This window comes from Bufo gargarizans, chromosome 9 (genome assembly GCF_014858855.1).
Source record: "Bufo gargarizans isolate SCDJY-AF-19 chromosome 9, ASM1485885v1, whole genome shotgun sequence".
Taxonomy (NCBI): domain Eukaryota; kingdom Metazoa; phylum Chordata; class Amphibia; order Anura; family Bufonidae; genus Bufo; species Bufo gargarizans.
In genome coordinates, this window is record NC_058088.1 from 113,076,676 (window position 1) to 113,220,854 (window position 144,179).

A 144,179-nucleotide genomic window follows, 5' to 3' on the forward strand; every position below is an offset into this window, starting at 1 on the left:
AGCAGGACACACTACTCAGTGTGACACGTGCACCGATCATCCGGGCCTCTGCATTGACAGTTGCTTCAGGGAGTATCACACTTACACGGAGTACTAAATTTATATATACCTTCCCCAATTTAGCCACTGACAATCGGATAAAAAAACTATGGTTCTCAGGCTTGAGACACTAAAACAAAAACAACATTTTTCAAAAATATTATTTAGTCAAATAAATTTAAAAAGTAGACATATTAGGTATCGTTGCGTCCATAAAACTCTGCTCTATTAAAATACCCCATGACCTAACCCCTCAGATTAACACTGTCAAAAAATCTAATAAAGTGTGGCAAAACAGCAATTTTTGGGCAAATTTTCCATTTTAATCCATTTTTTTTTCTTCCCTGTAACAAAGCAGGCGGTAACAGCAAAATAAAACTTAATATTACCCTGATGCTGCATTACCCTGATGCTGCAGTTTACCGCAGAAACACCCCATATGCGGTCGTGAACTGCTGTATGACCAAACGGCAGGGTGCAGAAGGAAAGGAACGCCGTAGGGTTTCTGGAAGGCAGATTTTGATGTCTTTCTTTTTTTTTTGGGGTGGGCACAATGTCCCATTTGAAGCCTCCCTGATGCACCCCTAGAGTAGAAACTCCATAAAAGCGACCCCATCTAAGAAACTACACTCCTCAAGGTATTAAAAACGGATTTTACAAACTTTATTAACCCCTTAGGTGTTCCTCAACAGTTTATCGCAAATGGAAATGAAATTTCAGAATTTATATTTTTGGTAACCTTGCCTCACAAAAATGTAATATAGATAAACCAAAATTCATATGTACCCTAACAATAGTCTGAACAAAACTGCCTCCTTATCCCGTAGTTTCCAAAATAGGGTCACTTTTATGGAGTTTCTACTCTAGGGGTGCATCAGGGGGGCTTCAAATGGGACATGGTGTAAATAAACCAGTCCAGCAAAATCTGCCTTCCAAAAACCACACAGCGTACCTTTCCCTCTGTCCTACTGTGTGCCTGTACAGTAGTTTACGGCCACATATGGGGTATTTCTGCAAACTACAGAATCGGGGCAATAAATATAGAATTTTGTTTGGCTGTTAACCCTTGCTTTGTGACTGGAAAAATGGATTCAAATGGAAAATTTGCCAGAAAATGTAAATTCTGAAATTTAATCTCCATTTGCCATTAACTCTTGTGGAACACCTAAAGGGTTAACGACGTTTGTAAAATCAGTGTTGAATACCTTGAGGGGTGTAGTTTTTAGAATGGGGTCATTTTTGGGTGGTTTCTATTATGTAAGCCTCACAAAGTGACTTCAGACCTGAACTGGTCCCTAAAAATTGGGTTTTTGAACATTTCTGAAAGATTTCAAGATTTGCTTCTAAGCTTTGTAATGTCCCCAAAAACTAAAATGTCATTCCCAAAATGATCCAAACATGAAGTAGACATATGGGGGATGTAAAGTAATAACTATTTTTGAAGGTATTACTATGTATTATAGAAGTAGAGAAATTAAAACTTGGAAATTTGCAAATTGTATATAAATAAAAATTATTATTTTTTTACTTCATTTTACCAGTGTCATGAAGTACAATATGTGAGGAAAAAACTATCTCAGAATGGCCTGGATAAGTCAAAGCATTTTAAAGTTATCACCACATAAAGTGACACTGGTCAGATTTGCAAAAAATGGCCTGGTCCTTAAGGTGAAAATGAGTCCAGTCCTTAAGTAGTTAAAAGCCGAGATTTTTCTAAATTTCTGGTAAATTTGGGATTCCCCCCCCCCCCCCCCCCTAAATAAAGGTGAAATATATTGACTCAAATTTATGACTATCATGAAGTACAATGTGTCACGAGAAAACAATCTCAGAATGGCCTGGATAAATAAGTGTTCTAAAGTTATTAGCACATAAAGTGACATGTCAGATTTGCAAAAAATGGTCTGGGCAGGAGGGCGAAAAACTGGACCAGGGTAGAAGGGGTTAAAAGGAGTGTGTCAGCTACAACCACTGTATATAACTAAATGTACCAGCATTAAAACAATACCTTTGAGGGGTTTACCCATGTAGACAAATGGTGGAAATGAAGTTTGTTTGACATGCTAATTAGGTAACCTAGTGTCCAGCATGGCGTGATTAACGGTTGCAAGTGCCCAAGCCCACCTCTACACAAATTTCCAGTGCCGCCCTTTGTGCCTACATGTCCGCACCTCCTCTGCGATATACGATCTGCACAAAACCTCTATCTACCTGGACATTGTGCGTCTTGTCGATATGTCAATTGTGTGCAGAAGAAGAGACAGGTTGCACATTGACTCCATTACAGAGGACATTGTACTCCTCATAGTAACTGAGCATGCGCCAAGCCTTATGATGTCTTTGTGCAGATAGTGACGTCGCAGAGGAGGACGCGTAGGGATGGGAACTTGTATAGAGGCAGGCTTGAGCACTTGCCGGTATAGAGGCAACCGGTAATCACTTGATAAGCTAATTAGTGATATACAGTGGATGTAGATGAGATTCCCTTTAACTTTACATGGTCTACCACTTTGTGACTGGGTTGCTGTGGTTCCTAAACATTTCCATTTTGCAATAATGTAACTCAGTTGGTGAAATATCTAGGAGGGAAGAAATTTCACAAACTGACTTGTCGCAATAGTGGCCTCCTATTACAGTACTGTAGAGGAAAGGAGTATTATGCAAATATATGTATATATGTCCTTTAATATATACTGGCCACACAGGGCCAACATATATATGTGGGGATAGATTTGTATTCCCCCAGGTCGTGGCCATGCATTGCCACTGTCTGTCTGTGTGTGTGTGTGTGTGTACAGTACAGACCAAAAGTTCGGACACACCTTCTCATTCAAAGAGTTTTCTTTATTTTAATGACTATGAAGGCATCAAAACTATGAATTTACCCATGTGGAATTATATACATAACAAACAAGTGTGAAACAACTGAAAATATGTCATATTCTAGGTTCTTCAAAGTAGCCACCTGAAATGGTCTTCCAACAGTCTTGAAGGAGTTCCCAGAGATGCTTAGCACTTGTTGGCCCTTTTGCCTTCACTCTGCGGTCCAGCTCACCCCAAACCATCTCGATTGGGTTCAGGTCCGGTGACTGTGGAGGCCAGGTCATCTGGCGCAGCACCCCATCACTCTCCTTCATGGTCAAATAGCCCTTACTTTCAAAGTTTTCCCAATTTTTTGGCTGACTGACTGACCTTCATTTCTTAAAGTAATGATGGCCACTCGTTTTTCTTTACTTAGTTGCTTTTTTCTTGCCATAATACAAATTCTAACAGTCTATTCAGTAGGACTATCAGCTGTGTATCCACCTGACTTCTCCTCAACGCAACTGATGGTCCCAACCCCATTTATAAGGCAAGAAATCCCACTTATTAAACCTGACAGGGCACACCTGTGAAGTGAAAACCATTTCAGGTGACTACCTCTCTAAGCTCATCAAGAGAATGCCAAGAGTGTGCAAAGCAGTAATCAAAGCAAAAGGTGGCTACTTTGAAGAACCTAGAATATGACAAGGTGTGTCCAAACTTTTGGTCTGTACTGTATGTATGTGTGTGTGTGTATATATATATATATATATATATATATATTCTCCCAGTTATTGCATACATCTGTATATAGTTATATAATATGCCCCAGCCTTATATTGGGGTGTGTGTGTGTGTGTATGTGTGTATATATATATATATATATATACCATATCCCCCCCCCCCCAGTCACGGGTGCTACCCCTATGGTATGTGCCTGCAGGAGGGAGAGGCCAACAACTGGATAATTATGTCCAGTTTCAGCCACTACAAAGGATCAATAAAGATCCTCTGCCCTTTGATAACATCTCTGACAGCGCCAGAGATGTTATGCATAACAGGGACAGGGGAACAAAGAGCTCCCCTGCCCCTGTGTGCCGCTTACCTCTGGTGCTGTAATTACAGCGCCAGAGGTGTGCGATATCTTCACAGGCGGGAGGATCAGAGGATCTCCCCCCTTGCCTGGAAGCGTGCTCCAGGATGTGCGGGCTGGCGCGGTGATGTCATATCACTGCGCTAGCCCAAGTGGACTTGGCTGCAGCACGGGAAGACGGGAGCGAGCGCGGTCGGGTTTAAATACCCTGGCAGTGCAGTGCTCCAGGGCCCACATCCTGAACACCCCCTGCAAGAGGAGGGCGCAGGCAGCCATTCGCGCTAGAAGAAGCAGACAGAGCGCTGTACTGCACTCAAGCCCCAGAAGGAGAGCGCAGCAGGCACTCTGAAGTGAATCCCCGCTCCCCCTCCAGGCTGGAGAGCGCGTGCGGCGCTCAGGAAGTCAGGAGACCGGGCCCCCCCACTCGCAGGCCCTAGGAGAATTGAGCAACCCCTGGAAGACTAGCATTGGTGGCTAAGTATTAACCCCTGACCACCAATAGCCACGCCACCCCTTATACCCCTGCCTCCTTACCTTGCTCCCCTCCCTGCTACCCCTGCAGCCTGAGCCTTAACCCCTGCTGCTGCATTACCAACCTTGGGTTAACCCTTGCCCTGCAGTTACCCTGTTAACCCCTTGCTGGACTCATCCTGCCCAGCAGAGCCCTGTCCTGCAGAGTCCCTGGACCCCAGTACTCTGCCCTGATCACCTCCCTGGCCGGGCTGGATTTACCCCTATTTAACCCCTGCAGTAGTAACCCCTTCACTGCTGCTCCATCCAGAAACCCTTGTATTGTTAACCCTTTCCTGGGTTACCCCTGCCCAGTTAACCCTTGCTGTATAACCTGTAACCCACGGCTATATCCCTGGCCTGCAAGTATTTACCCTTGCAGTGCCACCATTTGCGTTTTACCCCTTGTACCCCGTAGGGACAGTGTGTAGCCAGGTGGGTGGGTTGCTGGTAATTACGTGCGTGTAAGTGAGTGTATTTTATAGATTGTGTGTGCTGGAAAGGGAATTGTGTATTTTGTTGTTAGGATTGTATTGTTTATTGTAGTGATATTACTGTACTGTGGTGTGTGTATGTATGTGTGTGTGTGTATATATATATATATATATATACGAGAGAGATGATGGCTATAGCGTATAATTAGACTGTATACTTGTATTGTGTAATATTATTTATTCATAACAGTGTTTTTAGTGACCGCCTTAGTATAGTGGTAGTAAGTCACACGTAGTTCAGTGTAGTGTATAGGCAACAGAGGTAGCTAGTTAGTTAGACAATTAGCTAATTAGCGATAGTTAATTACTTCTATAGTATAAATAGGCAGAGTTATCAATAAACGACTCGCACCTATTTATGAATATTAATTATTGAGATTACCCTAAATTTCAATAATTAATATTTCCCTTAACAAGTACCATGTTGGAATTCAGTGAGATCTTTAGACTGACGTTTTTTCGCTAATGTTTGTAAAGGCAGACTGCATGGCTAGGTGTTTCGTATTATAAACCTGTGGCAATAGGGTGAATGAAACACTAGAATTCAGTGACTGAGGAGTGCCCCTATACTTTTGTCCTTACAATATACACTCACCTAAAGAATTATTAGGAACACCTGTTCTATTTCTCATTAATGCGATTATCTAGTCAACCAATCACATGGAGGTTGCTTCAATGCATGTAGGGTTGTGGTCCTGGTCAAGACAATCTCCTGAACTCCAAACTGAATGTCAGAATGGGAAAGAAAGGTGATTTAAGCAATTTTGAGCGTGGCATAGTTGTTGGTGCCAAATGGGCCGGTCTGAGTATTTCACAATCTGCTCAGTTACTGGGATTTTCACGCACAACCATTTCTAGGGTTTACAAAGAATGGTGTGAAAAGGGAAAAACATCCAGTATGCGGCAGTCCTGTGGGCGAAAATGCCTTGTTGATGCTAGACGTCAGAGGAGAATGGGCCGACTGATTCAAGCTGATAGAAGAGCAACGTTGACTGAAATAACCACTCGTTACAACCGAGGTATGCAGCAAAGCATTTGTGAAGCCACATAATGCGCAACCTTGAGGCGGATAGGCTACAGCAGAAGACCCCACCGGGTACCACTCATCTCCACTACAAATAGGAAAAAGAGGCTACAATTTGCACAAGTAGTAAAAGAAAATAGCAGGCAACACCACCTTCTGGAAAAATGTGAAACACTCTAAAATAATGTATTTGAATATTTATTCAACACTTCATTAGTGCAAGATATCACACAATGTAAAATGGTATATAAAAACACCCGGTGTATAAAAACTCAATATATGCAAATAAAATACATAAACATAAAATGTCACTAAAATGACCAAGTTGAAAGTGTTCAAAGGTGGCACTCTCGATTAGTGCAGATTCTGATATATACAGTTTCCTGAGTTGTATCGCAATAGTTGCATAGCAATATCCAGCTGTGGTAGAAAATAGAAAATAGAAACACTCCACTTCTCTCAAAAGCTGCCCATTAGTGTCTGCATAGATGGCTGCCAAACTAAATCAGATTGTCTCTATGAGACTCTCACCACTCTATGAGACTCTCTATGTTGATATATCAGCAAATTCGCTGGATGGTATACTTGCATGGAGCGGTGAAAGGTGTAGTCACCAAGACGCTGGACGCTGAATGAGTGTGGTTTGGAGCGCACAGCTTCCTTGCTTGAAGGGCGTGTTTTAGGTCAGGTGATCCTGATAAGTAGGTCAGGTGGTCAGGCCAGCTGATGCAAACGCCCAATCACGTGGTACACAGGTCCTTATACCATAATAACAATGATCGTGAATATTCTAATCGCAAATATTCATCGTGAATATTGGCACTTCGGAGAATTCACAAAGATCTAAAATATAGTGATTTATCTTCGTAATTGTGAATATTCTAGCTTTTTTTTCTTCTCATCAGTACCCTCACTGCTTCTTATTTGTGGGCCAATGAGAAGGCTGCAATATCTTTCTCTGAGCTTAGCAACATCCCTAACAACCAATAGGAAAGTTGCCTACCCTTTACTATATAGGAAACTCCCCAGCAGCCATTTGCTGCTGTTTTTTGCAGTTCAGAGAAAGAGAGAAGTGTCATTGCTGTGCTCTGCTGAGTCATCTGGATACCTATTCAATTACATTAGTTAGTGTGTGTGTGTGTGTGTGTGTGTGTGTATATATATATATATATATATATATATATATATACAGTACAGACCAAAAGTTTGGACACACCTTTTCATTCAAAGAGTTTTCTTTATTTTCATGACTATGAAAATTGTAGATTAACACTGAAGGCATCAAAACTATGAATTAACACATGTGGAATTATATACATAACAAAAAAGTGTGAAACAACTGAAAATATGTCATATTCTAGGTTCTTCAAAGTAGCCACCTTTTGCTTTGATTACTGCTTTGCACACTCTTGGCATTCTCTTGATGAGCTTCAAGAGGTAGTCACCTGAAATGGTTTTCACTTCACAGGTGTGCCCTGTCAGGTTTAATAAGTGGGATTTCTTGCCTTATAAATGGGGTTGGGACCATCAGTTGTGTTGTGGAGAAGTCAGGTGGATACACAGCTGACAGTCCTACTGAATAGACTGTTAGCTGCTTTTTTCTTGCCATAATACAAATTCTAAGTAAAGAAAAACGAGTGGCCATCATTACTTTAAGAAATGAAGGTCAGTCAGTCCGAAAAATTGGGAAAACTTTGAAAGTGTCCCCAAGTGCAGTCACAAAAACCATCAAGCGCTACAAATAAACTGGCTCACATGCGGACCGCCCCAGGAAAGGAAGACCAAGAGTCACCTCTGCTGCGGAGGATAAGTTCATCCGAGTCACCAGCCTCAGAAATCGCAGGATAACAGCAGCTCAGATTAGAGACCAGGTCAATGCCACACAGAGTTCTAGCAGCAGACACATCTCTAGAACAACTGTTAAGAGGAGACTGTGTGAATCAGGCCTTCATGGTAGAATATCTGCTAGGAAACCACTGCTAAGGACAGGCAACAAGCAGAAGAGACTTGTTTGGGCTAAAGAACACAAGGAATGGACATTAGACCAGTGGAAATCTGTGCTTTGGTCTGATGAGTCCACATTTGAGATCTTTGGTTCCAACCACCGTGTCTTTGTGCGACGCAGAAAAGGTGAACGGATGGACTCTACATGCCTGGTTCCCACCGTGAAGCATGGAGGAGGTGTGATGGTGTGGGGTTGCTTTGCTGGTGACACTGTTGGGGATTTATTCAAAATTGAAGGCATACTGAACCAGCATGGCTACCACAGCATCTTGCAGCGGCATGCTATTCCATCCGGTCTGAGTTTAGTTGGACCATCATTTATTTTTCAACAGGACAATGACCCCAAACACACCTCCAGACTGTGTAAGGCTATTAGACCATGAAGGAGAGTGATGGGGTGCTGCGCCAGATGACCTGGCCTCCACAGTTACCGGACCTGAACCCAATCGAGATGGTTTGGGGTGAGCTGGACCGCAGAGTGAAGGCAAAAGGGCCAACAAGTGCTAAGCATTTCTGGGAACTCCTTCAAGACTGTTGGAAGACCATTTCAGGTGACTACCTCTTGAAGCTCATCAAGAGTGTGCAAAGCAGTAATCAAAGCAAAAGGTGGCTACTTTGAAGAACCTAGAATGACATCAGATACGGCAGATACGGCAGTTCTGAGTAATACCAATGCTAGGATCGCCATAATCGCCGTTCCCTGGGCCCTGAAAATGAATCCATTTGTCCTCCTTCTGGGCCCCTTCCTGAGTTCGGGCCCCGTTGCAGTTGCCTCCCCTGCTTATATGGTATCTATGCCCCTGGGTCCAGGTATCTGCTTTGCCTGCCTTTTCTTCAAGCCTCTATCTCAGGATCTTTTAATTGGATCCACCAGGATAGGACCTACTGTCCACAAACCACTCAGTTAGTAGGATTAGGAATTGTTGCCTTAAAAGACTTAAAGGGGTTGTCCGGGTTCATAGCTGAATCCAGACATATCCCCCTTCTTCACCCAGGCAGCCCCTTCTACACCACCTTATTGGCCATAACATCAGCTAATAGAATTTGGCAACTTCAGGCTTTTGTAGCTTCAGTTCTGAGATATCTTCCAGGGTTTGTTTTCAAGGTTCCCATATTTTAGAATTTAAACCAGGGCATTTTCGTGTCTTTTTTATATCCCAATCTACCTTCTGAAGAGGAAGTTAAACTTTATTCCCTGGAGCTTTCTAGATGTCTTAATGTACCTGGATTGGCCTTTTGGAATTAGAAAATTTTAGAATCTTGTTTCTTTTTTTGGCAGAAATAATGGCCTTAAAGAGGTTGTTAATCTTGGGAGGCCTTTCTGCCAGATTGCCCCTACATGATTGGACCTGTGGAGGAAAGCATACTTACCTGTATTCTTGTTCCTTTCCTACCGATTCTTAGGTTGGCTAAACTGGTGTGGTCTCATGCTAACGTAGTATCACACTTTTCTGTTTATACTGCTGAGACTCCTCTATGGTATAACCCCGAATTCTCCCATCTAGTTAGGTTACAAGATTTCAACTACTGGCTGTCTCTGGGGATACACACTATTGACTAGATACTTAAAGGGGTTGTCTCACTTCAGCAAATGCCATTTATCATGTAGACAAAGCTAATACAAGGCATTTACTAAAGTATTGTGATATCTCTTTATTGCTAGCTTGATTCATTTTTCCATCAGAATTTACACTGCTCGTATCCAGGGGTTCTGATCATCCTGTAATCCAGCAGTGGTGGTCGTACTTGCACACTATAAGGAAAAGCGTCAGCCTCTCTAATGGCCAGGACCACAGAAGTGCACAAAGGATGGCGCTTTTTCCTACTGTGTGCAATCATGGCCACCCCTGCTGGATTGCAGAGTGGTCATAACCATGGAAAAGATAAGTGTATAATGCAATGAATTAATGAATCAAGCCAGCAAAGGAGGTAATATGGAAAATCACAACACATTAGTAAGTGCCTTCTATTAACTTTGTCTATATGATAAATGCTATTTGCTGAAGGCTACGTGCACACGACCGTTGTGTGTTTTGCAGTCCGCAAACTGCGGATCCACAAAACACAGATGGCGTCCGTGTGCGTACCGCAATTTATGGATTGATTAAACGGCCTATTCTTGTCCGCAAAACGGACAAGAATAGGACAGGTTATATATATATATATATATATATATATATAATATTTATTATTATTATTATTATTATTATTATTTTATTATTTTTATTATTTTTTGCGGGGCCACGGAATGGAGCAATGGATGCGGACAGCACACTGAGCACTGTCCACATCTTTTGCGGCCCCATTGAAGTAAATGGGTCCCCATCCGAGACACAAAAACTGCGGCTTGGATGCGGACCCAAACAAAGGCCATGTGCATAAGGCCGAAGTGAGACAACCCTTTAAGTCTGGCTTAATTATGACTGTTGGTGAGATTCAGGAACGTTTTACAGTCAAGTTTTTTTTGATGCTTGAAACTTCACCGTGCTCCAGCACCATTTCAGGATATATCTGATTACTCCTTGATAGGAACACTTTACTCCCAGGGTCCAAAGAGATTAGTCCAATCCACATACACCCACCTGCTTTCCGCTTATGTGTTACATGCTAAGACTAAATGGAGGAACCTATGGTAATTCCTGCTCCATCTCTTGAAGATTGGTCAGTGGCACAGAAGCATCACTTTTTGGTATCTCCAACCACCAATAATAAACTGAACCACCCTTATATTATGTACCTGACCCCTGTGAGATTTTTTATATGGACAGAATTTCCTCTAATCATTGTCCTCATATCTTCTCTTCCGGAGTAGAGGTAAAAGAGTTTCTTGCTAAAAGAATACTGTAATTTATAACAATCGTGGTTGCCCTGCAAAAGTTCAGTGGGTCTGGGGGCTCTAGTATGTCTCCCCTCTGAGCTTTTGTGATGCGGTGTCTAACGGAGTAATGTAATAGCTCTTCATTTCTATTGCCTGCGTGCAACTGATTTATATATACAGTATATGTAATGTTTTTGCTGTGTGCGACCCCATGCCACTGCAAAGAACTTTTGAGCTTCCACTTTATATATTATGGATATGTGTTTTTGTATATGTGTTTTTATGTGTATTTGTATGAACTGTATTTTGCAGTTTTTCAGCAAAAAAAATATAAAAATTGATAGAAAGGAAAAAGTAATTCTCTGCTAAATGTTTATCAAGCTTAGATGTAATCCCTGCAGTTTCAGCATTCTAACCCTGAAACTAGGCAGTAAGAGACATGAATATTTAGACGGTCTTCTGGATATTATTGGTGACCAGCTCTTTGCAAACTTGCAGATTATTATGTAACTGCCAGGTTCAGACATGACTTTGTGTTTTGCACATTGCTACAAATCTATAATCCAGCACGTCGGCTGCCAATCATTATCCCTTCAGAAATGCTGATTGAGAGGAATTGAGAACTGATGAATAAAATATAGGCCCATCTATGGGAATCCTATTATAGATCTGTACAGGATGTATGGGATCTGTGCACAACGCCTGAATGCACACATTTAGCAATCTTCCTGCTTGAAATCACCAATCCATTTATAGCTAGTCATATGTGCTCCTGAATCTTTATATAACGTACAATGGAACCGACTCAAATGACATGTCCACATACTTGTTTTTCCCAGTTGAGTAACCTCATATACATAGTGTTGCAATTTAAAGATAAATCACATTAGAGCTCATCCATTATGAAACTAACTGGATCATAGTGATTTAAGATGCAGTGAGTTCGGATCTGACTGCGGGTCTATTGTACTGTACTCAGTACCTCCATCAGGTGATGTGGTCAACACACCGGCTGGATTTCCCAGACTGCACTAATTTTATGATAAACAGAGCAATTCAAACTTCTGAAACTTTGCACCTTGTAATAACAATTGGAATACGGACATCCTGGTTAATCATTGATAGTCCTGCCCGGCAGCAAATGTACAACTCTGCAGTGCAGCCAGACTGGTGACCTGGTTTTGGTTCTGCCAGAGAAAACATTCACATCAACCAATATACTTGGCACCCACTGTGTTAACATAAATGTATGCAATGTATAGAAAGGCAATTCTAATGGTTTAGAAATAGTACATTTAAAAATACTCAAATCCCACCTCTTTTTCCACATTTTATGTTACAGATTTTGTAGTGACTACAGCCTCAGTTTTTTCCCCTTATGAAACTATAAGCTTGGTCCACCTGAATTTGATGGATTGCTCCAATTCTCCTCTGCAGATCCTCTCAAGATTTTTCAGGTTGGATGGTAGGCACAGAACGATTTTCTGTCACGGAAGGTGTACAGGAAACAAGACAATGCAAAATGAATATGACTCACTGGATCCAAAACAGGAACAAAAGGGAGACCCCTGCATAAGACCTGGCACTCTCCCTGTCTGCTCAGCCTATGCGAAAATCCCAATGGTGGATGATCGCATATCCACGTACCTCGACTATATACCACCTGAACACCCTACAATAGTGAGGGGACACGACCACCGGCTCCCTACACTAGACACGGAGGGAGTCAGGGTCACCTGGGATCCAGCAAACAGAAAATCACAAATAAATGTACAGCACTTATCTTGTAGAAGGCTGGAAAATAGGACCAGCATGCACACACACTCCAGGAAGTTCTATAAGCTGCACACTAATGCATTATGGGGAGGAATTTAAAGGGATGCAATCAGTCCAACTACATGACAGCTGAGAGAGGCTAACGAGATGAGGAACTGAAATTCAAAACAAAGAAAACTCAAGGAGGAGGTTCTGAAAGGCTTCTGTCAGAGCTTCTCAGCTGTCTGGTTGTGACATTTTCATGACCAAAAATGCTTGATCAGGTTCAGGTCTGACCTCTGGCTGATCCACTCAAGGACATTCACTGACTTGTCCTAAGGCCTCTTCTGTGTTTTCTTGTTGAAAGTTGAAAGTTGAATCTTCACTCAAATTCAAGGTTTAAACCAGCTAGAAGTTGCTTTTCATCAAGGACACTTCTGTACTTTGCTCATACACACACACACACGTTTATGCCAGAAGAAACAATGGAGCAGCAGCAGTATAGTGTGGATGTGGAAGGGCTAGGCTGTGTAGGGGTTATAGTGGTAGCAATAGTAGCTCCAGCAGTGGCAGCACATCCTGGAACAGACAAACATATGTGGCTGTGTAGGGGCATTTGTGATAGTGGCATGGCAGAGATGTGCTGATGCGTAGTGGTAGTGGAGGCAGGAGCAGCCGCCATACAGTATGGAACATGATAATATGCAGGAAGACAACAGCAGCGCATTAACGGGCCAGATATAAATAGTCACTGTCTGCAATAGCAGATCTACTTATTAGCCGCAGGTGTGTGAAAATTCTCATAGATCCATGACACATTTGTTTTGACAAATATGATGTTTCGTACTCAACTCCACCGGAAAACCCTCTCTGAGATGACACTGGGGGCTGGACAAGACAGTCGGAGAAAGGGCACAGTCCAGACGGTGCGTATCCATTTGCTGATTTGCGTCAATCTATCTGGCAATAGCACATAAAACTCCTGCTTCATGCTCATAAGACTGAATTTTCTGCTGCTACATGAGGTCGCAGAGACAGCAGGGTTTGGTGACAGCATTTTTGCCTCCCTTTCAGCAACAGAAAAAAACATTTCCCCATTTTGCTTTGACATCCAGTAATCATCAATTTTTTTTATGTTAATGATACGCCAGTCAGCACGTAAGCAACAAGCATATAGTTGGCTTTGCTTGCCAGCATGCCTGAGGAGTGAGGACCCAGTTACTTCCAGCTTTACCCCCCCTCCCCCCACTACGATTGGTTATCATATCTAGTGTCGTCTTCATCATCTTCTTCATCCTCCTGTGTTGAATCTATTTTTATTGAATAACAGTCAAAATATAGTTACAATACAGATAAACGTTTTTAAAAAATGGCTCTAAAGTACAGAGGTTTGAATGGAATCCAAGACATATTGTCATATTATTATAAAAATGGTTCCATCAGTCGTAAAAAGGGAGTATAAAGAGACATACAGTCCTGATCAAAAGTTTAAGACCACTTGAAAAATTGAAAAAAATCATATTTAGCATGGCTGGATCTTAACAAGGTTCCAAGTAGAGCTTCAACATGCAACATGAAGAAATGGGAGTGAGACAAAACATTTTTTGAGCTTTCAATTTAATGAAAACAATGAATAAACTGAAACAGGCTGTTTTTCAGCTGATCAAAAGTTTAGGACCACACCTCCAAAAAAAACTAAACCTCCCAAAACAGAAATCCAACTTCCAAACATGAACTCAGTAATGAGTAGCTCCGCCGTTATTGTTTATCACTTCTAATATATGTTTCGGCATGCTTGATGCAAGCGTTTCCATGAGGTGAGTGGGAACATTTCTCCAAGTGGTGAAGACGGCCGCACGAAGGCCATCTACTGTCTGGATCTGTTGTCCATTTTTGTAAACTTCCCTTGCCATCCATCCCCAAAGGTTCTTAATTGGATTTAGATCAGGGGAACACGCAGGATGGGCCAAAAGAGTGATGTTATTCTCATGGAAGAAGTCCCTTGTCCTGCGGGCATTGTGTACTGTAGTGTTGGCCTGTTGAAAAACCCAGTCGTTACCACACAGACGAGGACCCTCAGTCATGAGGAATGCTCTCTGCAACATCTGGACATAGCCAGCGGCCGTTTGACGCCCCTGCACTTTCTGAAGCTCCATTGTTCCACTGAAGGAAAAGCACCCCAGACCATAATGGCGCCCCCTCCACTGTGGCGTGTAGAAAACATCTCAGGTGGGATCTGCTTGTCATGCCAGTAACGTTGGAAACCATCAGGACCATCAAGGTTACATTTTTTCTCATCAGAGAATAAAACTTTCTTCCACCTTTGAATGTCCCATGTTTGGTGCTCTCTTGCAAAGTCCAAACGAGCAGCTCTGTGGCGTTCAAGGAGACAAGGTCTTTGAAGATGTTTTTTGTTTTTGAAGCCCTTCAGTCTCAGATGCCGTCTGATGGTTATGGGGCTGCAGTCAGCACCAGTAAGGGCCTTAATTTGGGTCGAGGATCGTCCAGTGTCTTGACGGACAGCCAATTGGATCCTCCGGCTCAGTGCTGGTGAAATTTTTTGGGGTCTTCCACTTGACTAGTCTATGTTTTGACCTGCCCGTGCAGATTGTTATATGTGAGGGAAACGTCTACCGATTTGAAGACGCATTTGAACAACCACCGATATACTATACGCAAAAAATCCCTAAACATTTTACTGACCTCAAACATTCTGAGAAGGATCTTAAATATTGAGTCATTGACCATGTTCCCATGCCTAGACGTGGGGGCAATAGAGTACTGATGTTGAAAAAGGAGTTATTCTGGATATATACTCTGGATTGTTTGAAACCCAATGGGCTCAATATTGATTACAACCCGGGAGTGTACTCTTAGAGTAGTGGTTTGCCCTACAATGGGTGTGTATGTCCGATACGGCCGTGTTCCTGGGATTACATAGTGAATCATGAACACAAACAAGCAATATTTTATATTTATAGTTTTTTCTTTTATCTTCACAGATGGGATGGATGCTGGAGAATTGAGGAGTGGGACGTGCCCTGCGTCCACATGCCCATGTTAATCTATATTATTGATAGCATTCGCTATATTCCAAGTTGTGCCAAATATGTATTTTTATTACAGACTAGCCTTTGACTATGTTGATCATTTTGAGTTCTCCATCAGGGGTGGTTATTGGATGTATATGGTGGACTCTGTGGAGGTGGGCGGGGCGAGCCCCGTCACACTCACGGACACATTATGTCCACATGGGAAAAGGGTCTGTGCCTCTGACGAGATGCAGCCTCCCCATATTCTCTCCAGGACATGGAACACACTCCGCGATGGCGCTGCCCGCTTTACACTATATTTGGGCATGCGCATACGGCAAAAGAGGTTTTTACCTATTGAAATATGGCGGAGTACTAGAGCACATGCTCCTGAAACGGCACGTGGTGACGTCATGCGTGGGTTTTTGACGCAACTTGGCGCCTGCGCAGTGGCAACTTCTGAACCCTGGATTCGGCGACAGCTGGCGTGTGAGACTCAGGTGATCATACGGGGTATGTCATCACTCCCTCTTTGTATTTCAGTATTGCATCACTCCTCCCACTTTCATATTACAATGATGCAGAGATGTATTTAATTAATGGCACTTGGCACCTTATTTTGTATTCTGTATGTTTATTGTTTATTGTTAGATATATAATGTATTATTCATGGATTTGTCCACACATGGACCGTATGCACTCTGTATAAATTAATGAGTTTTTTAAAATATTTCCTGCACTTTATTTTTTGTTCAATATGTTAATTGATATTTATTGTTGTATGATAGGGGTTGGACTACTTATACCCCATGATGCACTTCATTCATTGCTTGAAAAAGGCTCTTTGTATGAGCTGAAACGTTGCCTTCCACATGGGTGAATAAACACCATTAGTTTTTTTTCTACTTGGAGTGCTGTCCGGTGTGTTTGGATGGATATATATATGTATATATAGATAGTCAAGGAAAAGATACTCGCGCTGCCGTCTACATAGGGGACGTGAGCCTGCCCAATGTCAGACTATGCGTCACTGCAGGGTTCCAATATGGGGTTAATTGCCCAAAACACCCCAATATGTAGAGAGAACTTAATAATGAGAAGAAAAATAGAGCCCACGCTGACTTGTTAAGTGGTTTTGTGAAATAGGGTAATACCGCAATATGTGAAATTTATTTAAATACCCAATATCAACTGAATAAATAAACACTGACTCCTCGATTCAAACACTGCAGTATCAGAAATAGTTAAATGTATCAATAGTCTATTGCAGATAAGAATCCAGTATAGTCGGATACAGTGTGTGCATAGAAATAGGCAATGGACATTTACTGGTATGCGCACTGCCAGGCACGTGTGGTGCTATAGTTGGATTTGTACGCCGCTTGTTACAATTCTCCTGTTGGTGTCTCTCCCGTCCTATCTTCTCCTCACCTCGTGGCACACGCGTAGCTCCGGCCGGTAGCTCGCGCGCGCGCACAGGGAAGCAATGTTTACTCGTCATCCTGGAACCCTTTTGTGTGATGTCACACCCAAAGCTACGGAAGCCCCTAGGGTCCACAATACCTCCCTGGGAGAGACACCAACAGGAGAATTGTAACAAGCGGCATACAAATCTTTCACTGCCAGACATTTGAGAAGCTCTGACAGACGTTCTTCGGAACCTCCTGCCTGAGGTTCTTTTATTTTGCTTTAGTTTTATCATCTCGTTTCCCTCTCTCAGCTGTCATCTAGTTACACTGATTGCATCCCTTTAAATCCCCTCCCATACTGCCTTACCTTGCGGTTTATACAACTTCCTGGAGTGTGCTGATGCTAGAAGCTGTCACTGCTGCATCCACAAGATAAGTCTGTTTTCTTTATTTCTGTTTGCCTGTGGGCTTGATCCCAGGTGACCCTGACTCCCTCCGTATTAAGTGTAGGGAGCCGGTGGTCGTGTCCCCTCACTATTATAGGGTGTTCAGGTGCATACAGTCGAGGAACGAGGCTATGCAATTTTCTACCATTGAGATTTTTGCATAGGCTGAGCAGTAAGGGAGAGAGCTAGGGCTCTTACAGGGCTTACCCTCCTGTTCCTTAGTTTTGGATCAAGTCAATCGGATCTTCATTTGTGTCTTCTAGTTTTCTGTAACACCATCCGTGACAAAATCCAACTATAGCACAACAGGTGCCTGGCAGTGCACATATCAGTAAGTGTCCGTTGCCTATTTCTATGCAAACACTGTATCCAACTATACTGGATTCTTATCTGCCATAGACTATTGATCTGGGTCTCCCTCCTAGCTAAAACTAAATGAGTTCAGTGTCTGTAGGCTGGATATAGTCTGACCCGGAGAATCGTTAATTTCTAACTATAATTTGTTTTCCCTTAGTCCTAACAGCAGCACAGATGGGGTTAACTGCCCCTGTGGACTGGTAGGACCGGCGGAATTTTAATGAGCCCAAGAACCAATAAACGATCTTCAGCTCCCTGAAAGGGAGGAGATCACCCCCCAGCCCACCGTGTTTTTAACAAGTATGATGTATTTAGGGTGGGATATTTGTGTGCTGCTGTTAGGACTAAGGGAAAACAAATTATCGTTAAAAATTAACGATTCCCTTACGTCCTACCAGCAGCACAGATGGGCAGATAGCAAGACGAAACCCCTAGGGAGGGTCCTCATGCCTGTCAGAACTAAGAACTGTCTGCCCAAAAGCCGAAAACTCTGCCATCCTAGCATCTATCCTATAATGGGAGATGAAGGTTGACTCAGAGCTCCAGGAGGCCGCCTTACAGATCAACTCTAAGGGGAGAAGGCTTCTTTCCGCAACCGAGGTGGAGACCGCCCTAGTAGAATGGGCTCTCACAAACTCGGGAGGATCTAAGGATTGGGAGACAAAGGCTTCCCTAATGGCCTCCTTGATCCAGCGACTAATGGTGGCTTTAGACGCTCTACGGCCTTTAGACTTACCGGCAAACAGGATAAGGAGATTCTCATCTATCCTGAACTCTCTGGATCTATCCACATAGATCTGGAGGCATCTAGAAATATCCAGCGGGTCTCTAGCTGGAGTATCAGAGGAGGAGGCTGTCAACAAAACTGGTAAAGAGATTACCTGGTTGATGTTTTGAAAGGTAGGCACCTTAGGCCTGAAGTATGGTAAAAACTTCAGGAGCACTCTATCCTGTAAGAAAATAATGTATGGATGAATTGCAGAGAGCCTGCAATTCAGAGATTCTTTTGGCTGAATCTATAGCCAGAAGAAAGACCATCTTTAAAGTCAAAACTTTGAAGTCTACCTCCTCCAAAGGCTCGAAGGGGGGAGATGCTAGCCCCCTGAGCACTACTGAAAGATCCCACTGGGGGATAGGTTTCAGTATAGTAGGCTTTAGTCTCTCAGCTCCCTTCAGGAAGCGTTTAATGAGTGGGTCCCGAGAGTGTGGCCTGTTGAGACAGGCCGAGATGGCACAAATCTGTACCTTCAAGGTAGCTGGAGATAGGCCTCTGTCTAATCCATCTTGAAGGAATTGTAGTATCGCAGGAAGGGGCGGATCTGCGGACGCCACCTGTTTGGAATCACACCATGCCACGAAGATTCTCATGATCCTGGAGTAGGCCTTCTTTGTAGACTCTGCTCGGGAATGCGACAAAGTTCTCAGGACCGACTCGGAAAGCCCTTCTTTCTTCTTCGTCCTACAGCAGCACAGAAGGGATATTTCCCGTCCCAGTCACTCTATCATAGGACCGCCCACCTAGAAAAATCTAACAATCAAACAATTAACAATTAACACAATTGACAATACCCTAGGTACTCTATATAACACGCCAAGGCACTGCATCCATTGTGTTTTTTCTAGTCCTTACTCTAGCAGGTGATTGTCTCACCTTGCTGCCCACCTGGAAAGGACTCGAGCCTTGCGTTGTTCAGGCTCCGTCGGTCTGGCTAGTGGTTTCCTAGCCCAGACCTGTTATAGTGTATTGTGGCTGTTGCCTACCAGTGCGTTTGCCTGGTAATACCTGTAGCAGGTCGCCGGTCTGTGTCCAGTGCGTTTGCCTGGCTGACCTGATTCCCGGTGTACAGACGTTTGCAGCCGGGTAAGTATTAGGCTGTCTGCCGGCGATGCCTGGCTCTGGTCTGATGGTGTTACCCTGGGTAAGTTCAGGAAGGGTTAATTACCTTTCTCTATGCGCTGCGGTCTCTGTTTGTTTAGACACGCGCACTCAGTTCCCTTATCTCTAGCCACATTCCTCTCCTGTGCGGCGTCCAGGTCCTGTGACGTCATCACGTTGGGGGCGTGTTTTGGGCGGCAATTTCAAACTCTGGTGCCTATTTAGAGACTCAGAAGCTGTGTGCACATTCCTGCTGTGCGGGGCAGCCGAGTTCTGAGTCTCTGAAGGTATTACCATAGGGTACTGCTGCTCTGTCTGCCTCCCTTATGCTCTATATTTTTGCATCTAATACATTTATTTTTTTCTTAGATGTCGAGCCGGAAGAGCCACAAAAAGACAAAGCACCGTGTTTGTGCAGGTTGTAGATTGCCGCTTCCTGATGATTTACATGATGACATCTGTGATATCTGTGCAGAGAAGTTACGCACGCCTGATCCGCAGCCCGCAAGATCTAAGCTATGCATCACTTGTCTACAGCCTTTATCTCCAGAAGCGACATCCAATATCTGTTTGGATTGTACCCCACAGGACCCGTTAGCAGAAGAAGCAAAAAAATTTTTTTCCTGGTTCAGAGAAAATATGCAGAATTTGGCGTCTACTTCTGGCAGTAAGAAGGAAAGAAGCCATCATCATCATCATCATTCAGATGACATGTCTCAATCATCAGCTATTGTATCTCAATCTGACCTATCCTCAGATTCAGATTCAGGTAGTGAAGAATTTTTTCTATTGAAAAAGGATTCAGCAGAAAAACTCATCAGACGCGTAAAGCGTTGTCTGGAAACTAATGATGAAGAAGATTTAGTACAGGATAAGGGTAACCTGTATTACTTCCCTAAGAAGAAATCCAGAGTCCTCCCTGCTCATCCGGTTCTAAAGACCATCATGGAAAGGGAATGGAAAAGACCCGATAAACGCCTGGACTTAGGACCTCGCTTCAAGTCTTTATACAAGTTAGACCCGGCCGCATCAGAGGAATGGGAAGTACCGTCTAAAGTTGATCCAGCCATTGCACGTCTGTCCAAAAGATCTTTTTTTCCATCAGACGATTCTTCTCTATTAAAGGATCCTATGGATCGGAAAGCTGACACTTTCCTAAAGAGATCTCATTGCAACCTGGCTTCTCTACAGAAGGCAGCTATGTCCTCAGTGCCTGTGGCAAGAGCGTTAAGAGTCTGGCTCAGCGAACTAACCAGAGACATCCAAGAGGGGGTACCAAGGCATGAACTGCTGGACCAAGTATCGACCCTTAAGACGGCTGCGGAATTCCTTTGTGATTTTCCGCTTGATGTCATAAAGATCTCAGCCAAGAACATGGCCTTAGCGAATTCCACAAGAAGATCGATTTGGTTAAAACCTTGGACGGGTGATGCTTCCTCTAAATCCAACTTTTGCGCTCTCCCATTTGAACCGGGAAAGTTAATAGGATCCCAGTTGGATAAGATCCTGGAAGAAAATAAAAAAGAGAAGGCTTTAGCCTTTCCGCAAACTTTCAGGCCCAAATCTACCAGATTTCGTACGCAGAGAGGAAGATTTTCTTTTCAGGGTCGTAATAGACAGGAGCAAGGGAAGAGGTTTCGCTCCCGCTACCAGGACAAGGGAAAGAAGAAACCCTCTGAAACCCCTGCCTCCAATTCAAAATTCTGACATCAAGCCTGCCCTCACTGTAGGCGCAAGGTTAAGAAACTTTTATATGAAATGGGAGAGTGTCACTTCAGACAGCTGGGTTCGGAATATCATCAAAGACGGTTATTCACTCGAATTCGTTCATCTTCCAAGGGAAAGGTTCCTGTTAAACAACACGGAGGATCCAAGAATCATGCCCCTTCTTCGGGAGTTCCTACAGATGAATGTTCTGGAGAGAGTTCCAGAAGAGGAGGTGTATTCGGGGGTCTATTCAAGAGTGTTTCCCGTTCCAAAACCAGACGGCAGGTGGCGCCTCATCATAGATTTAAGGTTTCTAAACAACCATTTAAAGAAGATAAAATTCAAGATGGACAACATAAGATCTGTCCTGAGCATCCTGCAACCTGGGGAGGTGATGGCATCTATAGATCTAAAAGATGCATACCTTCATATACCTATCCACAAAGAATCGAGGAGATTTCTCAGGGTGGCGGTCAAGACTCTAGGTCGGATTTGGCACTATCAATTCAGGGCTCTTCCCTTCGGGCTATCTCCGGCACCTCGTATCTTTACGAAGGTAGTGGTCGTCCTTATTGCAGCTCTGAGGGTTCAAGGTCTAAGGATAGTGCCATATCTGGACGACTGGTTGCTTATTGCAGCTTCCGAGGAGGTTCTGAGATCGGATCTTCACGCTGCTATGAATCTACTTCAGCAAGTTGGGTTCATTGTCAACCAAAAGAAGTCGCAGCTGGTCCCCACTACGAGAATCCAGTTCCTGGGTCTTGTGTTAGACTCAGAAGTAATGAAGGTATTTCTTCCTCCTCTCAAAGTGGCTCAGATCATTCGCAGAATTCAGTCGCTGATCTCTACAACGAAGATATCCATCCGTTCGGCGATGAGTACCCTCGGGTTGTTGACAGCGGCTATAGAGGCGGTGCCATGGGCGAAGGCTCATATGAGAGACCTGCAAAGAGAAATTCTTCACTGTTGGGACAAGAATCCCAAATCACTGACTACTATGATGAAGATATCATATGCAACACGCAGGGGGCTGCTTTGGTGGACAAGAGAAGAAAATCTGGAAAAAGGAAAAGATTTCCGAGTCATTCAAAGAGTAGTGATAACCACAGATGCTTCCCGCAAGGGTTGGGGTGCGCACATGGGAGATCGGTGGATTCAAGGGGAATGGCCTTCAACCACAATGAGGCGATCCTCAAACTTCAGGGAATTGAAAGCCATTCAACTAGCCCTGCAGCATTTCGAACCTCATCTCTACCACAGATCAGTTCTCCTGCAGACGGACAACGCAACGGCGGCATATTATGTGAACAAACAAGGGGGAACGCGTTGTCTCTCTCTTCAGTCCATTTGCGACAAAATAATGTCTTGGGCAGAGCCAGTCCTACACAGCCTAGTGGCAGTTCACATCAAGGGCTCCGAGAATATCAGAGCAGATCGACTCAGTCGACAGAAGGTGTGCCCAGGAGAATGGGAATTGAACCCGAAATATTTCGCCCAGATAGTGGAGAAATGGGGTCGTCCAGAATGGGATCTGTTTTCAACGAGGAAGAACAAGAAAACCCTGAAGTTTTGTTCTCTCAGGAGAACGGACAGACCCGACTGTCTGGATGCCTTCTCTCTGAATTGGAGCCACAAGTTTGTCTACCTGTTTCCTCCCATACCAATGTTACCTCAGATCATACCGAAACTCCTCTCAGAAGCACCGGAAGCAATTCTAATAGCTCCATATTGGCCCCGCAGGGCTTGGTTTTCTGCCGTATCTCAACTTTCGAAAAACGATCACTGGACTTTGCCTCTGTACCCGGATCTTCTTCTACAGGAAGACCTTTACCATCCTCAACTGAACAAGTTGCATTTAACCGTGTGGCACCTGAAAGGGAAAGATTAAAAGAGAAGGGCCTTTCAGATGAGGTCATTTCTACTTTACTGTCCTCCAGAAAGCAGTCCTACTATTGCAGTTTACAACAGATTATGGAGAAAGTTTTCTTCCTGGTTGCAGGAAAAAGAGTTACTAGTCTCCACCAACTCCATTTTGCAATTCCTGCAAGAAGGGCACGAAAAAGGCCTAAAGCCTAATACATTAAGAGTCCACATGACAGCCATTAATGCTTGGACAGATGGACAATATGCAGGTGACGCTTTAATAGCTAGATATTTCAGAGCATTGAAAAAGTTGAGGCCTTCTGTGAGACCGCCTATGCCCATCTGGGATTTATCACTGGTTCTAAATAGACTTACAGGTCCTCCCTTTGAACCTATTGCCGAAGTGGATCTTAGCTGGTTATCCTGCAAGATCCTTTTTCTCATTGCCATCACTTGCGCAAAGAGACTAGGGGAATTGCAGGCTTTGTCCTCCAGAGAGCCATATTTGAAAATTTTGCCAAATGGTGTCAGACTAAGAACCATGCCTTCATTTAGACCAAAAGTTGCGTCTTCAACTAACATCAATAGAGAATCTGTTCTTCCTGTATTCTACCCTGACCCTAAGTCAGATGAGGAAATAAGACTCCATACTCTGGACATTCGTAGAGCATTAATTTGCTATCTTGAAAGGCTGAGAGATTTCCGAAAGGAAGAAAATTTGTTCATTTTATTTTCTGGTCCGAGGAAGGGTATGAAAGCTTCAAAAGACACTCTGGGTCGTTGGATTAAAACAACCATCTCGGAGTCCTACATCTTAGATGGTAAAGAACCGCCTCGGCCGTTAAGAGCCCACTCCACGAGGGCAACCTCTACATCTTGGGCTGAAAGACAGCAAGTTGATCTCCTAGACATCTGCAATGCAGCTTCCTGGACTTCATCCTCTACGTTTGTGCATCACTACAGGCTCAGCAATGGACCCGAGAACTCAGCCTTCAGCACAGCAGTTTTGTCAGCAGTAAAACAGAGCTTTCCCCCCCTTTAATTTCTATGTTATATCCCTTCTGTGCTGCTGTAGGACGAAGAAGAAAGTTGGAATTTTACTTACGTAATTATACTTTCTTCGAGTCCGAAGGCAGCACAGAAGGGATATTTCCCGTCCCAGTCACTCTATCATAGGACCGCCCACCTAGAAAAATCAAACAATTAACAATTAACACAATTGACAATACCCTAGGTACTCTATATAACACGCCAAGGCACTGCATCCATTGTGTAATAACGTAGACCAGCTCATGCAAGTAAAATTTATTGGGAGGGTTAGTGTGCTGCCTTCGGACTCGAAGAAAGTATAATTACGTAAGTAAAATTCCAACTATGTTGGGAAGGGACTGATCAACCTCCAGGCTGTCAGGTTGAACCTGTGCAGATCTGGGCAGAGGTGAGTGTCCCACGACACCAGGGTCTGCTCCGGGGGAGTCTCCAATATTGTCCCCGACTCATCTGAATGAGCTGGGTAAACCAGGATCTCCTGGGCCAAAACGGTATGATGGCTATTACCGAGGCCTGATCCTGACGGATTTTCATCAATACCCTCAGTATCATGGAAAACGGAGGGAAGATGTAAGCCAGCCTGAACCTCCACGGTATCGACAGAGCATCTATCGCCAGGGGGTTGTCTTCCCTGTACAGGGAACAGAACCTCAGCACCTTGGCGTTGAACCTGGTTGCCATGAGATCCACCTCTGGCATACCCCAACTGTGAACTAGCTGCCTGAAGACCTCCGGATGCAGAGACCACTCCATGGTCGGTAATCCTCGACTTAAGCGGTCCGCTATCATATTGAGGGAGCCTCGAATATGAACGGCAGATAAATGGGAAAGGTTCAACTCCGCCCACCGAAGGATCACCCCGATCTCTGATAGAAGGGGCAATGACCTTGTGCCTTCCTGCTTGTTTATATAGAGAACCGCAGTCATATTGTCTGACTGGACTTTCACCGCTTTGCCCCGAATCTGAGGGGCGAAGTGAAGGAGGGCTAGCCGGATAGCTCGCATCTCGCGAAGATTGGAAGAAAGACGCCGCTCCAGGGGGGACCAGGATCCCTGTACTGGGGATCCGTCCAGGTGAGCGCCCCAGCCTACAAGGGACGCGTCTGTAGTCAATATGACCCAAGTTGGTTGGGTCATAGACTTCCCTGCTGGCAGTCGAAACCACCATCTGAGGGAATTCCGGGTTTGACCGGACAGGGAGCACAGGGAATCTAGCCCCGCCGGGCTGCCGTTCCATAGGTGTAAAACCTCCGACTGAAGAGGACGGAGGTGCCATAGCGCCCAAGGGACTGCGTCCGCAGCCGCTGACATGAGCCCCAGCATCTTCATGAGAGTCCGGATAGAGACTCGACGAGGGACGTAAAGGACTTTTGCCAGGTCCTGGATCCGTGCTCTCCTTTCTAAAGTCAACCGGAGGGACATCACCACAGAGTCGACCACGAATCCTAAATAATGGATTGAAGTCGATGGGCTCACATTCGACTTCTGCCAGTTGATAATCCAGCCTAGGCGGAGGAGAAAGGAGATTGCGATCTAAAGATGGTGGGTAAGGATCGGAACTGAAGAGGCTATGAAAAGCCAATCGTCCAGATAAGGAATAATAGTCAGACCTTGAAGTCTCATAGCTGCTGCCACCACCGACACCACCACCTTGGTGAAGATAAGGGGGGCAGAAGAGATTCCGAAGGGAAGCGCGGTGAACTGAAAGTGCCTGCGAACCCCTGAAATCTGGACCGCGATCCTGAGGAATTTCCGGGAAGCGGAATGGATCGGAATATGAAGATACGTGTCTTTGAGGTCCAGAGTAGCCATGACATCCCCGAGGTTGAGGATATGGGCGACTGACCTTATGGTTTCCATGCGAAACCTTGTTTTCCTTATAAATCGATTGAGATATCTCAAGTCGATGATCATCCGAGGTCTCCCGTCTTCTTGGGAACCAGGAACACTGGTGAGTAAATGCCTAGGCCTCTCTCCCCTGTCGGCACCTCCTCTAGGGCTCCCTTGGAGATATAGTCCTGGATGTAAGATTCTAGGACCACTTGTTTGGCCGACCCGAAGTTTCATGTGGCGATGAATCTCTCTGGGGGGAGAGAGATAAGGTCTACCCGGTACCTGACGGAGACTATGTCCAGAACCCAAGGGTCTGCAATCAACTGACTCCAAGAGTCTTTGAAATGGGAGAGACGACCCCCCACGGGAATTTGGGGGAGTGGTACGGGAAAATCTAGAGGAGACACTGCAAGGGCAGCAGGGCTTATCCAAGAGCCTCGAAGAGGCCCATAGTCAGGAGGGTTTTGCCTCCTTGGTGGGTTTACGGGAGCGCCTTGAATATTTACGAGACGGCCCCCCCCAATCTCTGCGCCTAGACTGCTGCCCAGGACGACCTCCGTCTTCCTTCTCTTGTCTGGGGCGTCCCCGAAAGGGCTGCTGGGGGAGGCTCTTCCCCTTTTTATCGGAGAGCCCCTCCATTATCTTATCCAATTCGGACCCGAATAGCCTGTCCGGTTCGAAGGGGAGCCCACAAAGATTAAACTTGGACGCGTTGTCCGCGATCCAAGGTTTCAGCCAAAGTGGTCTGCGGGCAGCCGAAACTAGGGCCATAGTTTTGGCGGCCAGCTTCAGCTGCATCTGGGTGGAATCAACTAGAAAGTCCATAGCCAGATTGGCTGATTTGAAGGCTGCCAGGATATCATCTCTGGACACGCTCTGGTCCACGTCCGTCTGGATCTGGTTGAGCCTAGAGCGTAAATAGGTGGCTACCTCAGTGGCCGCAATCGAAGTTGATGCGGAGGCAGCGGCCGCCGCATAACTCCTTCTAAGGGTGCACTCTGCCCTCCGGTCTACAGGGTCCTACAGACTAGACCCATCGTCTGCAGGAACTAGAGTGCGCCGGGACAACTTGGCTATAGCCATGTCCACCTTGGGAACGGAACCCCACGATTCCACCAAGGGTTTAGCCATCGGGTACATGAGTTTGAATTTTCTGGTGAGAGATGGGTCTCATCCGCTCTGAAGACACGCTGTGTCCGTCCGGCGGGATCGGAGGACTCCCCCATGTCAACATCCTGGTCCCCCGACCTGATGGACTTAAGTAACTTCTGCGTCTTTTCTGGAGGGAAAAAGCAAGAAGTAATTTCTTCTTCCTCAGAAGAAGACCCCACCGAACAGGGGGTAGGTCTTTCGACTGGTGCGACCACATCCATGGGAGTCTGAGAGGGTCCTGGTAACCTCTCATTAAGTAGTCGCACCACTCCCTTAATGGAATCATCCACGTATGTCTTCGTCCACTGAAACATTTCCTGCATCGTGGGTTCCGTGGATGCCGTGTGACAACTCTCACATCTAGAGTAGGGACAGCCGTCGTCTAAGGGCATGTTGCATTCAAAACACGCCAAATGCTTCCTCTTGGCCCCAGCCTTTCGCTGATCCGGATCCCTAGGGGAAGCCATAGTCTGTAATTGGAAAGAAAAACAGGTCATAACACCTACAAAAATTGGAGGTGGAGAAACAAGACCTTAAGGGGGCCCACCAGCACTAGAAGAAAATAGAGCTGCAGAAAGAGGAACAACAAACCCAAGCCAAGCAATACTACAAGAATATCTCAAGGCACAGGGAACTCTGGAGCTAGCTTGTCAAAGCGATGCAACCAGAGCACTGACTGACAGGCTCTGGGCGCTTAAAAGGAGAAAGCCCTGCCCCCTGGGCGGGTCCTAGATCGTAAATAGCCCAGAGATATAAGAGAGCCTATACTGGCTCAACTTGCTGTAAGTGGCTCCCCCGGTAAATCCTGGATCCCAGGATGTATATAGGGGAACAATTTAATAAAGGAGGTGAGGATAGAACCTCACACCGCGCTGCGAAAAAACCGGAAGTGACGTAGCGCACCTAGTGTGCGTCACTTCCAGAAGATGGCGGCGCCCATAGCGCCGCACGCATGTGGCGATAGGAAGAAACGGGACACCACACAGTACTGAAAGAAGAGGGGAGGGGGACACCCCGCTCCCCGATGGTACCCCAGGTACAAAAATCGCTGCAATCAGCCTAAAATAAAGGAAAAAGAGAGCCAAAAAACGGGGCGATCCTTTCGAAAAAAAGAAAAAGAGCCCTTAACACTCTCAGCTCCCTGAGGGGGAGCGATACGCCAGTCCACCTGTCCAGAGGACAGAAAAAAACACGGTGGGCTGGGGGGTGATCTCCTCCCTTTCAGGGAGCTGAAGATCGTTTATTGGTTCTTGGGCTCATTAAAATTCCGCCGGTCCTACCAGTCCACAGGGGCAGTTAACCCCATCTGTGCTGCTGGTAGGATGTAAGGGAAGCTAACTTTTTCGTCTTAAAGGAAAAGTGTCACCAAAAATTGTATCTGCCAGTTAAAGGCCTATGGCAACACATATCCTTTTTTCCTAATCTGTTTTTATTTTCTGATTGCAGGTTTATGTATTCTCTTTCCTGAATATGATTATAGGAGTGGCCGTCTTACCTGCTTCCCTCACTGATACTCATAAGAATTTGTACTTTTCAGAAATATAATGCTTGATGCATCCAGCTACTAACAAAGCCAAAATGTGTGCATTTCCTGCTAGCTTTTGTTCATTAAAAAATTAAATCTCTTTTCCAATAAGTTGAGAAGAAAAAAAAAAAACAACACACACAAAAAACAAAAACAAATACATTTATTTAGAAACTGTACACGAAAAACTTTGTAGATTACACTGGAAACTCAAAGACAACGGGCCTGATTTATCATTTTTTTGCCAGTTTTCTAGCGTGAAAAAGTTGCAAACTGTGTGTTTTACCTTTTTAAACACCACTTGTGCAAACATTTTTGTGCAAGTGGCATTTCTCTGTTGCCTTTGCTACTTTCCTGAAAAGGGGGCACATTTATTTTCTTTTACGCCAAGAGAAGACTGAAATCTAGATTTTAGTTCAGGCGCATGGACTGCCGAAGGCTGCTCCTCGTTATAAATGAGGAGCAGCCTCTGGCAGAGCTGGGGTTATCATAGACCGGCGTAAAATGCAGCTCTAGGATAAATCGGGTCCAATATTTGCACAGTCAAGCACATATTTACAAAGGCAATTCAGCTGTACGCTGCATCACGTAAAACAGGCCTCTGATACAGAGCTGCTCCCAACGTTTAAAAAGGCTATACGTCACATATTCTTACCACATGTACATTTTATGACAAGTGTATTAATAGCATGAATACATATGTTCAGACATATTCAATAACATAAAACACAGTAAATTTAAGTATTCATAATGTATGTTCTATATACAGGAATTAACATCTCCTTTCTTTAATTATCCGAGTCCATGTCACTGTCTCCATGTATTGATGTAAACTCTTCACTGTCTTCTTCATCTTCTGATAGCTGGATCTGACGGAGTACATTGGGCCCATGACGCTCCTCTTCCTCATCCTCCTCTTCTTCTGACAACCCGTAGCCTACCATGCTACTGAAACTGGTGTCTCTGGTATTAGATTTTGGGTCAGGCTCCTCGTAGCTTCCATAACTGTAAAATATAGACCAGTATGATCGTATGCAATGTGAATATTGTTTGCTCTCACATAATCATCCTAGTTACAGAGATGTTATTTATGTTTTTATGGTAAATGCAATAAACATTCAGAGGAAAGTTCAAAATATTTCAAGACCGCAAAAAGAAAACGTGTGAAATAGATCATCTGCATGAAGTAAATACATTATTTTTTTTTTCTCTCAAAAGTCCTCAACTTCCCATGGGTTTTGTGTGGCATTGCGGTTCAACCACATTCAAGTTAATGAGGCTGTGCTGAGATTCATGGTCAGTTGTGATGGTGTTTCTTGAAGTTTCTTGAAAGTTTTTTATCTCATATAAACCCTTTAATTATAGCACTTACTGCAAGATATGCAAGGACGGCCCTATGCAGAGGCTGCAAAACAACTCAGACAGCAGAAACAAGCAATACTTGTCAAACAGGACTTGGCACCACTCCTTAATTCCAATGCGGACAGCACTCCAGAGGATAGAGTGGCTACCTGTCTCCCAGGGGTAAGGTTAAACCCCCAAACAGACAATCCAAATCAAAAAGTAGAAAGAAAGCACTTCCTGCTGTACCCTCAGTGTTCCTGTATTACAGGTACAATTCCAGATGATAAAGGCTGTTTAGTCGACACATTGCATCTGGAATTATACCTGTAATACAGGAACACTGAGGTTACAGCAGGATGTGCCGTCTCCTACGTATTTGATTTGGATTGTCACCACTTGTGATAGATCTGTTTTAGTAAACAATGGTATGCTGCGTGAAATGTCAATTGTAGAGCATCTTTTCTTAGGACTATGTTGTGCTAGTCCTCTATTATTCCTACTAGAATGTTACTTAATATATTACCAACTGGGTGTCCCTGTACAGGCTGACATTGTCCAATTAGTCCTGGTGGCTACAGAATGTTCAAAGAACTGGTAACAACCAGTTGTTAATTTACTTTAACTTCCAGCAAGAATAATTCAGCAACGGCACAACATAGACATAGCTTTGGTGGATGCTGCGCCATTGTTTATTTTTATTGAGGAATGCAAATGGTTACTAAAAGGTCCTCTTTAAATAATGCTCACAAATTAAAATGTTTTTTCTCTCTCAGGCTATGAACTGAGCGCTGCGATTGGCCAGCGCTACAGCCTGGGAGAAGGAGACGCCGGCAGGCTCCACCCAGTTGAGCCGAACATATGAAGATACCGGAGCCTATACCGGGAGAACGGAGCGGCATCCAGGGATAATAATAAGTGCAGGGAGATCCCCGGGCGCCGCTCTCCATGTCTGTATGCTTAGTTTAGTTTTTTTATTCTAGTGAAAGGTCCTCTTTAAATCCACAGGAGCCCCCTGCTGGTGAACTTGTCTGGTGAAGGCCAACCAGGAATCCAGATTTCCACAGTGGGCTTCACTGAATATGACTTTTTTAGTAATTTTTTCAGTGACCAACTGGTAAATCTAATGGTCGAGCAGACGAACCTGTACGCCCAACAGTTCGTTGCTCAACACCCGGGCTCCTTTTTGGCCAGGCCCGGTGGCTCAACCCGGTCAGTGCAGCCGAGATGAGGACATTTTAGGGGCCTCGTGCTGCATATGGGCCTGGTCAAGAAACCTAGTGTCAGGCATTACTGGAGTGGGGACGTCCTCTACCAGACCCCACTTTACAGTACGGCCATGACACGCTCCTGGTTTGAGGCCATACGGAAATGCCTGCATTATTCAGATAATGCAGCATGTCCCCCCATCCTGAGGTGATCCTGCCTATGACCGCTTGTACAAAATCAGGCCGGTCATCGATCACTTTGGGGCCAAATTTGTACAGGCCTATGTACCTGGAAGGGAGATCGCGGTTGATGAGTCTCTCATTGCGTTCAAGGGGAGACTTATTTCCGCCAGTATGTTCCCTCAAAGCGGGCGAGGTATGGCGTGAAGCTGTACAAACTTTGTGAGAGTACCTCAGGGTACACTTACAAGGGGCGAGATTCCCGTATTCAACCCCCAGAATGTCCCCCTACTCTGGGTGTTAGCGGGAAACTTGTGTGGGACATTATGTACCCACTGCTAGATAAGGGTTACCACCTGTACGTGGATAACTTTTATACTAGTATCCCCTTGTTCCAGTCCCTTCCTGCCAGATCCACGTCCGCTTGTGGGAGCGTGCGGAAAAATCAACGCAGCCTCCCTGCCCACCCCCTCCAGGTACCTATCCCCAGGGGTGAGACCCATGCCCTTACCACTGGAAACCTGTTGCTAGTCAGATATAAGGACAAGAGGGATGTCCTTGTACTGTCCACAATTCATGGTAACGGCATCACCCCTGTCTCTGTGCGAGGTACCGCGGCAACGGTCCTCAAGCCCGATTGTATCGTCGACTACAATCGGTATATGGGAGGAGTTGATCTCTCTGATCAAGTCCTCTAGCCATATAACGCCATGCGCAAAACCCGGGCATGGTACAAAAAAGTTGCGGTCTACTTGGTGCAGGTTGCCTTGTACAACTCTTTTGTGCTGTCCTGGAGCACTGGCAACACAGGGACATCCCTTCAGTTCTATGAGGCAGTCCTCAACCCCTGATCTTTTCGGACCGGGAAAGAGCAGGCCGGAGTATCTCGGGAACTGGAGGCTCCCGGATCGTCCCTGGCCAACTCTTTCCAGGTCTGGTCCCCCATACTAGAAAGAAGGGACGAAACCCCAAAAAGGTGCAGACTGTGTCACAGGAGGGGGATACGGAAGGACACCACTACTCAATGTGACTCGTGCCCCGATCATCCGGGCCTGTGCATTATTGGTTGCTTCAGGGAGTACCACACTTCCATGTAGTACTAAATTTATATCCCACTTTAGCCACTGACAATCGGCTAAAAAACTGGTTCTCAGACTTGACACTAAAACAAAAATAATATTTTGTAAAACTAAAATAAAGACTTATTAGGCATCGCCGCGTCCGTACGAATCTGCTCTATAAAAATACCCCCCCAACCCCTCAGCTAAACACGGTAAAAAACAAAAACGGTGCCAAAAAAGCAATTTTTGGGCACATTTTCCAGGTTAAACAGATTTTTTCCAATAACAAAGCAAGGGTTAACAGCCGAACAAAACTTAATATTTATTACCCTCATACTGCAGTTTACAGAAACACCCCATATGTGGTCGTAAACTGCTGTATGACCAAACGGCAGGGTGCAGAAGGAAAGGAATACTGTATGGTTTCTGAAAGGCAGATTTTTATGGCCTTTTTTTTTTTTTTTGGGCACCATGTCCCATTTGAAGCCCCCCTGATGCACCCCTAGAGTAAAAACTCTAAAAAAGCAACTCCATCTAAGAAACTACACCCCTCAAGGTATTCGAAACTGATTTTACAAACGTTGTTAACCCTTTAGGTGTTCCACAAGAGTTATTGGCAAATGGAGATGAAATTTCAGAATTTCTATTTCTGGTAACCTTGCCTCACAAAAATGTTATATAGATAAACCAAAAATCATATGTACCCTAAAAATAGTCCCAACAAAAGTGCCACCTTATCCCGTAGTTTCCAAAACGGGGTCACTTTTATGGAGTTTCTACTCTAGGGGTGCATCAGGGGAGCTTCAAATGGGACATGGTGTAAATAAACCATTCCAGCAAAATCTGCCTTCCAAAAACTATACGGTGCAACTTTCCCTGTACGCCCTACTGTGTGCCCGTACAGTAGTTTACGGCCACATATGGGGTGTTTCTGCAAAGTACAGATTCGAGGCAATAAATACAGCATGAAATTTGAGAATTCAAATTTTTGAGCAAATTTTCCATCTCCATTTGCCAATAACGCTTGTTTTGAATACCTTGAGGGTGTAGTTTCTTAGATAGGGTCACTTTTATGGAGTTTCTACTCTAGGGGTGCATCAGGGGGGCTTCAAATAGGACATGGTGTAAATAAACCAGTCCAGCAAAATCAGCCCTCCAAAAACCATACGGCGCACCTTTCCCTCTACGTCCTACTGTGTGGCCGTACAGTAGTTTACGGCCACATATGGGGTGTTTCTGCAAACTACAGAATAAGGGCAAAAAATATTGAGGTTTTTTTTGGCTGTTAACCCTTGCTTTGTTACTGGAAAAAATGGAAAATTTGCAAAAAAAATTAAATTCTGAAATTTTATATCCATCTGCCATTAACTCTGGTGGAACACCTAAAGGGTTAACGAGGTTTGTAAAATCAGTTTTTAATAGCTTGAGGGGTGTTGTTTCTAGAATGGGTCATTTTTGGGTGGTTTTTATTACGTAAGCCTCACAAAGTGACTTCAGACCTGAACTGGTCCCTAAAAACGAGATTTTTGTATAACTTACCAGTAAAATCTCTTTCTCGCTCTTTCCTTGGGGGACACAGAAGACCTTGGGTATAGCTCATCTCCATAGGAGGCGTGACACTAAGTGAAGACTGTTTAGCCCCTCCTCCACAGCTATACCCTCAGCCTGGAGAGAGAGACTGCCAGTTGCGTGTCCAAGCAGTGAGAAAAGGCAAAGTCCAACAAGGAACCAACAAGCCAACAACCCGACGGGTAACAAAAACTCGGAAACCGTACAGAGAAAAAACAATGAATGGGTGGGTGCTGTGTCCCCCAAGGAAAGAGCGAGAAAGAGATTTTACTGGTAAGTTATACAAAAATCTCGTTTTCTCGCCCAGTTTCCTTGGGGGACACAGAAGACCTTGGGACGTTCAAAAGCAGTCCAAAAGGGGGAGGGACCACAGCACCAAGGTGAAGCACCCGAAAGGCATCAATGAACCGCCGCCTGCAAACCCAGGCGGGGCAAGGCAGCATCTGCCAAAGTCAGAGTATGCACCCTGTAGAACTCGGTAAGGCGCGTAAGGTAGACCCGTGGCCGCCTTGCCCAAATGCATGGCCTAAGCCCAATGCCTCCGGCCCAGGAGGCACCAACCGCTCTGGTGAAATGAACGGTGACACCAAAGACAGAATCCTGCCCTCGGTGCGGTAACCTCAGCAATAGCCAAACTGATCAAGCGGAGGAAAACCACCCTGGAGTCCGTCAACCCTATGCACAGACCTCCTGGAAACCCAAGAGGCCGAACGGCTACAAGAGTCGGAGATCCCCAAGTAAAAACGGCAAGGCCCAAACAGGTGAGGTGTTGAAGCGAAACACAAACACCACCTACAGAAGGAAGGAAGGAAGGAAGGAAGGAAGGAAGAAACGGGATGTAGAACAGCCCTGTCCTGGAAAAGACAGAAGGCTCGTAACAAAAAAAGGACCATTCCGGCACCCGTCAGAGACACGACTGATACGGAACACAACCGTACAGGACAGAAGGGGTAGAGAGAACTTCTGTAACGGCTCCAAGGACAAGATTGGAGCGCCGAGAGCTCAGTATATAGTGTATAGTCCCTAGGGCGGTACCGAAGGACAGCACAGAGGAACCAAAGAGCCACTCCGAGGAAGAAGGTCTTGGCAGGCCCAGAGGGCCGAGAACGCTGGAAGAGGAAGAACAGCGCCGACACTTGACACCTCAAGTAAAAGACCGAACCATGGGGAGAGAAATTCAGAGTGGGGAATGCACAGCTTCCCACAGAACCCCAGACAAAAAACCTAAGTCTTACGACAGATCCTGGACGAAACACAGCCAGGAGTGGACAGTAGCGAACCCGCTAGAGTCGCCTGGCAAGCGGGCGAAAACCCAATGTGATCAGGCGCAGACCAGCAACACCAGCAAAACTAGTCCCGTCGGCCCTCGAACAACGTTATCCCGTATCCACCCGAGTGGGGGAGCAGAAGGACAGATGGAAAGAACCCAAAGGATCCGCCAGATGCCAGGAGAAGACAGGCTAAAGTCCATGCTGATGTAACCACGTTGTACCGTCCCGGTGTGGGAGATCAAGGACAATCTGGACCGAAAAGGTAGTCCCCCCAAGTTATCAAGAAGGTAAGTCTACAGCAGGACCATCGTCTTAGAATGGGCCACGCAATCTGCACTCAGCGGGAGGACAGAACGCGGTAGACTCTGTAAATAGGCACACAGCTAATACAGCCAGTGTGAACAAGGGAGACAGTACGAGGCCAAAAGGAACACCGGAACCATCCACATGAACAACCATGCTCTCCCCAGAAGGGAGGACAGCGAAGAACAGCCTCTGAAGTCTGGCGGGAAGCCACATTGGAGCGATCTGTACCGAGCGGGAGCCAAACAAGGCCGGCGAGATAAGGCAGTCGAGACAGAGGCCGGCACAACACCCTCCAACCGAAAGGAGGAGGAGTGGGCAACAGGGAAGCCATAGGACAGCTCAAAAGCAGAACCCGCTATACTGTGAGACGCCCGGTCTACCGCCTCGCAGAAGGCGAATACCTTGAAGAACCCAAGGCGGAGGTCCTCCGGACCCGGGTAATCGAGCACCCAAGAGAAGTCGGGTGACCTTCCCGAGAAGAGCAGCCCGAACCTGGTAGCAGATCAGACAGAAGCGTAGAGGCGCCAAGAGGAAGGACTCATACCACACTGCATCCGAAGAGGAGGAAATTGCAGCAGGCAAGGGAACCGCAGTCCTGCCAGAGCCAACGAAGAATTCGAGAGGCGCTGCAGACAACAGCACTCTCGACCATGTGACCACCAGCGCTGGGAAGCAATGCCGCAGAAGGACGAATGGGCATGCATCTAGGACCCACGAACACTCCCTGGAATGAAAAGCCAACGAAATGAATGAGCACCACCCAGCTCGGTGCAGCAGAGAGCAATAGAACCTGTTCGGTCAGGAGGACAGAATGAACTCCTTAGGGACGAGTGCAAGGCTTGCGGCAAGCATCGCATCCCAAGAAACAAAGGTATGCCGCAGGAAGCAGGTGAGGCATACGTACGAGCAGCCCCATAAGCAGCGAGAAGGCCAACCCACCTAGAAAAAGGGGGGCTCGCCCCAGAGTGCCACAGCATGTACGGAATTGCAAAGTGCAACCTGAAAGGGAGTTATGCACAAACCTAGTATAGCATGCGATGGAACGCAACCAGTCCACCCCGAAAGGGGGGAATTGTACCTGGCCAACAGCAGTCGGCAAGAGTGCAAAGGCCCGTCCCAAAAGGAAGTGATGCCTAAGGCCGTACCTACTTCAGAGAAGCAGGACATACCCTATAAACCAGCAGGAACGCAGGAGGTCCACCTAGCGAAAGGGGAACATGCACAGGGTATCCTAGCATTAAGTGAGTGTGCCACAATACACCCAACACTGAACTCAGCGAGAGTGCAACTACTCTGCCAACGAAGGGGGACATGTACAAGTCCAGCACAGCCATATAACGACAGCCGTGAATCTCATGAGCGTGCCAAATTCTGCCCTTGAAATGAGAGGTGGTCACGCACAAGGCCAGCACCGAATCCAATGGAAGTGCAAGCGTTCCACCCCTGTTAGAGGGCCATTCTCATGGCCAGCAATGTATCCGGTGAGAGTGTAGCATGCCGCCCAGAAAAAAGGGGGGTAAAGCACATGGCCAGCATCTCATCCAGGGAGAGTGCGAGCACACCGCCATGCATGGGAGTCATACACATGGCCAGCAACGTACTGGCGAGAGACAAACACAGTCACTAAGAATGCGTGCATGTCGCCTGAGGAAGGAAGGCAAGCCCCTGGCTGGCAGCGAATCCAGCAAGAGTGCGTACACCGCCCACGGAAGAGGGGTCATGCATATGGCCGACAGCGGATCCAGCGAGAGTGCAAGCACCCTTCCATGTATTGGGCACACGCACATGGCCAGCGACGTACCTGCGAGGAAACAACCACAGACAGAGGGATGTATGTAAGCTGCCTGAGGGAAGGAGGCATACCCAAGGCCGGCAGGGAATCCAATGAGAGTGCAGCATACCGCCTAAGAAATGGCCGGCAGCGAAACCAGTGAGAGTGCAGCATAATAACATAGTACATAAGTACATCATAGCACATCAGTGAGAGTGCAGCATTCCGCCTATGGAAGGGGGTCGTGCACATAGCCAGTACCGTATCCGTTGAGAGTGCAGTATTCCGCCTAAAAAAGGGGGTCATGCACATGATCGGCAACAGATCCAGTGAGAGTGCTGCGTTCCGCCCAGGAAGGGGGTCACGCACATGGCCGGCTCACGCACACGGCCGGCAGCGAATCCAGTGAGTGCTGCGTTCCGCCCACGGAAGGGGGTCACGCACATGGCCGGCAGCAAAACCAGAGAGTGCAGCGTTCCGCTTATGGAAGGGGGTCGTGCACATGGCCAGCACCGTATCCGGTGAAGGTGCAGTATTCCGCCTAAGAAGGGGGTCATGCACATGGCCAGCCAGGAAGAGTGCAGTAGCCCGCCTAGGAGGGGGGGGGGATGCACATGGCAGGCACCATAACTGGAGAGACGATGAATGCTGCCTACAGAAGGGCCGAACGCACTTGGCCAGCGCCGTATCCTGGAAGAGGCAAGAAAACCGCCTAAAAGGGGAAATGCCCTAGCAGCGACGCAGGCTGGGAGCGCAACACCATGCCGCCTGTGGAAAGGTCATGCAGACATGCAGCATTACTGATGAGGCTGCAGCGTCTGCGCAGTCTAATAGAAATCATGATCTATTATTATTAACATTTTTTTTTTTTTTTTTTTTTTTTTTTTATTTATTGAAACACAGCCTCTGAGGCTAAAGGGGAGCCACCATATAGGGGCACCTGAGAGACAGGAGAAAAGGGGGCCAACTAAACAGACCCATTTTTTGGGGGCCGGCCTGTACCCAAAGGGTTAACAGGAATCCGGCCTGGAGGGCGGCGTGCGATCCCCTGGGGGCGGAGGAACCTCCAGGCGGGAAAAATTCGCGCCTGGAGAAGTTCCCGCCCCCTCCACCAGAGACCGGAATATTGCGGCCTAGTAGGCCGCGAAGCCGGGGGCTAAATTTCGGCGCCCGGCCCATTATACCGCCGGGACCTGAGGCGGAATGCTGCAGCGTCCTGCCGCTTCAAACCGGCCGCGGGAGCCCACCCCGCGGGCCGGTCGGAATTGCGGCCCAGCAGGCCGCGAAGCATGGGACCAAATTTGCGGAGCCCCGCCGACCGGCACCTGCTGGGGCATAGTCAAGCCCAATGCCGGCCGCGGGAGCCCACCCCGCCGGCCGGAAGAGACAGGGACCCGGAATGGCGGTTTGCCGGCCGCGGGAGCCCACCCGGCCGGCCGGAAGAGACAGGGGACCCGGAATGGCGTTTGCCGGCCGCGGGAGCCCACCCCGCCGCCGGACGAGACAGGGGCCGGAATGGCGGCTTGCTGGCCGCGGGAGCCGCGGAGCCCTAATTTTTGCGGCGCCCGGCCGCACCGGAATATTAGTGCTGGCCGGAGGCGAGGCCTTACTCCACTGCAGCGTCCTGCACACTCCGGTAAGGCCCAATGTGATCAGGCGAGATGGGGGGGGGACCCAGAGACGGGATGCCCGTGAGGAGAAGGCAGGCGACGGCCGACAGCCACTAGCTGCATGTCCTATGAAGGCCAGGAAAAAAGGGGGGGGGGGGGGGGAGGCAGGGAGCAGATTGCCGCACTGCGGCACCCCAGGGGCCAGCCTAGGTCCAGCAGGGGAAGGGGCCAGAGGCCCAGTATGGGGGGTCAGGCACGCAGGAGACCATTGGGTGGGGGGTGGGGGACGTAGGGCTGGAGAAGCCACTCTCTTACCACAGCCGTCTTCACCCTCGGTCCATTCCAGCAGGGTCGCCCCCTCAGCTACTGGCACCGTAGTGGCAGGACGCTGGAAGAGGGACTTGGCGTGCGGGCGACCCTTGCACTGGCGGGATGTAGGGGAGCTAGGCTGCCCTGATCCACCTTGCCTTCTGTGGGGGAGGCAGCAGTGCGGTGACCGGCACTGGCGCAGCTCAACCCCGGGAGAAACAGAGAGGTCTAGTGCGTCTCTGTTGTCCCTGATGTTCTGGAACAAAAAGAAAAGAAAAAAGTAAAAATCAAAAATTTAAACAAGGAGAAAAGAGCCCTGCAGAGCAGGGAGTGTCTTGCCTCCTTGGACACTAAGCAAAAACTGGCAGTCTCTCTCTCCAGGCTGAGGGTATAGCTGTGGAGGAGGGGCTAAACAGTCTTCACTCATCTCTATGGAGATGAGCTATACCCAAGGTCTTCTGTGTCCCCCAAGGAAACTGGGCGAGAAAATTGGGTTTTTGAAAATTTCTGAAAAATTTAAAGATTTGCTTCTAAGCCTTGTAACATCCCCAAAATACTAAATATCATTCCCAAAAGGATCCAAACATGAAGTAGACATATGGGGAATGTAAAGTAATAACTATTTTTGGAGGTATTGCTATGTATTATAGAAGTAGAGAAATTGAAACTTAGAAATTTGCAATTTTTTACAAATATTTGCTAAATTTGGTATTTTTTTTATAAATACAAATGATTTTTTTTTTTAAACTTAATTTTACCAGTGGCATTAAGTACAATATGTGACGAAAAAAACAATCTCAGAATGGCCTGGATAAGTCAAAGCGTTTTAAAGTTATCAGCACTTAAAGTGACACTGGTCAGATTTGCAAAAAATGGCCTGGTCCTTAAGGTGAACTAAGGCTGTGTCCTAAAGGGGTTAATATAGTGGATTGACTTGGCTGGGGCTGTGTTGTAATTCTCAGCAGCAGTGCCGTAGCTCTCTCGTCAGCAGTCAGAATAATAGCAAATGCAATCGATATGCCATTACTTTCTGTGATAAGAAAGCCCCTTCAGGCCCAAATGGTATTACACACCTTTACATAACACTGAGACAAACATCATCTTATAGGGGAAAAACCTGATGATTGTAGGGTTCTTACATAGCTTTTTGTAATGTGGACGTAAAATACATAATATTTCATGCTATGTCCTTTGCATCTTATGTACATGACTTACCTCATATTGCTGTCTTCCATCCCTTGTGAGGTCTCCATTCCTTCCCCATATGACAGCATGCTTTCTTCATTTTCCATCCCCAGTCTGGTATTTTCTTGCATCATGTGGGGTTGCTTGGGCCGGATTCCTCCTGACTCAATGTCCGAGTCACTGCCACTCTCACTAAGCTGGATGGCTGCATAAAAAAACATATGCACAAATGTTAAGATAATATTCGGTCACAGTTGATTTCCTAAAGTATGAGCCCTGTGACCATCACAAAATAAAACCTGATAATTCTTAATGATGAGATGTAATACCTGCACAAACCTGCAGATTATAGCACAGGATGTAAATACCGTGTACTTACATGAGAAGGGATTATCTCCTTCCTCGTCACTTCCATCATCATCTTCACCATCTGACATCAATAAATCTTCATATAATACACTGGCCTGAGGCTGCTGTACTGTGTTCTCATCTTCCTCAGCCAAATCTCCATCAACATCTTCAACTTCCTAAAACATTTTATAGGATAACAAAAAAAAGTTAAAAATATAAATGTAGTCTTATGTTTGCAAACTGGTCGAAATAACTTTAAAAGGGTTTTTGGGTACTTTGCTATTGATAACCTATCCTCAGGATAGGCTAGTAATACCTAATTGGCAGGGGTTTGACACTCTGCAGTAGCTCTGGCACTGGAAGTTGGGACTGCACATTGTGTAATGGAAAGAGCTAGTGCAGCATCTATCAGCATGATCAACACTATTAAAGAGGACCGTTCCTTTTTTTAAAATTTATTTCTTTTATAGTTTAAATATTGTGGTGTACCCACGCTGATGCTGCCACCCTGCCTGTTTTTTTTTCAAATATCGCTCCTACGCCCGCTGTGCCCCCTGCAGTTTTTCCGCTCAGTATGTTAATACTGAGCATTGGTACAGGGAGAAGGAGACGCCAGGGTTTCTCAATGGGCGTCTCCTTCTCCCTGGTTGTGCCGCGATCCAATCACAGCGGAGAGCATAACAGCCAGGGAAAAGGAGACGCCCATTTAGAAACCCTGGCATCTCCTCCTCCCTGGCTGTTATGCTCTCCGCTGTGATTGGATCGCGGCACAACCAGGGAGAAGGAGACGCCCATTGAGAAACCCTGGCGTCTCCTTCTCCCTGTACTGATGCTCAGTATTAACATACTGAGCAGGAAAACTGCAGGGGGGGCACAGGAGCGATATTTATTTATTTAAAAAAAAAAAAAAAAAAAAAAAAAAAGGCAGGGTGGCAGCATCAGTGGGTTGATCATGATGATTAAAACAATACCTTTCATTTGTCTGTATGTTCAACTGGCTCCTCTGCTGCATACAAAGGGGAGCTTTACAAAAGCAGTGCTCCAAGGCCCTCTGGTGCTTAAACTTGATTATTTGCATATAAATAAAACACAGATAGATATATCTACAGTAATTCAACGTACAGATAAAATAAATATATTGTTTTAATCAGCGTGATTAACCCTAACAGACAGCATACATGGCATCACGCTGGGTTCACACCTGAGCGTTTTACAGCGCATTCAAATGCACTGTAAAACGCTCAACACATGAAAACCAATGCTTCCCTATGGCCCTGGTTCACACTTGAGCGTTTTACAGCGCGTTTGAACGTGCTGAAAAAAGCCCTACGCTCCAAAAAGTTCTTGAGCTTCTTTGGGGCGTTTTGTCGCGCGTTCCCGTACATGGACTTTCGGGAACGCGCGACAATGGGCGTTCGCTTGTCTCTGTATGCGTGATTGTAAACGCCGGTACAATCGCGCATTCAGAGCGCTCCTTTCAAAACGCTCAGGTGTGAACCCAGGGTCACATGGTTGACCATGCTGACAGAGGCTCTTTAAATGGGAACAGTGGTGCAGTAACCAGTTCTGTCAAGTATACAATGGACGGAGCTGTATAGTTGATGTACTGCTAGAGAACAGCTGATCGGTGGGACTACAGGGTGTCGGATTCCTGTTGGTCAGATTCTGATGGTCTAAGGCAATACTTACAGGGGCTGGAGTCTTAGGCTTCCCATCATCATCATCGTCATCATCATCTTCATATCCTTCAATGTCAATATCTGAATCATCTTCCCCTAGACGATTTCTTCCAAGTCTCATCTGCAGATGACAAAAAAAAAAAAAAAAAAGAAATATCAGTGGCAATAAAATCCCTAAATGAGGTTTACCCATCAAAACATGTATCATCTATCCACAGAATAGGTGGTTAACCTTTTCGAATCCTGTGTGTGAATGGAGCATGACCACTGCTCCATGCACTTCTATGAGGCTGACAGAAGTAGCCAAGCTCTGTTCACAACGACCCCCATTCTCTGGATCGCAGGGACCCAGGAGGTCATTTAGGTGTTAAATGTTCTTTACTGGAAAACCCAGACCAAGAAAACCTTTGGTAGTTCCATGAGTTGTGTCACATACTGATCATCAGAACCAAGGGGCTGTGGCCCTCTGCGGGCAGCATGCCCTATCTGCATAGGCGAAGGCAAGCCATAGATTACCATTACATTCACCTCAAGCAATAACTTTTTTGAACCACATGTTGAAACTACAGTGCTACTTTAAGAACAAAATCAAGAAACTGATAAAACGTGATCCCTGGTGTTTGTGTAGAAACATCCAACATATACAGAGTATACATTACCAAGCTTCTCTTCGACAATGAAGCTGTAGCTGCTTCCGTGGCTGACATATTGCTTTCATCTTGGTAGAAAGTAGCTTCCTGGGACATGCTCAGGGACGTGTTTGTGTCATAGTAGTCAGGAGGCTGCAATTCAACAGATAAATGTATTGTGTCATTCCACCAAAAGTCAAGCAAGCCTGGTTAAAGAGGAGTTTAGTAACGACTTGAATTCCCTGAAGGAATAAACATTTGGGATCATCAAGTTGTGCTCTTCCTCTATTAGTCGTACTAGTTTATGAACAAATTGCCAGCAGTCTGCAATAAAGGTCCATCAGGGTGTTACCAGTTGGGGGGTGTCCCTTCACAGTCTGACACTATCCAATCAGTGCTGCCAGTGGTGGACTATGTAGGGAAAGACCAACAACTGGGACCAATATTTCATACTGCTGGCAATCCGTTCATAAACTTCTACCAGGAATACCAGAGGCATGGCATAACATAGAGTTATATGTGAAGATGTTCCATAATTGTTATTACAAGATGAAGATTGCGTCACTGTCCAAATAGTTCTGCACCTAACTGTAGACATACACAAGGCATTCTGTGTGGTCATCACATACAATAGGTCTGTCCCATATCCACGCTTAATTCTATGTATTAAGAGACAATTGCAAATTGTTTGGTGGTAAGGTTAGCCATGCGGCTGCATATTATTGGTAGAGTTAAAGAGTAACTGTACTTTCACACAACTTTACATAAATCAATAGTAATGCATCAGTAAAAATAGTTCTAACGTTTTCAGCTGTTTAACCCCCCCCAATGCTAACTGCTTTTCACTTTTAAAATTGCTTTAATCATATTACACTGTATGTCAATACAAATCTATGGAGAGGAGAGGGGGCAGAGTGAGCAACAGCACGAGTGGGAGGGGGCGCAAAGACAGCACAGGAGATGTATATCTCAGCACAAATACTAAATTCACAACTAATACAGGTCAGTTCCTCTCTGCAATGTCTTTCATGAACCTGGGGCATACATCTGAGTGAGTAAGAGAAGCTTAGGAAGCCGCTTGTACTCCACTCTGTGTGCAGTGGATGGCAGCAAGTCTCCATCAACCATGTCTGAGAGATCTGCAAACTAGATGTTCAGCATGTGCAGGGGAAAACTGCTTAAAATGGCAGCTACAAGTGATATAATGGCCAGTAAAAGTGTTAGTCCTCACATACACAGACTACTACTGATTAAGAGTCTGCTGAAAGGTTAGGTACGTTTTAAGATATGACAAGAAGATAATACTGAAGTAATTCTGCTTTCTATACCTACCTTAGAGAGAGACCTAAGTGTGTACTAACCTGAGGAGTATAAGGTCCAGGAGTCATTGGATCCAGGCTTTCTAGATCAGCATCATCAAGGGCTGCCTCTTTAGCTGTGCAAATGTCTTTTTCCAGTTGTGTCAAATGCTCATCATACTGGTTCAGATAGGGAAGAAAGACCATAAATTAATCTAAAAACATACTGTGTACTAAACAAGCACCCAAACTGTGCTTACCTCGGCCAGAGTCTGGCTACAAACATTGACAATTTCCTGTGCCGTCTTACTATACTGGCTGTCCGACCCTGTGAAGAAAATAAATGAAATATATGGTCTTATGTAACTATATTCACAATGAGGTAATGCATCAATGCAACAATTCTACTCAGCCCAGCAAATTAACCATCATTTGTTCCAGAAAAGGGTTTATATTATAGCACAAGTTTAAGAAATTGAAGGAAAGCCTTTCTTCATAATCTCACACCATCATATGGCCAACTCACACAGCCTAGGTCAGGGGGTGGCCAACCTGTGGCTCTTGAGCCACATGCGGCTCTTTGCTTCTTTAAGTGCGGCTCTAGCGGTGGAGCCGGGAAGCAGTCAGGCGGCTCACTCTCCACCCCATGCTCAGATCTCTTTTCCTGATCGGGCACGGTTACTACTTTGCAGCTCCAGCTCACTCTCCACTATGTCCTGATACACAGTGTGAGAACGTAGTACGTGGAGACATGGACTATGACCTGACGTTGTGCTCATCAGGTCACAGTGGAGAGCGTGTGAGACCTGCAGAGTAGCAGGTGCCCGAGCAGGAGCCCAGTGCCTGATCAGGAGAGGGAAGAGATTTTTTTAAATTATAGACCTGAGCATGGGGAGTCCTGATCTAAGCATGGGGGGTCCTGATCTAAGCATGGGGAGTCCTGATCTAAGCATGGGGGTCCTGATCTAAGCATGGGGGGTCCTGATCTGAACCATAGGGGTAAGGTCTGAGCATGGAGAGGGGGGGGGGTCAGATCTGAGGAGGTGGGGGGGATATCTGAGCACTTAGGGTCTGACACTGGGAGTCTGATTTGTGTTGTCTGATCCGAGTATTGGGGGTCTGATTGGGTTTATGGATCTTATTTTAGGTCAGATGAGGATTGGGGATCTGATTTAGGAGTCTGATCTGAGGTCTGATGAAAAATATTTGTTTTCTTTTTTCTCTGCTAATGGAAAAAAAAAAGAAAAAAATATTTTTATCATCAGACCTCAGATAAGATAAAAAAAAAAAAAATCTTTGTTTTTTCTCTTATTTTTTTTCTCTTAAAACCTAGGTGCATCTTGTAGGGCGAAAAATACAATGACCGTCTGTAATTGTATAGCCTGTTGATCCTGGAAGTCATATGTTGTTTTTTTGTGTGTCTGTAAGGTTGGCGACCCCTGGCCTAGGTTAAGACTCACCAAAAACTTACCATTGTATTTAAAACTGTTTGCAGAGATTAGATTAACATCAGCCAAGAAGACTTCTCGATTTTGATATTTGTGTTTGGAAATGTTCTGGAAACAAGAAAGAACATAATTCACTAGAAAGTAATCAATTTGTACCATGGCAATGGGCTGTCCTCTAATTTAGTTTTCTTTTTTTTTTTTTTGAGATGAGAAACGGGTCACAGGTCAAGGTATTTATTTCGTAGAACCTTGTGCAAAGTGATACAATAGCTACAGGCTCTAGAACAGGCATGCTCAACCTGCGGCCTTCCAGCTGTTGCAAAACTACAACTCCCAGCATGCCTGAACAGCCTACAGCAGGGCATTGTGGAAGTTGTAGTTTTACAACAGCTGAAGGGCTGCAGGTTGAGCATGCCTACTCTAGAAAGACAGATGGGAGATACAAATATATTAGATTTTCCATCCACCCCTTCAAAATGTCTTTCTTGTAGTACCCGTGTGCATTGATGGCATCTATTCTCCTCCCCTTCTTGGAATGGGGAATGAAATGAAAATGCTGATATTTTGGCTAGAAAATCAATCACTAACCTGGCGAATGGTCTCCAAATCCATTGGGTGGGCGATGACCTTATAATAATCAGGAACAAACTTTTTATTGACTGGATGATGGAAAGGCCATGACTGTGGAAATAAGCAGAAAGGTATTCAGAGTCATTCAGACAGTAAGAGTTTATAGCAGAGTATTGAATTCAAATTCATCTACTCTATTGTGCGTCATTGACCCCTTCAAGCCCCTTAACTGGACTCGAAGGTGCTGAGGCAGTTTGTGCACTCTAATGAACACTTATGTCATGGTGAAGCCACAGGCACCGAAACTGTGCCTGCAAAATCACAGCAGGAGCCTGCCAGTGACTGACAGACAGGTTTCTGTTATGTCTGGGATTGGAGATAATGCCAATCCTTGTAGTTTAACCCGTTAGATGCTACAGTCAATAGAGACATCAAATGGGTTTAGCAGGTTTTGTTTTTAATTTTTTTTTTTTTTTGTGCAAAGGTATTTACACTATTCTATATGTTTGGTATCATCATATTTGTACTGACCTGCAAAATTAATTTAACGTAAATGGCATAAAATGTATAAAAAAATAAATAAATAAAAAGATAATTAAAAAGGCAGAAATGCTGCCCTCCCAGGAGAGTTAATTAAAGCTTATCAACAAGATATATGAACACCAAAAACGAGATTTTTGTGGACTCGCCTGTAAAATCTCTCTCACTGAGTTCATTGGGGGACACAGGACCATGGGTTTAGCTGCTTGCTGCCACTAGGAGGCGACACTAGGCTAGAAAGTGATATGCTCTCTCCGGGCTGGAGGGGGTATAGTTGGCAGGGGAGGAGCTATCAGTTTGTGCCCAAGCAGTAGGAGTAGCAGAAAAGAACTGACAACACAGTCAGAACACCGCCTACGTCAGTAGGTACGAACAAAAACTGAACCCCAACCGATAACCAACCGCCGCCATGTGCGGCAACAATGGAAAAAATAATGGGTGGGCGCTGTGTCACCCAATGAACTCAGCGAGAAAGAGATTTTACAGTCCACAAAAATATCCTTTTCTCGCTCGTATCATTGGGGGACACAGGACTGTGGGACGTCCCAAAGCAGTCCACGGGGAGGAAAAAACTATACTCGCCCATGGAAAAACTGCCCTTGCGGATGCTCAGGAGACTCAATACTTTCCTCCCAGGGCAGCATCTGCCGACACCAGGGAGTGCACCTGGTAAAATTTTGTGAACGTGTGTAAGGAAGACCATGTAGCCGCCTTACACAACTGGACAGCTGATGCATGATGGAAGCGGGCCCAGGAAGCGCCAACCACTCTGTTTGAGTGGGCCGTGAATCCAGGGGGCGGAGTCCTGCCCCGGGAACGGTATGCCTCAGTAATGGCCAAGCGTATCCACCTGGCAATTGTCACCTTAGAAGCGGCGCATCCCTTACGAGGACTGTCCGGAAACACGAATAACGCATCCGTGCAGCGGAAAGAGCTAGAGATTGACAGATAGATTCTCAGAGCTCGAACCACGTCAAGCTTGTGAAGAGAATGCTTCCTAGGATGCGAGGGAGCTGGGCAAAAGGAAGGGAGGCCGAAACTACCTTTGGTTGAAAGGCAGGAATGTGACAGAGCACCGCCTTATCCTGGTGAAGGATTAAAAAAAGGTTCCCTACAGGAAAGCGCTGCCAACTCTGAGACACGCCTGATGGATGTGGTAGCCACCAGGAATGCAACCTTCCAAGAAAGATAGCGGAGGGACACAGTCCATAGAGGGTCAAACGAAGCCGATTGGAGTGAACCCAGCACAAAGTTCAGATCCTAAGAAGGCAAGGGGGGCCGGATAGGAGGGAAGAATATGAGCCACCCCTTGGAGGAAGGTTTTAACAGGGCCTTTCAAAGCGAGAGGATGCTGAAGCAAAACAGACAGCGCCAACACTTGGAACTTTAAGGAGCTAAGGGCAAGTCCCAATGCTAAGCCAGATTGCAGAAAAGAGAGAATAGTGGAAAGAGAGAATCGTAGTGGAGGGAGATTACATTTCTCACAGAAGCCCAGATAGGACCTCCAAGTCCTGTAGTAAATAGTGTGAATAACCCTATCAGGGGAAACCTCGCTGTTTTAAAATGGCGGTTTCAACAGCCACGCCGTCAAACGTAGAGACTCCAAATGCTGATGAAGGTCCCTGAGAGAGCAGATCGGCCCTGAGTGGAAGGGGCCACAGTGCGTCTCCTAGGAGGAGGACAACGTCGGAGTACCACGCCCGATGCGGCCAGTCCGGGGAGATGAGGATTGCCTGGATGCCCTCAGTCTTGATCCTGCATAGAACACACGGCAGGAGACGGAGAGGCTGGAACACATACACTAGAGAGAACCCGTCCCATGGCGCTATCAGAGCGTCTGCGGCGCATGCCTTGGGATTTCTTGTGCGAGATAAGGTGAGGAGCTTTTTCGGGGGGGGAGGTATACTCAGCCATTAGATGCTGTCCACGTCCTCTTGCGTCTGGCAGAACCAGCAGGGTCACCCCTTCAGCCACTGGCACCTAGGTGGCAGGAAGCTGGAACAGAGGGCTTGGAGACATGGGTGACCCTTCGGCTGGGGGGAAGCAGGGGAGCGAGGCTGCCCTGGTCCACAGTGGGAGGATAATCGGTGAGGGAATCCGACACAGACTATACACCGCGGGAAAACCCAGAGGCAGGCGTCTCTGTTTCCCATCGTAAGGAGAAAGAAAAAGGGAAAAAATAAAGAAATTTTTTATAAAAAGCCACCCTGCAATATGCAGGGAGGTCTGCCTCCTATGACACTAAGCTAAAAACTGATATGCTCTCTCCTGGCTGGGGAGGGTATAGCTGGCAGGGGAGGAGCTATAACTTTCTAGCCCAGTGTCGCCTCCTAGTGGCAGCAAGCAGCTATACCCACGGTCCTGTGTCCCCCAATGATACGAGTGAGAAAATAAGTTTTGTCTTAAAGGCCCAAAATAGGCAGATCCTAAAGGAGTATTATCTAGAGGAGCTTCACCCCTTTCACTAATATTCACACTTACCATGGTAAAGAAAAACATATGAAATCCATTTCTATCCACGTATAAAACTGTATATTCAATACTCTGCTATATCCAGGAAAAGTGACTACTACTGGAACAATACAATAAGGAGGTGCACCTGTGTATCACAGCATTTAAGAGAAAACTAAAAACCCAACATACATCTGGCACTGCCATCATCTTCTGAGTTACAATGTTATCCAAGATAAAGGAGAAGGCGACTTGGTCATCGTCATCCAGCAATGGGTTAATCGCTTTCTCCAGTCTTGCTAGCTTGTCTTCTTTCTGTAAATAAAAGTGCACAGGAAACTTCTTACAACCCTAGAAAGTGAGGTTTGTTTCAGAACATCCAACCGGTAAATGACATTTAATCGGCCACACTTAGGACTTGCATGGTGACTTAACCATGGAAACGAGCAGTGTATAATGTGATGGAAAAATGAATCCAGCCAGAAAAGGAAGCAAAATGGATAATAACAATACATTAGTAAGTGGCTTGTATTAACGTCCTCTACATAACTGCTATTTGCTGAAGTGAGGTGACCCCTTTAAATGTCATTATTATTGTGTGTTTTTCTACAGAACGCATGGCTTAGGCTTCGTTCACATCACCGTTCAGCCTTTCTGTTCTCCTGCTCAGTTTAGGAGCAGGAGAACGGAAAGGACGGAAAAGGCACATAACTGATGCCAAACTGAGACAAACTGAGCCCTTAGGACCCCATAGACTATAATGGGGTCCGTTAGGTTTCCGCTCAGAAGATGATTTTTTAAGCGGAGACAAAAATCCTGCATGCACAACTTTTGTCTCCGCTTAAAAATCATCTTCTGAGCGGAAACATAACGGACCCCATTATAGTCTATGGCAGTGATGACTAACCTTGGCACTCCAGCTGTTGTAAAACTACAACTCCCAAGATGCCCTGCTTGCTTGGCTGCTCTCAGAACTCTATAGAAATAAATGGAGCATGCTGGGAGTCGTAGTTTCACCACAGCTGGAGTGCCAAGGTTAGCCATCACTGGTCTATGGGGTCCTAAGGGCTCAGTTTGTCTCAGTTTGGCGTCAGTTATGTGCCTTTTCCGTCCTTTCCGTTCTACTGGTCCTAAACGGAGCAGGAGAACGGAAAGGCTGAACGGTGATGTGCACGAAGCCTTAAAGGACATCTGTCAGCAGATTTGTATCTATGAAACTGGCTGACCTATTACATACGGTATTGGCGGCTGGAAGCATCTGTGTTGGTCCCATCTTCTATGTGCCCACATTGCTGAGTAAAACACGTTTATTGGCCACGTGAATGCCGCATCACGGTGCAAACCCATTGACTTCAATGGGACATGTCCTATCTTTTACAGAGCGGGCGCACATGGAAGGGCTTGGTGCGTTTACGCATCTGTACGGCCATGCCGCAAAAGATATGATATGTCCTACACCTTGCCGCAACATGCAAACCATGGACCCACTGAAGTCAATGGGTCCACACCGTGATGTGTCATGCACAAAGTGGGTAAATAAGTATTGCAGATCCGCAGTTTGTGGACCACAAAGCACTTACAGTAGTGTGAATGCGGCCTTATCATACAGTTATCTTTTCATGTCATCTCTGTATCAGCGTGTTATCAGGATGCGAGTGGCTTACCTCTTTCAGCTTTTCATCACACAAGTTCAGCATTTCTTGGCAAATTTGAGTCAATGTGTGTTTTGGTCCTAATGTTTGAAGAAATTATACATATATATATATAAAAAAAACAGGTTCCTAATAAAGAGTTAACCCCCCACGGACAATATATTAATTTCCTCACCGTTATAAAGGATGCTGTTTTTAACAATTAGCTCCACCTGTTCCCGGAACTCCTCACGGGATGGGTACATTCTCTTGCGTACATTTTCTCTTAAGGTTTGTAAATCCATAGGATTTGTCACAATCTTGTAGTAATCCTTCACTACTTTAGCATTAACAGGGCTGTGGAAAGGGTAGGTCTTCAAAAGAAAAACAAAGTGTAAAAGTTTAGCAGAACACTCAAAAGTACAGGATGATAATGTTCTTCACTGCACGATAATCTTTGGATATCTAGTCATCTAAAAGTCATGGTAAAATCACAGCATTTTTGCAAGTTAAAGGCTATGTACACCTTTGGGGGCATTTTTTTAAATTATTGTTGAATTGTACTCATTTTGAGCTAAACATTTTTTTTCAATTTATCTTTATTAACAATATGTAATCCTTTTTTCTGTGCAGAGAAAAACCCTGTCCTCATCACACAGCAGGACAAGTTACTTCACAACACTGAACTAAAGAGCTGCCTCGTCCTCCTTTCTGCTCTACTCGTCAGGGATTACGATCCTGAATACAACTGATAAGGTCTTCAGCTGAATCCCTGTAGGAATGTAGTTCAGGAGACATGAAGTACAGACAGGAAGGTGGGATGTTGCCCACATTACCCACAGTCTGTCCTGTCAGCCCCCTCTGTACTTCATGAACTCCATTCCTACAGGGAAGAACATATTAGGCCTCTTTCACACTTGCGTTGTCCGGATCCGGCGTGTACTCCACTTGCCGGAATTACACGCCGGATCCGGAAAAACTCAAGTGTACTGAAAGCATTTGAAGACAGATCCGTCTTCAAAATGCTTTCAGTGTTACTATGGCATGGTTGCCATAGTAGGAGCGGGGGAGCGGTATACTTACAGTCCGTGCGGCTCCCGGGGCGCTCCAGAATGACGTCAGAGCGCCCCATGCGCATGGACGACGTGCCATGCGAGCACGTCATCCATGTGCGTGGGGCGCCCTGACGTCACTCTGGAGCGCCCCGGGAGCCGCGCGGATGGTAAGTATGCTGCTCCCCCGCTCCCCGCTACACTTTACCATGGCTGCCAGGACTTTAGCGTCCCGGCAGCCATGGTAACCACTCTAAAAAGCTAAACGTCGGATCCGGCAATGCGCCGAAATGACGTTTAGCTTAAGGCCGGATCTAGATCAATGCCTTTCAATGGGCATTAATTCCGGATCCGGCCTTGCGGCAAGTCTTCAGGATTTTTGGCTGGAGAAAAAAGCGCAGCATGCTGCGGTATTTTCTCCGGCCAAAAAACGTTCCGTTCCGGAACTGAAGACATCCTGATGCATCCTGAACGGATTTCACTCCATTCAGAATGCATTAGGATAAAACTGATCAGGATTCTTCCGGCATAGAGCCCTGACGACGGAACTCTATGCCGGAAGACAAGAACGCAGGTGTGAAAGAGCCCTTAAACTGTATTCAGGATCATAATTCCTGACAAGCAGAGCAAAGGAGGAGGATGAGGCAGCTCTTTCGCTCAGTGTTCTGAAGTAACTTGTCCTCCTATATGATTAGGACAGGTTCTGTGTGTACTAATAGGATGACGGCCATTTTATTCCTAATGATTGCTCCCCAGACAAAACGAACCATTTTAACTAATGAAAGGTATTTGGGAATGTATGTGCAATAAAGTAATGTTTAAGTACTTTCATTTTCTATATTCCTGGATAACCCCTTTAACTGATAAGAATGTGGCTCAAATAACAAGATTTTTGTCAACTCATCTGTAAAATCTCTTTCTCGCTGAGTTCAATGGGGGACACAGGACCATGGGTATAGCTGCTGCTAACACTAGGAGGCGACACCAGGCTAAAAAAAAGTGTTAGCTCCTCCTCTGCGGGCTATACCCCTTCCAGCCACGAGAGAGCATATCAGTTTGTGCCCAAGCAGTAGGAGTAGGAGAAAAAAAAACAACATACATAAAAAAAAACAGAACACAATTAATGCCGGAAGGGCCGAACCAAACTGAGGACCCCACTGGCAAACAAACCACCAGCAGTCATAATGGAAAACAATTGGTGGGAGCGGTGTCCCCCAATGAACTATGCAAGAAAGAGATTTTACGGGTGAGTTAACAAAAATCTCGATTTCTCGTTCGTATCATTGGGGGACACAGGACCATGGGACGTTCCAAAGCAGTCCACGGGGCGGGGAGGAAATACACCCCCATCAAAACTGCCTCACGGAAGCTCAAGACACCGCTGCCTGCAAGACCTTGCGGCCCAGCGCAGTGTCCGCTGATGCAAAAGTATGCACCTCGTAAAACTTGGTGAACGGCGGAAAGTTCGAGACAGATAAGTAAATCCTGAGAGCTCTAACCACGTCCAGCTGATGGAGAGCCCGATCCCTAGGATGCGAAGGAGAGGGACAGAACGATGTCTTCGTTGACATGGAAGGCAGAGGCTACCTTCAGCTGAAAAGAAGGTATAGGTCGGAGCACTGCCTTGTCTTGGTGCAAAATAAGGAAGGATTCCTGACATGAAAGCGCTGCCAACTCCAAAACTCACCTGATGGAAGTGATAGCCACCAGGAAAGCAACCTTTCAGGAGAGAATACGTATGGGAACTGTGTCTAAAATGCTCAAATTGAGCAGTTTGTGGGGAACCCAGAACCAGATTCAAGTCCCAAGGCAAAGTGTGTCAGAGGACGCTGGAAAAAAATTGACAGCTTCAACACCTGCCCCTTCAAGGAACTCAGGGCAAGGCCCAATTCCAGATCCGATTGCAGAAATGAAAGGATGACGGGAAGAGAGAAGGGTAGAGGGGGGAGGCTACATTCCTCACAGAAACGCAAAGAGGACTTCCAAGTGCGACAAGGCCAATCCGGAGCGATGAGGATTGTTTGGATGCCCTCCATCTTGATTCTGCGTAAAACTCGGGGCAGGAGAGGGAGAGGCGGAAACACGAACACCAGGGAGAACCCGTCCCAAGGTGCCACCAGCGCATCAACTGCGCGTGCCCTGTTATCTCTTGTTCGAGAGAAGAAGGTGGGGAGCTTGTTGTCGAGTCTGGATGCCATCAGGTCCACCTCTGGTTGGCCTCACCGGAGACAGATCGCTTGGAACACCTCCGGGTGCAGAGACCACTCCCCCGGGTCCACCGTCGTTCAACTGAGGAAATCCGCCGTCCAGTTCTCCACTCCCGGAATGTAGACTGCCGAAAGAGCTGGCACATGAGTCTACACACACCGCAGGATCTTGGCTGACTCCACCATCACTGCTTAACTGCGGGTTCCTCCTTGATGATTGATATAAGCCACAGCCGTGGCGTTGTCTGACTGTATCCGGATTGGCCGGCCCTTCAGGAGAGGGGCCCAATGTAGAAGGTACAGATGAATGGCCCGGAGTTCCAGTATGTTGATGGGCAGTTTGGACTCCGACTGAGAGCATACAACTTGAACTGTCTGGGGCGGGAAGACTCTGCCCCAACCTTGGAGACTGGCATCGGTGGTGATGACTATCCATGAGATCAGGAGAAAAGATTTCCCCGACTCCAAGGTTGGGGTCGAAAGCCACCACCTGAGTGCTGAACGCATCCCTGGGGGCAGGACGATGTGACGGTCCAGGGAATCCGGTGACTTGTCCCACGACGACAAGATTGTCTGCTGAAGTGAACGAGTGTGAAATTGTGCAACGAAACCGCCCTCGAAAGAAGAGAACATTGCACCCAATACCTTCATGCAAAACCGAATTGAAGGGTACCTGCGCCGGAGGAGAAGGCGGATTGACTGACGAAGGGCCATCCGCTTGACCAGAGGGAGGCCCATAAATGCCGCGGCAGTATCGAGGATCATGCCTAGAAAAGTGATCCGTCTGGTAGGACGCAGGGAAGATTTCTGGAAGTTCACCAACCACCCAAACCGCGCCAGGGTATCCAGTGATACGCAGACTGTCCTCGTTCTGACTGAAGGTCGCCGCTTTGACCAGAATGTCGTCCAGATAGGGAATCAGGGGGATGCCCCTGGTACGAAGAAGTGCCAGGAGAGGAGCGAGTACTTTTGCAAAGACCTGTGGGGCAAAAGGGACGTGCAAGTACGCGTCCCGAATGTCTATAGAAGAGAGAATTTCGCCTCGGTCTAGTGAAGCAATCCCACAGCAAAGGGGTTCCATTCTGAAGTGTTGAACCCAGAGAAAACTGTTCAATAACTTGAGGTCCAGAATCGGGCGAACTGACCCTTCTTTCTTGGGGACAACAAACAGGTTTGAATAAAACCCTGAGAACTGCTCCGTCCGAGGAACCGGGGAGATCACCCCCCTGTGCAAGGAGGGATTGAATTGCCTGAAAAAAGGCGACAGCCTGACCTGGATCCCTGGGTGGTTAAGAGTTAAAGAAACGTTGCAGAGGAGGGGACGCAAACTCGATCTTGTAACCCGAGGTTACGATTTTGAGTGCCCACACGTCGGAGATGTGGGAACGCCACACTTCCTGAAAAAGGAGTAGGCGACCCCCCACATCTTCATGCGGAGGACTGCTTGCCGGATAAGGGATGGGCAGGCTGTGCCCACGGGTGCCAGGCTGGTTGAGGCCTGAAGAATGGCTTCTTCCACTGGTCCTGCATGGAGGATCTGGGAGGGGAGGCTGCCGGACGCGTGCCAGAGAAACGACGAAAAGACTGAGCCTGGGCATTTTACCGCCCATAGCCTCAGAGATAAATTTCATCAAGCCGGGCTCCGAACAACTGGGAGCCGGCAAACAGAAGGCTGGTAAGGGAACGCTTTGATGAGGAGTCCGCCACCAAGTCCTGGTTTAACCAGAGACCGCCTTAGCCACCCAAGTGGAGGCAAAAATGGGCTGAAGCGCTGAGTCACTTGCCGCAAAAATGGACTTCGCCGAAGACTCCATGCGGCGATCCACAGGATCCTGAAGGGCTGAGCCATTGGAATGGCAGTGTTTTTGGCGAGGCATGCTACCGGAGGGTTCACCTTGGGAGGAGAGGACCACTTAGCCACCCAATCCACCGGAAAGGGATAAAGCAGATCAAGTCGCTTTGACGTGCTAAAGCAACGATCTGGATGGTCCCACGCCTTGGCAATGACAACCGAAAAGTCGTTATGTAAGGGGAAGGCTTTAGGAGTTTGCCTGACTCGGAGAAAAGACACTCCCTGGTGACTTGTGGAGGGGGACTCATCCTGCACCTGGAAGGTGTCACGGACAGCAGAAACTAAGCTGTCCACCATGGAAGCAACCTTGGAAGATTGTTCCGGATCCATATTCGAGTCTGAGTCATCAATTTCCCCATCTGACAGAACTTCCCCTGGGAGGGAGGATGCGTCCGAGCGTTACCCATGGGGGGGGGGGGGGGATACTGAGGTGTCAGAGGAGGAATAACGACCTGCTCTGGGCCGTTTGTGCGAAGTTCTGCCCCTAAGGCACGGACTGCGCAGGTGGAGATTTAACAACCAATCGACCCATGAGAGTGAGGGTGGATTGGGATATCTTAGAGAGGTCCTCCACTGCCTGAGATAAGGCCCGGGCCGAGTCCGGTTCCACCCGGTCAGGGCGGTCATGTGGATGCATGGGCTGGGGGGGCAGAACCTGCGTGGGCTCACAGCATGCGGAGCAGACAAAGTCCGGTTGGTCGCGAGGGAACTTAATTTTGCATTTCACACATGCATAATAAGTGGCGGCTGTTGGAATGCGGGGGTCACTAGTGGGTTCGGACATGGCTGCCCACTACTGTTCTCAAGGCTGGAAAGGGAAGAAACCGTCCTACCAGCATGCAGGGGACCCCAGGCCCTGTGGTCCCGAAAGAATCGTGCTGCTGTCTGAAGCAGAGTCCACGCGGATAGCTGCGGTCCTGCTGGGTCCTCTGAACCACGGCGGGAAGCTTAGCCCCTTCCCTTTACATCACTATGGGAGGCGGGTGGGGGGGAGCCCTCGCCGGATCCAGGTGACCCTTTGGATGGCGGGAAGCAGGGGAGCTGGGCTGCCCTGGTCCACTTTTGCTTCTTGGGGGAGGTTGAGCGGTGAGGGAATCAGACACCGGTCTAGCTCCCGCGGTAGACAGAGGGGCTAGGCACATCTGTTTCCCCTACCTAAAAAGGGAAAAAGATAAAACAAAAAATAACAAAAAGGAAGAGGTCTGCCTCCTACGACACTAAGCTAAAAACTGATATGCTCTCTCCTGGCTGGAGGGGGTATAGCCAGAAGAGGAAGAGCTAACACTTTTCAGCCTAGTGTCGCCTCCTAGTGGCAGCAGAAGTTATACCAACGGTCCTGTGTCCCCCCAATGATACGAGCGAGAAAGGTGTTTATGACCTCTCAGTAGTTTAGAGATAAGGGTTATTAGATGACATTGAAAGTACCAGTTACACAGTTAGAAAAAACTGTTAAGGCTGAGTTCACATCAGTGTTCAGCCTTTCCATTCTCCTGCACCGTTATAGAAGCAGAAGAACGGAAAGGATGGATTTGGCACATAACTGAACCAAACGGAGCCTATGGAGTCCATTAGGTTTCTGCTCAGAGGAGGATTTTTGATGCGCAGACAAAAGGTTGTGCACACAGGACTTTGGTTTGCGCTTCAAAAATCTTCCTCTGAGCGGAAACCTAACGGACCCCAATTTAGTCTATGGGGTCCATGGGCTCCGTTCGGCTCAGTTATGTGCCAAATCCATCCTTCGCGTTCTTCTGATTCTATAACGGAGCAGGAGAACAGAAAGGCTGAACGATGATGTGAACTCAGCCTAACCATTTGTGAAAGAATGGCTCGATATTTTTAATAAAAGGCCAATTGAAAATATGACTTTTAGCCAAAAATAGGTTAAAAGCAAATCATAAAAAACTGCCTCCAAAAGGTGTAGCCTTTAACAACAACGTCAAATGTTTCCCTATGGAATAAAAGGTAAACATGTTGCGAGGAACCTTGTGACCATTGCATAAAAATCGGATTTAAATTATTTATTTTAATAAGGTTGCGGGCAACTTTCCTTCCTATAGAGAAACATTGATGTTGCGGGTGCTGTAATGTTGTGATTTTTTTCTGCATAAGGCATGCAATGCTGGCTTATCCTGGAGCCCTTAGCTTAAAGGTCATGAACATTGGAATGTGGGAGATCTGACTTTTGGGACCCCTAACAAGGCTGGTATATTCCATATGCTGTGGAGTTGCAGGGCCTTACGGAGATATTGGACGGGTGTTAATAATCTGATAAATAAAATTTATAGTGCCAGCTATGCGCTGGATCCCAAAATGTGTCTCCTTGGGATTTTTGAATCAGATAATTTGCAATCATTTATCACGGTTGGAATGAATAGACTTTTGCATCAGGCACATAAAACTCTAGCTGCATCAGGCACATAAAACTAAGTGGATGCAGACGCTTCCGCCGAGCATCTCTGAATTTACTGCAAGGATGAATGTGGTTATCAGGCTACACAGGGGGATATATATGAAGCGTAACTGTCTAAGTCTGAAAACATTTGGGGCCCTTGATAGACAAGTCGGGAGTTTGAAGCCCATGGTTGTCCCTTCATAGTGGGCTCAGAATTATTATGGGGTGACTCTAGTGGGGATACTTGTTTGGGGGTACTTATCTGTTTTTTACCCGTCATTATCTCCAGTAAATGGTATATTAGTCTGCCACTGCCTATACTTTTCCATACTCTGTATTGTATGTCTCATGGTTGGAACTTTGTCCCCAGATACATGACAAATGTTTACATTTTATAACAAATGTCTCAACCCGGGGGATGTTAGTCGCTTTGAGTTTTGTAAACAATATCATTGTATTGTACTGGACGAAGCAATTGACACAAAAACTCGTGATATGTCATGGTTTATTTTTCATAACTCAATAAAATATTATCCGATAAAAAAAAAAAAAGAAACTTACATTGGACATGTCTCTCATGTCATTGATGATGGACTCAAGGACTGAAGATAACGTGACCATGGGATCAGTTCTTCTACGATGTATTGACTTGTGGGGTCTCTGAAAGGACATGAAAAGGAACACAAATGAAGCTTAGTTATGAAAATTAGGAAAATTATGAAATTTGAAAGCAGAAATCCTCCTGCTGGACTTGACAGGATCATGTGTATATGTTCCCATTATTTGGTGCTTAAAATATCACATAACTGCTATTTACAAGGCACTTTGTATGTATCACTACTGGAATTCCCATGTTACTTGAGGATGCATATCAGCTTATAACCAGTAAGTTGTAGGGCTGACGCCCACATCAAGGGTACAGTACTTTCACACTTGCGGTAGATGGATCCGGCAAGCAGCATGCAAACTGACAGCATTTGTAGACGGATCCGGCTCACAAATGCATTGCAATAACGGCTCCGTCTCTCTGTTAGTCATTCGCAGACCAGAAGGATGGATCCGGCATTGCGGTATATTTTTAATTTTTTTTGCAGCACTAATACATTCCTAAGGAACAAAAAAAATGCCGGATCCGGCATTCAGGCAAGTGTTAATTTTTTTGGGCCGGAGACAAAACCGTGCGGTATGATCTCCATCCTGAACAGTCAAAAAGACTGAACTGAAGACACTTGAACGGATGGTGGTTTACCTAAACCCACTAAGTTTCCTGGTGTGAACTGGGTTAGGGGGCAGGAAGACACTTAAATTAGATCCTACTTGGTGCATTCACTTGAGGGAAGATGATCAGAGGAAGGCATAATACCTTCTCCTCCATCTTATTTCCTTCACACAGATAATGCATTTTAAATGGATAAACCATGTTAAAAGCCTTACATTTAAGTAATCACAGTGCACTGTACTCCCTACTCTTCTCTTCTTCTTTTGCGGTAACTGCTGTTTAGGGAACTTCAGGACCAAGGATTTCCTACGAACCTCATCAGCACTAGAAATAAATTCAAATGTATTACTGTAATAAACAAGTATATGAATATAAAGAAGAACATTAATTGATATCTCAAGAAAGATTGTGATACTTGTATACAAAACGCACAGCAATATGTAAACTAGAGGAATGTCTTTTCCACCCAGTGCAGTATGACGTAGACATACCTTTCAATAAGCTGTTTTCCCAAAACTATTTTAGTTCCTTCCACTTTAATCAACTCCTCATTGTCATTGTGTATCACAGTCTTTTCCAACTCTTCTTCCTGTTCCTCAGTCATTGCCACAGGATTAGATGGAGGAGCATTGGTTTGGTAGTATAGTGGGCAAAACTTGTTGGTTCTCATATGGCCGATTGCTCCACAAGCTCCACATTTTAGCTGCAACAAGAAAAGAAAAAAATGTGTCAAAGATAAAGGTTAACCACTTGCAGTTCGTCGTGCTAATTCACATACAACTTCGCAGAAAAGTTTCTACACATCTCTGTAGAGTCTGCAGCTACAGGGAACCAGCTGTTAGAGAAAGAGAAGGTTTATTACTGTTCCTACTATCCCGATTGCTGTATACATGATGCTCAATTTGCCCTGTGTATATACTTCAGCAAGCAGCAATGACTGGTGCCAGTAACTGAAGAAGCTTCTGGGTCTTAGCAGACCCAGATCAGTTCTGCAATATTTGTTAGGTAGCTACATGTTCCCTTTAACTTCCTAGAATATGTCAGCCCCAGTTACAAGCAGAAAAAATAAAGTCATTTTAAAATGTTCCCTAAAAACAAAAAAACAATTGCTAAATTAATTAAAAAACAAAAAATGCAAAGAGTGCCATCGTTACCACAAACTACAATGATGGACCTGCTCCCAACATCCTGAAACTATACATCCCTTATACAAAAATAAACCGTAAGAGAAACTAACATAAATGATGTATTTTAGTGGCAGTTTAGTGTGTTAAAAAACTGTGAAAGAGAATTATTTCCATTTTTATATATATTCCTGATTTCACATTCTGTACACTAAACTAGAGCCAATAACTTAATTATATAATGAACAACCCATATCTATCTATTTCATGGTCTACTTGTCTGCGCTGATTGTACACAATATTTTTTCTATTGACCAACCTTCAGGTCGGGACGTTCCTTCATTTTCTTAGGTTTCTTTTCTGGTGGACCTCTTAGTTTGTCTTTTTCTTGGTTGCGTTTCAGTCTTCGAAGCTGCTCTTGGATTCTTCGCCTTTCTTTCCTCATCTCCTCGCGATGTTGCTCATCAAACAGGGCAAATTTCCGGCTTCAATACAGAATAGCCAGGGTAAAATAACAGTATATATATATATATATATATATATATATATATATATATATATATATATATATATAAATAAAAATAATTAAAAAAAAATAATAAAAAGAAAAATGTTCATCAAACCCCAGGGAGCCCCATCAAAAACGTAAGCAGCACTCACATGAACTCGTCATCTTTAGTGGTACGGATACGACTATAAGCATCAATGACAGCTGGTTTGCGCACAGTCTCACATCGTACATATTCTTTTCCATCCTCATCCCTAAAAGTGCGGTAGATTTTCAGCCGACGTCCACTAGCTGCTGAATTTAAACTGGTCACTGAGGCAGTGTCATCATCCCTGTGAGAGCCTCCAGGAGTACCTGACCCTGTAACTAAATAGAAGACGCTATTTATTAGGTTGCAGGGCCATCATCTGTCTATCTAGAGTAGCTTCAGCTCACCCAACGACTCAGTATCAGCCCCGCGGAAATATTCTTTAACTAGAACTAGCCTAGTTTTAAAAGTCTAGAATAGTGTTAAAAACTTTATTTTATTCAATACTCATTTAAAAAAAAAATCATAAGCATATCCCAGATATGCAACCGCTTACATGCTCGGTGTCCTCACTCATAACGTACAATAGGGAAAACCCATCACCCATTTAAATGTGTAAAGGCCAATAAATAAACTACGAAACTATCAAGTAATAGAGTACTAATCTTATGGTTACATATTTATATCGAGCAATTAGGCCACCAAGAATAGGCAAGGTGGCCAAGAAAAGAAAAATGACTGCATGCCATTAACATTGAATATATGCTTCACACGTCCAGCAGTCTGCCACATTGACATCCATGTAAATTGTGTCAATACATGGACTGAAGGATGTACAGTACTGTGCAAAGGTTTTAGGCAGGTGTGAGAAAAAAAAAAGGCTGCAAAGTAGGAATGCTTTCAAAAATAGAAGTGTTAATAGTTAAAATGTATTCTGTAGGAAGACAATGATCACAAAAATACAGTCAATGTCATTAAGAACTATCTTCAGCGTAAAGAAGAACAAGGAGACCTGGAAGTGATGATATGGTCCCCACCACAGAGCCCTGATCTCAACATTGAGTCTGTCTGGGATTACATGAAGACAGACATGCAAGATCTGAGCAAGCCTACATCCACAGATGTTAGTTCTACAAGATATTTGGAGCAATCTCCCTGCAGAGTTCCTTCAAAAACAGTGTGCAAGTGAAGCTAGAAGAAGTTTCTGAGTATGGCTGCAGTGTGCGGTTCTGTCACTCCTTGTTGTGTAGGCTGGCTGCAGGTTATCCTGTGTATGCTGGTTGTTGTTTGGGGCGTGCTGGCTGCAGCATTCTGTGAGTGGTGTGAACTGGCACTTGTATTATTTGTTCTTTGGTTCTGGTTTCTCCTGGTTCTGATGGGGTTAACATTCCCTGGTCTGTTCCTAGGTGTGGCTTATCGGGTGCCCTCCATATTGCAGCTATTTCTATCTGTGCGATGAGGGGCTTGTGGTCAGTTCTGTCTTTTGCCTTGCTGGGTATAGCTCCTTACTACTGAGCCAGCGGGTTTTGCCATCTGCCCTTCTGTGTGACGTCGTCTGGTAATTTGATGTTGTTGATGTTGTATCCTGTGTGTTACATGTTTTGCCTGGCTGTGTAACTGCTTCTGATCCTGTCCGTTTCATGTACAGCCTAGCAGTGCTCAACTGCTTCTGATCCGGTCCGTTTCATGTACAGCCTAGCAGTGCTCAACTGCTTCTGATCCTGTCTGTTTCATGTACAGCCTAGCAGTGCCCAACTGCTTCTGATCCTGTCCGTTTCATGTACAGCCTAGCAGTGCTCAACTGCTTCTGATCCGGTCCGTTTCATGTACAGCCTAGCAGTGCTCAACTGCTTCTGATCCTGTCTGTTTCATGTACAGCCTAGCAGTGCCCAACTGCTTCTGATCCGGTCCGTTTCATGTACAGCCTAGCAGTGCTCAACTGCTTCTGATCCGGTCCGTTTCATGTACAGCCTAGCAGTGCTCAACTGCTTCTGATCCTGTCTGTTTCATGTACAGCCTAGCAGTGCCCAACTGCTTCTGATCCTGTCCGTTTCATGTACAGCCTAGCAGTGCTCAACTGCTTCTGATCCGGTCCGTTTCATGTACAGCCTAGCAGTGCTCAACTGCTTCTGATCCTGTCTGTTTCATGTACAGCCTAGCAGTGCTCAACTGCTTCTGATCCTGTCTGTTTCATGTACAGCCTAGCAGTGCTCAACTGCTTCTGATCCGGTCCGTTTCATGTACAGCCTAGCAGTGCCCAACTGCTTCTGATCCGGTCCGTTTCATGTACAGCCTAGCAGTGCTCAACTGCTTCTGATCCGGTCCGTTTCATGTACAGCCTAGCAGTGCTCAACTGCTTCTGATCCTGTCTGTTTCATGTACAGCCAGGCAGGGCCTAACTGCTTCTGCTCCTGTCCTGTGTATGTCCTGCTTTCGTGAGAGGGCTCCTGGGTTCTAGAGAACGAGGATATCTAGTCTGTGTGCAGCACTGCCTGTGACCGCCATGCTTCTGTTCCCGAGTTTGTTTGGGTTCCTTCTGTTGTGTGTTTGCACAAGTGTGGTTCTCTTCAGGTAACAGCCAAGTGCACCAGGACCATCCTAGAGGTGCGACCAGTGTGCCCTTGGCCAAGATTATACCCACCACCAGGGGCTCTGTGAAGAACGGGGCGCGCTGGTTCTCCCCCTCTGGGTTTGGCCTCCTGCCTTGCCAGTGCACTTGGTTCTGCTTTTCCTTGCTGTCATGTTTATTACATGTGTAATAAAAGTATTCTGCTGGTTCCTGGTCTGTTATCTGCCTGTGTCCTGTTTGCAAGGCGTTCTGGAGGTCTGTCCTGTCCTCCAGAACGTGACACTCCAAATGGATGACTATTCCCTCTGTCGACTGCGCGCCCCATGTACAGCCTGACACGGTCACTGACCTTGCCTATAAATGATTATCATCAGTGTCTCCAGGAAAGTCCAGCTCAACTCGTACCAAATTATTGCAGAATCCTCTACCTTTAATTGTATCATATCATTTGTATTGATCAGGACTAGCCGATTAGTTGGGAAATGGTCTTATTACTCTGGGGTAAAGCAGAACAGTGTAAGTGAAGTTCATACTAAATGACAGTTTGCAATACTCACAAAACCCTTTTCTGTCTTTTTTGTCTTTTCGGCTCCGATCTTTGTCATTACCACTGTCTTCCCCCATCAACATCCTCTGCAGCTCTTTTCTCTCCTGCTCTTCTCGCTCTCGGGACAGTTGAGAGCTCGTCTTCTTATTCTGTAGCATGTTCTCAATGTTTTTGCCCATCTCCTCAAAGTCACTATCTTCAGCGGAGCTACTATCTGTGTCTGTGGACAAAACTTCTGCAGATTCTAAGACTCTGGAAAATGCAAGGTTAAGTAAAAATATAAATAACAGTAAAATAAAATATACAAACCAAAATTAAAAGTGTAAAGTAACATGAAAAGTACAGAGCCGAGAGTCTTCTTTCCCTTCTGACCACCATCTTGATTGAAACCTGTTTGCAGGTTGTAGTTCTGGCAATTACATATCCCATGTTGCCTTTTCAAGTATTACATAGGAAGGTGTAACCAGCTTTATCAAATGCTATAGTTATACTGGTCATTCCAAATTGTACTCTGGTTGCTGGAGGGCCATAGATGCAAGGCGTAGCCCTATGCAGCAGGATGTAGCAAGGGGTAGAGATGTCTGGTGAGCAACAGCCTTACACCATCTACTAGACACAGAAAGCAGTCTAAAGGAGGTTAAGAGACAGAAGCAGGACACACAGGACGAAGATCTGTGGCTGTCACTCAGTGCTTTACATGGTTGTGGCAAAGGAAAGATCAAGGAACATTGGGGGTCATTGACAAAGACTGGCTTTTTACTCCAGCCTTTCTTTCCCCTCTGTGCTGTCAAATTAGGCAAACCTAGAGTTAAAACTACTCCAGCCCCTGACTGGAGTAGTTTTTACTCCCCTTTTACGCCGAAGTCCCAGCCCCCGCCACTCCTTGCGCAAAAACACCCTTGCAACAAAATATTGTCTCAGTGTTTACAAAGTTACAAAAAGGAGTTTTACGACTTTTTTTACACCAAAAACTGGATATAAGTATTGGACACTCCTAATCATTGAGTACATGTGTTGCATTCAGTCCCATGCTACAGGTGTATAAAAATGAGCCCCTAACCATGCAGTCTGCCCGCATTTCTGAAAAAATGGCGCCTTATATAGAGCTCACTGAATTCTAGTGTGGTGCTGTAATAGAATGCCACCGTTAAAACAAATCAGTTAACCACCTCCGGACTGCCTAACGCAGATCTGCGGTCCGGAGGTGGCAGCCCTGCGCTCAGCGACGCATATACGCGTCATCTCGAGACGCGAGATTTCCTGTGAACGCGCGCACACGGGCGCGCACTCACAGGAACGGAAGGTAAGCGAGTGGATCTCCAGCCTGCCAGCGGCGATCGCTCGCTGGCAGGCTGGAGATGTGATTTTTTTTAACCCCTAACAGGTATATTAGACGCTGTTTTGATAACAGCGTCTAATATACCTGCTACCTGGTCCTCTGGTGGTCCCTTTTGTTTGGATCGACCACCAGAGGACTCAGGCAGCTCACCAAAGTAGCACCAAACACCACTACACTACACCCCCCCCCTGTCACTTATTAACCCTTTATGAACCACTGATCACCCATATAGACTCCCTGATCACCCCCCTGTCATTGATCACCCCCCTGTAAGGCTCCATTCAGACGTCCGTATGATTTTTACGGATCCACGGATACATGGATCGGATCCGCAAAACACATACGGACGTCTGAATGGAGCCTTACAGGGGGGTGATCAATGACAGGGGGGTGATCACCCATATAGACGCCCTGATCACCCCCCTGTCATTGCTCACCCCCCTGTAAGGCTCCATTCAGACGTCCGTATGCGTTTTGTGGATCCGATCCATGTATCCGTGGATCCGAAAAAAATCATACGGACGTCTGACTGGAGCCTTACAGGGGGGTGATCACCCATATAGACTCCCTGATCACCCCCCTGTCATTGATCACCCCCCTGTAAGGCTCCATTCAGACGTCCGTATGCGTTTTGCGGATCCGATCAATGTATCCGTGGATCCGTAAAAAATCATATGGACGTCTGAATGGAGCCTTACAGGGGGGTGATCAATGACAGGGGGGTGATCACCCCATATAGACTCCCTGATCACCCCCCTGTCATTGATCACCCCCTGTAAGGCTCCATTCAGACATTTTTTTGGGCACAAGTTAGCGGAAATTTTTTGTTTGTTTTTGTTTTTTCTTACTAAGTCTCATATTCCACTAACTTGTGTCAAAAAATAAAATCTCACATGGACGCACCATACCCCTCACGGAATCCAAATGCGTAAATTTTTTTTGACATTTATATTCCAGACTTCTTCTCACGCTTTAGGGCCCCTAAAATGCCATGGCAGTATAAATACCCCACATGTGACCCCATTTCGGAAAGAAGACACCCCAAGGTATTCCGTGAGGGGCATATTGAGTCCATGAAAGATTTAAATTTTTGTCCCAAGTTAGCGGAAAGGGAGACTTTGTGAGAAAATACAAAAAAAAAAAATTTCCGCTAACTTGTGCCAAAAAAAAAAAAATTCTATGAACTCGCCAGGCCCCTCATTGAATACCTTCGGGTGTCTTCTTTCCAAAATGGGGTCACATGTGGGGTATTTATACTGCCCTGGCATGTTAGGGGCCCGAAAGCGTGAGAAGAAGTCTGGGATCCAAATGTCTAAAAAGGAATTTGGGCCGCTTTGCGCATCTAGGCTGCAAAAAAGTGTCACACATGTGGTATCGCCGTACTCAGGAGAAGTTGGGGAATGTGTTTTGGGGTGTCATTTTACATATACCCATGCTGGGTGAGATAAATATCTTGGTCAAATGCCAACTTTGTATAAAAAAATTGGAAAAGTTGTCTTTTGCCAAGATATTTCTCTCACCCAGCATGGGTATATGTAAAATGACACCCTAAAACACATTCCCCAACTTCTCCTGAGTACGGCGATACCAGATGTGTGACACTTTATTGCAGCCTAGGTGGGCAAAGGGGCACATATTCCAAAGTGCACCTTTCGGATTTCGCAGGCCATTTTTTACACATTTTGATTGCAAAGTACTTCTCACACATATGGGCCCCTAAATTGCCAGGGCAGTATAACTACGCCACAAGTGACCCCATTTTGGAAAGAAGACACCCCAAGGTATTCCGTGAGGGGCATGGCGAGTTCCTAGAATTTTTTATTTTTTGTCGCAAGTTAGTGGAAAATTAGACTTTGTAAGAAAAAAGAAATAAAATAAAATAAAAAAAATCATTTTCCGCTAACTTGTGACAAAAAATAAAAAGTTCAATAAACTCACTATGCCCATCAGCGAATACCTTAGGGTGTCTACTTTCCGAAATGGGGTCATTTGTGGGGGTTTTCTACTGTCTGGGCATTGTAGAACCTCAGGAAACATGACAGGTGCTCAGAAAGTCAGAGCTGCTTCAAAAAGCGGAAATTCTCATTTTTGTACCATAGTTTGTAAACGCTATAACTTTTACCCAAACCATTTTTTTTTTCCCAAACATTTTTTTTTTATCAAAGACATGTAGAACAATAAATTTAGCGAAAAATTTATATATGGATGTCGTTTTTTTTGCAAAATTTTACAGCTGAAAGTGAAAAATGTCATTGTTTTGCAAAAAAATCGTTAAATTTCGATTAATAACAAAAAAAGTAAAAATGTCAGCAGCAATAAAATACCACCAAATGAAAGCTCTATTAGTGAGAAGAAAAGGAGGTAAAATTCATTTGGGTGGTAAGTTGCATGACCGAGCAATAAACGGTGAAAGTAGTGTAGTGCAGAAGTGTAAAAAGTGGCCTGGTCATTAAGGGGATTTTAGCTAGCGGGGTTAAAGTGGTTAATGACATTTCTTTCCTCCTAGATATTCAACCATCACCTGTGACTGGTATTATAACAGATGGAAGTGGTCAGGAACCACAGCAACTCCGTCACAGAGCGGAGACCGCGTAAAGTTACAGAGCGGGGTCGCATAAAAGTCACCAACGCTCTGCTGAGTCAGTAACTGCAGAGCTTCAAACCTCCTCTGGCATGAACATCGGCACAAAAACATGGCACATGGCATGGGTTTTCATGGCCGAGCACCTGCATGCAAGCATTTCATCACCAAGCTCAATGTCAAGCGTCTTATGAAGTGGAGTGACAAATCACACTTCTCTATCGGACAGTCTGGAGAATGCCAGGAGAATGGTACCTGCCTGACTGCATTGTGCCAACAGTAAAGTTTGACGGAAGAGGGATAATGTTATGGGGTTGTTTTTGAGGGTTTAGCCTGGGCCCATCAATTTCATTGAAAGGAAATCTTAGTACTTCAGCATATCAAGACCTGTTGGACAATCTAGGGAAGGCCTTCTTCTGTTCCACCATGACTGGGCCCCAGTGCACAAAGGTGGGGGAGGGATCAACTACATATCAATGCCTATGAATTTAGAATAGGATGTAATACAAAATTCCTGCAGGTGAAATGTGTAGGTGTCCCAATAATTTAGTCCATATAGTGCACTTTGTTATTCAGAAAACTACAAGATACTGCAATGATAGATAAGAACTTATGAGTTCCACTTCAAAGTGATCTGTCATAATGCTATGCAGTACGGTTTATGGGCAGCAAAGTATGGTGACAGACCTTCTGCACTAATAGCATTGGGCGCCAAAAAATATTGGGCACATAGCTAGATTATAAACTGATTTGACAAAAAAAAAAAAAAAAAGATTCTCTGGGGAAGCATAATTTATGCAACATACTTGTTCTGGAGATCAAATATCCGCTGGCACTCCTCTTTATATCTCTCTTGATGTTCTGCCACTGAGAATCGTGATCCTCTAGCAAATTTGTTCATTGGTCCCTCACCAGAGCGCGCTTGCTCAGTGGACATTGTTCGAACCACATCAATTACTTCCCAGCGAGACAGCTTCTTAATCTAAAACAAACAAAACAGAGAGAATGAGTACATGAAAAGAATATATATAAGCCCTTAAAGGGGTTTTGGGGGATTTTAATATTGATGACCTATCCTCAGGGTAGGTCATCAATATCAGATCGGCGGGGGTGTGACACCCAGCACTCCCACTGTTCAGCTGTTTGAAGAGAAGGCAGCATGCTGTGCCCGCACAGCCCTATCCTCTTCTCCGTCGACATCGCAGCAGCGAGCGGGTGTAATTACAAGCTGTCCCATTCACTTTTATGGGACTGCTTGTTCTTATACACTTGACTAGGAAGGAGCCGTCCCATATAAGTGAATGGGACAGATTGTATTTACACCTGCTTCTCTTCAAACAGCTGATCGGCGGAGGAGCCGGGTGTCGGACCCCAGCCAATCTGATATTGATGACCTATCCTGAGGATAGGTCATCGGTATTAAAATCCTGGAAAAAACCCAAAAGAACCATGAGACATAAGAACAAAGGGTAATGTGCCCCTTACCTGTTGTTAAAGATAAAGATATACAAAATGTATTTGTATGCACATTTGTATGTGTTTTTTTATTTTTATTTCAGGCTTTATATACATATAGAATATATGGAGATCAATATGCTGTACGAAAGAATGGATAAAAAAAAATAAAAAATCTTGCCGGTAGATCTGACTTGTTTTGTTGGAACAAAGAATTCCCCAAAACTTCATAAATATGAAGTCTAAAAAACATGTGTTTTGGACAAATATGAAATGATTCTTAAAGCCTTCAAATTTCCACACTCACCTCTTCCTCGTGCACTCCAAATTTGCGGAGCAACTGTTTGGCATTTTTTAAGGAAAGTCTTCGCAAATCTGCATCGGTTCCGGTCACGGTCTTTTTCACTGGCTGAGGCTCTTTATCGTCTTGCTGTTACAAGAAGTTACATTGTTAATAACATATTCTATGATAAGCGCTCATGTACATTTTATAGCCACCCTCCATCTCATAGGTATTTCTTGTATCAAGAATAGGAGGCATTAGTGACAAGCATATGTTTCTGACCTTCTGTTGTGTTGGTTTGTTAGGAATCTTCACATAAGAGAATCCTTCTCCGCAGCCGGTTGGGTCTGCAACCCCAGTCACCTCCAGCAGACATTTGCCTTTCATAGCAGCAATAAATGCTCTGGTAGTGTTCCAAGGAGCAGTTCTGACCTGTGCAAATATAAGGGACCACGTATGACTTGGTGTCCACACACAACTACCTGGAATATTCTCACTTTCCATGTGTTACCTCATCATCTATCTTCATCTGGAAGTCTTCTTCATTCTCCTCATCTGGGGCAAAAAATGATTTTTCTCCATATCCAGCATCCTGCAAAAAACAAAAAAACAAAAGAAAAAGAAGATTCATGTGATATGGTCCTCTAAATAAGGCAGACAAGCCCACACACATGATAAATCTGAATCACGAAAACTGTACAGATAGCAGGTGACGTAGGAGCTTGTCATCACTTGGTCATTTGCATTACAATGTGCGCTTTGCATCCGTAACTTGATTTGTACTGTAGGACCATTGGTACCCATCATCTGAGTAATCATTCGCATCACACTGAAGCAATAACCACTATTTATCACCTCCGACCTTAAAGGGGTTGTGCCACACAAACATTCTGTAGTTTTCAAACCAGCACCTGGATCTAAATACTTTTTTTAATGGCTGGTAATTAAAAATTTTGTGAAGCCATTGAGTTATTCAATAAAATGTATCTGTATAGCGCCACCTGCAGTTTGTTCTTTTTCTTACTTCTCTGTCCACCATGTTGAGGTGGTCAAAAGTGCTCAGTTCCATCCTTCAACTGCCTCCTGAGCCTCCCTGTGATAGGGAGAGAGCTAAAAGCAGAAAGGACACGCCGCCCTGAGCGGTCACAGAAAGGACACACCGCCCTGAGCGGTCACAGAAAGGACAGCTTAATATAAATCTAGCAGAACAATAAGAGGGAAGGGCTGTAGATCCATGTGAGGTACAGGGCTGCTTCTCACTTTGTTAGGAAGAGATTGTCACATATTATACGATTTTTTTAATTTTTTACATTATTCATGGGATAACCCCTTTAAATGTGGAGTGTTTTCCTCCCATGATGCAACTCCAGGGCTTGCGTAGGTAATTATCTTTTCCTTCATGGACTACAACACCAGTCCCATTTGCAGCCTACCTCAAATCCACCAGTGCCCCCCTAGTCTATCCTCAATTCTGCTGCCCAGATCCCTTCTCATCATCTCTATGTCAGTCTCTCTCGTGGCTGTCAACAGATAATAGGCAAAATCCGGCCATACACTGTGATCTCTGTAATCTCCATATAACACTGCTGGACAATATGACTGGATGATATCTGCACATAAAGAATAAATGCTAGCAAGTATATTGGTCATTTAACCCATTACTAACTTTTAAACGCTGTTCTGCTGAAATCATACTGTAATAGGCACAGCACTGCTCAGGGGACACCATGGCACGAATCTCTTCTTCAGTAGGTAAGCGGAAATCTGGTTTCAACACCCACCAATTAGAGTCCATTCCTAGAATACAAAATATAATGGGAGTACTCTCAGTAAAATCCTTTATAGGGAGAGCAGCACTTTGGGTACAGACTGTGCCTCTATGTAAAGCTAGGTCTGTCCTGTAGCTTTGACTGTAGGTGGCAAGTCTGCTGAAAACACACAAGGACAAGTCACCTGTTCTTTTAAAATCTGCGCACAGTTTAAGCCTCTTTCTGATGCTGCTTTCTGAATGCGAAGGAAAAGCTTTTTTTATGTCCTCCATACGAATCCTACGAGGTCTGTCTTTGCTCTTCCAAAACAGACGATATATGAACACCTGATAACAGAACGGGAACAAAATTAGTTTCCATCTATGAATTTGCCCAATAAGCAAATAAAAAAATAGTTCTCGGGACAGACTACGCACCTGTAGGAAATCACGGATGTGTGTGTTGGCCCTTTTAGAGTTTGGGCCAGGAACTTCGAAGAGAGGACACTGCTGACCAACTACAAAAATGTCCACTAGGTCACGAATACAATAGCCTTGACGAGTGCGAATAATGAGGAAGTCCGTTTCAGGCATCTTGTGCAAGTAGATTGGAGACCTGAACAAATTGTTTTCAAAAGCCTAAAGAAACGCAAAGAAGGAACTGTTCACAGAAAGTGCCGATCAAACAGGACAGAAGCCGTCATCTGTGTTGGCGCATACCTGTAAGAGCTGCCCTGGGTGCAGAGAGCCGAGAAATGGGGAGGTGTGACAATATACTGTTTCTCCATACTTGCAGTCTGGTGCACCAGGGTCCTTCCCGGGTTTCTATGAAAAAATAAAATAATGAGAAAACCTTGTTTGTAGGTCTCCTATACAGCCTAATGAATACTTGTATAGTGTGGGAATTCTTACCCGCTTGTAATAGTTCTTGATTTTAGTTGCCATGCCGACTTGCATCGTTAATGGTGGGTTTTCTTCACTGTACTCAGCCAAGATGAGGTCTCCATCTTTGCCTGTGAGATCTTGTGAAGTACGCATAAAAAACATCTCTCCGCCACCAGACGCCTGCCGTTCTTGCTCTCTCATCTGATGCACAGGAAAGGAAATGGACACATTAGCCACAAAAAGTCATAGAGATATAACTCTTTATTGTAGGGTTGTTGTGGGTATCGAAATTTCGATACCCAATCGATACTTTTGTCCTGGTATCGATACGATACCGGGATTTAAATTTTTTCAATATTGGCCTGCAGTCTAGTATCACAGAACATGAGCGCGCTGCTGTCAGAGCGCTCATGTTCCCTCAGCAGCACAGGGAAGAAGGAAGCAGTGTCTCCCTCCCCCTGTGCTGCTGCCACCAATGAGGAGAGACGGGCGAAGGAGGGGCGGGCGCACTGCGCCACCAATGATAGGAGGACCTTTTTCATGGGTTCGGACTTAGTTAAGTTAGCAGGACATGTAGAGCGGCGCCCAGGGATCTCCCTGCACCTACTATTATTCCTGGGCGCCGCTGAGCTCTATCAGGGTGAATAGGAAAAGGGATGAAAAAAAATCCCAGGTTCTGGCCCCTAAGGGGAAAAATAGTTATTAAATAAAAAGTTTAAAAAAAACCCACCAAAATATTAAGTATAAATTACATATAAAATGTATAAACAATAAATAAACATAATCGCCAAGTCCATACTATTAAAATAGAAAAAAATCTATGCGGTGAACGCCGGAACAGAAAAAAAATAAAAATAAAAACTGCGCGATTCGCCATTTTTTCAAAATGCGAAATGCACGTGGCTTTTTTGCGTGGTATCGAAATCGAATCAAAAATTTGGTATTGCAACAACTCTACTTTACTGAATGCGATATTGCGCTGTACAGAGCACTGAAAAGTAGGTACAACACTTATTCATTCCAAGGACTTTACAAAGGACCAGGGACATTCTTTACATGTGGAGGAAAGGCAAACTGGAAACGGTTCTTTACAGTTAGAGTAGTCTAATTATTGCGTGCCCTACCCCAGGAGGTAGTGATGGCAGACACTTATGGTTATACTGAATCCAACAATGTTGTTTAATTGATCTGAGAAAGGTTGAACTTGCTGGACCTCTGTCTTCTTTTTCAACCTAGGTTACTATGTAACATGATGGGAGTGTTTATATTACAGTCAAATGCGCAGAAGCTATTAAAGCTAGGTTAGGCTACTTTCACATTAGCGTTTTCAATTCCGCTATTGAGATCCGCCATAGGATCTCAACAGCGAAGAAAATGCTTCAGTTTTGTTCCCCATTTATTGTCAATGTGGACAAAACTGAACTAAACGAAACGCACCAAAATGCATTCCGTTCCGTTAGGTTGCACTCCCATCGCGGACAGAATAACGCTGCAAGCAGCGTTTTTCTGTCCGCGGTATGGTGCGGGGCAAGACGGATCACGTCCTGGCACACAATGTTAGTCAAAGGGGACGGATCAATTTTCTCTGACGGATACGTCATAGCTATAGAAGATATAATACAACCGGATGCATGCGGTTGTATTATGGTAACGGGAGCGTTTTTGCAGATCCATGACGGACTTGCAAAAAACGCTAATGGGAAAGTAGCCTTAGGTGAAACTGAACCTCCATTTTACAACTTCAACTTCTAAAAGTACCTTTGCTTTCTTCTTGATGTGCTTAAGAAGAGATTGCACAGAGTGTGCTCCTGGCTGGGACAGGGCCCCATATGAATATTTCTTTAATGTAGGACGGTGGAATTGCCGGAGTTTCATTGGACCCATGTGTGTAGGGAAGAAAGGCTGCCGGAGCTCCACAGCCGGGATAGAGTGCTGATAAAAAAAAAGAGAATGAAATGAAGCAAACACTTCACGTAACTTTCATAGTGGGTTATCACATATTGCCACCAATAATAAAATAGTGGATCCATGTAACTTTACATCACAGCTCAGCACCAATCAATCCTGTACCAACGCTTCCTCTCTGGTCTCTGCATTGCCCGGCCTCCTGGCCCGTCTAATCGGTCACATTGTCAGGTTGGTGGAAATAAGAAGTACAGAGAATGGCGGAAGAAGATTGGTTCTTTATTTTTATTTTAAAGGCATCTGAGCATTTTTTTTCTATTTTAAAGGTCAGAAAAATCTTTTAATTCAACAAGAATATGGTTAGTAAACCCCTCAGAGCACCCTGCGCCATACTAGTATCAATGCTTTTGTTAGGAATTTATTACCTGAATAATGTTTCCTCCAAAAGTTCCTCGTAAACCCTGCTGTTTTGGATAGTAAAATTCATCATTGGATAAATTCCAGGGATCCTTTACTTCTGGCTGGGACATGTTCTGTGAGAAAGCACATTGAAGAAAAGCTCATTTTACTTTCAATAGCTTTAGATGCCTTGTGAATATGACATAGGCGGCACTCTCCACAGGGAAAGTAGAAATTGCAGGTGCCGGCGTATGCAACCTTGACCAAGGAAACAAACTCCAAAACGAAATCTGCGGCACTCCAAGGGATCAGTGATGAAACAGTGTGGTTTATTCACCCATTTATTTTGGAGTGTGTGTGTGTATATGTATATGTATATGTATATATGTATATATATATATATATAGTTTGGATTACCCCTTAAAGGGATGAATCACTTACCTGCTGAGGTTCCTCTTTGATTACCCCCGTTTTCCCTAATAAAATTCGACTTTTCTTTAGCGAGGACTCTTTTTTGCTTTCCTTAGAAGGAGAATTTGATGTAGTTTCTTCTTTCTCATCTGGAATTTCTGTTGATAAAAATTGGATTTTTTGTACTCACCGTAAAATCCTTTTCTCGTAGTAGGCATTGGGGGACACAGCACCATGGGTATATGTCCAACTACCACTAGGAGGCACTAGACACAAAAAGTGTTGGCTCCTCCCAGGTGGGCTATACCCTCTCCACAGGCACGAGGCTATTCAGTTTGTACCAAAAGCAGTAGGAGAGAGAAGAAAAGCAAGGAACCAACAACTCCCGTACCGGGAAAGATCAAGAGACCAGCCCGGAGAAGCGGAAGAAAAAACATAGGGAGGGATCTGTGTCCCCCAATGCCTACTACGAGAAAAGGATTTTACGGTGAGTACAAAAAATCCAATTTTCTCGTGCATGGCATTGGGGGACACAGCACCATGGGACGTCCCAAAGCAGTCCCTGAGGGAGGGAAAAGAAGAGACGCGCCACCGGTTGGGCATACAGGTGCAGGAGAACCATGTGACCCAACGGGAAAAAACACGAGATGGGCAAGAGGTTCCATAACAAGGAAGAAACCTCAGAAGAAGCAGGGAAGACTGCCAGCACCCCAGGACAAATGACTGGAAGAAAATCCCAAATGCAAGAAGGTGGCAAAAGGAAACAGAGCGCAGCCAAGGGCTGGAGAAAAAATTAGGACAGCACCGCGTGGTGAAACTACCCAACGCTCTACATTGTTCCAGACCCAAAAAAACCTGTGGCCATCCCCTGAAAGGCCAGGGGAGAAAAGAAACAGGGAAGCACTGAAAACCAAACGAGTGGGGGAGCCATAGCAAGGCTCACATGTGAAGGGAGGGGACTCCCCTCACCGCAAGGCCAGGAAAGAAGCTGAGCGCCCCATGTAAAGGTGAAAACCCAAGGCTGCTAGAGGAAACCGCCAACCCTGGAGAAGGAGGGGGTTGTAGGTAAAAAACCAGGAAAAGAACGATAGCTCCAGCGTCCCCAAAAACAGGAGACGAGGCGCAAGCCTCCGAAAACAAGATATCACCGTGAAGCGTAAGACCAGAGGAAACACTGGGCATGTGAAGTAGCATGGAAAAAAGAAGCCAGATACAGGCCAGGCAACCTCGGCAGGACACACTGGACTGAGAGACATGGGAGTAGAAGGAGAGCACTCCAAAAAACCTAAAGAGGAAAGGTCCTACAACAGGAGGAGGTCCCTCCCGAAGGAGACCATACGGTGGAACTGCAAACCGCAGCACTAAACCACTCAATACCAGGTACTTGACGTGGGAGGCTGGAAAAAGAGACACAAATCCCAAGAGGACCTCAAATGAACAGGGACAGGGACTCCAGAAAGGAGTACCCAGTATGGGCTCACAAGGAACCAGAAGCTGAACCACCAGAAGACAACGCAAGCCAGAATATCCAGGAAAGGCGAAAAGAAACCACCATAGGGGAAGGGGCATAGGCCATGGACAACTAGCCGTACCAAGAATATTGACCAGCAAACCTTAAACATTGTCCCAGAGAGGGCAAGTACAGCAGCTCGGGATGTACCACAAAACGACAGACATCCATATGCATAAGGAATGCAGAAGTCGCCATGAAAAAACCGGGGTAGCCTACATAGAAATGTAGAAACCAGCTGCGACCGGCATACAGAAAACTTCCAGGGGGGAGAAAGCACCAGACAGGTGCAGACGACGGCAAGGTCCAAGAGGACTGCCCCTCCGCCATGTAGCACAACTAAGCAGAAAATACAAGGGAATACCGAAAACACCTGGACCCAAAAGGAACTACGGGGCCCTGTCCGATACCAGAGCAAGCAGCTGAAAATTCAGACAGGTGTGTGTGGCGCTCAGAGGTCCTGTCCTTGACCCATCAGGGAGGACGTCCAGCAATGATAAAAGCCGTGGACCCAGAAGGATTCCGTGTGGCGGACATCCAGCGATGACAGAAAACCGCAGCCGCGGCCGATGCCACCAGCTACGTGTCCAAACAAGGTAGAAGATCCAGTGGAGATCCTTGTACTTCACCAGGAATGGGCCGCTCAGCAATTAGGAAACAACGCGAGTACTCCCCTATAACATGGGGTAACGTGGAGCACAGCATACCGTAGTACCGTAAAGAGAAGGCAAGAGCAACTACAGCACGAAGGCCAACAACCACCTGGCCACGGAGTAGGGAGCGTGGTTGAATGAGGACCACCCGCCGGATCAGACAGATCAGTCATATACTGGAGCTACCAGAAGTAGCAGTAGACCGACAAGGTGGGGGTTGGGCTGGCCCACACCTGCCAGACATGGAAACCATGCACACGCTGAACGAAGGGGGCCTGGTGCAGACAGTGCCTTGAGAGGTAGAAGGAGACCAATGAGCGCGACAGTAAAGGAGTGGCAGATGTATGGAAGAACCAAATGGATGGAACCAACATCCGCAGCACAGATTAGAACCCGTGGGCAGAAAACACCCAGTGATACAGAAACTGTCTGAGCTACAGACCGCACCACAGGGCCCAGCGCTTGGGGTACTACAAACACACGCCTAAAATATGGGGAAAGTGGCTGCATGTTGCCAACTAAGGAGAGTGGAAACATAGCCACAGCATCTGGGAATGAGACAGCATACGGAGGGTACAGGTACACAACCTGTAAAGTAGAAATATGGCTGTGTTAGAGGAACTACATTTAAGATCGAAGCAATGTGGCCGCATGGTGCACCCTAGACCCAGAGAGGTGCAACAGCAACCGCGTTAACAATGGAACCCAGTAGGGCCGCACGGTACCACAAAGAACAAGACAGGTGCACACCACAATCAGGTAGGTGCAATGGCAACAGAAACAGGGCCGCATAGCACACCCTAGAAGCCAGACAGGTTGAACGGCTGCAGCATCGGAGACGGTTCAGGGACTCTACCCATGAAGGGAGTAAGATGGCCGTTTGGTGCACACTATGATGAGGTAGGTGCAATGGCCACGGCAATAGGAGGAGGCCTCAATATCTCGTCCTGTAAGGAGAGAAAATGCCACATGGAACACCATAAAGCCGGACAGGAGGAACGGCTACCGCATCCGGAGATGGCTCAGGTACTCCACCTGTTAAGGGATCAAGGCGGCAGGGAACAGACAGGTAACTGAACCGGACAGGGGCAATTCTACGGCAATTGAAAGTGGCCTCTATATTCCGCCCGTAGGGAGAAATGTTGCCGCATGGAACACAACAGAGCCCGCCAGAGGTATCGGCTACAGCACCGGTGATGGCGTAGGTACTCTACCTGTGAAGGAAGCAAATTGGCTGGGAACAGACAGGCGCAATTGCAGCGGCAATTAAAGGCAGCCTGTATATCTCGCCAGGAAGGGAGAAATAGTGTCACATGGAACACCATAGCGCCAAGCCAGGGGAATCGGCTACAGCATCAGGAGATGGTGTAGGTACTCCACCTATGACAGGAGCAAAGTGGCTGGGAACAGACAGGTGCAATTGCAACGGCAATTGAAGCGACCTGTATATCTCACCCGGAAGGGAGAAATAGTGCTGTATGGAACACCATAGAGCCAGCCAGGAGTAATGGCTCCTGTAGGTACACTACCTAAGAAAAAGGGGCAAGGCGGCTGTACAATTGCTCTGAACTCACCAACCTACAGGAGGCGATAGCCGAGCTAACCGCTTGCCCAGAACAGGAACTCCCTGTAATGAGGTAGAGTGGCGAACACCAACACCAGGATGGGAACCCCACGGAAACACTCTCAAATGTGTAGAGGATAGCCCCTGGTATAGGGGAACCAGGAAGGCTTGTCAGGGACAGCCTATGGCAGTGGTGCAGGAACCCCCCTGTTAAGGAGAAGGCGTACGTATCAGACACCGGGTAGGTGACTCAGTATGCTAAACACGGGGACGGCTGCCTTACCTGTGCGGTTGAATACCTGTGCGGTCAGGGGAGCACCATCCGAAAATCCACTAGAGGGGATACCAACCCTGTTTAGGTAGGAGAGGTTCCTCCGTGCACGTAGTCTTGACCTCCCAGAGGGCTTCTATATGGAGGAAGACCGCCTGATGCTCTGTTCCGAGGGAATCGGTGCAGAGGTGTCCCCAGAGGCAACGGATGGGGTGACAGGAAGGATTCGTCACCAGCCTCAGGCCTGTCCTGGGGGGGATCCGAGGATGCCGAGGAGGGGTGGGACCCCGTTGAGACCACCCGAGGGTGTACTGTGAGCTACCCCTCGCCGAACCCGGGTGCAGGTACCCCTAACTGAGCATGCCCCATCTGCAGGGAGGACCCTGGGAGGGCAGAGGTGGCCGCAATTTGGGTTGGTAGCGTTCCAGCGACACTGCCAGGGAGAGTCGGCCAAGGTTCCCATGGCATTGACACGGAGGGACCCATTCATGGGGAACCTACACAAAAAGATTGTTCAGGGAAAACAATGGGATCTGGGAAGAGGTACTGCACACCAGCAGGGACAGGATGACCACATGGCAGCCATTGTAGACAGCGGACGCACGTGAAAACACGTGGCGACCGAGGAGCTGTTGGGAGAAGAGATGCTCAAAAAGCAGCCAGCAGAGGCTGTCTATCCTGACCCGGACGCAGTGTTCCCCCAAAGAGGTGCAGCAGCAGCTGTTCCCCAAAAAAGAGGTGGTCAGTAGGGCTGCAGGGGACATGAAGCAATCGAGGGGTTAACCACCCCCTCCAACAGAAAAAACATGTTAGCCCAGGAAAGGGTGAGGAGATAGCTCCTCCCGAGGGCCGGGCGGGGCTCAGAAAAGCCCGGGAAGCAAGGGGGAGGGGCCGGGAAGATTGCGGCCTAGCAGGCCCAAAAGCCGGGGCCTCGATTTATGAGGTGGCCGGGAACGGAGCAAGGGGGGCGGGGCGAACCGCGGCCGACAGAGGGCCCACCGAACCATAAAAATAGGTGAGTAGGGTAGGGGGGGAGAAGCGACACCTGGGGATAGGCAGATCAGGGCAAACAGAGCACCTGGGAGCCGGGGACAGGCCATAGAAGATGAGGCCTAGTCCCGGCAGAAGCCGGGGACTAAAGTAGCGGGGAAGCCAGGGAGAGACTGTGGCCAGGGAGGAGAGAAAAGACCAACCGAGGGGGAAAAGAAGGGAGGAAAAAAAATGAATATAACCCCCCCAGGAGGGGGAGGGGGTTGGCTAGGAGGAACGAAGAGGCTCCCCAGGACCCCCAGCTAAGGTGGATCCCATCCCCCTGGCCACAGAAGGGAACCTAACCCTGGGGCAGGGACACAGGATCCGATATACTCACCATCCGATGTCTTCGGGCGCAGCACGGTCACCCCTTCGGCAGACTCAACACGGGAACCGTGGGAATGCCGGCAAGCCACTGCGGATGCAGTCCGTGGGGACTGGGTGACCGGCGATGGTACCGAAGTACGCGCCCGCAGGGGGGGCAACTAAAGTGGAACACGATGGAGCCCCAGCCTGCAGCAGGTATAACGGTGGAAAAAAAAAAAACCGACCTGCGGAAGAGAGAAAAAAAGAATAAAAATAAACAGCAGAACCTGCAAAAAAGCAGGACAGGTCTGCCTCCTACGGACACTAGACTAAAACTGAATAGCCTCGTGCCTGTGGAGAGGGTATAGCCCACCTGGGAGGAGCCAACACTTTTTGTGTCTAGTGCCTCCTAGTGGTAGTTGGACATATACCCATGGTGCTGTGTCCCCCAATGCCATGCACGAGAAATATATGCTACACATAAGATACGACCCCCTCACCACCAGTAATTGATAGCATTTCTGACAATATAGGTTTATGTCTACAACCACTGCATGAAAAATATCACCAACCCAGTATAATGTTTTCATCATTGGGGTCTAATGTTAAAACGGGAGGGTCCAAGATCCTGTCCATGGCTTGATCATCCCAGATGATATTGTCTTCCCATCGTCCATACACCAGTTCTTCATTGTCAATAGGAAAAATTGAAAACCATGGGCGATCCTCTTCAACAGATGCTAAAAAGCAAAACGAACACATCTGAGAACAGACTCACAATATCCAAGTGCAATCTGTCACCATAATTGTCACGCGACTGCGTACATCTGCTAACCGGCTCCCGCTGAGGGAGAAGCCATTAGCACACAGCCAACGTACTTCTTCGTCTGTAAAGATCTATGTCATGAAAAAAAGTCATGGAGCCACAATGTACAAAATACATAGTAGTAGCAAGTGGTGCAGAGTGCACAAAGTCTTTACTCACAAGGAACATATACAAAATCTGTGCAATTGCTTTCCTGTAAGACCTAATGTACAGAGCAGCGTTCATTTAAGGTAGACAAAATACGGATACCTTCCATATGTATTCTGTATTTTTTTTACTCCGATCAATAGAAAGGGCTATTCTTATCCACAAAAACGGACAAGAATAGGACCTGCACCTACATCGGGCAAATGGATCTGCTAAAAAAAAAAAAAAAAAAAAGGGATGCATGGCCCTATATAAATGAAGGGTTCAGTGTACTATCTGTGAAAAACGGATAGCACACTGAGGAAAAATACGATTGTGTGCATGAGCACTAAGTGTAAGGTTTCATAGTAACATCACTATCATTTTCAAATGGTCCCATAGTCATGATTCGGGCCTCACCTTGCTGTTCTGGAGGGTGTTTTTCCTTCCCTTTAGAAGCAATCAGTGAACCAGGTATGGTGGGTTTTTGCACTAGAGGTGTTGGCAGATTTAATAGTGATCCACTTCGATTCAGTCCTGATGAAAGAATCAGTAAAAAAGTAATTAAATACCTCATTAATAAGCAATTACACACACGCCAATGACATAACTGAAATAACTGATAATACCTTGCTGAGCATTGTAGGCTGTGGCATTCCTAGTCATACTGGAGGGAAGCCAACCGGCTAAGCTGGCCCTCTGGGTCTTTGTAACTTTGTGCTTCACATCCTCCCCATTCCATATCACATCATCCTCCCACTGGAGCTGCGTTACCATCAAGAAATGTTCATCTTGAAACTGAGTCTCTGTGGATTCCTCCGGTTTCTAGACCACGTGAGAAATTAAATCTGTAAGATCCTAATCATAATATTTTGGCCAGGTATCAGTGCACTGTTACACCATACACACCTTGTCTTTTATGTCATTGTCAGCACTGTCGTCAGTATGGTCATCATCGTTCTGCTCCATCAGCTTAAACCCATAATCAAATCCACCGCCATCTTCAGGAACACCAAGCATATCATACCACAGCTGAGCTGGTCCATAGCGCCACTCTGCTACTCTGGGTTTTGTATCTGCAACTTTATCTGTATCCCCAGTGGACTGTGAGAACTTGGACTCCACAGGAGCCATCATGGTGATCTGTATAAAGCATCAAACAATTAGCATAGTATTTAATTTGCATACAAAGACCAAAAGTAATAAATCTTAAGGTGAAATTCCATCCTTAAATAGCACAAAAGTAAGAACTCTGCAGTAAGTTCCATCTAGTGGTGGTTGCAGGTACTCAAATTGTTATTATTGAAATCTATGTTATTTAATCAGCTTCTACGTCAGTTTTCAGAAAAGTTGCAAAAACAGAATTTTTGTACTTAGCGTAAAATCCTTTTCTCGTTGGATGCATTGGGGGACACAGCACCAAGGGTATATGCCCAGCTGCCACTAGAATGAAAAAAAAGTGTTGGCTCCACCCAGATGGGCTATACCCTCTGCACAGACACTAAACTAACCTGTAGGTCCGAAAGCAGTAGGAGCATCAAAAAACCCAAAGAACCGTGAAACCAACATGTCCTAAACCAGAAAGAGGACCATTATCAAAGGGTCCCAGGAAATCCAGAAAACCTGAACGAAGAAAAAAACAAGGGTGGGATCTGTGTCCCCCAATGCTTCCAACGAGAAAAAGGATTTTAAGGTAAGTACAAAAATATATTTTTCTCATGAATGGCATTGGGGGACACAGCACCATGGGACGTCCAAAAGCAGTCCCCGAGGGTGGGAAGAAACAGCTATGAGAAGAACCTAGCGCACAGCCGGTTGCAGAACCTTGCGACCCAAACTGGCATCAGCAGAGGCCAAGGAATTACTATGGTAGAATGTGCTGAAGGTGTGAACTAAGGCCCAGGTGGCGGTCTTGTAGACCTGCTGGGAAGTGGAGGCTAGGTGCCGGACCTCCCATGATGAGCGGTCAACCGGAAGGGGGGCTCACGACCCTTTGCCACATAGGCTTCCTTGACAGTCGACCTAATCCATCCGGAGATGGTAGCTTTGGAGGCTTGTAAACCCTTACGTGAGCCCTCAGGGACGACAAAGAGAGTCATCTTGACGGGAGGACTCAGTTAACTGGAGATAAAGCCGAAGCGCCCGAACCACATCCAGACAGTGGAGAGAACGCTCTCTAGGATGAGAAGGGTTGGGACAGAACGAAGGTAGGACAATCTCCTCATTAATGTGAAAGGAAGAAACCACCTTGGGAAGAAAAGAGGGAACTGGGCGCAGGACAACTTTATCCTGGTGAAAAAACAAAATGAGGGACCGACACGAGAGAGCCGCCAGCTCAGAGACTCGACTAAAAACGCAACTTTAAAAGGAGACATAAGGGAGACATCCTTTAAGGACTCGAAGGGAGAGGACTGAAGGGCATATAGGACCAAATTAAAATCCCAGGGAGAACGGAAATCCACTGGAGAACGGAGGGGGGGCGACAACGACACGATGAGCCAGGACAGTCAAGGCCGAGACCTGACCTTTGAGAGAGGCCAGGAGTGGCGGACATGGATGAAGTGATTGAGCGCCTTTAGATCCAAAATGGGGCAAAGGGAACCGTCCTTCTTGGGAACGGTGAAGAGGTTAGAGTAAAACCTCTGAAAACGTTCCGAGGTCGGGATGGGAACAATCACTTCGTACGCATGAAGTGAATGAATGGCTCGAAAAAAAGCGGCCGCCCGGGAGGGGGATCTGGGCGGTAACGAGTGGAAGAGCTGACCCGTGGGAAGGGCGGAGAATTCTATCTTGTATCCAGAGGACACGACCTCCAGAACCCAGGCGTCGTCCACGCTTGCGCTTCATTGCTTCTGAAAGAAGAGCAACCGACCCCCCACTCAAGGGGACAACTCGAGCGGGGGAAACCAGTCATGCAGATAACTGCTTTTCAGACTGTGGTTTAGAAGGCTCAGGCCGGGCGTGCCAGGAGCAGTGATGGCCAGTTCGGGGCCACCAGAACGTTTTCAGGGGTTTTACTCTAACCTCTTCACCGTTCCCAAAAAGGACGGTTCCCTTTGGGATCTAGAGGCGCTCAATCACTTCATCCGTGTCCGCCACTTTCGCATGGAGTTCCTTAGGTCTGTAATTGCTTCCCTTGAGGTGGGCGATAGGGGGCTGGGGATAGGAGTCTTCTCTGAAAAAGCATGGAATTGAAGAGAAGACCACGGCACTCTAGTTGCTGTTTCGTTAAATGCTTATTTTTCTTATTAGAAAACTTTTTTTTATTTTTTTATCCATCCAGAGAATAATATTTAGCCACTGGCCAATGTTTCGGTCAATAGACCTTGATCACGGCCTTAGTCATGATGATTGCAGTTTGGCTGGATGACGCCATTCAGCCAAACTACAAACACCATGACTAAGGCCGTGATCAAGGTTTATTGTTGACTAAAACGTTGGCCAGTGGCTAAATATTATTCTCTGGATGGATAAAAAAAGTTAAAAAAAATTATAATAAAAAAATATTAAAAGTTTTCTAATAATAATAAAAATAAGCATTTAACAAAACAGCAACTAGAGTGCAGTGGTCTTCTCTTCAATTGCATGAACTTTATATACCACTGAGCACCACCTTCATCACAGAGGTGTGCCGTTCAACTCTTTCCTTCTCTAAAAAGGACATGAGAACTTATTGGGAGCCTGAAAAAAGGAAAAGCAGCCAGCCAGACGCTGTCTTACCGGACCCCAGGTGCTGAGGCCCCAAAGAGGTGCTGGAGAGTGCCAGGAAGGCAGAAGGGAGATCTGGAGAGCGTCCCTCAGGAGTGCTGACAAGATGGAGGCCCAGAATAAAAGCAAACAAAAACCCTGCCATAGCAAATGCCAGCGCAAAATTGGCATAGGAGGGGAGGGAGACCCCTCCCAAGAGCCGAGGGAAGCGGGGAAGGGCCAAGGAAAAAGCCCGGGAAGCGAGGGGAGGATGCGGCCTAGATGAAGAAAAAGGTCGGGGCCTCGATTAATGGCGCGGCCGGGAAAGGAGCGCCGTCGGCGGGAAGGAACTGTGGGAAACCGGGGGCCCTCCGGAATGAAGGAAACAGGTGAGGTAGGCAGGATCCTGGGCAGAAATGACGCACAGGGAGGGAAAAACGGGCCAAACAAAGCACCAGGGGCCCGACGACAGGGCAGGGAAGAATGCGGCCTAGTCCCCAGCAGAAGCCGGGGACTAAAGTAGAAGAGGGCCTGGGAGATGGAGCACTGGGGGCCCGAGAGGCAGGGGGTGGCCAGGGATGATGCAAATAAAGAGGGGGGGGGGGGGGTGGTAACAAGGGGAACTAACCTTAAACCCCATGGGACAGGGATGAAAGGGGAAAAGGGACAGGAAAGATACTCATAGTCCGACGTCTTCAGGCTAAAATAAAAAGCAGCAAGACCTGCAAAAAAAACAGAGCAGGTAATGTCTGCCTCCTACAGACACTAGACTAAAACTGGTTAGTTTAGGGTCTGTGCAGAGGGTATAGCCAACACTTTATGTCTAGTGTCAGCCTCCTAGTGGCAGCTGGGCATATACCCATGGTGCTGTGTCTCCAATGCCATTCACAAGAAATTGGCTACTTTTTCCTTTTCGACATCCCTGCCACTTTTACGAAAAGTGGTCTGGTGCGGGAGGAGGTGGGCCATGGGTGGGACCTCCATTGAACAACTAATTTAACAACAGTTAATAGTGAATAGTTATGCACATTGACTTTTCCTGTTATTTTGTCCTATTTGTTGTTTGCTTCACAATAATAATAATAATAATAAAAAAAACATTTTCAAAGTTGTGGGCATGTCCTGTAAGTTAAATGATACAACCTGGAATTAACATGGATTGTTTTGAGGATTTGCGAGGCACCAAAATACAACAAAAGTCAAGGGGGGGGGTGAATACTTTTACAAGGCACTGTACATTGCACCCAACATTATTAAGAGGGGATTCTCATGTAGGGGAAGTGCTTGGAACAATTTTTGAAATATGCTTTATAAAGTGATTTTGTTCAATTTTATTAAAAAAAAAACACAGTCTCTGAAGTCGTCCCTCAGCAACTTTCTAAACGAGCATTCTTTTCTGCCAGAATGAACAGTGTTCAAGGTGATCGGGAACAGGATATGTAAAAGACCAGTCTACAGCGTTCATCCTGCGCTGTACACAAAGGATGGCCGACGGCTCCATGCAGAGGCAGGCTCTGGCTCCTTGCTACACACCAATATAAATGTCCATATATACTGTTAAATTATTTCTTCAGAAAGCAGTATCTGTGGATCACTGCAGCTGGGTAATGGATTCAGGTGCTCTTGGTTTATGTGACCCACCCAGTCACAGAAAAAGAGTTACAAAATATAAATGATAAACCAGGCACTCAACTATGGAGTAAATTGATCAGTATTATTTATTCCCACACTAGTAAAATACAATATATACCTATAAAATACAATAAAATCACTTCAGTACATTAAACAAATAGCGGCAATAGTAGACATAAATTCTAAAATCACTCTAAAATCACTTATAGTAGCACTGGTGGGCATATATTCTGAGATCGCAGATAAAGCTTAAAATACTATAGTCATTGATCCAATCTAGGAAAAACGCAATTCCGTACTTTGTAACAAAGTCTTATAGGCACTCCTCAGTCTTGAGTCGGTAATAGCAAAGTGCAATTTGTGCACAACGGTGGCGTCCCACCTAGTCGAGCCACTATGTTGCTTTACCTTGCGTGTGTCTTCTTATCCTGCGTCCGGACCTGAAAAGGGTATGCTGTCGGCACGACGTCACCTGGATATCCACTCACGAAAACTATGTTTGTGGCCTTGTTTGCAGGGATTCCTCCGGTGTTCGTCGCTTTCAGCTGTTCAATTTCAACGGGTCCAGGGAAGCTACTGTTCCAGCATGCCGGTACAAGGTATTAAACCATACGCGTTTCGGGGTTCTCTGGATGACCCCTTCCTCAGTGGTAACCACTGAGGAAGGGGTCATCCAGAGAACCCCGAAACGCGTATGGTTTAATACCTTGTACCGGCATGCTGGAACAGTAGCTTCCCTGGACCCGTTGAAATTGAACAGCTGAAAGCGACGAACACCGGAGGAATCCCTGCAAACAAGGCCACAAACATAGTTTTCGTGAGTGGATATCCAGGTGACGTCGTGCCGACAGCATACCCTTTTCAGGTCCGGACGCAGGATAAGAAGACACACGCAAGGTAAAGCAACATAGTTGCTCAACTAGGTGGGACGCCACCGTTGTGCACAAATTGCACTTTGCTATTACCGACTCAAGACTGAGGAGTGCCTATAAGACTTTGTTACAAAGTACGGAATTGCGTTTTTCCTAGATTGGATCAATGACTATAGTATTTTAAGCTTTATCTGCGATCTCAGAATATATGCCCACCAGTGCTACTATAAGTGATTTTAGAGTGATTTTAGAATTTATGTCTACTATTGCCGCTATTTGTTTAATGTACTGAAGTGATTTTATAGGTATATATTGTATTTTACTAGTGTGGGAATAAATAATACTGATCAATTTACTCCATAGTTGAGTGCCTGGTTTATCATTTATATTTTAAATTATTTCTTGCCATCTCCCTGTCTATTATATCTCTCTCCAGCAAGCTCACTAACAAGCCGCCAGGGAGAGAGAGGAAAGACGGGCAGTCAGTATAATAGCCAGGGAGACAGAGAGGAACAATTTTACAGTACATAGGAACAGAATTGAGATTTTATATATATAGATCTATATATATATATATATATATATATATATATATATATATATATATATATATATATATGTAACTGCCCCTATATACTGTAAAACTATTCCTCTCTGTCTCCTTGCCTATTATACTGACTGTCAGCGCTAATCATGGGCAGCGTATGTCTCTTGGATCTTCCCGCCACATCCACTAACACACTAACTATTTAGCCGTGGGAAGCCCCAGGGGGACAAAGAAGAGATACGTGGTCATCAAACCAGAGATACAGCCTTGAGAAATCAGGTCAGAAGTGAAAGCTGCAGGTTTATGCAATGCTCACTGGGACACCTTTCTGACAACTGTATTTCGGGCTTAGATTTTCAGCTTTAATGGGAGTCTGTCACCACATTTGAGCATATTAGACTGATCAAATGGCGTTATATGTGCCACCGAGAACTTAAAAACTGTACCTTTGTTGTATCTAATGGAGTTTTCTTTCAGCCAAAAATTAACTTTTAAGATTCTGTAAATGCGCCCTCTCAAGTGCCCAGGGCGGCGTCTCAATCGTCCGAGCCCCAGGCAGCACCTCCTCAACGGCTCATAACCCCGCCCTCCGTGTGCCTCTGCCCGCCCGTTTACTCTCCTCCTCTCTCCCTTTCCACTGCGCCCGCTACGAATTTAACCGCGCAGCCGCAGTGGAAAAGGAGAGAGGAGGAGAGTAAACGGGCGGGCAGAGGCACACGGAGGGCGGGGTTATGAGCCGTTGAGGAGGTGCTGCCTGGGGCTCGGACGATTGAGACGCCGCCCTGGGCACTTGAGAGGGCGCATTTACAGAATCTTAAAAGTTCATTTTTGGCTGAAAGAAAACTCCATTAGATACAACAAAGGTACCGTTTTTAAGTTCTCGTGGCACATAGAACGCTATTTGATCAGTCTAATATGCTCAAATGTGGTGACAGACTCCCTTTAAACTCTAGTTCAATTGTAACCTAAGAACGAGTCCTCAGACTCCCAGTCTGCAGCTATACAGTCCAAACACAGGTCGTATGTCCTTTTCTGCCAGAATGAACTGTGTTTAAGGTGATCGGGAACAGGATATGTAAAAGACGACGTCCTCACCTCATCATCCGAGAGGCACTGTTCGGGTGGTGGTGGTGGAGCATATTCATATTCCCAACAAGTCTTCTTCTCAGTTACAGTCTCTGCTTCTTCCCCCTCCTTTGTCTCAACTTCCTGGGTTAATTCTCTGTGCTTCTTCCTGCGTTTTCGGCGTGCACTGCGCCAAACTGACAGGACATTTTTCCCAGGTCCAAAAAGTCGAAGAAAGCGTAAAACCTGAGCAAAGTAAAAACTGCTGATTAAAACAATTAATTTTACGATAAGCACAGTTTACCAATTATGTGGCTATTTTCTATGAATCTTGTGTGTCACTGCAATCTCGTAATAAGCTGATGATCGCTGGCTGCCCTGTATGGGCTAGAGCTGATAGGCAGTGATGGTCAGTTCGCAGTGTTCGCCAGCGAACACATGCGGGCTGCCATCTTTAGTAAGGTAGACTCACCTGTCCAGTGATGCACAGTTAAGTCCTTACCTGTGCCGGGAGCCGGTCTGAAATCAAATGCAGTCACCGGGAGCAGGCAGTTCCGAAAACAGCCCGATGAAGGCCCTCGGCAGCTGTTCTCGGAACTGCCTGCTCCCGATGACTGCATTTAATTTCAGACCGGCTCCCGACACAGGCTCAGGTAAGGGCTTACCTGTGCATCGCCGGACGGGTGAGTCTACTTTACTAAAGATCGCAGCCCGCACGAGTTCGCTGGCGAACACTGCAAACTGACCATCACTGCTGATAGGTTATATACAGATCAGCTCTGTATTTTCTCACGTCTGAAGGTCAGTATAAAGTACATCCACACAGGATGTATTCTGCAGCAGAAAATCTACCGCAGATTGTGGTGCAGACACTTGTCAAAATGCACGAGTAACCTGAAGGTTTTGTCACTATGCATTGGACTAATATCCGCACCACAACTCAATTTCCACACGGATTAGTGAATTTTTATGCCGTTATAGGGATGAGATTTAAGTCTCATCCACTTTGATGCTACTGTAAAATTCTGCAGCATTTCCACTGTGGAAAGTCTGCAGCATTTATGCCCTGAATTGAGACAACCCACTAAACATCTAAAAATTGAGTATGGCTAGGATTAAAAGATCAGATTTAATAATGCTGTGCGCCACTGTGATAAATTTGGCACATTTTCTGCATACCAGTCTAGCTGACTAAATTTAAAAGGGTTGGGTCAACTGGCGCTTTGATGACATATCGCTAGGATATGCCACCAAAGTAGTTCATGGTGTGCTTTCCATTCATTGCTATGCGAGTTCCAAAAAAATCAAATAAAATTCAGTCTCATGCAAATGAATGGAAAGTGCACTGTGCAATCATAGCCAAAACTCCACTTCTAATCGCTCCCCACTTAATTTAGGGGTCCTGTTCTGGAGATGGGGGAGGGTGCTAGAGGTGGGACCCACACCTATCTGACATGGGTGGCACAGCCTAGCAATATTCCACCAAAGTCTCAGATGAGACAACCCCTTTAAGAAGGTAATAATAAATCTCCCTATTGTATCCAAAAGAGCACAAAAGTTATCAGAAAATACACAAAAAGTTATTTGTATAATAGGAAGAGGGTTATAGAGAGCTTCCAACCTGGTGCTATACACACAGCAGCAACACGACATCATTAAAATGAGGATCCCCTACCACCTAAAAAAAATATTATTGTCTTTTATATCCTTCTTTCTGATTTTTTTCCTCAACATTCAAAAATGTTAGTTATTCCCATGCCAAGTTTGTAAGGCAAACCCAGTAGAAGATAACAAGTACCTTGCCAGGTCTAAATTCTGGGAAAAGCTCGGTGACACTAGGAAGAGGTTTGGTGTCATCTCGCTGCATTATTCCAGCAAGCGGTAAAGTCAACTTTCGCTCTTTCCCCTCACTTTGTCCACGCTCTTGAGGGCCAATCTCAGACTCAGAATCCGAAGAACTGCTGAAGTCCACCTTTTCCAAGGAAGCGGAGGATGGAGCAATGATGGAAGGGAGTATGATTCCATCACCTTCTTCAGAGTCTGTAGAAAACAAGGACAACTTTCTTTTCAGGGCACAGTCCATGGTGCGAATTGGTGAGGAAATCAACCTTATAGTTAATAATGATATGTTTGCCTTTGCGCAGTCAGCAATCAGTTACCCAATCTGTTCACATTATTATGTCTTGTCATAACTGGTTTTTTTGCACATAGCTGCTAACATTGAAATAAAACATAATTTTTGCATAAATCTGTAGTACCGTACATGTGAATAATTTGCTAAATATCCTGAGATGCGGCATTTTTTCCTGCCCAGGAGTCTCCACTGTCTATTTCCCTACTCTCTACAAATCTTCAAATAACAATTTAGGCCACAAATGATTACATAGAAAGGATGGGTGCAGCTTGCTGTCAAAGGGAATGGAAGTAGGAAGATATCCGATTATATCTGCTAGCTGTGTAGGCAGCAGTAAACTACACTAAGCTGTCTTCCAGGAACAGCACCACACCTGTCCTTAGGCTGTATCCGGTATTGCAGTTCAGCTTCCTGAAAGTGCATGAAGCTGAACGGATAGACCACACTCGGTGTCTGTAAGAAAGCAGCCACGTTTCTTATTCTGGACAATCCCTTTAACGCATTTACAAGAATTCAGGAGCTTAGTGATATTATTAAAGGGGTTCTCCAGGCTTTTAACATTGATAACCTATCCTCAGGATAAGTAATCAATATCAGATAGGCGGGGCCCGACAACCCAGCCAATCAGCTGTATGAAGGGAATGAGTGTGCTATGCGTGCCAGAAACGAAACTCCATCAACAGTCGTGACAGCACCCCTGCTCAGCCTGGCGTGGCGCGTCTCGTAGTCTAGCCACGGAACGTGCAGTGAAAAGGCATGACTACATTGGACTGACATGGCAGTCACTAGTTAAGTCATGAGAGGTAGTTGTAGATACGGGTAGTACACACAGGACCAAAGGGTAGGAGTTCGAAAAAACGTCACAGCCCAACAGTCGTTCCGGAACAGGGCTTGGAAGAAAAAAAACACAGAACCAATACCCTGCATCAACATAGATGAGGGGAAGTAGTAACGTAGGAGCTACCAAGGTTTGCAGAGTGGCTGTGAACCCTGAGCCAGAAAAGGAAAAGGAAAAAGAAAATCGGAAGAAAAAATGGCAATGCGAAGTCCATTCCCCTATCTGAGACTAGCACTACACCGAAGTAGCCACCGGATGATAGTGACGGTGCCACACTCCGCCTAAGGAGGGGGCCATGCAGTGTATGCCACCGAATCTAGCGATAGAAGAATTTGTCACCTGACGAAGGAGCCGTGTAGGAGGAACCAGAGTATGTAATGGCTACTCCAGGACCTCCCGTACTGTACATTACGTGCCATGGTGTACGCACTACATATTGTTGAAGACCCATATTAGAAAGAGGTTGCCATACACATCCCCTAAAACGGCACCAAGGACAAGACACAACGTGGAAACAGCCACAGTATCCCCGGCGGCACTGAAATACCATGAGAAGAAGAGTACAGGGCACCAGCGTGTATCGATACTCGCTACGCTCCACTTGTAAAAGAAGCCAAGACAACTATAACCGTGGGGTAGTTGAAGTGCAACATCCAAGATGTGTACTCATTCCCCACCCACGGTAGTGGATCACTCGTGGAAAGGGCAATGTTGCAATTATCCCACCATTTAAAGGGGGTAATGCTTACGGCAAGCACTACACTAGTGGTAGTGCAAATACTCCATCATGAGGGTGGTGATGCAGTAATGCATCTAGCAGGAACTGAATCCAAGTAGAGAGAGTACGCCTCTTAGGGAAAGGGCAAGGCATAAGAAGAGTCCCATATCCATACCCCACCTACGTAAAGGGGTAATACTTACAGTAAACACTGAACCAGGGACAATGCCATAGCGCCACCTATGCAAGAGGCTAATGCCTACCATAAGTACTGTCCCCAGTGGGAAAAACAGCTCCCCCACCTAAAAGGGGAAACACCTACTGCCGGCACTGAAACCGTGCTAGGGTGGTTAGACCCCAATAGAGAAAGGTAACAACCAAGGGAGTACTGCATTCAGTAGCAGTGCAAATACTCTGCCTGAGGAAGGTGGTAATGCATACGACAAGTACTGCTGTCTACCTCGAACGCCATCTTGGAAGATCGCACGGGAATCACGGCAGAGACCGAACAACTGATCCCCCCTTCAGACCGAACCTCTCCAGGGAGGGAGGGTGCGTCTGAGTGTGACCCTAGGGAGGAAGGGTGGGGGTGTGGAGGTGACCGAGGAGGAATATATCCCGCTCTGGCCCACTATGTGAAATCCTGCCTCACAAGAATGCGCCCATGGCAGCGGAGACTGCGCCGATGCAATCCATCAACCAAATTACTTTGGGTGGAATGGCAACGTCTAGAGGCCCACTCACCGGATTGCGCAGGCGGAGGTACATCAAACAAAAGACCCCAGAGGGTGAATTGGGAATTTTCAGAGGTCCTCCATTAGGTTGCACCGGCAGTTCTTCAATCAAACGACCTCGGAGGGTGGATTGAGAAAGTCCGGAGATCCACCATTGGATTATGCCGGCGGTGCATATCCCAACAAACGACCCAGGAGGGCGATTGGAAAGATCCGGAGATCCACCATTGGATTGCGCAGGCAGCGCTTTATCAACCAAACTGACCCCGGAGGGTGATTGGGAAGGTCCGGATGTCCAGTATTGGATTGCACAGGTGGTGCTCATCAACCAAACAACCCCTGAGGGTGATTGGGAAGGTCCGGATGTACACAGTCGGATTGCGCTTATGGTGTCTATCAACCAAACTACTCCGGAGGGCAAGTGGGAAGGTCCGGATGTACACTGTTGGATTGCCCAGGCAGCGCATGGCAACCACACGGCCCCAGAGGGTGAGTGGAAAGACAGAGAGATCTAACATTGGATTGCGCAGGCAGCGCTTGTTAACCGAAGCGACCTGGAGGGTCTGTATTGGAATGCATTGGCTGTATGAGTAATACAGTGTGTATTACTCATACAGCTTCCGGCCTGTGAGATCCTGCGGGCTGAATCTGACAGGCTCGTCACCGGAAGGCAGCGCCAATGCCTAAGGAAGGCATCGCGCTGCCTTCCATGCCCTCGGGTCCCCCCTACAGCCGCATGGGGACCCGATGGCACCACCGCCCGCCGCCGCAACCTACAGTAAAAGCCACAAACCGCAGGTCTGAATTGACCTGCGGTTTGCAGCGATCTCGGCGAGCACCTTGTTCCGATCACCGCCCACCGGTGATCTGAAATACACATGATGTACTGGTACGTCATGTGTCCTTAAGTACCGTGACAACATGCCGTACCGGTACATCATGTATCCGGAAGAGGTTAAAAGCCTGGAGAACCCCTTTAAGAGAAATCAAATAATTGTGTTCATAGACCATTTATTCACTTATATAGACTTTAGCATCAGGCTGTCCCCAATGGCGCTCACAATCTAAGTTCCCTATCAGTACGTCTTTTAAGTGTGGGAGGAAACCGGAGAAAACTCACGCAAACACAGGGAGAACATGCAAACTCCATGCAAATGTTGTCCTTGGTTGGATTCAAATCTTGGAGTCCAACGCTGCAAGGCACCAGTGCTAACCACTGAGCCCATAATTGCAAACATCACATAGAAAGAGCCTGTGAATTCAGGTGTAAATACAGTTAACCTGTGTATAATTTGGCCCTCCACAGGTCACACTCAAGGTGGTCTGGAAAGCTGACATATGAGAGTTGTTTGGTGAAGTTTAAAGGGTTTCTGTCACCTGAAAAATGAGTATTGAGCTGGCTGACATCAGCGATGTGCTAATGTCAGCTGAATATAACTATATTACTGCCATCTCACTGCCTGAAGCTTTTATTGAGAAAAACAAACTTTTATAATATGCTAATTAGCCTCTAGGTGCAGGGGGGGGGTGTTGCACCTGCTCCTAGAGGCTCCGTTTGCCCACCTCTTTTCACTCGCTTCTTCTCTTGATTGACAGGGCCAGAGCAGCGCTGCTCTCCTCCCGCCGGCCGTGTCTGCAGTGTAAATCTCGCGCCGTTCGGCGCAGGTGCAGTGAGGGAAAAACGATCAGCGGCTGCTGTCTTCCTCACTTCGCCTGCGCCGAAAGAGGTGGGCAAACGGAGCCTCTAGGAGCAGTTTCAATGCCCCCACCCCGGCTCCTAGAGGCTTATTAGCATATTATACAAGTTCACTTTTCTCAATAACGGCGGCAGGCAGTGAGATGTCACCAATATAGTTATGTTCAGCTGACATTAGCACATCGCTAATGTCAGCCACTTAATATCCATTTTTCAGGTGACAGAAACCCTTTAAAGAAGATCTGTCATCAGACTTTGCTGCCATATATAAAAGGCAGCAATCAGAGAATACACGAGAAACATAGTTAAAGAGGACCTTTCATAGGTCCAGACACAAAACAAATAGGGGGTTGTGTAGGGCATAGTGCAGGCATGTAAGATCACTTACTAGCTTATCTGTCTGCTGCTCCGTTCCCACCTTTTACTTCTCCCGCCTGGTATGCTAACGAATACCATCGGTACAGGGAGGAGGAGACTACCCCATTTCTCAATGGGCGTCTCCTTCCTGACTGTGAGCTGTCCAATCACAAAGGAGAGTGTCACAGCCAGGGAGAAAAAAACAACAACTCACCTTCTCCCTGGCTGTGACGCTCTCCACTGTGATTGGACAGCGCTACAGCCAGGGAGGAGGAGACGCCCATTGAGAAACAGGGCAGTCACCTCCTCCCTGTACTGACGATATTAATTTGCATACCAGGAACGGAGCGCCGGACAGATAAGCTAGTAAGTGATCTTACATGCCTGCACTATGCCCTACACAACCCCTACTTATTTCATAATGTCTGGACCCATGAAAGGTCTTCTTTAAGTCTGGTGTATTCATGAAGAGAGAGAGCTCCCCCTGCCCCATCCTGACGGCTGCTGTGTATGCAGATATACAGCAGTCAGATGTCAATCACAGCGGAGAGGGGCGCTCCCCTCATGAATACACTGGAGTATTCTTTGATCGCTTCTATTAGCCAAATGGCACAGTGTGTGATTTTGGCTAATATGAGAGAGGACATGTTCCCATACTATGCTGTCGTCATGCATATGGCAGCACAGTCTGATGGCAGATTCTCTTTAAAGGGAGTCTGTCACCAGATTGTGACCTTATAGACCGCTTACATAGCGTTCTAGCATAGCAGTCTATGATTCTAATGGTACCTTTGATGTTTTCTTGTGAAGTTCCCCCAAGACATAAACTGACTTTTATTCATATGTAAATTAGGGCTCGCAAGTGCCCAGGGGTGGCTCTCATCTCATTGGTGCCCAGGCTGTTCTGCCTCTTTTTGTCATATCCCCGCCCCGCTCTTTCTTTGCGTCCTCCTTCTCTGCAGCTAGATCCGGCGCCTGCGCTATCCATGGCTTGGCCGGGGCATGCGCACTGCGATACCCATTGTGGGTGTCTCTGGTCCGCCTCCTCGCCGTTGGCCGGCGCATGCGCAGTAGCTACTGCGATGCCGTGCCCACAATGGGCATCGCAGTGCGCATGCCCCGGCCAAGCAATGGATAGTGCAGGCGTAGGATCTCGCTGCAGAGAAGGAGGACGCAAAGGAAGAGCGGGGCGGGCAGAGGAAGAGGCTGGGGTGGGTATACGACGAAAAGAAGCAGAACAGCCTTGGGGGAACTTCACAAGAAAACATCAAAGGTACCATTAGAATCATAGACTGCTATGCTAGAGCGCTATGTAAGCGGTTCTAGAAGGTCAAAATCTGGTGACAGACTCCCTTTAAATATAAACATCTCACCCATGCTCTCAAGATCACTTACTTATTGGTACTACTCCTTTTTCCTCCTCTTTCTTACATGTCACTGGGGGGGGAGGTGGCGGCGGCATCAGCTTAGAATCAATATCTTCACAGTCTGCATCATAGTCGTCATCATCATCATCATCTGAACGGAACAGAAAATCGGTTACAACAAATCCTCAACCAGCCAATGTCCTTATCTGCACATCACCCTGGATGATATTTACCTGCTCTTCGAGAGAGATGGAGATTTCCCATGGCTTGCCTATATTTTCGAGACTCATCTTCTGCCACTTCATTGATATCAGAGTAGTCGATGGCATCGTCAGTACTCTTAACCCAACCTAGTCGACAGAGACAGCGAAATACAGAACTTAATAAGTGAACACAGAAAAATGATACATGTAGAGCATTGCCATGAGGGACCACTACTAAGGTTTCGTTCCCAGTTGCCTTGGTAACCCGGTAGCCTGATCAGACAGAGGATCAGGCTACCGGAGCTCACCACATACCATGTACTGCCGAATACCCATTGACTATTGCATGTGGTGTTTTTTTTGTCCGGCCAACAAGCCGCCATTTATTCTGGGACAGGCAACTGAGAATGACCATTGTATGCATGGTCACATGCTGGAGGCTACTGGGAGATTGCTGCGAGTCGGACTTTGCGCTCCTGTAATTCGCCCACTGGCTCCTGGTATTGCCCATACGGCACAGGCAGGTTTAGTAGGTCCCAAGCTACTTGAGAAACTTTGGCACGGTGATCCGGCTCAGACATGTCCTCCAAGCAGGATATGTTGGCTAATCTCTAAATTTTACACCAGTACGAGGGTTAGTAAGACCGTAGAGTGCACCTGTCTTTGTTATTGTTATAGTATTTTTACTGTGGGATTGACATTAGCAGCGGACCACAAGTGCAGGATCTGCCCCCCCCCCCCCCCCCGTATAGATGCGCCACTGCATATGGGGTTGTGCACTTCCTGCTTTTTAATACCACGCCAATCTGTAGTTTGTAAACTGAGAATGAAGCCTAACCTCTCCCTCCAACTGAGGTCAAACATTGCATATTTTACTATATGATCGTAGCTACGGCAATCTGCTCCTTCCATGGATATCAATGAAAACATTAATAGAAGAAATCTGCACTTCTAGAATCCAAGTGAAAATGGACAGGGTATGGAAGCGGTAGTTTATCTTTCTATGTGGGTGAATGACCAAGGTCTGTAGAACTTCCAAAATGGCTGACAAAAATTGCAGCTTTCTATCTGCACTTCTATTAAGTACAAATGTTGTGCTAAACATAAACCTTATACTACACAGAATGTCTTTACCATCTTCATCCAAGTTCACCCCGTCAGTTTCTGCGGCCTCGTCTACACTGGATGTGATTTCTGTAATAAGATTCCCAAGGCCAAGAGCCCCCAACCCTGCAAGGTGCTTCTTTGACTCCTATAAAAAAAAAAAAGAAAAAAAAAAAGAAACAGAAATGTTAAAGATTTTTGATCCAAATTAAAGGCTAAGAAACCTATATACAGCCCAAAATCTAAGTCCAGGACCCACCCCTAACTATATCATGAGAACCAACCAAAGGAAATGGGTCAATTAGGTACAAAAACACATATAATACTGAGGTAATCAAAAGATAATTTTATTGAGAATCACAAAAGGACATAATTGGCACAAGTCACAAAAACACATTTAACACAGGTCACAATACATAAAAATATTAAAAACCAAGAGGACCGATGGTGGACTGTTTGTATATATTTGTAAAGTGCAAAAATTATGATTGGTCACTAGTAAAAAAGGTTTATTCAACCAAACCACTATGGCTCGAAAATACATAGTACAAAAAAAACTATATATATATATATATATATATATATATATATATATATATATATATATATATATATATATATATATATATATATATATATATATATATATATATATATACACACACACACACACACACACCAGACACCTAAACATGTGGGTGAAGATACACACCACAAGGGCTGACTGAGGCAATAGAGCAGCAAAAATGTAATAGGCACATAGAAAATACTAACCAACACACGACCACCACCAGTCCACTCCCCAACGCACATTTCGCGCTAGTTTTTTCAAGGGGTACTGGCTGATGTGGTGAGGATGGTCTCTTAAATAGGTGGAATGGCTATACCGTGTTTTCTGATAGGTTTGGTCTGATTACCTTACTAATGTTATTGGCTGGCCTGTCCGTTACACCCCACCTGGATTAAAGGGTACCTAGCATTTTCACGAGCTTCTGCAATGTCAGAAGTTTTGATTGGTGGGGGTCCAGGTGCAGCTGGTGGAGTGCTGCGCCAGTTCATTTCTGTGCACCTCTGCGCAGCATTGCTCAGACAGTGGAGCCAGCAGTGTCTATGGACTTTCTAGGAACCCCTGCACAGCGGTCTTCTGGCCAGTTCCCAGCATATTTCCCGGGCAGCGGCCGGATCTCCGCCGGCCCCCATTATAGTTGATGGGGCTGGATGCAATAGCGGAATGCAGAAAGATCCGGCAGGCTGAAACTAGCAAGCCGGGCAAAAATGAAAGAGCACAGCGAGCCGCGGAGCCCCTCTGCCCCTTCATTATAGTAATCCATGGGGGTCTAAGCACCCAAATCCAACTGATCAAAACTTCTGACCATTACACTATGATATGTCAGAGGATTGGGAAAATCATAGGTATCCTTTAATGTTATAAAGGAGGCGCCCCGGGGATCATATTGTTAGCTATTATTCTGCATGGATGAGGGATTGTACAGTCCTAAGCTGACATCATGAGGCTGACGCTGCTCTCATCCCTCTGTGATCCCGTTATGCCCTTATACACTTCCAACAGGTTGTGTAAGCGGGGTCCTCCTATAAAGGGCATCTGTCAGCAGATTTGTACATATGACACTGGCTGACCTGTGACATGTGCACTTGGCAGCTGCAGACATCTGTGTTGGTCTTGTGTTCATTGCTGTGAAAAATTAAGTTTTAATATATGCAAATGAGCCCCTAGGAGCAACGGAGGCGTTGCCTTTACACCTAGAGGCTCTACTCTCTGAAACTGCCCCCAACTTTGATTGACTCTAGAAGTAAGGGTCAGGCGTGAGAGGATGCTTTATCCAAAGTCGTTCGTTCAACACTTCAGAATAAGGCTACATATGCACACCACCCTTTGTGTGTTTTGCGGCCCGCAAATTGCGGATCCGCAAAACACAGATGGCGTCCGTGTGCGTTCCGTAATTTTGGGAACGGCACAGACAACCATTAATATAACTGCCTGTTCTTGTCCACAAAACGGACAAGAACAGGACAGGTTATATTTTTTTTGCGGGCCCACGGAACGGAGCAACGGATGCAGACAGGACACGGTGTGCTAGCCGCATCTTTTGCGGCCCCATTGAAGTAAATGGGTCCGCATCCGAGCCGCAAAAACTGTGGCTCTGATGCGACCAAAACAACGGTCATGTGCATTAGGCCTAATACTGTACGGAGATCCGTCTCTGTACAGTATTAGAATGTATGGGCTCTGATAAGCCGAAGTTAGTTATTCACGAAGCCGCGCGTGACTTCGTTGAATAATTTTAGTAGTTGATATTTAAAGTGGAAAACCACTTTAAAACCTGAAACCAAACTCGGCATCGGTTCTGAGGTACTAGTCAGAACCGAAGCGGAGTTCGGTTTCAAGTTTTAACGTGTTTTTCCACTTTAAAAATCAACTACCGAATTTATTCAACGAAGTCACGTGCAATTCAGTGAATAACTGACTTCGGCTCATCAGAGCCCATACATTCTAATACTGTACAGAGACGGATCTCCGTACAGTTTTATTCCGAAGTTTTGAACAAAGTGACTTTGGATGAAGCTTCCGAAGCTCGCTTCGCTCAACACTAGTGATCACGTTTACACTGTCTGGTCCTGTCAATCAACATGCAAAGGGTGCAGCAGTTGCAGAGAGAGCTGAGCCTTTAAGTGTAATGGCAACTCCCCTGTTGCTCCTAGGGGCTTATTTGCATATATTAAAACTTCATTTTTCTCAGCCATGCAGTATCATAGTTTAACCTCTATTCAGGTGCTCAGCACAGGTAACCATCGCCCTGCTGATCGATCTGAATGATGGTGTTGTGACAGTGGCCAAATAAATAAATTAATGAGCTTCTCTAATGAAGGGCTGTAAGTGAAGTGACAGATCTGGACCATGTTCACACTGACTTTCTGGCAGTTTTAGTTAAAACAGTTGATCAAGACTGATCAGTCACATAAATGGCGGAAAAGTTGCATCAGTCCAAAGCAATCAAAAGGCATAGAGTACGGCAAAAACACCAGTGCAGACAAGCCCTTCTCTGCCATTCTTATACAGCTGTGAGGAGATAATGTAAAGGAGCGTTTTATAATGCACATCAACCCAGACTGCGGGCACAGCCACGTCGCTATAGACAGATGGCTGCGGGCACAGCCACGTCGCTATAGACAGATGGCTGCGGGCACAGCCACGTCGCTATAGACAGATGGCTGCGGGCACAGCCACGTCGCTATAGACAGATGGCTGCGGGCACAGCCACGTCGCTATAGACAGATGGCTGCGGGCACAGCCACGTCGCTATAGACAGATGGCTGCGGGCACAGCCACGTCGCTATAGACAGATGGCTGCGGGCACAGCCACGTCGCTATAGACAGGTGCAGGCACAGCCACGTCGCTATAGACAGGTGCAGGCACAGCCACGTCGCTATAGACAGGTGCAGGCACAGCCACGTCGCTATAGACAGGTGCAGGCACAGCCACGTCGCTATAGACAGGTGCAGGCACAGCCACGTCGCTATAGACAGGTGCAGGCACAGCCACGTCGCTATAGACAGGTGCAGGCACAGCCACGTCGCTATAGACAGGTGCAGGCACAGCCACGTCGCTATAGACAGGTGCAGGCACAGCCACGTCGCTATAGACAGGTGCAGGCACAGCCACGTCGCTATAGACAGGTGCAGGCACAGCCACGTCGCTATAGACAGGTGCAGGCACAGCCACGTCGCTATAGACAGGTGCAGGCACAGCCACGTCGCTATAGACAGGTGCAGGCACAGCCACGTCGCTATAGACAGGTGCAGGCACAGCCACGTCGCTATAGACAGGTGCAGGCACAGCCACGTCGCTATAGACAGGTGCAGGCACAGCCACGTCGCTATAGACAGGTGCAGGCACAGCCACGTCGCTATAGATAGGTGCAGGCACAGCCACGTCGCTATAGATAGGTGCAGGCACAGCCACGTCGCTATAGATAGGTGCAGGCACAGCCACGTCGCTATAGATAGGTGCAGGCACAGCCACGTCGCTATAGACAGGTGCAGGCACAGCCACGTCGCTATAGACAGGTGCAGGCACAGCCACGTCGCTATAGATAGGTGCAGGCACAGCCACGTCGCTATAGATAGGTGCAGGCACAGCCACGTCGCTATAGATAGGTGCAGGCACAGCCACGTCGCTATAGATAGGTGCAGGCACAGCCACGTCGCTATAGACAGGTGCAGGCACAGCCACGTCGCTATAGACAGGTGCAGGCACAGCCACGTCGCTATAGACAGGTGCAGGCACAGCCACGTCGCTATAGATAGGTGCAGGCACAGCCACGTCGCTATAGATAGGTGCAGGCACAGCCACGTCGCTATAGATAGGTGCAGGCACAGCCACGTCGCTATAGATAGGTGCAGGTGCAGGCACAGCCACGTCGCTATAGACAGGTGCAGGCGCAGCCACAGCCACGTCGCTATAGACAGGTGCAGGCGCAGCCACGTCGCTATAGACAGATGCAGGCACAGCCACGTCGCTATAGACAGATGGTTGCAGGCACAGCCACGTCGCTATAGATAGGTGCAGGCACAGCAAAGACACTGACAACAGGGAAGGCAGTCACCGCAATGGCTGCAAAACACTGGGATGTCACCAGTTACTATGGACAACCCATGTCACCTGCACTGTGAGAGAAAGCAATGTAAGGAGCATCCCTCAGAGAATATCAGCTACACCCTGAGCTATATACATTACTGCACTGGCTCTAAGTATAGACAAGAGATGTGCACTACAATAACCAGCAAGCACAGGTCATCCTCAGTCCCCTATGACAACATTACAGGGTCCGGGGTCTGTGCGCTCCCACATCTGATCCCTCTGGCCCTTCACCTTGTCCAGCACCGAGTCACCCTCCAGCTGTCCGTCCTCATTGATATTCCCGAACAGAAAGCCTGTGATTGAAAACGGCCGCTCCTCATCACTTTCCGAGTCCGACATTGTAAGCCGGAAGTGAGCGCCACTTAACCGGAAGTGTCTCTGAAAAACTCAGGAAGTGGCCGGGGGTAAAGAAACGCGCTGGAACGCACGGACTTCCGTTTCCGGTGCTTTGGAAGCGGAGAGTGAGACGCTGTCTGTTAGTCTCCAAGAAGAATGGTGTATGAGAATGAGCGTGCAGTGGATGCAGTGAAGGGGCAGTAGCTGTATATGTAGTGACACCATGCAGCGTCTACTTGTGGTCCTCGCCAGCCCTGTTCTATAATAAGTAAATCTGAGGTGAAACTACAACTCCCAGAATGCTGAGCAAGACACAGGAAGTGTAATAGCGCTGTCTGTGTAATGGGGCAGCACTGCAGTGTGGCCTCAGTGAACTCCTACTCCATGGCCAGATGTTAGAAGGGAATAATACTACATAGCGTTGAGTGAACTTTCGTTTCCAAGTTCGGCGTACAAGGTTCGGGTTATCTAAGAATTCCGTTATGGATTCCGCTACCACGGACCATAACTCATGGTAGCGGAATTCTTAGCTAGGCCGAACCTTGTACGCCGAACTTAAAAACAGAACTTCGCTCATCCCTGATACTACATGGTAAAAATCACACTGTCTCCTGGATTTCACATACTGAGCTAATAACATCACCACATCAGTCTCCACGATTTACTAGTATTACTGCCTGTGTCTTTTATTCGGTCTAAAGAATCGGTTTTATTAATATGCAAAGTACCTCAATAAGGAGCCCAAGGGCACGTCCCTCCGGCAGTTGGAGCCCAGCCGCTCCCATTACTTTGGAGCCCAGCGGCGCCCCACTGCTAATTTATTCACTGCTCATCGCCGGTGTAATGTGTTTGTTGCGCCTGAAATCTCGAACATGCACCGTGGATACACAATCAGCGCTCGCGCTGTGTCCTGACATCAGCCTCAGAGAGCAAAGTGCTGGGCTCCGAAGTAATCGACACGGTGGGGCTCCAACTACCGGAGGGAGCCAGCCGAGTGCTCAGCTCGGTGCTCGGACTCCTTACAGTTGCCATGGGAGTGGAGGATGCTGAGGAGGTTAGTGCGGTCGGCTCCTCCCCGCCCCCCGTTGTTGTATAGACGAGGACGCAGCGCACGTCCTCGCTCCGTACTAACCGCAAGGCGCCGGCGGCACTGAGGAGGGAGAACGTGAAGCCGGCGCCTCGTGACAATAAAACTTTTGTTATTTTCGTTCTGTTTCTATAACGGAAGGACATACAGTTTCTTCTCAAAAAATTAGCATATTCTGATAAAGTTCATTATTTCCTGTAATGTACTGATAAACATTAGACTTTCATATATTTTAGATTCATTACACACAACTGAAGTAGTTCAAGCCTTTTATTGTTTTAATATTGATGATTTTGGCATACAGCTCATGAAAACCCCAAATTCCTATCTAAAAAAATTAGCATATCATGAAAAGGTTCTCTAAACGAGCTATTAACCTAATCATCTGAATCAACTAATTAACTCTAAACACCTGCAAAAGATTCCTGAGGCTTTTAAAAACTCCCAGCCTGGTTCATTACTCAAAACCGCAATCATGGGTAAGACTGCCGACCTGACTGCTGTCCAGAAGGCCATCATTGACACCCTCAAGCAAGAGGGTAAGACACAGAAAGAGATTTCTGAACGAATAGGCTGTTCCCAGAGTGCTGTATCAAGGCACCTCAGTGGGAAGTCTGTGGGAAGGAAAAAGTGTGGCAGAAAACGCTGCACAACGAGAAGAGGTGACCGGACCCTGAGGAAGATTGTGGAGAAGGACCGATTCCAGACCTTGGGGGACCTGCGGAAGCAGTGGACTGAGTCTGGAGTAGAAACATCCAGAGCCACCGTGTACAGGCGTGTGCAGGAAATGGGCTACAGGTGCCGCATTCCCCAGGTCAAGCCACTTTTGAACCAGAAACAGCGGCAGAAGCGCCTGACCTGGGCTACAGAGAAGCAGCACTGGACTGTTGCATGTCATTCGGAAATCAAGGTGCCAGAGTCTGGAGGAAGACTGGGGAGAGGGAAATGCCAAAATGCCTGAAGTCCAGTGTCAAGTACCCACAGTCAGTGATGGTCTGGGGGTGCCATGTCAGCTGCTGGTGTTGGTCCACTGTGTTTTATCAAGGGCAGGGTCAATGCAGCTAGCTATCAGGAGATTTTGGAGCACTTCATGCTTCCATCTGCTGAAAAGCTTTATGGAGATGAAGATTTCATTTTTCAGCACGACCTGGCACCTGCTCACAGTGCCAAAACCACTGGTAAATGGTTTACTGACCATGGTATTACTGTGCTCAATTGGCCTGCCAACTCTCCTGACCTGAACCCCATAGAGAATCTGTGGGATATTGGGAAGAGAAAGTTGAGAGACGCAAGACCCAACACTCTGGATGAGCTTAAGGCCACTATCGAAGCATCCTGGGCCTCCATAACACCTCAGCAGTGCCACAGGCTGATTGCCTCCATGCCACGCCGCATTGAAGCAGTCATTTCTGCAAAAGGATTCCCGACCAAGTATTGAGTGCAGAACTGAACATAATTATTTGAAGGTTGACTTTTTTTGTATTAAAAACACTTTTCTTTTATTGGTCGGATGAAATATGCTAATTTTTTTAGATAGAAATTTGGGGTTTTCATGAGCTGTATGCCAAAATCATCAATATTAAAACAATAAAAGGCTTGACCTACTTCAGTTGTGTGTAATGAATCTAAAATATATGAAAGTCTAATGTTTATCAGTACATTACAGAAAATAATGAACTTTATCACAATATGCTAATTTTTTTAGAAGGACCTGTAGATATTGGTGGTGTGAACTCACCCATACGGAAACACAATAGTATAGCCCACTCTGCTGTTTCAATACTTCTGACCGCCACATCCAGGTGGGACAGAGCTGTGTTCTAGAGATAGGAGCATGTCTCAGCCAATCCTGTTGATATCTCTTAAATGTTTGAGATGGGAATACCCCTTCGGTGTGTCCCACAATGTTACCCTCTCAGCTGATCTTTAGATTGGTTGTGGAGATATGGCAAAGCAACATGTACTGTAAGGTACTGTATTACGCTGCAGTTTTTCCACTTGAAAATCCAGGAGGAAAAACCTCATGTTAGGCTGAGTTCACACTTCAGTTATTTGGTCAGTTATTTTGATTAGTTATTGTGAGCCAAAACTAGGGATCAAGTTGATTTGGGCGTTACTTGTGTTGCTATCCTGTTTTTATGCAAAAGCAATTAAAATATGTGCTCATTAGTAAAAACAATGGATGGCAATGTGGTCTATGGATCTCGTTAGTGTTTTAAGTAATCCAAGATCTGATCCTGCAGGAAAACGCGAACATGAGCTTAAAACCTATGGTTTCCGTGCACGTGGGGGTATAAAGCAAGGATAGTAATACAAGGTGAGCTGGACAACCTTACTATGGACTGTCACAGCAATGTTTGTCCATATTCCTGGTCTGTGTTCTGTTGTGATGTCACACTAGTGTTTATCTTTTTTCCCAGGCAGAATTCTGTTGTGATAATGTGACAACAGTGGTTGTGTTATCTACTAGGCAATGTGATAACATCTCAGTAGTGTTTGTCATTACTACTTGGCTGTGTTTTTTTTGATGATGTCATACATGTTTGTCTTTATTCCTTGTTTGTGTTCTGTGATGATATCACAATACTCTGTATAGATTGTGATCTGTTGTCATGATGTCCCAATAAGGGTGCTGTCACAAACAGCTTTTCCTGGCAGTTTTTGATGCAGTTTTTTGAGCCATGACCAGAAGTGGGTTTAGGGGAATGGGAAATATAAAGGAAAGACGTATAGTTCTCCTTTCTGCTGAATCCATTTCTGACATAGGGTCAAAAACTTGCCTCTAAACCTGTCAGACAAAGTTGCATGTGACACTACTCTAATGTGTGTGTGTTCTATTGGGATATAACAATTGTGTCTTTTTTCCTGGGCAGAGTTCTGTTGTGATGATGTCACAATAGAGATAGTCATTACTCCTTGGGTATTTTACTTGTGATAATGATACAACAGTGTTTGTCTTTATGCATTGTCAGTTGTCTGTCATGGTGATGTTATAATAGATTTTGTCTTTATTCTTAGGTTAACCACTTCAGCCCCGCTAGCTGAAACCCCCTTCATGACCAGGCCACTTGTTACACTTCGGCACTACACTACTTTCACCGTTTATCGCTCGGTCATGCAACTTACCACCCAAATGAATTTTACCTTCTTTTCTTCTCACTAATACAGCTTTCATTTGGTGGTATTTTATTGCTGCTGACATTTTTACTTTTTCTGTTATTAATCAAAATGTAACGATTTTTTTGCAAAAAAAAGACATTTTTCACTTTCAGCTGTAAAATTTTGCAAAAAAAACGACATCCATATATAAATTTTTCGCCAAATTTATTGTTCTACATGTCTTTGATAAAAAAAAATGTTTGGGCAAAAAAAAAAAATGGTTTGGGTAAAAGTTATAGCGTTTACAAACTATGGTACAAAAATGTGAATTTCCGCTTTTTGAAGCAGCTCTGACTTTCTGAGCACCTGTCATGTTTCCTGAGGTTCTACAATGCCCAAACAGTAGAAAAACCCCACAAATGACCCCATTTCGGAAAGTAGACACCCTAAGGTATTCGCTGATGGGCATAGTGAGTTCATAGAACTTTTATTTTTTGTCACAAGTTAGCGGAAAATGATGATGATTTTTATTTTTTATTTTTTTCTTACAAAGTCTCATATTCCACTAACTTGCGACAAAAAATAAAAAATTCTAGGAACTCGCCATGCCCCTCACGGAATACCTTGGGGTGTCTTCTTTCCAAAATGGGGTCACTTGTGGGGTAGTTATACTGCCCTGGCAATTTAGGGGCCCATATGTGTGAGAAGAACTTTGCAATCAAAATCTGTAAAAAATGACCGGTGAAATCCGAAAGGTGCACTTTGGAATATGTGCCCCTTTGCCCACCTTGGCATCAAAAAAGTGTCACACATCTGGTATCGCCGTACGCAGGAGAAGTTGGGGAATGTGTTTTGGGGTGTCATTTTACATATACCCATGCTGGGTGAGAGAAATATCTTGGCAAAAGACAACTTTTCCCATTTTTTTATACAAAGTTGGCATTTGACCAAGATATTTTTCTCACCCAGCATGGGTATATGTAAAATGACACCCCAAAACACATTGCCCAACTTCTCCTGAGTACGGCGATACCAGATGTGTCACACTTTTTTGCAGCCTAGATGCGCAAAGGTGCCCAAATTCCTTTTAGGAGGGCATTTTTAGACATTTGGATCCCAGACTTCTTCTCACGCTTTAGGGCCCCTAAAAAGCCAGGGCAGTATAAATACCCCACATGTAACCCCACTTTGGAAAGAAGACACCCCAAGGTATCCAATGAGGGGCCTGGCAAGTTCATAGAATTTTTTTTTTTCCGCATAAGTTAGCGGAAATAGTTTTTTTTTTTTTCTCACAAAGTCTCACTTTCCGCTAACTTAGGACAAAAATTTAAATCTTTAATGGACTCAATATGCCCCTCAGCAAATACCTTGGGGTGTCTTCTTTCCAAAATGGGGTCAGTTGTGGGGTGTTTGTACTGCCCTGGCAATTTAGGGTCTCCGCAATCATTACATGTATGGCCAGCATTAGGAGTTTCTGCTATTCTCCTTATATTGAGCATACAGGTAATGAGATTTTTTTTCCGTTCAGCCTCTGGGCTGAAAGAAAAAAATGAACGGCACAGATTTCTTCATTCGCATCGATCAATGTGGATGAAAAAATCTCTGCCAAAAAAAAAAAATGGAGGGGAAAGGCGTCTGCCAGGACATAGGAGCTCCGCCCTACATCCATACCCACTTAGCTCGTATGCCCTGGCAAACCAGATTTCTCCATTCGCATCAATCGATGTGGATGAATAAATCATTGCCGGGATTATTTTTTTATATATATACAAAGTGTTTGCCAAAGCATAGGAACGCCGCCTCCTCCTCAGCTCGTATGCCTTGGCAAACGTATCTTTTACTGCAGAGGAGAAAATCTCGTCTTGCAGCGCCGCATACACCGACTTGTGTGTAATCTGACAGCAGCGCAATGCTTCTGTCAGAATGCACATCGGTGCTGCAGCTAGTCAATCGGTTGGTCCACCTGGAAGGTAAAAAAAGAAAAAAGAAAAAACCAGGCCACAACGCAATACTTTTATTAACTTTGAAACAGAACATGTAAACTTTAACTTTTTGAGGCTACTTTCACACTTGCGCTTGATCGGATCCGTTCTGAACGGATCCGATCATATTAATGCAGACGGAGGCTCCGTTCAGTACGGATCCGTCTGCATTAATAACTTCGAAAAATTTCTAAGTTCGCAAGTAGCCTGAGCGGATCCGTTCAGACTTTCAATGTAAAGTCAATGGGGGACGGATCCGCTTGAAGATTGAGCCATATGGGCTCATCTTCAAGCGGATCCGTTCCCATTGACTTACATTGTAAGTCTGAACGGATACGCACGCCTCCGCACGGCCAGGCGGACAGCTGAACGCTGCAAGCAGCGTTCAGCTGTCCGCCTGTCCGTGCGGAGGCGAGCGGAGCGGAGGCTGAACGCCGCCAGACTGATGCAGTCTGAGCGGATCCGCTCCATTCAGACTGCATCAGGGCTGGACGGAGGCGTTCGCGTCCGCTCGTGAGCTCCTTCAAACGGAGCTCACGAGCGGAATTGCGAACGCAAGTGTGAAAGTAGCCTGAACTAAACATTAACGTGTTTGCTTACTGGTGTTTTTTTTTTGTTTTTTTTGTTTTTTTACCTTTATAGAACAAACCTCTCCTTCCCCATGGGTCAATGTGCAAAGCGCAAATCGCCCAAAGATGTGGCGAAGTGCGTTATGCACTTTGTCCCATGTGAAAGGAGACGTTTGCAGCAGCTGTGAGTGAATGGGCCCTAATAGCCCTGTGTGCCGATCCTGGTGAGATGATCCCTATGCTAGGTGTACCTGTGTGTGGTACTTCCGGAAACACTCCCCTAAGCATAGGGCAGGGTGGTCAGGACAGTCAGGACAGAAATAGCGGGTGTCACGCCTTATTCCACTCCTGCTACAGACACAACATCTTTTTCGGGGTGACGGGTGGGTTGAGGTACCAGCAACGACATTGGGGAAATGTCGCTCGTGTAGACGGCTAACTACACTGGTGGATGGGGCCACGGAACCTCCTGGATACAGGAGGTTCTCGATGATCTCTTCCTGAAATTTGAGGAAGGATCCAGTTCTCCCAGCCTTACTGTAGAGAACAAAACTATTGTACAGAGCCAATTGAATTAAATATACAGACACCTTCTTATACCAGCGTCTGGTTCTGCGGGAAACTAAATACGGAGACAACATCTGGTCATTGAAGTCCACCCCTCCCATGTGAAGGTTATAGTCGTGGACTGAGAGGGGCTTTTCAATGAAACGGGTTGCTCTCGCTCAATTTGTATTGTCGTGTCTGCGTGAATGGAGGAGAGCCTGTAAACGTCACGCTTGTCTCTCCATTTCACCGCGAGCAGTTCTTCGTTACACAGTGCGGCCCTCTGCCCCCTTGCAAGACGGGTGCTAACGAGCCGTTGGGGGAAGCCCGCGCGACTAGTTCGCGCGGTACCACAGGCGCCAATCCGTTCTAGAAACAAATGCCTAAAGAGGGCCACACTTGTGTAAAAATTGTCCACATAAAGATGGTACCCCTTGCCGAATAAGGGTGACACCAAGTCCCAGACTATCTTCCCACTGCTCCCCAGGTAGTCAGGGCAACCGACCGGCTCCAGGGTCTGATCTTTTCCCTCATAGATCCGAAATTTGTGTGTATAGCCTGTGGCCCTTTCACAGAGCTTATACAATTTGACTCCATACCGGGCGCGCTTGCTTGGGATGTATTGTTTGAAGCCAAGGCGCCCGGTAAAATGTATAAGGGACGCAGATGTTTTGCTCTGGGGTATACATATCTGCAAATTTCAGGTTGAAATGGTCTATGAGGGGCCGAATTTTGTGGAGCCGGTCAAAAGCAGGGTGGCCTCTGGGACAGGAGGTGCTGTTATCACTAAAGTGCAGGAAACGCAGGATGGTCTCAAATCGTGTCCTGGACATAGGAGCAGAGAACATGGGCATGTGATGAATCGGGTTCGTGGACCAATATGACCGCAATTCATGCTTTTTAGTTAGACACATGTTGAGGAGGAGGCCCAAAAAAGTTTTAATTTCGGAAACTTGGACTTGTTTCCACCGGAAAGGCTGGGCATAAAAGCTTCCCGGGTTAGCGGTTATAAATTGTGTGGCATACCTGTTTGTCTCTGCCACAACTAAGTCTAAGAACTCCGCAGTCAAGAACAGCTCAAAAAATCCCAGGGCCGAACCGATCTGAGCTGTCTCAACCCGAACTCCAGACTGGGCAGTGAAAGGGGGAACTACAGGTGCGGCTGAAGTTGGGGACTGCCAATCAGGGTTTGCCAGCACCTCTGGGATTCTAGGGGCTCTACGGGCACGTCTTTGCGGTGGCTGCGACGGGGTCACTACTGCACGTGCCACCATACCAGCTTCAACTGCCCTTCTGGTGCTCGCTACTTCACCAGGTTGTACGGCAGTGCTGGTACTAGGTCCAGGAAGGGCTGGGCTGCTGGTGTATGCCTCACCACGTAATCCGACAGCGCCAGCCCCACTCTTCTGCTCTTGAAGCGGATCCTGCGCAACCTGCGGTCTAGCGACACGGGGCCGGGTACGCCTGCTGCTATCAGGGACCTCAGCCTCCTCGTCCGAACTTTGGGTCAGAGAGCCACTGCTTTCTACAGGTTCGTATTCTGACCCGCTGGATTCATCAGATGAGGGTTCCCACTCCTCATCCGACTGGGTCAGAAGCCTGTAGGCCTCTTCAGAGGAATACCCCCTGTTTGACATGTGGGCAACTAAATTTAGGGGTATTCCCTGAGACTACCCAAGAAAAAAAAAGCAAGCCTGTCTTACAAAGGGGAGGCTAGCGAAGTACCGGAGGCCGCTGCGGTTGATAAAAAATATCAAAACTGATTTTTTTTATCGCCGCAGTGCGTGTAAAGTGAATGTGCAGCGATCAAAAAAAATATATATTTTTGTCACTGCGGTGGGGCGGGCGTGGGCGAACGCACGTGTGGGCGACCGATCAGGCCTGATCGGGCAAACACTGCGTTTTGGGTGGAGGGCGAACTAAAGTGACACTAATACAATTATAGATCTGACCGTGATCAGTTTTGATCACTTCCAGATACTATAAAAGTACAAATGCTGATTAGCGATACGCTAATCAGCGAATAACGGACTGCGGTGCGGTGGGCTGGGCGCTAACCGATCCCTAAACTACCTAACCAAGGGGCCTAAACTATACTGAAACCTAACGGTCAATACCAGTGAAAAAAAAAAGTGATAGTTTGCACTGATCACTTTTTTCCTTTCACTAGTGATTGACAGGGGCAAGAAGGGGGTGATCAAAGGGTTAATAGGGGTGATCTGGGGGCTAAGTGTGGTGTAGTGGGTACTCACAGTGATGTGTGCTCCTCTGCTCCTCTGCTGGAACCAACCGACCAAAAGAAGGAGCAGAGGAGCACAGCAGCCATATAACCCCATCATATTTACTAATATGATGGGTTATGTGGCTTCTGATTGTTTTTTTTAAAAAATCATCAACCTGCCAGCCAATGATCGTGGCCGGCAGGTTGCTGACGAAATACTCTGCTGCGAAATGCCGGCCCGCGATGCGCATGCGCGGGCCGGCTGTGACGTAATCTCGCGTCTCGCGAGATGACGCACCGATGCGTCCAGGAAGAACAAATCAACCACCTCCCGGACGCATCGGCGCGTTAGGCGGTCGGGAGGTGGTTAAAGGGCTTCTGTCACCCCACCAAACCTTTTTTTTTTTTTTGCTTACTTATAATCCCTACACTGCGATTTATGGCTACATGATCAAATTAATCATTTTGGTCCTGTAGATTTAGTTTAAAACAAGCTTTTAAAATATGCTAATTACCTTGCTACCAGCAAGTAGGGGGCGGCTACTTGCTGGTAGCAGCCGCATCCTCCAATTGCCGCAGGCGCACTGAGAGGCGGCCGCTCCATCTTCAATGCGCCTGCGCCGGGTGTAGATGTGACGTCAATGGCGCAGGCGCATTGAGGATAGAGCGGCCGAGCGAGCGGCCGCCTCGCAGTGCGCCTGCAGCAGTTGAATACAGGTATGGCCGCGGTGCAGGCGCAAGATTTTGAATGCAAACAGGCAGGGCCAGCAGAGAACGATCCCGTTCCCTGGCCCTGTCAATCACAATGCGGAGGGGGCGTCTTTACGATCGGAGGATGCGGCTGCTACCAGCAAGTAGCCGCCCTATTTGCTGGTAGCAAGGTAATTAGCATATTTTAAAAGCTTGTTTTAAACTAAATCTACAGCACCAAAATGATTAATTTGATCATGTAGCCATAAATCGCAGTGTAGGGATTATAAGTAAGCTTAAGGCCGGATCTGGATCAATGCCTTTCAATGGGCATTAATTCCTGATCCTGCCTTGCGGCAAGTCTTCAGGATTTTTGGCCGGAGCAAAAAGCGCAGCATGCTGCGGTATTTTCTCTGGCCAAAAAATGTTCCGTTCCGGAACTGAAGACATCCTGATGCATCCTGAACGGATTTCACTCCATTCAGAATGCATTAGGATAAAACTGATCAGGATTCTTCCGGCATAGAGCCCCGACGACGGAACTCTATGCCGGAAGAAAAGAACGCAGGTGTGAAAGAGCGCTATGAAAGTTTGCAATCTGCAGAGACATTCCTGGGAAGCCCTTGCTGTGTGGGGATGAGCTGAAATATGCTAGTTGGAAGCCCTGCCATGAGATACAATACATGTGCCGAAGAATGTCCTCCACATATCGCTGAGCTGTTCGTGTCCATCTTGTCACTACTATGGATGACCGACTTGTAAACGTTGGGGTTTCGAAATAATCTTACCAGCAGTTGGGGCAGTGTGTTGCTCCACAGCAAATGCAGGACAGCGTACACCACAAGGCCTCCATACTTGAACTATCAAGACTATCAAGGGATCCCAAACAGAGCCTAGATTGACCGGTTCCACTCTGTAGCAGTGCAGGTTTCTTATTCACGACACCACTTCAAACAAAGGTGACGGTGGACAAGTAATGCAAGCCATGATATCAAATTAATTTTTGCTAAGTGTCTTGATATGGCCTGAGCAGAGACAGGGATGTGTAGTGAAGGTACCACCTGTGTCTGGATGGTGGACAACAAAACTGTGGGAGTTGCTTACGCTTGTCAGCAGATCAAATGAACCTCTCTATAGGTGGTAAGTCAGGACCTGCCAGAGCCTGTTCATTATGTGTGTGTGTGCCCTCACGTAACCACTGCTCCCAACACCTCCCAACAGCTAGGTCACCTTCAGAATAAATTCTCCTTTACCTCCTCAGAGGTTGGCAGAATAATTTTCCCTGGATCTGCTTCTCTGTTTCCCTTCTCACCATCTCATCTCCAGCTGACGGCATAAGCCAATCAAAGCCACTCCCTATGGGGAAGGTGTAGTAGCCACAGCTAGCAATATGGCCAGTTAACCCTTTTGCAGCCTGTAGACAGGAAACTACACATTACGTCATTTCACACATTTTAACCCTTTTAGCAGTGGAGCACTGCGCTAGCATTGGGACACTGCACACAGTTTCTCAGCAAATAAAATGGTGACTATGTAATGCAGAATGTAAAAGTTAATTCTCCATTAAAAGTGCCCTGTCTGACCCAGGAAGAAGTACAGCGGCGTCTTAAAAAGATTAAAATAAACAGATCGCCAGGACCGGATGGCATACACCCCTGTATCTTAAGAGAATTAAGTAATGTCATAGCCAGACCCTTATTTCTGATATTTGCAGATATTTGTAAACTGTTTGTGTCACCGCTAGGGATGAGCGAACTCGAACTGTATAGTTCGGGTTCGTACCGAATTTTGGGGTGTCCGTGACACGGACCCGAACCCGGACATTTTCGTAAAAGTCCGGGTTCGGGTTCGGTGTTCGTCGCTTTCTTGGCGCTTTTGTGACGCTTTCTTGGCGCTTTTTGAAAGGCTGCAAAGCAGCCAATCAACAAGCGTCATACTACTTGCCCCAAGAGGCCATCACAGCCATGCCTACTATTGGCATGGCTGTGATTGGCCAGAGCACCATGTGACCCAGCCTCTATTTAAGCTGGAGTCACATAGCGCCGCCCGTCACTCTGCTCTGATTAGCGTAGGGAGAGGTTGCGGCTGCGACAGTAGGGCGAGATTAGGCAGATTAACTCCTCCAAAGGACTTGATTAACTGATCGATCTGCAGCTGTGGATCATTGAGCTGCTGATCCTCAATTGCTCACTGTTTTTAGGCTGCCCAGACCGTTTGTCAGTCACATTTTTCTGGGGTGATCGGCGGCCATTTTGTGTCTTGTGGTGCGCCAGCACAAGCTGCGACCAAGTGCATTTAACCCTCAATGGTGTGGTTGTTTTTTGGCTAAAGCCTACATCAGGGTGAAGCTGTCACACCAAGTGCATTTAACCAGCAATAGTCTGTTCATTTTTTGGCCATATACAAAATCAGGGGCAAGCTGCGCCTGTCACCAAGTGCATTTAACCCTCAATGGTGTGGTTGTTTTTTGGCTAAAGCCTACATCAGGGTGAAGCTGTCACACCAAGTGCATTTAACCAGCAATAGTCTGTTCATTTTTTGGCCATATACAAAATCAGGGGCAAGCTGCGCCTGTCACCAAGTGCATTTAACCCTCAATGGTGTGGTTGTTTTTTGGCTAAAGCCTACATCAGGGTGAAGCTGTCACACCAAGTGCATTTAACCAGCAATAGTCTGTTCATTTTTTGGCCATATACAAAATCAGGGGCAAGCTGCGCCTGTCACCAAGTGCATTTAACCCTCAATGGTGTGGTTGTTTTTTGGCTAAAGCCTACATCAGGGTGAAGCTGTCACACCAAGTGCATTTAACCAGCAATAGTCTGTTCATTTTTTGGCCATATACAAAATCAGGGGCAAGCTGCGCCTGTCACCAAGTGCATTTAACCCTCAATGGTGTGGTTGTTTTCTGGCTAAAGCCTACATCAGGGTGAAGCTGTCACACCAAGTGCATTTAACCAGCAATAGTCTGTTTATTTTTTGGCCATATACTACATCAGGGGCAAGCTGCGCCCGTCACCAAGTGCATTTAACCCTCAGTAGTGTGGTTGGTCAAGCTGTGACACCAAGTGCATTTAACCAGCAATAGTCTGTTCATTTTTTGGCCATATACTACATCAGGGGCAAGCTGCGCCCGTCACCAAGTGCATTTAACCAGCAATAGTGTGGTTATTTTTTGGCCATATCCCAGTCTAATTCTGTCACTAAATCCATACCGGTCACCCAGCGCCTAAATACTAGGCCTCAAATTTATATCCCGCTAAATCTCTCGTTACCGCTGTCCTGTTGTAGCTGGGAAAGTTATTTAGTGTCCGTCAAAGCACATTTTTTGTTCTGGGTTGAAGTACAATTCCCAATTTAGCAATTTCATAATTTAGTGGTTTCTGCTATATCAGAGCTATTTGAAATCTATCCCTAAAAGGGTATATAATATTCAAGGTGCACATTGGGTCATTCAGAATAACTTCACACACACCCGCTACTGTGTATTTTCAAGTCTAATTCTGTCACTAAACCCATACCTGTCACCCAGCGCCTAAATACTAGGCCTCAAATTTATATCCTGCTAAATCTCTCGTTACCGCTGTCCTGTTGTAGCTGGGAAAGTTATTTAGTGTCCGTCAAAGCACATTTTTTGTTCTGGGTTGAAGTACAATTCCCAATTTAGCAATTTCATAATTTAGTGGTTTCTGCTATATCAGAGCTATTTGAAATCTATCCCTAAAAGGGTATATAATATTCAAGGTGCACATTGGGTCATTCAGAATAACTTCACACACACCCGCTACTGTGTATTTTCAAGTCTAATTCTGTCACTAAACCCATACCTGTCACCCAGCGCCTAAATACTAGGCCTCAAATTTATATCCTGCTAAATCTCTCGTTACCGCTGTCCTGTTGTAGCTGGGAAAGTTATTTAGTGTCCGTCAAAGCACATTTTTTGTTCTGGGTTGAAATACAATTCCCAATTTAGCAATTTCATAATTTAGTGGTTTCTGCTATATCAGAGCTATTTGAAATCTATCCCTAAAAGGGTAGATCATATTGAAGGTGCACATAGGGTCATTCAGAATAACTTCACACACACCCGCTACTGTGTATTTCCAAGTCTAATTCTGTCACTAAACCCATACCTGTCACCCAGCGCCTAAATACTAGGCCTCAAATTTATATCCCGCTAAATCTCTCGTTACCGCTGTCCTGTTGTAGCTGGGAAAGTTATTTAGTGTCCGTCAAAGCACATTTTTTGTTCTGGGTTGAAGTACAATTCCCAATTTAGCAATTTCATAATTTAGTGGTTTCTGCTATATCAGAGCTATTTGAAATCTATCCCTAAAAGGGTATATAATATTCAAGGTGCACATTGGGTCATTCAGAATAACTTCACACACACCCGCTACTGTGTATTTCCAAGTCTAATTCTGTCACTAAACCCATACCTGTCACCCAGCGCCTAAATACTAGGCCTCAAATTTATATCCTGCTAAATCTCTCGTTACCGCTGTACTGTTGTTGCTGGGCAAGATATTTAGTGTCCGTCAAAGCACATTTTTTGTTCTGGGTTGAAATACAATTCCCAATTTAGCAATTTCATAATTTAGTGGTTTCTGCTATATCAGAGCTATTTGAAATCTATCCCTAAAAGGGTATATAATATTCAAGGTGCACATTGGGTCATTCAGAATAACTTCACACACACCCGCTACTGTGTATTTCCAAGTCTAATTCTGTCACTAAACCCATACCTGTCACCCAGCGCCTAAATACTAGGCCTCAAATTTATATCCTGCTAAATCTCTCGTTACCGCTGTACTGTTGTTGCTGGGCAAGATATTTAGTGTCCGTCAAAGCACATTTTTTGTTCTGGGTTGAAATACAATTCCCAATTTAGCAATTTCATAATTTAGTGGTTTCTGCTATATCAGAGCTATTTGAAATCTATCCCTAAAAGGGTATATAATATTCAAGGTGCACATTGGGTCATTCAGAATAACTTCACACACACCCGCTACTGTGTATTTTCAAGTCTAATTCTGTCACTAAACCCATACCTGTCACCCAGCGCCTAAATACTAGGCCTCAAATTTATATCCTGCTAAATCTCTCGTTACCGCTGTACTGTTGTTGCTGGGCAAGATATTTAGTGTCCGTCAAAGCACATTTTTTGTTCTGGGTTGAAATACAATTCCCAATTTAGCAATTTCATAATTTAGTGGTTTCTGCTATATCAGAGCTATTTGAAATCTATCCCTAAAAGGGTATATAATATTCAAGGTGCACATTGGGTCATTCAGAATAACTTCACACACACCCGCTACTGTGTATTTCCAAGTCTAATTCTGTCACTAAACCCATACCTGTCACCCAGCGCCTAAATACTAGGCCTCAAATTTATATCCTGCTAAATCTCTCGTTACCGCTGTACTGTTGTTGCTGGGCAAGATATTTAGTGTCCGTCAAAGCACATTTTTTGTTCTGGGTTGAAATACAATTCCCAATTTAGCAATTTCATAATTTAGTGGTTTCTGCTATATCAGAGCTATTTGAAATCTATCCCTAAAAGGGTATATAATATTCAAGGTGCACATTGGGTCATTCAGAATAACTTCACACACACCCGCTACTGTGTATTTCCAAGTCTAATTCTGTCACTAAACCCATACCTGTCACCCAGCGCCTAAATACTAGGCCTCAAATTTATATCCTGCTAAATCTCTCGTTACCGCTGTCCTGTTGTAGCTGGGAAAGTTATTTAGTGTCCGTCAAAGCACATTTTTTCTTCTGGGTTGAAATACAATTCCCAATTTAGCAATTTCATAATTTAGTGGTTTCTGCTATATCAGAGCTATTTGAAATCTATCCCTAAAAGGGTAGATCATATTGAAGGTGCACATAGGGTCATTCAGAATAACTTCACACACACCCGCTACTGTGTATTTCCAAGTCTAATTCTGTCACTAAACCCATACCTGTCACCCAGCGCCTAAATACTAGGCCTCAAATTTATATCCCGCTAAATCTCTCGTTACCGCTGTCCTGTTGTGGCTGGGAAAGTTATTTAGTGTCCGTCAAAGCACATTTTTTGTTCTGGGTTGAAATACAATTCCCAATTTAGCAATTTCATAATTTAGTCGTTTCTGCTATATCAGAGCTATTTGAAATCTATCCCTAAAAGGGTAGATCATATTGAAGGTGCACATAGGGTCATTCAGAATAACTTCACACACACGCTTCTGTGCATTTCCAAGTCTAATTCTGTCACTAAATCCATACCGGTCACCCAGCGCCTAAATACTAGGCCTCAAATTTATATCCCGCTGAATTTGAATACAATACATTGGGCCAAATAATATATTTGTTGTTGTGGTGAACCATAACAATGAGAAAAACATCTAGTAAGGGACGCGGACGTGGACATGGTCGTGGTGGTGTTAGTGGACCCTCTGGTGCTGGGAGAGGACGTGGCCGTTCTGCCACATCCACACGTCCTAGTGTACCAACTACCTCAGGTCCCAGTAGCCGCCAGAATTTACAGCGATATATGGTGGGGCCCAATGCCGTTCTAAGGATGGTAAGGCCTGAGCAGGTACAGGCATTAGTCAATTGGGTGGCCGACAGTGGATCCAGCACGTTCACATTATCTCCCACCCAGTCTTCTGCAGAAAGCGCACAGATGGCGCCTGAAAACCAACCCCATCAGTCTGTCACATCACCCCCATGCATACCAGGGAAACTGTCTCAGCCTCAAGTTATGCAGCAGTCTCTTATGCTGTTTGAAGACTCCGCTGGCAGGGTTTCCCAAGGGCATCCACCTAGCCCTTCCCCAGCGGTGAAAGACATAGAATGCACTGACGCACAACCACTTATGTTTCCTGATGATGAGGACATGGGAATACCACCTCAGCATGTCTCTGATGATGACGAAACACAGGTGCCAACTGCTGCGTCTTTCTGCAGTGTGCAGACTGAACAGGAGGTCAGGGATCAAGACTGGGTGGAAGACGATGCAGGGGACGATGAGGTCCTAGACCCCACATGGAATGAAGGTCGTGCCACTGACTTTCACAGTTCGGAGGAAGAGGCAGTGGTGAGACCGAGCCAACAGCGTAGCAAAAGAGGGAGCAGTGGGCAAAAGCAGAACACCCGCCGCCAAGAGACTCCGCCTGCTACTGACCGCCGCCATCTGGGACCGAGCACCCCAAAGGCAGCTTCAAGGAGTTCCCTGGCATGGCACTTCTTCAAACAATGTGCTGACGACAAGACCCGAGTGGTTTGCACGCTGTGCCATCAGAGCCTGAAGCGAGGCATTAACGTTCTGAACCTGAGCACAACCTGCATGACCAGGCACCTGCATGCAAAGCATGAACTGCAGTGGAGTAAACACCTTAAAACCAAGGAAGTCACTCAGGCTCCCCCTGCTACCTCTTCTGCTGCTGCCGCCTCGGCCTATTCTGCTGCTGCCGCCTCGGCCTCTTCCTCCGCCTCTGGAGGAACGTTGGCACCTGCCGCCCAGCAAACAGGGGATGTACCACCAACACCACCACCACCACCTCCGTCACCAAGCGTCTCAACCATGTCACACGCCAGCGTTCAGCTCTCCATCTCACAAACATTTGATAGAAAGCGTAAATTCCCACCTAGCCACCCTCGATCCCTGGCCCTGAATGCCAGCATTTCTAAACTACTGGCCTATGAAATGCTGTCATTTAGGCTGGTGGACACAGACAGCTTCAAACAGCTCATGTCGCTTGCTGTCCCACAGTATGTTGTTCCCAGCCGGCACTACTTCTCCAAGAGAGCCGTGCCTTCCCTGCACAACCAAGTATCCGATAAAATCAAGTGTGCACTGCGCAACGCCATCTGTAGCAAGGTCCACCTAACCACAGATACGTGGACCAGTAAGCACGGCCAGGGACGCTATATCTCCCTAACTGCACACTGGGTAAATGTAGTGGCAGCTGGGCCCCAGGCGGAGAGCTGTTTGGCGCACGTCCTTCCGCCGCCAAGGATCGCAGGGCAACATTCTTTGCCTCCTGTTGCCACCTCCTCCTTCTCGGCTTCCTCCTCCTCTTCTTCCACCTGCTCATCCAGTCAGCCACACACCTTCACCACCAACTTCAGCACAGCCCGGGGTAAACGTCAGCAGGCCATTCTGAAACTCATATGTTTGGGGGACAGGCCCCACACCGCACAGGAGTTGTGGCGGGGTATTGAACAACAGACCGACGAGTGGTTGCTGCCGGTGAGCCTCAAGCCCGGCCTGGTGGTGTGTGATAATGGGCGAAATCTCGTTGCAGCTCTGGGACTAGCCAATTTGACGCACATCCCTTGCTTGGCGCATGTGCTGAATTTGGTGGTGCAGAAGTTCATTCACAACTACCCCGACATGTCAGAGCTGCTGCATAAAGTGCGGGCCGTCTGTTCGCGCTTCCGGCGTTCACATCCTGCCGCTGCTCGCCTGTCTGCGCTACAGCGTAACTTCGGCCTTCCCGCTCACCGCCTCATATGCGACGTGCCCACCAGGTGGAACTCCACCTTGCACATGCTGGACAGACTGTGCGAGCAGCAGCAGGCCATAGTGGAGTTTCAGCTGCAGCACGCACGGGTCAGTCGCACTACAGAACAGCACCACTTCACCACCAATGACTGGGCCTCCATGCGAGACCTGTGTGCCCTGTTGCGCTGTTTCGAGTACTCCACCAACATGGCCAGTGGCGATGACACCGTTATCAGCGTTACAATACCACTTCTATGTCTCCTTGAGAAAACACTTAGGGCGATGATGGAAGAGGAGGTGGCCCAGGAGGAGGAGGAGGAGGAGGAGGAAGAGGGGTCATTTTTAGCACTTTCAGGCCAGTCTCTTCGAAGTGACTCAGAGGGAGGTTTTTGGCAACAGCAGAGGCCAGGTACAAATGTGGCCAGCCAGGGCCCACTACTGGAGGACGAGGAGGACGAGGATGAGGAGGAGGTGGAGGAGGATGAGGATGAAGCATGGTCACAGCGGGGTGGCACCCAACGCAGCTCGGGTCCATCACTGGTGCGTGGCTGGGGGGAAAGGCAGGACGATGACGATACGCCTCCCACAGAGGACAGCTTGTCCTTACCCCTGGGCAGCCTGGCACACATGAGCGACTACATGCTGCAGTGCCTGCGCAACGACAGCAGAGTTGCCCACATTTTAACCTGTGCGGACTACTGGGTTGCCACCCTGCTGGATCCACGCTACAAAGACAATGTGCCCACCTTACTTCCTGCACTGGAGCGTGATAGGAAGATGCGCGAGTACAAGCGCACGTTGGTAGACGCGCTACTGAGAGCATTCCCAAATGTCACAGGGGAACAAGTGGAAGCCCAAGGCCAAGGCAGAGGAGGAGCAAGAGGTCGCCAAGGCAGCTGTGTCACGGCCAGCTCCTCTGAGGGCAGGGTTAGCATGGCAGAGATGTGGAAAACTTTTGTCAACACGCCACAGCTAACTGCACCACCACCTGATACGCAACGTGTTAGCAGGAGGCAACATTTCACTAACATGGTGGAACAGTACGTGTGCACACCCCTCCACGTACTGACTGATGGTTCGGCCCCATTCAACTTCTGGGTCTCTAAATTGTCCACGTGGCCAGAGCTAGCCTTTTATGCCTTGGAGGTGCTGGCCTGCCCGGCAGCCAGCGTTTTGTCTGAACGTGTATTCAGCACGGCAGGGGGCGTCATTACAGACAAACGCAGCCGCCTGTCTACAGCCAATGTGGACAAGCTGACGTTCATAAAAATGAACCAGGCATGGATCCCACAGGACCTGTCCGTCCCTTGTCCAGATTAGACATTAACTACCTCCCCATAACCATATATTATTGGACTCCAGGGCACTTCCTCATTCAATCCTATTTTTATTTTCATTTTACCATTATATTGCAAGGCTACCCAAAGTTGAATGAACCTCTCCTCTGCCTGTGTGCTAGGCCTAAATATATGCCAATGGATTGTTGCAGTGGTGGCTGACGTGAAGCCTCATTCTCTGCTATGACATGCAGACTGATTCTCTGGTGACATGAAGCCAGATTGTCTGTTACGGGACCTCTCTCCTCTGCCTGGGTGCTGGGCCTGAATTTATGACAATGGACTGTTGCAGTGGTGGGTGACGTGAAGCCTGATTCTCTGCTATGACATGCAGACTGATTCTCTGGTGACATGAAGCCAGATCCTCTGTTACGGGACCTCTCTCCTCTGCCTGGGTGCTGGGCCTAAATTTATGAAAATGGACTGTTGCAGTGGTGGGTGACGTGAAGCCTCATTCTCTGCTATGACATGCAGACTGATTCTCTGCTGACATGAAGCCAGATTGTCTGTTACGGGACCTCTCTCCTCTGCCTGTGTGCTAGGCCTAAATATATGCCAATGGATTGTTGCAGTGGTGGCTGACGTGAAGCCTGATTCTCTGCTATGACATGCAGACTGATTCTCTGGTGACATGAAGCCAGATCCTCTGTTACGGGACCTCTCTCCTCTGCCTGGGTGCTGGGCCTAAATTTATGAAAATGGACTGTTGCAGTGGTGGGTGACGTGAAGCCTGATTCTCTGCTATGACATGAAGACTGATTCTCTGCTGACATGAAGCCAGATCCTCTGTTACGGGACCTCTCTCCTCTGCCTGGGTGCTGGGCCTAAATATCTGACAATGGACTGTTGCATTGGTGGCTGACGTGAAGCCTGATTCTCTGCTATGATATGAAGACTGATTCTCTGCTGACATGAAGCCAGATTGTCTGTTACGGGACCTCTCTCCTCTGCCTGTGTGCTAGGCCTAAATATATGCCAATGGATTGTTGCAGTGGTGGCTGACGTGAAGCCTGATTCTCTGCTATGACATGCAGACTGATTCTCTGGTGACATGAAGCCAGATCCTCTGTTACGGGACCTCTCTCCTCTGCCTGGGTGCTGGGCCTAAATATATGAAAATGGACTGTTGCAGTGGTGGGTGACGTGAAGCCTGATTCTCTGCTATGACATGCAGACTGATTCTCTGGTGACATGAAGCCAGATCCTCTGTTACGGGACCTCTCTCCTCTGCCTGGGTGCTGGGCCTAAATTTATGAAAATGGACTGTTGCAGTGGTGGGTGACGTGAAGCCTCATTCTCTGCTATGACATGCAGACTGATTCTCTGCTGACATGAAGCCAGATTGTCTGTTACGGGACCTCTCTCCTCTGCCTGTGTGCTAGGCCTAAATATATGCCAATGGATTGTTGCAGTGGTGGCTGACGTGAAGCCTGATTCTCTGCTATGACATGCAGACTGATTCTCTGGTGACATGAAGCCAGATCCTCTGTTACGGGACCTCTCTCCTCTGCCTGGGTGCTGGGCCTAAATATCTGACAATGGACTGTTGCATTGGTGGCTGACGTGAAGCCTGATTCTCTGCTATGATATGAAGACTGATTCTCTGCTGACATGAAGCCAGATTGTCTGTTACGGGACCTCTCTCCTCTGCCTGTGTGCTAGGCCTAAATATATGCCAATGGATTGTTGCAGTGGTGGCTGACGTGAAGCCTGATTCTCTGCTATGACATGCAGACTGATTCTCTGGTGACATGAAGCCAGATCCTCTGTTACGGGACCTCTCTCCTCTGCCTGGGTGCTGGGCCTAAATTTATGAAAATGGACTGTTGCAGTGGTGGGTGACGTGAAGCCTGATTCTCTGCTATGACATGAAGACTGATTCTCTGCTGACATGAAGCCAGATCCTCTGTTACGGGACCTCTCTCCTCTGCCTGGGTGCTGGGCCTAAATATCTGACAATGGACTGTTGCATTGGTGGCTGACGTGAAGCCTGATTCTCTGCTATGATATGAAGACTGATTCTCTGCTGACATGAAGCCAGATTGTCTGTTACGGGACCTCTCTCCTCTGCCTGTGTGCTAGGCCTAAATATATGCCAATGGATTGTTGCAGTGGTGGCTGACGTGAAGCCTGATTCTCTGCTATGACATGCAGACTGATTCTCTGGTGACATGAAGCCAGATCCTCTGTTACGGGACCTCTCTCCTCTGCCTGGGTGCTGGGCCTAAATATATGAAAATGGACTGTTGCAGTGGTGGGTGACGTGAAGCCTGATTCTCTGCTATGACATGCAGACTGATTCTCTGGTGACATGAAGCCAGATCCTCTGTTACGGGACCTCTCTCCTCTGCCTGGGTGCTGGGCCTAAATTTATGAAAATGGACTGTTGCAGTGGTGGGTGACGTGAAGCCTCATTCTCTGCTATGACATGCAGACTGATTCTCTGCTGACATGAAGCCAGATTGTCTGTTACGGGACCTCTCTCCTCTGCCTGTGTGCTAGGCCTAAATATATGCCAATGGATTGTTGCAGTGGTGGCTGACGTGAAGCCTGATTCTCTGCTATGACATGCAGACTGATTCTCTGGTGACATGAAGCCAGATCCTCTGTTACGGGACCTCTCTCCTCTGCCTGGGTGCTGGGCCTAAATTTATGAAAATGGACTGTTGCAGTGGTGGGTGACGTGAAGCCTGATTCTCTGCTATGACATGCAGACTGATTCTCTGGTGACATGAAGCCAGATCCTCTGTTACGGGACCTCTCTCCTCTGCCTGGGTGCTGGGCCTAAATTTATGAAAATGGACTGTTGCAGTGGTGGGTGACGTGAAGCCTCATTCTCTGCTATGACATGCAGACTGATTCTCTGCTGACATGAAGCCAGATTGTCTGTTACGGGACCTCTCTCCTCTGCCTGGGTGCTGGGCCTGAATTTATGACAATGGACTGTTGCAGTGGTGGCTGACGTGAAGCCTGATTCTCTGCTATGATATGAAGACTGATTCTCTGCTGACATGAAGCCAGATTGTCTGTTACGGGACCTCTCTCCTCTGCCTGGGTGCCGGAGCCTAAATATCTGAGAATGGACTGTTCCAGTGGTGGGTAACGGGAAGCCAGATTCTCTGCTATGATATGAAGACTGATTCTCTGCTGACATGAAGCCAGATTGTCTGTTACGGGACCTCTCTCCTCTGCCTGGGTGCTGGGCCTAAATTTATGAAAATGGACTATTACAGTGGTGGGTGACGTGAAGCCTGATTCTCTGCTATGACATGAAGACTGATTCTCTGCTGACATGAAGCCAGATTGTCTGTTACGGGACCTCTCTCCTCTGCCTGGGTGCCGGGGCCTAAATATCTGAGAATGGACTGTTCCAGTGGTGGGTGACGGGAAGCCAGATTCTCTGCTATGGAACCTCTCTCCAATTGATTTTGGTTAATTTTTATTTATTTAATTTTTATTTTAATTAATTTCCCTATCCACATTTGTTTGCAGGGGATTTACCTACATGTTGCTGCCTTTTGCAGCCCTCTAGCCCTTTCCTGGGCTGTTTTACAGCCGTTTTAGTGCCGAAAAGTTCGGGTCCCCATTGACTTCAATGGGGTTCGGGTTCGGGACGAAGTTCGGATCGGGTTCGGATCCCGAACCCGAACATTTCCGGGATGTTCGGCCGAACTTCTCGAACCCGAACATCCAGGTGTTCGCTCAACTCTAGTCACCGCCAGTTCTGTGAGAAGGTCTGACAGACGTCCTTCTCTACCTCTTGCATGATGTTCTTTGTTTTGGTTTCACTTTCTCATCTCATTTCCTTCTCCCAGGTGTCACCTATTTAGACTAATCCTCTTTCCTTTATATTCCCTCCCATACTGCCTCACTTTGCGGTTTATACTACTTCCTGGATTGAAGTGTTCACTGCTGGAGGCACCTGCTACTGCTTGTTCAGATAAGTCCTTTCATGTATTGTGTTTCCTTGCTGGCTTGATTCTATGTGACCCTGAGCCGGTGGTCGTGTCCCTTCACTATTATAGGGTTTTCCGGTGTCACACAGTCTTAGGTACGTGGGCATACAATCGTCTACCTTTGAGACCCTTGTATGTGCTTAGCAGTCAGGGTGAGCTCTTAGGGTTTTATAGGGGTCACCTATATGCTCCTTAGTTTGGGATCAAGCCAGTCGGACGTTTATTTATAACTTCCAGCTATCTGCAACATCATCCGTGACAGTTTGAAGGTTTTCTAAGAGATGCTATCTTGGAGTACCTCAATAAAAATAAGCAAATAACACCATATCAACATGGCTTCATGAGGGATCGGTCATGTCAAACTAATTTAATCAGTTTCTATGAGGAGGTAAGTTCTAGACTTGACAGCGGCGAATCAATGGATGTCGTATATCTGGACTTCTCCAAAGCATTTGACACTGTACCACATAAAAGGTTAGTATATAAAATGAGAATGCTCGGACTGGGAGAAAACGTCTGTATGTGGGTAAGTAACTGGCTCAGTGATAGAGAACAGTGGGTGGTTATTAACGGTACACACTCAGATTGGGTCACTTGTGGGGTACCTCAGGGGTCAGTATTGGTTCCTACTTTATTCAATGTATTTATTAATGATCTTGTAGAAGGCTTGCACAGTAAAATATTAATATTTTCAGATGACACTAAAATGTGTAAAGTAATTGACATGGAAGAGGACAGTATACTGCAGGGGTGGCCAACCCGCGGCTCGCGAGCTGCATGCGGCTGCTTGCATCTTTATTTGCGGCTCGCAGGGGAGCGGTCCGGCCAGCGGGGGCAAGCTATTTCTCTACTTTGCGCTTGTCCCAGCAGCGCTCTCCAGTGGTGTGCTAGGAGGTGGGGTGGTCCTCCACGGGTGCCGCTCTCAGAAGGTGCCCGAACACAGAAGCAATGAGTGCTTCCATCAATACAGATGGAAGCGCTCATTGCTGGAGTGCTGGGAGCTGCGGTCCTGTCACTCACCGCCCTCCTCCCCTCCTTCAAGCTGGCAGCGCTGTGAATGCTGGAGAAGGAAGACTTCTCCCCGCTCCACCATTCAGCCTGCAGCCACGGATCGCGCTGCCTACATATGGGGGCGGAGCCTGTAGCCGGTAATCTGCATAAGCTCCGCCCACACCGTGATGCAGAGCGATCTGTGCCTGCAGAGGAGAGAGGACTGTGAGCTTCAGGAGCGGGACAAGGTGAGTAGTTACTGTGTTTTTTTTTTTTTTTAATACAGAGGGGGCACAGAGGACTTTATTACTATGGAGGGGGTACAGAGGACTTTATTATTATGGAGGGGCACAGGGGACTTTATTACTATGGAGGGGGCACAGAGGGCATTACTACTATTGAGGGGGCACAGAGGGCATTACTAATGTGAAGGAGGCACAAGTGGCATTTCTACTATGGAGGGGGCACAGAGCCAGAGGGCATTACTACAATGAAGCGGGCACAGAGAGCATTATTACTGTGGAGGGGGCACAGTGGGCATTATTACTGTGAAGGGGGCACAGAGGGCATTATTACTGTGAAGGGGCATAATGGGGATTTCTACTATGGAAGGGGCACAGAGGGCATTACTAGCACAGTGAGCATTACTACTATTAAGGGAGCACAGTGGGCATTATTACTGGGAAGGGGGCACAAAGAGGGCATTAAAACTGTGAAAGAGGTGCAGATCTCATAACTACTGTGAGTCGGCACAATGTGGGCATAACTACTGTGAGAGGGCACAATGTGGGCATAATTACTGTGAGGGGGCACACATCTGTACAAAACTACTGTGAAGGTTGTACAATAAGGGGAATACTACTGTGAGGGGTACAATTTATTTTCTAAGTATTGGGAGGGGCAGCTCAGATAAGACCCCTAAATCCTCATCAGACCCACAAACTAAGCCCCCCCCCCCCCCCCAGTGCCCACATAAGACACCTAAAATCAGACACCCCATGCTCATATCTCCCCTATGTCAAATCATCAAATCACCCACACACACATGATCTCAGAATGGGGGTGAGAGGGTCATTCGAACATGAGGGTGTCATCTGCGCATGGGGCAGTCACCTGAGCATGGGGGAGTCATCTGAGCATGGGGGAGTCATCTGTGCATGGGGCAGTCATCTGTGCATGGAATGGTCATCTGTCCATGGGGCAGTCATCTGTGCATGGAGCGGTCATCTGTTCATGGGGCGGTCATCTGTGCATGGGGCAGTCATCTGTGCATGTCAGCAATCATGCCCCCGTGTCAACCATCATGCTACCATGTCAGCCATCATGCCCCCATGTCAGCCATCAGCTCCCCATGTCACATTTCTTCCCCTCAAGGCCTCCATGTCACATTTCTCCCCCTCCATGTCAAATCTCCTATGTCACATCAGCCCTCACATTTCCCCCCCTCCATCCATGTTGTCACATTTCTCCCCCTCCATCCATGTTGTCACATTTCTCCCCCTCCATCCATGTTGTCACATTTCTCCCCCCTCCATTCATGTTGTCACATTTCTCCCCCCTCCATCCATATTGTCACATTTCTCCACCCTCCATCCATATTGTCAGATTTCTCCCCCCTCCATCCATTTTGTCACATTTCTCCCCCTCCATCCATGTTGTCACATTTATCCCCCTCCATCCATGTTGCCACATCTCTCCCCCTCCATCCATGTTGCCACATCTCTCCCCCTCCATCCATGTTGCCACATCTCTCCCCCTCCATCTATGTTGCCACATTTCTCCCCCTCCATCCATGTTGCCACATCTCTCCCCCTCCATCCATGTTGCCACATTTCTCCCCCTCCATCCATGTTGCCACATTTCTCTCCCTCCATCCATGTTGCCACATCTCTCCCCCTCCATCCATGTTGCCACATCTCTCCCCCTCCATCCATGTTGCCACATCTCTCCCCCTCCATCCATGTTGCCACACTTCTCCCCCTCATCCATGTTGTCACATTTCTCCCCCTCCATCCATGTTGCCACATTTCTCCCCCTCTATCCATGTTGTAACATTTCTCCCCCTCCATCCATTCTGTCACATTTCTTCCCCCTCCATCATGTCCATTTCACCCCCCCCCCCCCCATGCCACATACAATTCTTGCTGAGGGCCGCACAGACAGACTACTACATTTGTCCACACAGTTACTCACCACCAACAGCTCCGCCTCAAGTCTCCAGACCTCCGCTCCCCAGTCGCCGCAGCGCCACTCGGCAGTAACAACCCCCTGACCTCGTGACTGTGTTGCCGATGCTGTGCTGCTGCTGAGCCTGCGTTCCACTCTGTGAGGGCTGGGGCTGGCGGCCCCAATTAATTAATTTTTAAATACATAACTTGTGGACTTGCCCTGCCGGGCCCCAGCAGGGCAAGTCCACAAGTTATGTATTTAAAAATTAATTAATTTCCCCCCCTGGCGTCGCCCCCCCATCCCCCATTCTCTGCGCCCTCAAGCAGCCGCTTGGTCTGCCTTATTATAGAGCTGGCCCTGTGTGCATGGAGTAGTCATCTGTTTATGGCGCGGTCATCTGTGCATGGGGCGGTCATCTGAGCATGGGGCAGTCATCTGAGCATGGGGCAGTCATCTGTACATGGGGCAGTCATCTGTGATTGGGGCGATCATCTGAGTATGGGGCGATCATCTGTGCATGGGGCGGTCATCTGAGCATGGGGCGATCATCTGTGCATAGGGCGGTCATCTGTGCATGGGGCAGGCATCTGAGCATGGGGCGGTCATCTGAGCATGGGGCGGTCATCTGAGCATGGGGCGGTCATCTGAGCATGGGGCGTTCATCTGAGCATGGGGCAGTCATCTGAGCATGGGGCAGTCATCTGTACATGGGGCGATCATCTGTGCATAGGGTGGACATCTGTGCATGGGGCGGTCATCTGAGTATGGGGCGATCATCTGAGCATGGGGCGATCATCTGTGCATAGGGCAGTTATCTGTGCATGGGGCGGTCATCTGAGCATGAGGCAGGCATCTGAGCATGAGGCGGGCATCTGAGCATGAGGCGAGCATCTGAGCATGGGGCGATCATCTGTGCATGGGGCGATCATCTGTGCATGGGGCGGTCATCTGAGCATGGGGCGGTCATCTGAGCATGGGGCGGTCATCTGTTCATGGGGCGATCATCTGTGCATGGGGCGGTCATCTGTGCATGGGGCGGTCATCTGTGCATGGGGCGGCCATCTGTGCATGGGGCGGTCATCTGAGCATGGGGCAGTCATCTGTGCATGGTGCGGTCATCTGTGCATGGGGCGTTCATCTGAGCATGGGATGGGCATCTGAGCATAAGGCGGACTAAATACAAGCCAGATTTGAAACACATTGTGAAAAACAAAGATTGCCAGAAGTCTCACTAAAGCTGTCTACAGTACAGGTAGGAAAGTTGGTTTAAGTACACTTTTAAATGTTTGAAAACTCAATTGCATTAATACTGTCGCGCGCACGCAAATATTTGTGTAAATGTATAGCTTGTGACTCCTGGCAGTCATACGTTTTTGTTTTTTTCTGTCTCTTTGTGTCTGTAAGGTTGGCCACCCCTGGTATACTGCTGCAGAGGGATCTGGATAGATTCAAGGCTTGGGCAGAGAAGTGGCAGATGAGCTTTAACACTGACAAATGTAAGGTTAGGCACATGGTAAGGAATAATGCAAGTCACCCGTACATACTAAATGGTAAAACACTGGGTAACACTGACATGGAAAAGGACCTAGGAATTTTAGTGAAGAGCAAACTAACCTGTAAAAAACAGTCAGACCCCTAGTCAGACCACACATGGAGTACTGTGTACAGTTCTGGGCTCCTGTGAACAAGGCAGACATAGCAAAGCTGGAGAGGGTTCAGAGGAGAGCAACTAAAGTAATAACTCCCAGAAAGCTTATTAACATTAGGGTTATTCACTTTAGAAAAAATACGACTGAGGGGAGATTACTATGTATTAAAATATTTTAAGGGTCAATACAGAGATGTCTCCCATCATCTATTTATCCCCAGGACTGTGACAAGGGTACATCCTCTGCGTCTGGAGGAAAGAAGGTTTGTACACAAACATAGAAAAGGATTCTTTACGGTAAGAGCAGTGAGACTATGGAACTCTCTGCCTAAGGAGGTGGTGATGGTGAGTACAATAAAAGAGTTCAAGAGGGGCCTGGATGTATTTCTGGAGCGTAATAATATTACAGGCTATAGCTACTAGAGAGGGGTCGTTGATCCAGGGAGTTATTACGATTGCCTGATTGGAGTCGGGAAGGAATTTTTTTCCCCTTAAGCGGGAAAAATTGGCTTCTACCCTCAGTTTGTTTGTTTTTTGCCTTCCTCTGGATCAACTTGCAGGATAATAGGCCGAACTGGATGGACAAATGTCTTTTTTTGGCCTTATATACTATGTTACTATGTAATACAGGCTACAAATTTGGTAGGTGAGGACCTACTCTTTCTGGCCACTTGAGGATAGGAATAAAGGATAAATCCCTTAGCGGATACATTTGGCTTTTTGCAATAGATTTTCATTGGTCCAATGCATTAGAATAATGAATCAACTTTACATATAGTCTTTAAATTCTCTATAAATATTGTATTATGTTCTAAATGAATGCTGCAATACCAGACACAGACCTTTCTTTTGTAAGGAAGAGAATATTGATAATAGTGGCATTGGTATTCCCGCTGCCCGTCATGCCAGAGTTACGCAATTACAAATTATTCATGGCAGTAAATAGATGCTTTGTGCTCTCTGTCGTCAAAGGCTTTCAATGGGATATTCTTTAGGAGAAGCAGTGATACTGTCCCTTCATTATTATTTAATCTTACCAATCTTTCAGTGAGAGCTGTATATATGGGCCTGCCTTGTTTCCTTGAATGTTCCCCTATGAGTGGCTTTACTTTTCACATCTGTTGTCAATGGGAGCGGCATTTGCGCTTCATAAATCTTCTATATCTGAATAGAAAAGGAACACAAACCTTTCCACCTATCAGCCTACCATGAGGCAAAGTTACGAGGGTAATCTTTGAAGTCAGCTAACTACAACCACACTTCACAATTTTTATGCACAAGTAACCACAAAACTTTTTGAAGCCAGAATTCCTGAGTGCAGGACTTCATAAATCTCCCATCCCTTGTCTATAACCTGTCAAACTGAAGGCATTTTTCTCGCAATAAGGCCTCATGCACACGACCGTTCTTTTTTATTCTGTGTCCGTTGTTCCGTTTTTCGTGATTTTCTGCGGACCCATTGACTTTCAATGGGTCAGTTGAAAACTCAGCTAATGCACCATTTGTCATCCGCGTCCGTGATCCGTGGTTCCAGTCCATCAAAAAAATATAACCTGTCCTATTTTGTTTTACAGAAAACGGTTTGTGGACCCATTCAAGTCAATGGGTCCGTGAAAAAATGCGGCGGCACACAAGATTGTCTTCCGCGTCCGTTTTTTTCCTATCATTTGCATGGCAAACTTTCCTTCATGTCTGGTGATCCTCCAAAAATAAAGGAAGACACACGGAAACAAAAACGGAAACGGATCACAGAGCAAGGGAACCCCATTTTGCGGAACGGAACACAACAACGGTCATGTGCAAGAGGCCTTAGAGTACTTTCACACTAGCGTTATTCTTTTCTAGGGGCTTAATACCGGAAAATAACTGATCAGTTTTATCCTAATGCATTCTGAATAGAGAGCAATCCGTTCAGTATGCATCAGGATGTCTTCAGTTCAGTCTTTTTGACTTTTCAGGACGGAGATAATACCGCAGCATGCTGCTGTTTTATCTCCGTCCAAAATTACAGAACACTTTTCCCATTGAAATTCATTAATGCTGCCCTCACATCCCATGGTCACCCATACACTACTCACAGTTTTTGAAAATCTGCAATATCTGGCCTGCACCCCTAGCAAACTTGATCCCACTTGGTATGACGTGTGCTTACTACAACAGGCAGGCAAAAAAGGTTCTATCTCTAGGGTATATAACAAATTACTGGAAGAAACAGGTCCTTGCAGACCTTGGTTTATTCACCAATGGGAAAAAGATCTGAACACCACCTTGGATGATAGTACGGTAGATAGGATCCTTTGTCATTCTCATGGATATTCTAGATGTATTAGGATCCAGGAGAATGCATATAAACTGGTGACTAGGTGGTACAATACGCCGGCCAAATTGCATGCCATGGACCCCTCACACTCAGATCAGTGCTGGAGGTGCAAAGGGGCTACAGGCACTCTAATTCACATCTGGTGGACCTGTCCTTTAATAACACCATTCTGGGACATGATCTCTAAGTATGTACTAGACATTGTCCCCTCCGCATCACCACTGACTCCTTTGGTGGTTCTGTTGAACTTATCTAGTGAAAAATGTATCCTCAACAAACATTCCCTATTATCCTCCTTAGTAGCTGCGGCAAAACTTCTGATCCCAGTATTTTGGCTTACCAACAAAACACCAGGGCTAACTGACTGTATTACCAAGGTTCAGGAGATCCGTTTGCTGGAGGAGATGACTAGTTGGGAATCTTTTTCTCATGATAAATATCTGCAGATGTGGGCTCCATGGCTGCAATGGCAGGCTAATAGTCACGATGCCTTTGCTCTTACGTCAGCTCCTAGCCCTACTAACAGTAATTAATACTTGTTATCTTCTTTGTACTGTTCACAACCACAGTTTGAGTGGGGGCAACTCGGTATCGCATGTGAACAGATGGAAGGAGGCTATCTTGCTTACCCAAGCAATATGTAATACGGGCCATTAGTACCCTTAGAGGTCCTCTCCTAACATTACCTTCAACTGTAGCTTTGCTCCTGGGAATGCAATCACCAATGTATGAGTAATTGGTTGGCCATCCAGTATGATATGTATTTCGCGTAGATTGTTCTTCATCAGAACTTGCAAATGTTTCATGTATGCTCTGTATCAGACCAAAGATGTACCTCTATGTTTCTGTTATCGTTTTAATATTCGATATGCACTTTATTATTGTCACATATCTGATGATGATCTTAAATAAAGATTTGTTAAAAAAAAAAGAAATTCATTAATGCTGGATATCCGGCCCAGAGTGTTTCGGCAAATAGGATCTGTTTTTGTGGACTGCGAATGCTCAGACTGCAAAAAATGTGAAAAAAAATAAATGCCGGATCCGTTTTTCCAGATGACACCGGAGAGATGGATCCAGCATTTCAATGCCTTTGTCATACGGATCAGGATCCTGATCCGTCTGATAAATGCCATCAGTTTGCGTCCGTATTGCCGGATCCGGCAGGCAGTTCCAGCAACGGAACTGCCTGCCGGAATCCTCTGCCGCAAGTGTGAAAGTAGCCTAAAACTATTCATCACAGCAGCCTTGTGAGCACAGTAAAAACATATACTGTCAAGTGAGTGCATTACATAACACCACACACTGGTATATAAAATATACATTCTAGAAGAATAAATAAAAGGACTTTGAAGTAGGTGACAGTAAAGGCGGCCATACACATTCAATAGCTGTCAGCCAAAGAACTCCCAACTCATTCTCGACTTTCCCATACACAGATATTTTTGGTTTGACCAAACGTGAATCTGTATTCAATGGGGAGAGAGGAGAAAGATACTTAACAGCAGCTTATCTCCTGATAGCAAAAGAATCAGATGAAATATTCACCCGATCCTTCTTTCCTTCACACACGTATTTGACTTTTTTACAGCACCTAAGGAGCTAAATTTCCAGGATCAGAGTTAACTCTGATGCCGCTGTGTGAGTTTGATGCTAGCTGGCACGCGCAAATGATGACATGACACAGCTCCTAATCCCACGCCATACTATTACGTCATCTTGAGTTTACTACCTGCTTGAAGCCATGTAACAGTACCGTGTATGGTGGGAAGCAGTTCATTTAGATCAATCTAGGGCTGCAACGAGGACTCGATTAAATCGAGTAATTTGACATAAAAAAATAATCAATGCAATTTTTTGCATCGAGGATTAGTTTGTGTCACGTGACCACGGAGCAGGAGTGAAGCACTTGCTATTACTCCCACTCCGTGGTCTCCTGCTGGCCCCCAATGCACTCGGAATACTCACCTTTCCAGCAGGGGGCCTCTGGACACTGCACAGTTCATCCATGGTCCCTGCACTGACGTCTGCACGCCGTGACCTGACACGATGTGTGACGTCAGGCCCAGAGCAGCGCGGAACGATGGAGTGTCGGCGGCGCCCTTGCTGGAAATGTAAGTTGGTGACACCGAGGGGGTTAGGGCACCACTAAGGCCGGGCGCCCGGAGTGCACAGTGTCATAGCAACTGATTACGCTGTGCACTCCGGGTGTCAGGAGGAGGGCAGGCTGGGCTTTCACGGACCGTGCGTCCGTGGTTTAAATGAAGTGTGGCCCAGCCTTAGAGGAGAGATGGCACAAGGGGAGCAGAGATGATGGCACAAGGGGGGAGAGACGATGGCACAAGGGAGGAGAGACGATGGCACAAGGGGGAGTGGAGCTGATGGCACTGGGTGGGGAGAGTGGAAGGCACCGGGGTGGGGGAGAGCTGATGGCACTGGGGTGGGGGAGAGCTGAAGGCACTGGGGTGAGGGAGAGCTGATGGCTCTGGGGTGGGGGAGAGCTGAAGGTTCTGGGGGACTGGAGCTGATGACACTCGGGTGGGGGAGAGCTGAAGGTTCTGGGGGAGTGGCGCTTATGGCACTGGCAGAGTGGAGCTGATGGCACTGGATGGGGGAGATCTGAAGGCACTGGGGAACTGGAGCTGATGGCATTGGGTGGGGGAGAGCTGATGTCACTCGGGTGAGGGAGAGCTGATGGCTCTGGGGTGGGGGAGAGCTGATGGCACTGGGGTGGGGGAGAGCTGAAGGTTCTGGGGGAGTGGAGCTGATGGCACTGGGTGTGGAGAGCTGAAGGCACTGGGGTGGGGGAGAGCTGAAGGCACTGGGGTGGGGGAGAGCTGATGGCACTGGGGTGGGGGAGAGCTGAAGGCACTGGGGTGGGGGAGAGCTGATGGCTCTGGGGTGGGGAAGAGCTGATGGCACTGGAGTGGTGGAGAGCTAAAGGTTCTGGGGGAGTGGAGCTGATGGCACTGGGTGTGAAGAGCTGAAGGCACTGGGGTGGGGGAGAGCTGAAGGCACTGGGGGAGTGGAGCTGATGGCATTGGGTGGGGGAGAGCTGATGTCACTAGGGTTGGGGTGAGCTGATGGCACTGGGTGTGGAGAGCTGATGGCACTAGGGTGGGGGAGAGCTGATGCTAGAAGTGGTGGAGAGCAGGTAAGCATGCTTCCTTCTGCGGGTCCAGAGACATGGGGTGTCTGGCAGAAAGGGTCTCCAAAGGGGAGCAACCCCTTAATGCCATATAACATACAGTGGGGAAAATAAGTATTTGATACAATGGCGATTTTGCAAGTATTCCTACAAAGAATGGAGAGGTCTGTAATTTTTATCGTGGGTACACTTTAACTGTGAGAGAAAGAATCTAAAAAAATAATAATCCAGAAATCACATTGTATGATTTTTAAATAATGTATTTGATCACCTACCAACCATTAAGAATTCTGTCTCTCACGGACCTGTTAGTTTTTCTTTAAGAAGCCCTCCTACTCTGCACTCATTACCTGTATTAATTGACTAATAAAAGACACCTGTTCACACACTCAATCAATCACACTTCAACCTCTCCACCATGGCCAAGACCAAAGATCTGTCTAAGGACACCAGGGACAAAATTGTAGACCTGCGCAAGGCTGGGATGGGCTACGGGACAATAGGCAAGCAGCTTGGTGAGAAGGCAACAACTGTTGGCGCAATTATAAAAAAATTGAAAAAACAAGATGACTGTCATTCTTCCTCGGTCTGGAGCTCCACGCAAAATCTCACCTCGTGGGGTAAGGATGATTCTGAGAAAGGTCAGGAATCAGCCCAGACCATAGGAGGACCTGGTCAATGACCTGAAGAGAGCTGGGACCACAGTCTCAAAGATTACCATTAGTAACACACTACGCCATCATGGATTAAAATCCTGCAGGGCACGCAAGGTCCCCCTGCTCACAAAAGCACATGTCCAGGCTCGTTTGAAGTTCACCAATGACCATCTGCATGACCCAGAGAAGGCATGGGAGAAGGTCATGTTGTCACATGAGCCCAAAATATAACTTTTTGGTATCAACTCCAGTCGCCGTGTTTGAGAAAGAAGAAGGATGAGTACAACCCAAAGAACACTGTCCCAACTGTGAAGTATGGGGGTGGAAACATCATAATTTGGGGGGTGCTTTTCTGCAAAGGGGACATGACCACTGCACTGTATTAAAGGGAGGATGGATGGGGCAATGTATCGCAAGATTTTTGCTAACAACCTCCTTCCCCCAGTAAGAGCATTGAAGATGGGTCGTGGCTGGGTCTTCCACAGCATGACAATGACCCGAAACACATAGCCAGGGCAACTAAGGAGTGGCTCTGTAAGAGGCATTTCAAGGTCTTGGAGTGCCCTAGCCAGTCTCCAGGCCTTAACCGAATCGAAAATCTTTGGAGGGAGCTGAAACTCAATGTAGCCCAGCGACAGCCCCAAAACCTGAAAGATCTGGAGAAGATCTGTATGGAGGAGTGGGCCAAAATCCCCGCTGCAGTGTGTGCAAACTTGGTCAAGAACTACAGGAAATGTCTGACCTTTGTAATTGCAAACAAAGATTTCTGTACCAAATATTACGTTCTGTTTTTCTATTGTATCAAATACTTATTTCATGCAATCAGAGCCCCTGTGGCAAAATCTTGGGGATTTGATTGTTTGCTATGATAGCCTGGGGCCTTGTGAAGGTTCCCAGGCCTGTCATAAAAAAACTGTCTGCAAAGCAAGCAGCCTGTGAGAATCCCTTAAACTGAAATAGTATTCTATTGCAGTGCGTGGGACAAGTGATCAGAGGATTGCATGTACATGTTCCCTATGAGGACTAAAAAAAGTTAAAAAATAAATAAAAAACCTCTCGAATATATTCAAAATTTAAATCACACCCACTTTCCCAATTTTACATATAAAAATAAATAAACAATGAAAACTAAATAGGCATCGTGGCACCTGAAAATTTCAGAACCATTAACCCCCAGTTTGGACCAAATGCTAAAGCCCAATTTTTCAAATCTGACATGTGTCACTTTATCTGGTAATAACCATGGAATGCTTTTTAGTTATCCAAGCGATTCTGAGACTGTGACGCTTCATACTTCATGTTAGTGGTGAATTTAAGTCGATAGGTTTTACCTTTATGTATGAAAAATAAAAAATTTGCTGAAAAATTTGCAATTTTCTAAATTAGAATTTCTCTGTTTTAAAAGAGGTTGTCTGGGCTTTTTCTATTGATCCTTAGGATAAAAAGGGGTCAGTCAGCACATCCCAGTGCACAGGCGCACGTTGCCATGGCTAAAAACACAACATAGAACAAAACATACAATGCAACAACACTCTGCAAACCAAATAAAGTACAAAAATTAATTATATTGCTTATGCTAATAAATTAGAGATGCTTGGCAAATCATTTTGTACAAAATTATTTGAGCCCGTCTGCCGCACTTCAAAGCGATCTCTGTAAGACGGGAACCTAACCCTAAGTTTAACCTGTTAAGTGCCATGAGAGTGACCATGAAGTTCAGGGGGTGTATAGCATTAGCATAAGCAATATAATTCATTTTTTTACTTTATTTGGTTTGCAGAGTGCTGTTGCATTGTATGTTTTGCTCTATCCTTAGGATAAGTTAATAATATTAGATTGGCGGGGGTCCGACACTCGGAAACCCCGCCGATAAGCTGTATGAGGAGATGGCGCACACAGTGTGCACATGCCGCCTCCCATCTCTCTTCCTGCTCGCCACTCTATGTCTATGGGACAGCAGCGGTGAACAGAAATAGAGAAGGGAGACGGCACGAGAACCCCTTTAAGGGTCTATTCAGACGTCCGTAGAATCCTGTATTATTATTTTTTTTACCATTTTGTCTTTTTGATCACTTTTATACCATTTTTTAGGAGGAGATGTTTTTTTTTTATGGGGTTCCTCATGTGGTATATATGATATGCTAAGTTATTCTATGGGTTGATATGGTTATGGTGATATCATATTTATATAGGTTTTTTATGTTTTACTACGTTTACAGCATAAAATCACTTTTTAGAAAAATAAGTTACATTTTGCATCACCATATACCAACATCATTAATATTTTTATTTTTTCATCAATATAACTGAGGGCTTATTTTTTGTGGAATGGACTGTAGCTTTTATTGGTACCTGTCATGGTCCCGCCGGTGACAGGGACTAGAAGATCAAGGAGACTGGCTGCATGTGATTAACAGCCTCTTTGGTTTCACCTTTCTGTGTTTGGAGGTAATCGACCTTAGCACGCAGATCCGGGGATCACAGGCTGCTGGTGTCTGGTCCTGAACCTAAGGTTGCACTTCCGGACAAGGAGTGACAACTTCATTCTTTTCAGAGAATCGTGTAAGTTGTACTTTAAGTTACCCCCGCTCTCATCTGGGAATGAGAGTCAAGAGTTGGTATTATTATCTTGTTGCTTAAAGGAGACGCTCAGTCTTGGGCTTTTTCTCTGCCGACCAGATCACAGTCCTTCCGGTCGGTAGATTAATTATTAAGAGCTCTAGGTCTCATCTACAATGACCCGGATCAGATCTCTCTGGCCAAGACCAAGTTACGTGGTTTACAATAGGGAGACTGTTCTGTGGAGATCTATTGCTCTGAATTTAGGAGATGGGCTACGGATATGGAGTGGAATGATCCAGCTCTCCGTAGTCAATTCTGTCAGGGATTGTCTGAAAGGCTAAAGGACGCTTTGGCCTTTCACGAAAATCCTGAGACACTGGAAGCTGCTATGGCCCTTGCCGTACGTATGGATAGACGCCTGAGAGAAAGATCAAATGTCCCTTACTCTCAGGACGAACTATCATATAACGTGGCGGCTTCCTCTGACACCTTGGGAGGAGAGACTCCTGAGTTGATGCCTGGTGACGAACTCATGCAGTTAGGGGGAGCTACCCCTGGGCCTGCTTGCAAGAATTCTAGTCATAAGAAAGGGGGAATATGTTTTTTTTCTGAGGGGAAAGGGGCCATTTTGTTAATGTTTGTCCTTATGTTCTGCGTCAAGGTGAAAACAAGAAGAAAACGTTTTCCCATCTCACTCTTGGTGATGTGGGTGGGGAGTCAGAGAACTTAGTTTTGCCATTTACTTGTAGTACTCGATTTCTCCTGTCTGCCGAAGTGGAACTAGAGTCCAAAATTGTGGGTATTTAGTAGTTTATTGACAGTGGGGCAGGGTTAACCTAGCTGATGGTCAATTCGTCTGTATGCATGGGTTGACAACAAGTGCATTAGAGAAAAATATTTCGGTTGCCCAAATCTAAATTATATAACCTCTCGGAACCCAAAAGAGCGGCCCTGCAAGAGTATATTGCCGAGAGTTTGGCTAAGGGACATATTAGACTTTCTAAGTCCTCACTGGCAGCAGGGTTTTTCTTTGCAAAGAAGAAAGATGGAACTCTTAGGCCATGCCTGGACTTCCGTGTGCTCAGTCTTATTACGGTCCATGATCCGTACCCCCTTCCTTTGATTCCTGACTTGTTTAATCATATTGTGGGTGCATAAGTGTTCTCCAAGTTGGACCTTAGGGGGGCATATAATCTGGTCAGGATCAAGGAGGGGGATGAGTGGAAGACTGCGATTAATACCCCAGAGGGTCATTTTGAGAGTCTGGTCATGCGATTTGGATTAACTAATGCTCCCGCTGTTTTTCAGCATTTTATTAACAATATCTTTCATCATCTAGTGGGGAGGTTTGTTGTGTATCTGGATGACATATTTATTTATTCTCAAGATATGGAGACTTAACAGTACCACGTGAGACAGATGTTACAGATCCTAAGAGGGAATAAATTGTATGCTGAGATGCAGAAGTGTGTATTTGCAGTTCAGGAAGTGCAACATCTGGGTTACCTACTCTCATCTTCAGGTTTTCATATGGATCCTGAGAAGGTCCGTGCTGTGTTGGACTGGGATCGACCCGAAAAACTGAAAGCGCTTATGCGATTTTTGGGATTCCCACACTACTACCGTAAATTTATTTTAAACTACTCGACTGTGGTCAAACCTTTGACAGACATGACTAAGAAAGGTTCGGATGTCTCAGTCTGGTCTAAGGCATTACAAGCCTTTTCTGTGGTGAAGAAGTGTTTTGCTTCTGCTCCTATACTGGTGAAACCTGATGTGTCACAACCATTCATTGTGGAAGTGGACGCATCCGAGGTGGGGGTAGGAGCAGTTTTGTCGCAGGGTCCTTCACCTAGTAAATGGTGCCCATGTGCTTTCTTCTCTAAGAAACTCTCGGCTGCAGAAAGGAATTATGACATAGGTAATAGAGAGTTGCTGGCCATTAGGTTGGCTTTTGAGGAATGGCGTCATTGGTTGGAAAGAGCTATTCCTCCTATTACTGTGCTTACTGACCACAAAAATCTGGCTTATCTGGAGTCGGCTAAATGACTGAACCCTAGGCATGCCAGATGGTCTTTGTTTTTCACCAGATTTAATTTCATCGTCACCTATCGCCCTGGGGTTTAGAACATCAAGGTTGATGCTTTGTCGCGTAGCTTCCCTGGGGGGGTGATTCGGAAGATTCTGGTCCAATATTGGCTGAAGTGGTAGTCATATCACAGGGCTCATCTGGATAAAGACGGTCCTGGGTGGCCAGACACCACCCATAGAAGGGGGGGTACTGTCACGGTCCCGCCGGTGACAGGGACTAGAAGATTGAGGAGACTGGCTGCACGTGATTGACAGCCTCTTTGGTTTCACCTTTCTGTGTTGTTGCTGTGGATGATCACACCTCTTGTCTCAGGTGTAGCTTAAGTGGTCATTCCTTCTCCTCTATTTAGTCCAGCCTCACCCATCATGCTATGCGGTTGATAGCTCCTTGTTTGTGGAAGTTCTGGTGTTCGTCCTCATACTTCTGGAAGTTAAGTGTATCTTCTTTGTTGTTTGTTGTTTTCCCTTACCTCCTGATATTAGGCCTGAGGGGGTCTCCTATTCCTTCATCTGGGAAGGAATAGGCCATCCGTGTCCTGATACTATCTGCAGGGCCCTGTTAAGGTGAGATTGGACTTAGGTTCCTGCATATGAACATTCCTACTATCAAGGCCTGTTCATACTGATAGCAGTCAGGACTCACTAGATGTGATCATTTCCCTAGGTTCCAGGCCT

General features: G+C 46.4%; 1 protein-coding gene across 3 annotated transcripts; it reads right to left on the minus strand.

Annotated features, from left to right (window-relative positions):
* Nucleotides 1–28,934: 28,934 nt before the first annotated feature.
* TAF1 (TATA-box binding protein associated factor 1) lies at nt 28,935–103,964 on the minus strand. 3 transcript variants are annotated; one of them, XM_044305518.1, is made up of 40 exons: nt 103,835–103,964; nt 98,973–99,090; nt 97,869–97,985; nt 97,700–97,786; nt 91,590–91,831; nt 89,822–90,037; nt 82,898–83,131; nt 82,618–82,813; nt 82,409–82,525; nt 81,609–81,776; nt 75,731–75,858; nt 75,316–75,423; nt 74,744–74,917; nt 73,013–73,186; nt 72,821–72,925; nt 72,539–72,739; nt 72,307–72,448; nt 72,020–72,150; nt 70,865–70,945; nt 70,636–70,785; nt 70,378–70,500; nt 69,422–69,597; nt 64,706–64,947; nt 61,704–61,917; nt 61,363–61,528; nt 60,411–60,622; nt 60,135–60,243; nt 59,262–59,360; nt 51,394–51,571; nt 51,231–51,298; nt 49,759–49,881; nt 46,594–46,686; nt 46,029–46,113; nt 44,818–44,885; nt 44,621–44,737; nt 43,290–43,412; nt 42,641–42,751; nt 40,980–41,127; nt 40,631–40,805; nt 28,935–29,794 (listed from the first exon to the last, which is right to left on the minus strand). In XM_044305518.1, exons 1-40 carry the CDS (start codon nt 103,940–103,942, stop codon nt 29,578–29,580), a joined length of 5,844 nt encoding a protein of 1,947 aa, XP_044161453.1. In that variant the 5' UTR covers nt 103,943–103,964; the 3' UTR covers nt 28,935–29,577. The 3 variants fall into 3 exon arrangements, with proteins under 3 accessions (XP_044161453.1, XP_044161452.1, XP_044161451.1); XM_044305517.1 differs by having other exon boundaries at nt 61,704–61,911; nt 97,664–97,786; XM_044305516.1 differs by having other exon boundaries at nt 97,664–97,786.
* Between the last annotated feature and the right edge of the window lie 40,215 nt (nt 103,965–144,179).

Bases quoted from the DNA above. Each gene is read 5' to 3' on its own strand.
- TAF1 (XM_044305516.1), bottom strand. From the start codon at position 103,942: ATGTCGGACTCGGAAAGTGATGAGGAGCGGCCGTTTTCAATCACAGGC. The intron at 70,786-70,864 runs GTAACACATGGA...ATATTTGCACAG, and splicing joins AGATGAAGATAGATGATGAG to GTCAGAACTGCTCCTTGGAA. The intron at 61,918-64,705 runs GTGAGTATTGCA...TCTTCTATTTAG, and splicing joins AAAAGACAGAAAAGGGTTTT to TTACAGGGTCAGGTACTCCT.